General features: G+C 34.8%; 9 protein-coding genes and 4 long non-coding RNA genes across 34 annotated transcripts; 7 read left to right on the top strand and 6 right to left on the bottom strand.

Annotated features, from left to right (window-relative positions):
* The first annotated feature begins 3281 nt into the window (after positions 1–3281).
* Positions 3282–5148, top strand: LOC148782155 (uncharacterized). Its single transcript, XR_016056539.1, has 2 exons — positions 3282–3628; positions 5007–5148. It is a non-coding gene; the product is annotated as an uncharacterized LOC148782155 (long non-coding RNA).
* LOC18431917 (uncharacterized) lies at positions 3305–5013 on the bottom strand. Its single transcript, XM_006842028.4, has 2 exons — positions 4625–5013; positions 3305–3839 (listed from the first exon to the last, which is right to left on the bottom strand). Exons 1-2 carry the CDS (start codon positions 4941–4943, stop codon positions 3709–3711), a joined length of 450 nt encoding a protein of 149 aa, XP_006842091.1. The 5' UTR covers positions 4944–5013; the 3' UTR covers positions 3305–3708.
* A 12357-nt stretch (positions 5149–17505) lies between the features above and the next one.
* On the top strand, positions 17506–18286 carry LOC148782154 (uncharacterized). Its single transcript, XR_016056538.1, has 2 exons — positions 17506–17753; positions 17938–18286. It is a non-coding gene; the product is annotated as an uncharacterized LOC148782154 (long non-coding RNA).
* A 3775-nt stretch (positions 18287–22061) lies between these two features.
* Positions 22062–24776, top strand: LOC18431920 (uncharacterized). The gene is made up of 2 exons (XR_966590.3): positions 22062–22480; positions 24021–24776. It is a non-coding gene; the product is annotated as an uncharacterized LOC18431920 (long non-coding RNA).
* Positions 24777–32484: 7708 nt separating this feature from the next.
* Positions 32485–33714, bottom strand: LOC148782153 (uncharacterized). The gene is made up of 2 exons (XR_016056537.1): positions 33568–33714; positions 32485–33024 (listed from the first exon to the last, which is right to left on the bottom strand). It is a non-coding gene; the product is annotated as an uncharacterized LOC148782153 (long non-coding RNA).
* A 578-nt stretch (positions 33715–34292) lies between these two features.
* Positions 34293–44969, bottom strand: PLPB (PAS/LOV protein B). Of its 21 annotated transcripts, none has more exons than XR_016056531.1 (8): positions 43263–44107; positions 42800–43001; positions 42634–42698; positions 36517–36605; positions 36333–36412; positions 36101–36156; positions 35779–35842; positions 34293–35165 (listed from the first exon to the last, which is right to left on the bottom strand). XR_016056531.1 is itself a non-coding variant. In XM_088868359.1 (8 exons), the coding sequence occupies exons 2-8, from the start codon at positions 44423–44425 to the stop codon at positions 34998–35000; spliced, it is 666 nt and encodes a 221-aa protein (XP_088724485.1). In that variant the 5' UTR covers positions 44426–44462; positions 44674–44969; the 3' UTR covers positions 34293–34997. The 21 variants fall into 21 exon arrangements, 15 of the variants coding, with proteins under 15 accessions (XP_088724485.1, XP_088724492.1, XP_088724486.1 ...); XR_016056533.1 differs by having other exon boundaries at positions 42825–43001; XM_088868359.1 differs by lacking the exons at positions 36517–36605; positions 43263–44107 and adding exons at positions 44395–44462; positions 44674–44969.
* Positions 44970–45643: 674 nt separating this feature from the next.
* On the bottom strand, positions 45644–48223 carry LOC105420482 (putative pentatricopeptide repeat-containing protein At5g40405). The gene has a single exon (XM_011624253.3). The coding sequence runs from the start codon at positions 47517–47519 to the stop codon at positions 45681–45683; it is 1839 nt and encodes a 612-aa protein (XP_011622555.2). The 5' UTR covers positions 47520–48223; the 3' UTR covers positions 45644–45680.
* Positions 48224–48785: 562 nt separating this feature from the next.
* Positions 48786–54092, bottom strand: LOC18431922 (coenzyme Q biosynthesis Coq4 family protein / ubiquinone biosynthesis Coq4 family protein). Its single transcript, XM_011624184.3, has 2 exons — positions 53909–54092; positions 48786–49523 (listed from the first exon to the last, which is right to left on the bottom strand). Exons 1-2 carry the CDS (start codon positions 54089–54091, stop codon positions 49026–49028), a joined length of 681 nt encoding a protein of 226 aa, XP_011622486.1. The 5' UTR covers position 54092; the 3' UTR covers positions 48786–49025.
* Positions 54093–58209: 4117 nt separating this feature from the next.
* Positions 58210–66677, top strand: LOC18431924 (NADH dehydrogenase ubiquinone complex I, assembly factor-like protein (DUF185)). Of its 2 annotated transcripts, none has more exons than XR_016056530.1 (10): positions 58210–58531; positions 58626–58687; positions 59266–59409; positions 61596–61706; positions 61810–62014; positions 64110–64168; positions 64425–64480; positions 64692–64918; positions 65743–65851; positions 65997–66677. XR_016056530.1 is itself a non-coding variant. In XM_006842035.4 (10 exons), the coding sequence occupies exons 1-10, from the start codon at positions 58303–58305 to the stop codon at positions 66260–66262; spliced, it is 1473 nt and encodes a 490-aa protein (XP_006842098.1). In that variant the 5' UTR covers positions 58210–58302; the 3' UTR covers positions 66263–66677. The 2 variants fall into 2 exon arrangements, 1 of the variants encoding a protein (XP_006842098.1); XM_006842035.4 differs by having other exon boundaries at positions 64687–64918.
* A 19056-nt stretch (positions 66678–85733) lies between these two features.
* On the top strand, positions 85734–97119 carry LOC18431925 (protein NRT1/ PTR FAMILY 4.6). Its single transcript, XM_006842036.4, has 5 exons — positions 85734–85769; positions 85864–85969; positions 86360–86577; positions 93583–94017; positions 95659–97119. Exons 1-5 carry the CDS (start codon positions 85767–85769, stop codon positions 96667–96669), a joined length of 1773 nt encoding a protein of 590 aa, XP_006842099.1. The 5' UTR covers positions 85734–85766; the 3' UTR covers positions 96670–97119.
* Positions 97120–104219: 7100 nt separating this feature from the next.
* On the top strand, positions 104220–115645 carry LOC18431926 (proteasome subunit beta type-5). The gene is made up of 8 exons (XM_011624185.3): positions 104220–104310; positions 104981–105102; positions 106465–106594; positions 112934–113040; positions 113243–113377; positions 114361–114464; positions 114777–114877; positions 115231–115645. Exons 2-8 carry the CDS (start codon positions 104989–104991, stop codon positions 115353–115355), a joined length of 816 nt encoding a protein of 271 aa, XP_011622487.1. The 5' UTR covers positions 104220–104310; positions 104981–104988; the 3' UTR covers positions 115356–115645.
* A 2394-nt stretch (positions 115646–118039) lies between these two features.
* On the bottom strand, positions 118040–121003 carry LOC18431927 (transmembrane protein, putative (DUF1118)). Its single transcript, XM_006842038.4, has 2 exons — positions 120682–121003; positions 118040–118745 (listed from the first exon to the last, which is right to left on the bottom strand). The coding sequence occupies exons 1-2, from the start codon at positions 120829–120831 to the stop codon at positions 118302–118304; spliced, it is 594 nt and encodes a 197-aa protein (XP_006842101.1). The 5' UTR covers positions 120832–121003; the 3' UTR covers positions 118040–118301.
* A 17066-nt stretch (positions 121004–138069) lies between these two features.
* Positions 138070–141545, top strand: LOC18431928 (uncharacterized). Its single transcript, XM_006842039.4, has 3 exons — positions 138070–138483; positions 140247–140596; positions 140972–141545. The coding sequence occupies exons 1-3, from the start codon at positions 138360–138362 to the stop codon at positions 141413–141415; spliced, it is 918 nt and encodes a 305-aa protein (XP_006842102.2). The 5' UTR covers positions 138070–138359; the 3' UTR covers positions 141416–141545.
* Positions 141546–144179: the final 2634 nt, after the last annotated feature.

The following is a 144179-nucleotide window of genomic DNA, read 5'->3' as shown; positions in this document are numbered from 1 at the left end:
AGCCTTCTAGCTATAACAAGAGAGAATATGACCAAAACAGTACAAGGGATAAGCATGTGTGGATTAAAACAATATCTAATGGTTCAGAAGAAGAGCTCCAAGCACTAGGCCATGCTACTTTAGCACAACAAAAGGCAACACTGGCACACAGACATAGGGTTCTTCCAACGCGATAAACCTTCCTCCTCACTTATTCAATTAGAAGACTCGGGCAAGCTCCTTTCTTATGAAAGAAATAAAGAAGGAACGATCTTGTTCCATTTCCTGATAGTTTACCAATTTTTTGAGCGTTAAATTCCTAAAGTTATCATTATATATATTCATATGTATCAAAACTTAGAGTTCTTGAGCTACCAAGAAGAGTCTTCTAGCTCCTAATTCACTCATAAGGGGAAGATTTATTCAAGAGCACCATAGGGGGCATCATGGAAACACAAGATCGTCTGTCATCAATGGCTAAGATTGACTCCTCTTTTACATCGACGGTAATTGTGGCATTGATTGGGCTGGTCTTCTTTGGCTACAACGCCTTTGACGCCGCTTTGAGGGCCGGAAACAACCATTGGATCAACCTTTTCTATGTACTAACCTTCTTGAACATGGCTGCACTTGATGGCCTTATGATCATGCACTCCATAGCACCAGAAGCTTTCGAGAAGAGAAGTGACCTAAGAAATGCCACTCTCGCCACCATCATAGGCCTAACACTTGCATTTTTGGTGTATTTATGGATAAGTCTACCCCCAAACATGATATGGTTAGTTTGGGTTGCATGCGGCCTCGCTTTGTGCAGTGCATCGGCTATGGTTTTCTTGAGCAAGAGCCTCACTAAGTATGCTTAGCCCACAGAATACTAAATAGGGAGTTTCAAGACATGATAAGATACAGGAAACCATATCACACATCGACCATTCATTACCGGCAATGGATGGTGGTTATCCATAGATGGTTGAATGTTTGTCATTGAGAACTGTGGCTAGTGTCCAGCATTTGTCCTTATGGTGTACTGTGTCCCATGCATCACTAGTCTATGTTATACTTTCACTCAATAAATGGCACAGGTTTGAATATATAGTAACTTGGAAGAGAGAGAGATTTACACTTTATGTGTGTGTGTGTGTTTGAGTGAAGTGCAATGCTTGGTTTGAGCCATTTTTGTGTGCAATTTTTTAGAGAAGTGCAATGCTTGGTTTGAGCCATTTTTGTGTGCAATTTTTTAGAGAAGTGCAATGCTTGGTTTGAGCCATTTATGGTGGGGGAGAGTTTTAATAAGATTTTCAGAGGGAGAGATTTAGTTTTAATAAGATTTTGAGAGCATTTTAGTTGGAATAAAAGGAAAGGCTTTGGAAGAGGGGATGCTTATGTTTTGAAAAATGTTGTAGACAGTGCAAAACACAACTTTCATCTTGATTTGTAGAAAGGAAAAAGAAACACTCACTACATGTGCAAGGGGGGTTTATATTCAATATACTAATTTCCTCATCGATATTCTTACATATAAAACCTTCAAATGTTCAGAAACAACAGATAAAACCTTGAAAAGAACATGAACATTTCAAACTCCTGAAAGTTATCCTAGAAAAACGAGGCCATAAAATTTGAGAGTATAGAATTGACAGGGGCATTTTGGAAATAAATATTTAATACATGCCCCTAAAAAATTAAAGGTAAAAGCTTATATAAGGTTGCTACGTTATACTATTGAAGTAAGGTGAACCTTAAAAATCCTACATAAGAGAGTGTTCTACTATTGGAGAACCTTTCAATTGATTATCCTGACCTCGAGTGAAAAAAAAAAAAAAAAGAATTTCAAGAACAAATAATAGTGCATTGTTTAACAAGTTATCTGACCTGTCGATTTTAAAAAAAAATTCAAATCTTTATTCATGTGCTCGATCTATACTATTTTTAAAATTTAAAAAAAAATTATAAAAATAGGGATGAAAAGAGATTTTCATGTCATCATAAGGTTTTTGACACCAAAACAACATTTTTATGCAAATTTTAGAGGTGCACCATACTTACACCATATAAGGAGGCAACCTTATACAAATCTCGCCCAAAATTAAAACATGTGCTTACTAACATAGCAGGGATTAATAGGGTGATGCATTAAGAGCACAACAAGACCAAAGAAAACAAATAAAAACAAGATGAGTACCCCTTTTCCCAAAAATTTTCACTGGATGCATGGAATGCCGATAGACCTCCTCCAAGTTAAAAAAACAAAAGGATGTTTTGCCTCTCCTGACATTTTTCATTGTCTAAATTGTAGGCTCTTGTTCCTTGTTTCAATAACCCCATAATCTAAATGAAATTTGATGTGCCTCTTTTAACTTGTGAAATTCTTTCAATAACCCCATAATCTAAATGGAATTTGATGTGCATCTTTTGACTTACTTGTAAAATTCAAAAGATGAGAGAAGGATAATGGGGTTCAAGGGAGGTTGCGAGAGAGAGAGAAAGGGAGGAAAAGATTCACCAGTGAGGAAGAGAGAAAAACAAGGTGCAGCTTTTCTAGAGTTTCAATGAAAGGGGGTTTTAACAAAAAACAAAAAGGATAAATATTAATTTGGACAATGAAGAACTATAGAGACAGTTAAACATACTTTTTTTTTAACATAAAAGGGGTTCAAGGGATTTCCATGGACCTTGAGGTTATTTGTTATTATGATTTTGGAGATGGGGGGTATCATATTTTTCCCTAAAACAATTGTATAAATAAGAATCTTTTATTTATTTATTAATGGTTAGTTCAATGAGGTACAGGTTGCTACTTGGAGTAGGAATACAACTCTCGATATCATATTTTGGCGGCCTACCACCCTGATCATCTAGCCTTGAGTTTAAAACAACTTTATGATTTGGGACAAAGTCTAAGGATTTAAACCCACCACTCCCACACTAGAATTGATATGTCTGCCATTGAGCCAAAACTTAAAGAATATTATTAAAAGAAATTTATTTGAGTATATAAAAGCATATCAAATTTAAGGAAAAAATACGTCCGTACCATTTTCCTAAACAATTATTACAGTTTGGTCCCAAAATATGCAGAAACTACAATGAGGTTCCACTATATTTTTTTATTTTACCTTTAGTCTGATGTTTGCAATACCGGACTGATCTTTTTAAAAAAAATCTGGTGGATGGGGCTTAAAAGCCCCAATGTTTTCCCAACATCGTCGATACTTATTTGTAAACCAGCTCTGAACTGAATATGCCCCTGATTCCTTTCCAGCCCCAAACACTATGTACTGGATGAGTCAAAATGAGCAGCAGACCCACAAGACCTTGACAGATGTTGTACTTCAATAACCACCACAAGAATAAGTCCGAGTCTATGCATTGTCTATGATTGTAAAATACAAAAACTTAAGCATTGACACTGTGGCTCTTACTGTTCAATCTTTTCATGTAATACTTGGCAATGGGGACAAAAAAAACATGAAATGGGTATATCTTTTCGAGCTTTGTCCCCACTTCTTTTTTTTTGTGTTAAATGGTAACTATTCAGCATTGATTTGGGAAAAGCTGATGTCCAAGTATGTCTTCATCAATGATTTGGTTTCAGTTTGGTGGTTGGGATTCTTTGCCTACAATGCCCAAACAGCAGCTTGTAGGGCAGGCAACAAGTCATGGATCAATTTCTTCTTCATTTTCACCTTCTAGAACATGGGCTTGCTTGATTTCCTCCTCAGTTTGCACTCAGCCAAGCCTGATGCCTTTAAGAGGTGGAAATCCTTCAGAACTGCTACCCTCGGGTCCATAATCGTGCTCACCGCTGCAGTTTTGGTATATTTGTGGATCAGTGTTTCTCCTGCCCTGGTTTGGATTGCCTGTGGAATAACATTGAGATGAGAAGAACGAACGTTTCACTTGCACAATGTTGAAATTTTATGGACGCTTTGATTCCATGTAAGAATTTTTTGGATAATTTTTTGGATAAGGCTATACCATTGTTGGTATCTTTTGGAAAGATGCCATGTGGTATTCCAAAAATATTTGGTTACTTTAAAGAAAGAGTACACACTCTTTCTTTCTTGGAAAGATAAACAGAAAGGCGCTTGGTATTTTACATATATCTCATGTTATATATTCATCCCCTCGTTACACACAAGTTACATCCACTGGTTGCATGTATCTCATTATATGATGCCCATATATAAACGCCTACATCAGTTATGCAACAACCCACGACTCATAAACCTGATTAAATAACTACTTACAAAGCCTATGTGATTAGATTACTCCATCTACCCATTACCCATAAATAGAGAGATAACTACCCATATGCTAAAAAAGAGATAAAGAAAGAGACGAACCCACAACTCTTATTATTTTGCATCATTTTCAACACACAAACTGACTCTCTTTCTACAAGTGAAAGGGCATTTGACTCACAGATAAAATCACTCATGTCCAATTTACATGGACACCATTTCTGTTAAAGATGGAAAGATTTTTCCTCTTTACTTGGTGATAGGACTATGAAACTATGAAGCATTTATTGAATACCATAATGAACGAAAGGAAGATAGATACACGAGAAAACAAGCTTAACGCACACAGATACTCTCACACCAACCAACACAAACACACACACACACACACAAAATTCTACCTTGCAAGTTCATATCATCCATTGACAAGGAGTCTCTCTCTAATGAAGCACCATCCACTTGTTTGGGCTTTTCATCCAAAGCACTCTCCTGGTGGCTCTTACACATGAAAGCCATGCCCACACTACTCAACAAAGTCATCCCACAGGCAACCCACACCACCCCAACCAGAGCAGGAGGAACACTGATCCAGAGATACACCAAAAAAATAGCGGTGAGTGCGATTATCGACGCGAGGGTGGCAGTTCTGAGGGAATGCCGCCTCGCAAAGGCATCAGGCTTCCCTGAGTGAAAAATCAGGAGGAAATCAAGCAAGGCCATTGTTCAAGAAGTTGAAAATGAAGAAAAAATTGATCCATGACTTGTTGCCTGCCCTCGAAGCAGCTGTTTGGGAATTGTAGGTAAAGAATCCCAACCCCCAAACTCAGATAATTTCGATGGATGAGAAAGAAGAGCGATGGTTGAAGGACTTTGGGGCCTCAAGCGCATCATCTCTTCTGCTTTCCATTGAAGAATCCACGGGTACAAGAACCTGCATGGAACAATTTTCCTTTATACAGGAATTAGAGAGAGAAAGTGCAGACTCCTTGAATATTTTTCCTTCATAGGGATTCAAGAGAGAGAAAGTGCCGACCTTGCCTTCCAAAAATTGGACAATTCCAATTCAGTCTCGGGATATTTTTTTTTTGGGTGCCGTTTGTATAGAGCCATGGCTATGAACAATCGACTTAAAGCCCACCTTCAAATAGTATCAAGAAATGTGGTTTCGATACTGGAAATCTTTGTAATAGCTTTAAGATATATTTCCATCTTTAAAGACAAAATTTAAAGTTTCAAACATAATACAGATTTATGAAAACTTAAAAATCTTAAAAATTAACGGTCCAAAAATGTGTTACAAGATGCGTTATTTCCAAAACTCAAAATCTATTTTTTCTCATGTCCATACATTTTAATGTCGAGATGATCAATTTGAGGATATTTAGACATGAAAACAACCTCTTCTAGTAAAATTTTTGTAGTAGGGTCTAATTTGATTGTTTAGAGCCTCGCTCTACATAAACTTTTTCCATTTTTTTTATACTCACCTCAGTTATTTTCACCTGGTCACACTGTAGCGTTTAGAAAATGTCGGTGGTCTTACTCTGGTAAGTTTCGAGTCGGATTGGGCAATGGACCAGTCAGCACGCCAAGCCCAGTATTTTAAGAAAAGGAAAGCTCAGAATAGTAGAAAAGGAAATTTTGGATATGAATGAAAGAGTCAAGAACTCAAAATGAAAAAGAACTTCCAAAATGTTGTTTTAATTCAAACAAAATCTAGATTTAAATCAGATTAGAGGACCAAGTTCAAATTGAAAAAAATAGTGTGATTTTTCATCTTTTGATTTCATTTGACGGGGTATAGATCCCAAAAAATGGTTTGGATCGCATAGGATACTATTCTAAAATCAAAATCATGTTTTCTTGATTAAAATTTATTAAGGATGTTGTAAATCAATGTGATAGGAACATTTTCAAACAAAATTTTATTGAACAATGAGACAGAAATCAAATATTTTATTTTAGTTAAAAAAAATATTCTAGCACTTTAGACTCTTGTTTTTTCTTTTTTCGTTATTTATCGGAAAAAATAGATGTATAAAACTCAAAAACTAAAATTCTGACACTAGGGTGTTATAAAGCTCAAAACTATATATATATATTTTGAAAAAATTAGGGAGTAACACTGAGATTGGCGAACTGGGAAAAAAAGAAAACAAAGTAAAGCCTCAACTTGAATCTTCATTTGGAAAGTACTTTAGGAATCGCAAAACTCCATGATGGATCTAAAATCAATTTTCTACTGATTATAAAATTTGAGGCTAATATATATATATATATATATATATATATATATATATATATATATATATATATCTTGTTTTTAAAGAGAAATGGACAATCTACATAATGAATTACAATATACACTATTTTTAAAGCTTGGATAATTTTTTTCTTCAACCATGACGTAAAGGCTAAGATGATCGATTTGAAGGTTTTTTGATGTCGAAATTGTAATTTTTAATGACTTTTGATATAAGCTTTTCCATTGTTCCTCCTATATTCTAATTGAAGATCACATATGGTTTAGAGCAGTAAAAGTGAACTAGATTGTAGAATCACCAATTTGGAATAAGAATCAGTCCAAATCGACCTAGTTCCTTATCAAAACCAAGAATCGGTCAGCTTCTGATAATCTTTTATAATTTCGTCAAAGAATGAAGAGAGTTTTACTTGTTTTTTATTTTTTTGTAGTGTCGGATTTGCTGATCCAAATTGATGATTTTGTTCTAGACCGGTTCTGCTGATCGGGCTTTTTAAACACTAGTTTAGCCTTTAGATCGTGAACGCGGTTAAGTAGACGCCTGTTATATATTATTTATGGAAGCGGATGTAGAATGAGTCAGGTTCATCTAATTTTACCATGGGACCGTCAACGCGGTAGTCAAAACACATCCCTAATAGACGTTTTTTATAAAAAAAAAATGCATCGAAAAAGAGGAGGGAAATGTTCCGTTTGTAGGGAAAGGTCCCAACATCATACAATGTCACATTAAATAATATTTTTTTTTACAAAATATTTTTGGATGAAATTATGGGAATCCCAACATAAAATTAGGTTTAGAAAAAATAAAAAATAAATATTTTTTATAAATATAAATTACCAAAATACCTTTAAAAATTTCAAAGGTATTTTGATAATATTTTATCACGGGAAATGTTTTCTTTTATTTTTATAATATACACCCCTGATAGATCTATGCATACCCAAAAATTTTCTTCAAAATTACTTGAAGAATTTTTTTTTTTTAAAAAAGAAAAAAACTATGGGCCATTTGATCAAGAAATGCCTGTTAGAAGCTAGCTTGTGACGTTATGACTCAAGTTATCTCAACCATCTACTCAGATTCGTCGGCACTAGGGATCACGTATACTATATATGTGAGTGGGGTCACATGAAAATGCATCCTTTATAGATTATCTTGTTCATTTTCAAAAAAATTAGTAATTAAGGGAGACAATAGGTTTTCTTTTCACTCCAGACTTTGCTTGCATCCTTTATAGATTATCTTGTTCATTTTTCAAAAAAATTAGTAATTAAGGGAGACAATAGGTTTTCTTTTCACTCCAGACTTTGCAACAATGAAACTGCATTTTTCAACGTAGTTTAGAGATGTGTCTTGCACTTGCTCTGATTATTTACAGTCCACGACTCGAGCACACTTCACGCTCCTTGTATAGGTTCCCAGCCGTTACATAATCTCTAACAAAAATAAGAATCTCTCATCCTCTTTGCACCCCCGAGAAGGCGTTTTCGCTCTCCTAAAACCCAAATTCTCATTGGCCCGAACCCCCCTCTCTCTCTTGAAACCTAAAAGATCTCCCAACGCCTTTAATCATCTTATTTTCTCGCTTGCTTCCTATTAGATTGATAAATTATTTTTGTTATTGTAAAGCTCTGTCTATTTAAATCTGATAGCTGAGACAGTAATGACATATACAGTATCGCTATATCACTAAGTCGCATGTAGAAAGCTCGACCTTTTCTAAATCTTCGTAAACACATTTACGAGTGAGCGTACGGTCGAGTCGAGTTAGCCAGTCGACTCCTTTCACATGTAAGAGTGAGCGTATAGTCGAGTCGACTTAGCGAGTCGCCTCGAAAAAACGCGTGCCCGTGCCGGTTCCAATCGAAAACTGGGAACCGTCCGGTTCTAGAGTGGAACCGCCGGTTCCTATCCGCTTCAACCCGTTCTAAAGTGGAACTGTCGGTTCCCATCCGGTTCAGCGCGGTTCTAAAGTGGAACCTCCGCGGGTTCCCATCCGGTTCAGCCCGATTCTAGAGTGGAACCGCCGGTTTCCATCCGATTCAGCCCCAGTTTTAGAATGGAACCGCCGGTTCCCATCTAGTTCAGCCCCGTTCACACACGTAACACATGACACGCACTTGCGAGCATGCCCCACACACACGTGTGTCCAAGCGCACGTGCGAGCTTGCCCCACACACACTCACACGCGCACACGTGCGTCCAAACGCACATGCGAGGTTGCCCTAATATTTTTATACACATTTTATAATTCATATTGCATAGGTATTTATATACCAAATTTGAATACCCATCTTTCGATGTGGGATAATTCCCAAACATCATTAAATGAAAACGAAATATAAATATACTCTATTAATCAGCAATTTATAATCACATGTAGTTAGATGGCTTGATGGTTATGATTTTGAATTTTTTACTTGAGGTCCCAAGGTCGAATCCCTTTAGGCACCCCCTTGGGCATGTGTTGCATTTGAATCCCTTGGGCATTATTGCATTTTTGTTGTGTATATAGTGGTTGGTATAAATATTTTTGTGGTTTTCAAATTTCCTTGGCCATGTGTTGCATTTTTGTTGTATATATAGTAGTTGGTATAAATATAAATATTTTTGTTGTGTATATAGTGGTTGGTATAAATATAAATATTTTTGTAAATAATATAAAAGACATAAAAAAATAAAAAATAAAAAAATTAATTTTTTATATAATCGTTAATTTTTGTTGTATATAGTGGTATAATTATTTTTGTAAATAATATGAAAGGTATAAAAAAATAAAAATAAAAATTTTATTTTATTTGAAATCTCCATCTTTCTACTAACAATCTCTTTTACTAAATTTATTATAGAAACCTAAAAAAATAAATTTTTGAAAAATTGAAGTGTTATTTTCAAAATTTGTACGTATTTTATTAACTATTACATTGATAACCAAATCTTTTATTTTATTTATGAATTTTTACATTATAAATCATTTAATTTACTATTTTTCTTACAGTTGTCAATAATACATTTTAAATTAGATAATATTATAAAATATTTTAAATTTGTTAGTATTTATCTAATAAAATAATTACAAAATGTAAACTAATAATTATAATTTCAGTATATAATATAATAATTAGCGAGGTTGTAATAATTTTGGATTATAGTTAGTTATGCTATAATAGTTTAGGTTTTTTTAGCAAGTTAGGGTTTTTCGCCAAAACGAGATTTTAATGGTCATTCTTTCATTGATTAGTCTACTCTTTATAATAGTCCATGTATAATTATATATTTTATCCATGATAATTTTACGATTTTTCTTTTATGTGATGCAAATTTAATAGTTAAAATAAATTTATACAGGGAAAGAACATCTCAATATTCACAAATTGATAAAAAAAAAATGAAAGTTAATAATGTAGTACCCTCATTTTTTATTGGATTCCTAAAAAAAAATATTTATAATGAATTTTAATAATTTTTTCGGATTTTTTTGAAGCTTTAATCCGACCGATTCAGCCGATTCCCAATCCGAATCACCGATTCACCGATCCAGATCGATTTTTTAGATGCTCGATCCGGGTCACCTATTCGGGTCACTTCTACATTGCCAAAACAATAGCCAAGCTTCGAGTAAAAACCGAGTTAGGATTTTGCAATGTGCTTCTAAAAAGGAATCGTTTTCAAACTGGCACCAGCTTTACAAACAGCAAGAGATACCACCAATATACCATTTGAGTTGTCGTGGATCTGAAATAAGATTGATTGCCCTAATCGAGAAATCACCGCCGCTTCGGTGTCTGAGAGCAGCTTGACAAATCGGAGATGGTTTGAGGTGGTTATCCGATGAAGAAGCCATGATTTCCAGCAACATATCCAAAATTCGGCCGATCAGCCCCATCCAAAAGAAATAAAAAAACCTTGAAAATTTGTCCCAACAAAAAAAAATGTAGGTTTTCTAAGTTTATCTTCATGTTGTTTGTTCTTATTTGCATTATCGAGTTTGTTGTTTTTGTTACTCGATCATGTCTGGTCTGGTCAGTGAGCTGCTGAATCTGTCTCGGATCCACTCGAGTTTTGTTGACCCTTCCAAGCTGCTGAATCTGTCTCTAAAGTTTTTAAGGCTGAACTCCGATTTGCGGCCGCTAATTTCTATGTTTATTAATCAAACAATCTGAGTATGCATCTAAAGATCCATTGCTCATTTCTACAACTTGGTGTTCGACTCCAGTTGCTCTCTCTCTTAGCAACTTGAGTTTGAGGGGGAGTGTGAAAGGAAAATATATATTGTATATCCGGTTAATATGGAAGATGTATATATAATCAATATATATGGGAACCGTAAGTACCATATCTTGTATTTTATGGTAAGTTTGGGTATAGTATGGGTGTCTATAATTAATTTCTATTATTGCAATCTGTAATGTAAATTGTTTATAAAAGACAAGTATGTATATTTATATCAAGAGTAATGACACTATGAGACCCTCCCACACCCATGTGAGTAGAACCCTAAAGGATCACCATTAAATTTTTACACAGATCTCTAGAAAATTATCATATGGGTGTGAGACTTGGGTGAATGGGTTTATTGATAATTTTTCTAGAGATCTGTATCAAAATTTACTGATGATCCTTTGGGGTCCTACTCACATGGGTGTGGGAAGGTCTCATAGTATCATTACTCTTATATCAATTTATGGATACTGAGTCTCTTCAAATAAACTTAAGACTATTCACACTATGCTTAGAACTTGAAATTTCTTTTCTTTTCTTTTTATGTTATTCATATCTATACATCTTAATATCAAGATGATCAATTAGATATTTTTCTAACATCAAAATAAACTCTTTCAAAAGATTTTAGAGATGCACCTTAGTTGTATATTTTAAAATGTAGATCTTATATAAACCTTTTGCCTTTAATGATATTTCCCCTTATTTATATTAGATTACTTTCATGAGAAAGAATTAGGGGAAGATTCAACAATAGAAACAACGAAATGGAAGTGAAAGCGTGTTTTGACTTTTACAAACGTGTAAGAATCTAGAGCCCATAGTTTCCATATCATATTCTTGTGTCCCTATCCTTCTTACAAGTTGCTTGCTGGTTTTTACTTAGAAAGTGTGAACAAAAGCAAATAGGGAATCTAGGGACCGCAGGGATGAGCTTTAGTTGTTAATCAACCAATCCGATGGTAGGTATGTGATGTCTCTTTCCTCGAAAGTAAACAAACAATAAATAAATAAAACCTTCCTCCTCACTTATTTAATTAGAAGACTTGGGCAAATTCCTTTAAAAGTTGTGAAAGAAATAAAGAAGGAAGGAACTGCTCCATTTCCTAATATTTTACCAATTTTTTGAGTGTTAACCTTTCTAAAGTTATCATTATATATACTCATATGTATCAAAACTTATTCTTGAGCTACCAAGAAGAGTCTTCTAGCTCCTAATTCGCTCATAAGGGGAAGATTTATTCAAGAGCACCATAGGGGGCATCATGGAAACACAAGATCGTCTGTCATCAACGGCTAAGATTGACTCCTCTTTTACATCGACGGTAATTGTGGCATTGATTGGGCTGGTCTTCTTTGGCTTCAACGCCTTTGACGCCGCTTTGAGGGCCGGAAACAACCATTGGATCAACCTTTTCTATGTACTAACCTTCTTGAACATGGCGGCACTTGATGGCCTTATGATCATGTACTCCATAGCACCACAAGCTTTCGAGAAGAGAAGTGACCTAAGAAATGCGACTCTCGTCACCATCATAGGCCTAACACTTGCATTTTTGGTGTATTTATGGATAAGTCTACCCCCAAACATGCTATGGTTAGTTTGGGTTGCATGCGGCCTCGCTTTGTGCAGTGCATCGGCTATGGTTTTCTTATGCAAGAGCCTCACTAAGTGTGCTTAGCCCACAGAATACTAAGTAGGGAGTTTCCAGACATGATAAGATATAGGAAACCATATCACACATCTACCATTCGTTACCGGCAATGGATGCTGGTTATCCATAGCTGGTTGAATGTTTGTCATTGAGAACTGTGGCTAGTGTCCAGCATTTGTCCTTATGGTGTACTGTGTCCCATGCATCACTAGTCTATGTTATACTTTCACTCAATAAATGGCACAGGTTTGAATATATAGTAACTTGGAAGAGAGAGAGATTTACACTTTATGTGTGTGTGTGTTTGAGTGAAGTGCAATGCTTGGTTTGAGCCATTTTTGTGTGCAATTTTTTAGAGAAGTGCAATGCTTGGTTTGAGCCATTTATGGTGGGGGAGAGTTTTAATATGATTTTCAGAGAGAGAGATTTAGTTTTAATAAGATTTTGAGAGTCTTTTAGTTGGAATAAAAAGAAAGGTTTTGGAAGAGGGGATGCTTATGTTTTGAAAAATGATGTAGACAGTGCAAAACACAACTTTCATCTTGATTTGTAGAAAGGAAAAAGAAACACTTACTGCATGTGCAAGGGGGGTTTATATTCAATATACTAATTTCCTCATCGATATTCTTACATATAAAACCTTCAAATGTTCAGAAATAACAGATTAAACCTTGAAACGTTCAAAATCACTGAACTTGAACATTTCAAACTCCTGAAAGTTATCCTATACAAAGGAGGGCATAAAATTCGAGAGTATAAAATTGACAGGGGTATTTTGGAAATAAATATTTAATACATGCCTCTCAAAACTTAAAGGTAAAAGCTTGCTACTTTATACTATTGAAGTAAGATGAACCTCAAAAATCCTTTTAGTATGGGAGAATCTTTCGACTGATCATTCTGACCTCGAGATATACAAACATGAAAAGAAAAAGAATTTCAAATCCAAATAATAGTGCATCGTCTAACAAGTTATTGGATTGTCTATTTTAAATAAAAAATTAAGCCTTTATTCATATTCTCGATCTATACTATTTTTAAAATTTAAAAAGTTAAAAAATTTAAAAATAAATATGAAAAAAGATTTTCATGTCATCATAAGGTTTTTTACACCAAAACAAACATCTCTAAGAAAATTTTAAAGGTGCACCGTTCTTCTACAATATAAGAGACAACCTTATACAAATCTCACCCAAAATTAAAACATGTGCTTACTAACATAGCAGGGATTAATAGGGTGATGCATTAAGAGCACAACAAGACCCCCCAAAAAAAAAAAAAAAAAATTGTATACCCCTTTTTCCAAAGTTATAATCCCAAAGTTTCCGCTAGACGCATGGAATGCCCATAAACGTTTTCCAAGTAAAAAACCAAAAGGCCCCTCCTTGCATTTTTCATCGTCTAAATTGTAGACTCTTGATCCTTTTTTCAATAACCCCATAATCTAAATGGAATTTGATGTGCCTCTTTTAACCTACTTGTGAGATTCAAAAGATGAGAGAACGCAACACACGATGTTATGTTCTGATGATCCATCACCTAGCTTTGAGCTGATTCGAAAAAAAAAGGGATAAATCAACTTTGTGATTTGGGACAAATTTTAAGGACTAAACCCTGCATTCCCACACTAGAATTGTTAGGTATGTCAAAAAGCCAAAGCTTAAAGAATATTATTAAGGGAAATTATTACAAATATACTTTAATTTTCCGTTTATTTTAAGGACTAAATCCTGCATTCCCACATTAGAATTGTTAGGTATGCCAAAAAGACGAAGCTTAAAGAATATTATTAAGGAAAATTATCACAAACATACTTTAATTTTTTGTTTATTTAAAAAAAACTTCTCAACTTTCATAAACCTCGTCTATACCCATTTTTTTCAATTTTGTCTCTTTATATTTATCTCTTTCATCTCCCATTTGTTTTATGTTTATCTTTTTTTTCTCTCAATAATTTTTTTTATCTCTTCTTTCTCTCTCCAACGCTCTTTCTCTCTCCAAGGAGATCTTAAAAACAGCTTGTGCATACTTTATCCTTCCCTATAAAAACTCCCTTCAACCCCATCCCCTATGAAAATTAGGTGGAGTCAAATTTGTTTCGTGTTGGAATCGCGTTGTTGAGTTGATGAAGTAAGTAGAGAGAGAAAAAAGTTAGAGAGAGAAAAGATTTAGAAAGAAAAAGAAGAGATAAAAAAAATCAAAGAGAAAGAAGAGATACATATTAAAAGAATTAGAGAGAGAAAGAAGAGATAAACATAAAAAAATTTAGAGAGATGAAAGAGATAAATATAAAGAAAAAAGGTTTACAATATTTCAAGTACCGTATAACATGATTTAGTTTTTAAGGTACTTAAAATGTCCTATAACATAGGTAGTTTTCAAAGTACCGTAATTGTGTTTAATCGTAATACAACTATAACATAGGTAGTTTTTAAAGTACGGTAATTGTGTTTCATCGAAATACAACTACGGTGAAGGTTTTGGTCAAAAAATGCCTAAAATTGAAGAAAAATAGTGTGGGAGAGATTTATGAAAGTTGAGGGTTTTTTCTAAATAGACGAAAGTTAAGATATATTTGTAATAATTTCTCTATTATTAAAAATAATTTATTTTACTATATAAAAGCATATAAAAATTAAAATCCGCAAAGCAAACCATTCCAAAGAAATTGCATAAGGGATACTGCAATGGTTGGTTTGGATCTATCTCGCTTGGGGTGGAATTGGGTTGAGTAAACCTACCAACCTGATTGGTCAATAAGGATCTGGGTTTTGGACCCAAACATTGGAAATGATAAAGTCTGGGTCCAAGTAAGGGTCGTACGTCCTTGGCCCTGGCCCAACCTTGTCCCCATAGGGCTAGCCTAAGCTCGGCCCTGGCCCTGCTAGGGGTGGACAAAGCTTGGTCTGGCCAACAAAAATAAAGTAAAAAAAAAAGAGCTCCATGCCAGGACGGCACTAGCCCTAGCCCAGCCCTCTGGCCCATTACGAGCCTTAGGTCCACATAACATGGACCTGACGGGTTGGTTCCATCTAACTTTATCAAGTCGGATCATGTCCAAGTCAAGGTCTACCAGCCCCAACCCTGCAGGTCCGGTTCAACCGTAATAACCCAGCCACTTGTATGAGTCCGGTCTGAATCCAAGTAGAAACCAATCAGGTCAAACCGGGATTAGGGTCAATAGGGACCCAACCCGACCCATTAAGACCCCTATACCCTGCTGAGTCACCATTTTCCGGGTATCTGATCCTCACAAAGGCTTGAGATGGAAGCCCGGATACTTCCAATAACATGATTCGTATCCTACGTCACTCCCTGACCTCACTAGTTACGTTATATTCCCCAACTAAAAACATTGAATCATGAGACGGAAGCTTATTTTGTACGCGGTGGTACACGAAAATATATATATATATATAAACAATTAAGCCAAAAGATATTCTACTTCCGCGTGAGTGCAATGTGTATTGGTAAAACCTCATCTAGAGTTAAGTTTAGGATCTTAAATTTTTAGGGTTATAACCTCTTCAACTCACATATTAATTTTAATTTAAAATAATTTGATTAATTTACGTATGGACACAAAATAGACAAATAAAATGTGAAATGGGTCAATTTTGGCAAAAAATTACAAGAATGGTAATTTATTGTAGATTTTTTAAATTCTTTCCATAATGGCCCTCAGTCTAGAGATAGCACCCCAAACCGGTTTTATTTTATTTAAGTGTTTAGCTTTTTTTTATTGTTTGGGTTATGTCCTACGTTTTAGGACAGTTGGCAAGTTCTAAAGTCCCCATTCTCAGACCACCCAAATTGTGGTGTTACACTATATTATAGGCGGTTTGAGGATGAAAATTTTGGACTGCTTCAATCCAGTAAGCGATTTGAGGTTTTCATCCTCGGACCATCCACACTTTGGTGTTCAACCACATTATAGGTGGATCGAACATGTTTTGATTGTCTGGGCCGTGTCTTATGTTTTAGGACAATTGACGACCAGTCCAAGGTCCTCATTCTCATATCACCCAGATTTGTGGTGTTACACCACAATATAGGTCGTCCGATGATAAAAATCTCGAACTGCTCCAATCCAGTTAGCGGTCTGAGGTGTTCCCATCCTCTGGAAAAATTAAAGAACTCTACAATACACGTACTTTCTAGTAATTTTTAGCTAAAATTGACTCATTTTGTATTTTATTTATTATTCTGTATACATACCTAAATTGCTGAAAACATTTCCTAATCATATCCTCTTTACACTTGAAAAAGAAAATGTGTTGAGATTGAATAGAGATAAAAACAACTATATAAATGGTGAGAAAGGCGGTAAAAGGTAGCATTAGTATCGATTTGTCTTCTTCTTAGCGGCATTGCTTCAAAAATGCGCCTCAGGGACGACATCATCATGGAAATGTATCAAATAATTAGGCCGGGTTTAAAAGATAAATAACATACGATAAGCCATAATTAAGGGTAGCATTCAACTTGAGTTAGAGAAATAGATACTCCTGCGTATTAAAGATTTCAAATCTATAAACATTGTGTATTTTCAAAAAGGAAAATACATAAGATTTAAAAATGTTCTTGTGTGTAATGATGTTTTGAAATTTCTTATTTTTGATTGAGTGAACAATTTGGTTTTTTCTTTCCCGAAAAGTTTATGTAGAGCCGAAGCTCTAAACAATCAAATTAGAGCCCACCTCAAAAATTTTACTAGAAGAGGTTGTTTTGATGCTCAAATGTCCTCAAATTGATCATCTCGACGTCAAGATGCATGGACATGGAAAAAAAAGGATTTCAAGTTTTGGGAAATAGTGTATCTTGTAATGCATTTTTGGACCGTCAATTTTCAAGATTTTCAAGTTTTTATAGATATTCCCAATCTAGACTATTTTTGTAGCTTTAAATTTTATAATTATAACTAAAAATTAAATTTCAAGGCTATTAAAAAAATTTCCGGTATTGAAACCACATTTCTCGACACCATTTGAAAGTGCACCTTATTTTAATTGTTTAGAATCTCAGCCTTATACAAACTGCACCCTTTTTTTTTTTCTTTTTCCGAGTCTTTGCACTAAGTCAATGACGTTTCAAAAATCATTTTGACCATTATTAAAGATTGTTACTTTGAAAACAAGCAACCCCTGTCAACACGACAAGGTTACCAAGCTCCTTGAAATTACACTAAATATATAGTCTATCTTGCCCGATATAAAACAATATATGAAACTGAAGGAAAAGAGGGAGCAAAATGGAAACTCAACATAAGAGGTTAGGAGTCTCAAGGGCTGTTAATTCTTTTCAATTTGATTTACCCTTGGTGATTATCTCAGCTGTGGGCTTAACCTTGTTTGGTTACAATGCAAGCTTAGCAGCTTCAAGGGCAGGTAACAGGCCATGGATCAATATTTTCTTTATCATTACATTTTTGGACATGGCCTTGCTTGATTGCCTCTTGATGTTGCATTCCTCAATGCCTGAGGCCTTTGAGAAATGGGCTTCCCTTAAAAGAACCATTCTTGCATGTGTTGTGACCTTGACATTGGCATTTTTGTTATATTTGTGGATCAGTTTGCCTCCAAGCATGGGGTGGTTAGTGTGGGTTGCATTAGGGATAACTCTTTCTAGTGGATCAGCTATGGTTTTCCTCAGCAAGAGCCTCTCTCAAGAGTCTCACTAAGGGCGAGTCGAGTCGACTCGATGATCATATATATTTTTTAAGGAATTTTTATAAGTATGGGAAGAGAGACGCAAAGCGCATGGAGACGTTGATGAACTGGCCAAGCAGGAGGTACGATAGAGAGGGGTATATATTGTAGAGAGAGGTTTGTATGAACTCATTTGTGCATGCATGTGTGTATGCGTGTGTGTGAACTGTGAACTGGGAGAAAATATATCTTTTTCGGTATTTGTGAGCAAATTGTATTTCTGTATATATCTAGGGTAAAAGAACCAGTCTTATAGGGTTACACAAAGTTGCATGCATGTATACACTTGTATTCTCAATAAAAAATTATCTTATCTATAAAGTAAATAATATATATATATATACAGTTTCATACTTACTCTCAAACTGGTGAAGGTCGGAAGCAAACCATTGAGAGTTTGAAACCGATACTTGAAAAACAAAAAGCATTACAGGATTTCGTAAAGAAGTCATCAAGTTGTCTGGAAGATTAGATATATGACAGAGAGAGTTTTTCATTTAAATATGTTTGTCGAACAAAATGAAAATCTACGTCAACATTGGTGCACTCATGAAATTACTTGAGAGTATTTTTTTTTTTTTTTTCAAGATGAAATTTTGGGAACACCGATAATCGTTAGATGATTACTTTTAAAACAGAAATTATTCTTTGCATGTGCATTAGCGAGTGGGATTTGGAAATTTTTGATATTGTCGTTAGTCTATAGGTTAAAGAGGTCAGATCTCCAAAATTTATAGTCCTGCACGTAGATCGGCTTTTACTCGAAAAAGAAAATAAACAGTATACGCCCACAGAACATGAAATCTTTCAGCATTAATCCAAAAGAACCAAGAACGGGAAAGGAATTCCTTTTCAATTGGTGGCCACGATATGTCGTTTGCAATCACTCCACCTATATGTAATTCGGTAATTTGCCTTGTCAAAAGTTCACCGCGAACTGTCTTAGAATCAGGGGTTTAAAAAAAAATGATCGATACCCTGAATCGGGCACTTTGAAAACCGATCCGAATCGGTAAATCGGTGGTTTGGATCAAGAATCGGCCAACTCCTTTTGATTCGACTTTAAAAAAATCAAAAAAAAATTAAAAAATCATGATAAATGTTATTTTTTAGGAATCCAATAAAAAATGAAGGTATTATATTAATAACTTTCATTTTTTTGCATCAATATGTGAATATTGAGATGTTCTTTCCCTGTATGAATTATTGTTAACTATTAAATTTACATCACAAAAAAGTAAAAACTCAGAATTATCATGGATGGAGCGTATATAAGTCAATTATCTCCTCATTCATCCCCTTGTTAACCTTGATAATGGTCGCCATTTGTTTTCTTACATTGCTAGGGACATTCGGGCACACATAAACATATCTCTTAACCCCTGTCAAATGTTGTTTGAACCTATATACGCCACTATTTATCACTTTTTCTTTTTTTGCAGTAATTAAACAATTTTATCTTTTTTGTTGGGATCATGTCTGATCCTATGTTGCCATGCAGGGTCTTCTCTTGATTGTGTCATGGTTTAACTGTTTTAATAAGTAAATAGTAAAAAATGAACCTGACAATTTAACATGAAAACTGATCATCATGTATATTGACAGTGTGTAAAGGGGTAGTTCATGAAGTTACCATCGTTCATACAAAATACTTCTTATTGAAAAATACATTTGACAAACATGAATTAGTTTCTACTGGCAAAAATAATTTATTTATGAAATATTATAGATTAAAAGAGTATGTATCAGCCAAACCTAGAATAAAAGAAAAAAAATATATTTACAATGATATTGAATTTAAAAGAACATAAGCATTAAAGATAAAATTTCACTAAAAGTGTACGTTCAGTGGAGATAGAATTTCACTAAAACAATAATTTGTGGCATTACAATCATAAAACTGCATTTCAGATCTAGTAACGAAAAAATTGATCAAAACATGATTGAGTAACGGAAGAGTCGATCATCAAATACGATCAAGTAACAAAAAACTTGATCTTCAAATATGATCGAGTAATGGAAAACCAGTATAGAAAAAAATTGAACCGGAACGGTTAACTGAACATAGGACCAGAAGCAATTCAACCATCCTATCTGGCAAGTCCCAAGCAGTCACAAAAATGTTACAAAAATAGAAAAAAAATTAATAAAATATAAAATATATATTTAAAGCATGAGAAAACAAAGCACACTCAAATAGAATTAAAAATTAATGAAAAAAACATATTTTAAAGAATCGATTTGTATCCAGGGGTATTTTTCAAATTTTTAAAAAAGATGGGAAAGTGTAAAAATAAGTATTAATCAAGAAAACAATTTCCAAATTTTGCCAAAATGATGAAAACTAGTTTTAAAAAATGCATTACAAACAAAATCCCCTATGTTTTGGGATTTTATATTTTTTTGAATTTTTTTTTAAAATACCAGCCGGTTCACCAAAACCAGTTGAAATCAGAATTAGCCAATTGCCGGTTTTGATCTAACCGGGTGTAACTAGGCAGTAAGAATTTGAATCGCCCGAGTTTTCCTACACTGTGGATTACTAGATCATCAAAAATAACATGATCAAGTAGCAGAAAACTTTGATACTACAGAAATATCAAGATCAAGTAAGAAAAACATATTCATCAAATAGGATCAGAGTAATGGAAAACTCGATCAGTACTTTAGAGGGCCACTCCCCAACCTTTTATACGCCACCCCTCTCTATTTCTTTATGCACTCCCCCATTTTTATTTTCTTTTTTTTTATTTAAGGAAAAAGTTTATCTAGAGCCTAGGCTCTCTATACCATCAAATCCGAGCCTACCCCAAAAATTTCACTAGAAGAGGGTTTTTGATGACCAAATATCCTCAAATTAATCATCTTTACATGAAGATGCACGGACATTAAAAAAATGGATTTCAAGTTTTGGAAATAGTGCATCTTGTAATATATTTTTTTATTGTCAATTTTCAAGATTTTCAAGTTTTCATAGATGTGCTTGATCTACACTATTTTTTGAAGATTTAAATTTTATAATTTGAGATAAAAATATATTTTAAGACTATCATAAAGATTTCTAATATGGAAACCACATTTCTCAATACTATTTGAAGGTAGGCTCTACTTTGATTGTTTAGAGCCTTGACTCTATACAAACCGCACGCTTTATTTAAGGAAAAAGTCTAAACAATCACATTCAAGCCTACCTCAAGAATTTCACTAAACAAGATTTTTTTGATGCCCAAATATCCTCAAACTGATCATCTCGACATCAAGATGCATGGACATGAGAAAAAAATTGATTTCAAGTTTTGGAAATAGTATATTTTGTAATGCATATTTTGACCATCAATTTTCATGATTTTCAAATTTTCATAGATCTGTCCATCTACACCATGTTTTAAGCTTTAAACATTATAAATAAAGATGAAAATATATTTTATGGCTATCACAAAGATTTTCGTATTAAAACCACATTTTTTGATACTATTTGAAAGTAGGCTCTAATTTGATTGTTAGAGCCTAGGATCTATACAAACTGCACCCATTTAATGATGACAATCTTGACTTTTTGCCACCAAAAAAAAATAAAAATAAAGGTGCGGTTTTTATAAGGTTACAACGTCAAGCCATCCAATGAAGGCAAACTTTCAAATTTTATCATAACATGTAATTTTGTGGTAGAAAATTATTAGAATTATCTTAAAATCTATTTTCATATTTAATTAGAAAGTGTAAAACTCTAAAAATGATTAAAATCAAAGAGATCCATAAAAATATAAAAATCTTGAAAATGGACGTTCTAGGTAATGTATTACAAAATCTACTATTTCTAAACTCAAAACCCTTTTTTTTTGTTTTTATATTAATACATTTCGATATCAAGACATTTTTAAAAGAACTCTGCTCTCATAGATTTTTTTTTTTTTTGAGGTGTATATGTAATTTTATATTTTAAAGTTGCAACCGTATATAAACTAAAGAGAAAAAAATGAAAAGGTCGAGAGACGATTGTCTTAGAAGTAGGAGGATGGGCAAAAGGAAGCAGGTCCCTCGAACATTCTGGTTCATGCGAGCTTCAAATTGGAGAAGCCAAGAAAACAATGGTAGAGGGAGCTTCAGATCCGGACTAGAGAAACGACTGAGAAACTAGGAGAGAGAGCGACTTGAGCTAAAAAATGCACTAACCGAGAGAATTTCAGATCTGGATGACGAGCGTCAGATTCGAAGGAGGATGAAAAAGATCAGGGACACGGAGTGAATTTCAAGGAGGCGATTTCAGATTTGAACAAGAACGAAGTAACGGCTGAGGTGATCTCAGATCCGACAGGTTTTGGGTTTTTCAGTCTCTCTTGTACCTTGGGAACGAGATCACAGACAGCACGATTCGGAGGCAAAGGGTTCAGAACGGATTTTCAGAGGTTGGTGATCTCAGATCTGGGTTTTTTAGATTTTTTTTTTTGAGAGATCTCCGGTGACACACTGTTTTCTGGTAGATCTCCAGCTAAGGGCTTTTCATAGACCTTGGGGTTATTTTTCAGAGGGAGGTGATCTCAGATCTGGGTTTTTCAGATTTTTTTTTGGTGCCTATTTTTGACGGATCTCCGGTGACACATTTTCTTTTTGGTTGATCTCCGGCTAAGGTCTTTTCATAGATCATGAGGTTATTTGGTATTATGATTTTGGAGATGGGGGTTATACATCTTTTTCCCTAATAAAATTGGATCAAATAAGAGTGGATATTTTCCCTTTGAGCCGATTTTTTTTTTTTTTACTCTGGCGTTCCACCACCCTGGCTAGGTAGCCTTGAGCCTATTCATGAAAAAAATTTAAAAAATAAAATTAAAAAATATAAAAATATAAAAAAAAGAGAGAGAAAAGAAAGAAGAAGAATATAGATCAACTTGGTGATTTGGTACCAACTTTAAGGATTTAAACCCCGTACTCCCACACTAGAACTGATACGTGTATCATAAAGCCAATACTAAAGGAATATTATTATAAGCAATTCATTTGAGTATATAAAAGTTTATAAAAATTAAAATCAAATAATTCCAAAGGAAATTAAAATCCAAAATCAAACAATTCCAAGAAAAATTAGAATTCAAAATTAAATCCTTTTTTTTTTGTTCACTACAAAAATGATCAAGGTCAAGATTATCAAGGTTTTCTGACTCCGGAACTGTAATTTTCGGTGAGTTTTGTGATGAGGCTTTACTTATTGGGGGTGTGATTTGAATAGAGCAGAGGCTTTAAACAATTTAAGTAAAGCCCACCTTCAAATAGTGTCTAAAAATGTGGTTCCAATATTGAAAATATTTGTGATAGTCTTAAAATATATAAAACTTAGAAATCTTGAAAATTGACAGTCCAAAAATGCTTTACAAGATGCACTATTTTTTGAAACTTGAAATCCTTTTTTTTCTCATGTTTGTGCATCTTGATGTCAAGATGATCAATTTTAGCATCTAAACAACCTCTTTTAGTGGAATTTTTAAGACGGGCTTTAATTTGATTGTCTAGAACCTTGGTTCGTTTTAACTTTTTCCTTATTTATATAAAACCTTGGCCTTATTTTAGCCTTTTCGTTAAAATATTAGGATTCACTTAGGAAATTAGATGGTCAATATTCAGAATGAAGAAAAAATCTTTATTTTTTTAGTTCTTAGACCTTGGATTTAATAGTTCAATAATTGGGGAGGCCCCATTTAATGTTTTGACATCAAATCATAAATTTTGCATCCTAAAAATACTTCTAAATTAGGCTTCACCCATACAAGCAAAATCGAAAATGCTCTAGCGAGCACACGAAATCTTAAACCTAACCTGAGGCCTACGAAATCCTGTTTCCTTCGTCCAACAATAATTTGACTCTATAGAACAATTAGAAGAATAAATAAATAAATTTTTTACTCTTTTGACGTCTTCTTGACTTGCTGAACAAGTGTTCTAATTACTTAGGCACAAAGGAATAACTCCCTATAAATGCAAAGAGGCACACAAAAAGAGCTCCATATCCTTACGATGGAAAAGACACTATACCAAACACAAGATATTGCAGGAGAAACGAGGGAAGAGTACTATACAAAAGAAAGGACAATACTGTAGAAAAGGACACAATATAATCCTCAAGGAAAAGAGAAGAAGACAATGGACAATGAAGATCAAAGGTTGGCAACCCCAAGAGCAATTAGGATTTCTCGACCTAATTTTTCCTTGGTGATGGTTTCTGTGGTGGGTCTAGCCTTCTTTGGCTACAATGCACAGTTAGAAGCTTCTAGGGCAGCTAACAAGCCTTGGATCAATTTCTTCTTTGTAATGACTTTCTTGGACATGGCCTTACTTTATTGCCTTTTGATATTGCATTCCTCAATACCTGAGGCATTTGAGAAATGGGGTGCCCTTAAAAAGACTACTCTTGCATCTATTGTGTCCTTGACATTGGCATTTTTGTTGCATTTGTGGGTGATTGTCCCTCCAAGCATGGGATGGTTAGTGTGGGTGTGCTGTGGAATAATGCTTTCTAGTGCACTGGCTATGGCCTTCCTAAGCAATAGTCTCACTCATGAGACTCACTAAGCTTTCCCTTGCCTTCAATATTCATGTGTAAATGTGTGCTTGTGTTCATTTATGGGAGACAGATAGACAGTGTGTGTACATATGATTGTACTTGGGTTTGTGTTTGTTTATAAACTTATTTTCTTTGACTATAAGAAATGGTGTGTTTTGTAATGCTTTTGTACTTGTTACCATAAAACCTGAAAGAAAATGAAAAAAATAAGGAAAAAAAAAGAAAAAAAACAAGGAAGTAGAGGACATTGATGTAGGTGATTGTAAGATGTTCTACTTTGCAAACATAATTGAGAATCGAGGCTTGTGACATCTTAGCGCACTCTACCAGTTGTCGAACCCAATTTTTTTTTTTTTAAAAAAAATGCTTCTGGAGGCCTAAAAATGGCCATCAAAAGAGCATATTGCGAAATGGAAGGTACTTTCATCATTTGTCAAAATCGGGACCGTAGTGTATTTTCCGGGTTTCTTTTTATTTTTAATCTATAATTGTGATGCAAGCTTTGAAATGGACGGCCCAAATTACAGTCCACTTAGGGTTAAGATGAAACTGCTTTGATGTAAGATAGAGTAACTTTTGATTTCTATAACTTTTGATTTATATCCTTACTGTTTTGATCTAATTCATGCAGAGGTGGCTATGGACTTTGGCTTACAAGCTCCCCAACTATTTTCCACACATTAGTAGGTTACCGTGTTGCCTCTCTTCTTGTTCATTGTCCTCCATCAGACTGCTCTTTGTAATTGTTTGAGTAGCCATGGATTTTCATTCCCTAACAGTGGATGCATTTAGTTTTAAGCTGTCAGATTATAATTCATGGGTCATTCTTTCAATTAATCTTAAGCTGTCTGATTATAAAGCGAGAACTCGTGGTTATGCATGAAAAAATTGCGATTAAGATTCTTAATAATTTCACTATGAAAAGGTGTTATTGTGCAGGGATTCTAATGGTCGGCCTTTAGAGCGGCCTAACAAAATATCCATCGTGTCGATGCAAGTAAACCCTGCATTTTTTGCGCACAGAACTTCCCTAAAGAAAAGTGGGTTCAACAGTAGAATAGATAGTTTAAATATTTTGGTGAAATTTGTCTCACAATAAAAATAAATTATGTTTGACAAAATAGAATTTAAATATTGATATTTCATAAGTTTAATAAAGACATGGTTGGCATCTCATTTATTGAGATTATGTAGTTTTCTGATATTTATCCTTTCGTGCTCGTTTGACTAACTACCAATATTTTATATTTTTACTAGTTATGCCAAAATCTCTCTTTTAAATTTTCAGAGGTATTTTGGTTATTTTATATTTTATGAATTATTATTTTTTATATTTTAATTAGATTCTTCTATTTTTGATAAACACACGCTCCAAATTTCAAATCATTTCGATTTGTAGAAAAAAAAATGAAATTTGAAACACTATCGGACATATGTGATTGTACGATGAACTTTGGACGGTGATGAGTATATGCGAAATTACTGTTCATTTTCTCCTATAGGCGTTGCGTAGTGTTATCATATATATATATATATATATATATATATATATATGAATGAGGAATGATCCAATGCAACGGTTGCATTATAGTATACTGCAACGACACTTCTAAAAAATCATGTTTATGGTATCTGTATGATTTCAAATTTTGCACACACTCTCTTCATCTCAATAATCAATCCAAAAAAATATCAATTTGAACTCTAGATATGGTCAAAATGAGTCCCTTCCAAAAACGAATCTAGATCATTCATTTTGTGAATTTTAAGATCTTAGTTTTTATAAATTCAAAATCATTTTTTCTTTTTAAACATTGTTCATCTAATGATAATAAAGTCATCCAAAACAAAAAAAATTATTCTAAAGTTTAGATCTAAGCATCTCACCAAAATGAACGACCTATGTTAATTGGATTAAAAAAATGCCTTATAGGTTGCGTTTTCAATTTTTTCTTTTTTTGTGAAAAGAGTATATATTTCAAATTTTGTATCAAACAAATGACCATAAGATGGTTTTTTAAGGTTGTTGCACCATATTAGTATACAACGGTTGCATGAGATGGTCATATGTTGCACAAATCATTTTTCAAAATTTGGATCAAACAAATGGCTATAAGATGTATAGTAATATGTTGCACACATACTCTTTATCTCAATAATCAATCCCAAAAAAACAAAAGTTCACTTTGAACTTTAGTTACGGTTAAAACTTGTCCCCTCCAACAACTAATCTAGACCATTCATTTAGTGAATTTCAATTTCTTAGTAGTTACAAGTTCAAAATCAATTTTTTTTTTTTTTTTAACATTGTTCATCTAATGATAATAAAGCCATCTAAAAAAATGGAAAAGAAAAAATCCTTTTAAGGTCTAGATCTAAGCATCTTATTAAAATGGACGGCATATGTTAATTGGGCTAAAAAACTACTTTCTAAGTTCCAATTTCAAAATTTTCTTTTGTGTGATTGTTCATTAGAATGAAAAGAGTGTATATTCAAAATTTGGATCAAACAAATGGTCCTAACATGGTTTTTGAAGATTGTTGCATTATACTATGATACAACCGTTTGTGGTATTTCAAAATATATGAGCAAAGTGATCTAATGCAACGTTTGTATCATAATATAATATAACCACACATCTATAAAATCATGTTTGTGGCATTTGTATGATTCAAAATTTTGTACATACACTCTCTTCATCTCAATAATCAACCCTAAAAAAAAAAAATTTAATTTGGACACTAGATATGCTCAAAATGAATCCCCTCCAACAACGAATCCAGACTGTTCATTTTGTGAATTTAAAGATCTTAGCCTTTACAAACTCAAAATCATTTTATTCTTTTTTAACATTATTCATCTAAAGCCATCTAAAAAAATTAGAAAAGAAAAAATCCTTCTAAGGCCTAGATCTAAGCATCTTATCAAAATAGATGCCCTATGTTAATTAGGCTAAGCAATTACCTTTTAGAATGTGTTTTCAAATTTTTTTTTTTTTTTATGATTGTTTATTAAAGTGAAAAGAGTGTATATTTTAAAATTTGAATCAAACAAATGATCATAACATGGTTTTTAAATATTGTTACATTATACTATGATACAATCGTTGCATGAAATCACTGTTAGGGAAATGATATATAGAGAAAGAGAGTAGACTCTTGGGAGGAGAGACAAAAAGACTAGAGGGTACTTAGAAGGAAAAAAAAAAGTTAACAAGAGAGATAGAGAGGCTTGCCTGAGGGTCTATCCAAGTTTAGTAGACCGTTTCGTTTAAAAGCATATGTATTTGGGAGGAGAGACGAAAAGACTAGAGGCCATTCAGAAAAAAAAAAGGTTAAAAGCATATGAATTTAGGGAAATGGATCCCCACACTCACGTAAAACTCTAAAGGATCACCATTAAATTTGATACATATCTCTAAAAAAATCAAATCCTACGTCCAGTGATAACGTTTTTAGATATCTATACCAAATTTAATTTGAGGTCCTACATATAGGTGTGGGAGGGTATTGTAGGATCACATGTTTAAAAGTGAAAAACTTTGAAAAAGGCTTTTAATTTATGTTCAAACTGTTGAGGTATTAAATGCATGGGCAAACTTTCCCTGTGGTTTTCGACTTACCCGGCTGGGGGAATGATGGGAAGGCCGTGGAGAAATTTTTGGGCAGTTTCACTCAAACAAACAGGTGACAGGCTGCTTGATCGAGAAAGGGTGGGAAAATCACAAACTTTTCCACCTTTCACGGTTATCAAACAAGTCCTTAAAAATATGTTTATTTCATCTTTGAATGAGTTGAGAAAGTAGAAAAACATGGTGGAATGTAACGAGATTGAGTTCAATGTAATACAATTTAAATTTTTTAACTCAATCTCACAAAATACATCCATTAATCTGAATTTACAGCAACACACAATACAGCTCCTGAATTGGTCCACTACTTGTTCCACTCCATACTCAACTTAGCTTAGAGATTGGCTTAAACTAAACATAACATTAATCAAATTACACATGAAATCAGTCCACATAATAAAGGATTTCAAATATATAAATTACATAACCATGAAGCACATAAATAGGCCAATCTTGAATTACAAAGACATAACCAAATCGTGCACTTACTCTCGGATGTCATGGGAAGCTGAATGGTGGGTCAATTTTATGCCGATTAAGGTCTTAGATATAACCATATGATAACCCAATATGATAGCAAGAGAACTTGGTTCAATTTTAATCTAAATGATAGAAAGCATGTAGCATGTAGGTAAAACTCAAACACGATCGAGAAAAATACTTCAAAAAGTTATGATGGTTCGCATGCCAGCAACAAGTGAGAGAGAGGAGCATAACTCACAAACAAGGTATATGGATTACGAAAACTCAACATCGTGTGGGAGGAAATTTTGGCATAGTAACACCTTTTAAAATGAAGATTTTAAGATCAAGAGAAGACTAAAACCTTGGCTATTATATCAGTGAATGATGTAGGAAATTCAACTGTGTTATTCTAAATCAAAATGAGCTCTAAATGAACTATGCTTGTACTAGTATATGTGGGAACCAAGAGGCATGAAAGGTGCAAGTATTAGTTCATGAAAGAGGGGACCAAAATGAAGATTATCTTGCTGTAAATGAGCAATGAACAGCAACGAAGAAGGACTTAGATCACTACCAATGGTTCCTTTGGTCCTCATGAGTAGGCATCCATACCATGCGCCGTAGGGCAGACTTACCGAGGTACAGAAAGGGGGCCGTGTTTCTACATGTTTCTCTCTATCTTTCTCTCTCTCTCTCAAAAAATCTCCCTCAAACTCTTAGAGAAGCCACACATTGAGGTCTAGAAGTTAAGTGTCGAGGGCTTTAGTGTTAGAGAGCTTATATAAAGAGGGAGGTAGGATTTTGAGTTGGCCTAGGTGTTAGATCAAATTACGACCACATATCATGGGTATCAATGGCTTGGAGCGAGTATTGGTCTTAGCCTTTCAACCATATTATTAGCTATCATAGATTTGTGATTGAGATTCACTGTCTTTATCTCCCCATGTGTAAAAATATTTCTAAATTTCCTATTTTCTTGATTTCATAAATCAATGAAATTCTCATCACATTTATGCATATGATTTTTAATAAAGATGTAAAATAGAGAGAAGGATATGCCTCTCAAATCTCTACACTTTTCTTCTCACTCCAAGAATGAATGTTGAAATTGAAAGTAAGGAGCTTTCTCTTCACCTTCACACACTTGTATAAGACACACTTAGTGTCATACTCTCACACATTTAATGAAGAGCACATCAGCAACTTAGAAACAACTTTTAGATCTAAGTTCTAATTGGCTTGGGCTCCTTAAGTCAAGGAAAATATCAAGGGTGATTAGGCTAGACACACACATGTGCACCACTGGAACAAATCTAAAAATACCAAACAACTCCTTGACGACAGGCAGACCACTCTTATGTGGCTGATGTCGACCACACATTTAGCCACATGGCTGACGTGGCCATGTGGACTTGGGTCGTGGAGACCATTGTCCATTTGGGTCCCATAGTTTGTGTCCTCAAGTGAATTTGTTTTAACACATAATTAAATTGTGACCAAGAAAATTCCAAAAAAAATTTAAAATCTCAAAAAATCATTTCAGTAATTTGTAGCTATTCACAGTAGTTCTTAGGCACAAAAAAAATTCTCCGAAAAGAAATTAGAATCCTTATGGAAATATTCTTGACTAATGGGACACTCCTGGCAAGATCCGTGATCCTAGGTCGCTTTCTCGAAATAGCCTAACAAAACTCATAATCCAGAGTTTCTAGCAGGGGACTCATGCTCGGCTTATCAAAGCTAACAAGTACATTACAAAGTCCCAAATTTATAGTTGATTATAGATGTGCCCCTAAGGATATACACTCTTGGGATGTTGGGGTACTATCTCTAGCACATATGCATATCTGCTCGGCTTATCAAAGCTAACAAGTACATTACAAAGTCCCAAATTTATAGTTGATTATAGACGTACCCCTAAGGATATATACTCTTGGGATGTTGGGGTACTATCTCTAGCACATATGCATATCTCTCTAGTGGATCAACCTGAGAGAGATAGAAAAAGAGATAGATAGAGAGAGAGGCTTTCTAAATGCGACTCTTTATGCACATATTGTGAGAAGGGACACTGTCAGGCATTCGGCTCATATCCTCTCAAAACCTATTAGAGCCTATCATTCTCACACAAGGCCTAAGAAATTCTCACATAAAAAATATCTCGATCCACATTAAGAATCTCTCATTACAAGAAAAAATATCCATGTCTTGGCTTAAACCTATCATGAGGTGAACTCACCGACCCTGACAAATGGAACCCCAATCCCCTTCCAGTATATAATCCCTTAGCAGCTCTTTTTGGATTTCATGTCTTATTGTTTGGTTAAGAACTAAACCTTATGTTATTTGTATGGAGGATGCAGATTCTGGACGCAGTCCAGAAGATGATAGTCATGTTTCCACTAGAGTGTTAGGCACTTTCAAGTTAGTACGAACCACTTGTTTCGTACATTACTTCTTGTTTGTGAGAATCTGATCTTCATGTTAAGAATTAAAACAATCATAGGCAGCAGATGCTCCACACCACTTCTTAGGCCATAAACCATTGCGAATGGCGCCCACCTCCTGCATACTTTTGTGAGATGTTTTGCTATGTCAGCTACTAGTCTTATGCCTTCTACTATCAATGCTTTTTATTATACTGTGTATTTATTTGTTTATTGGCCCAGTGTACATACATTTCATGTTTAGGAGCTTATAAGTTGTATTTTCAGTGTACTCCTTGTTATTATGATTGATTTTAAGTTGGCTACTGATATAGATTAATACAATAAGAGATTTATATCAAAATCTATCTTTAAACTTTATTTGAATATATTAACAAACACTTCATATGCATATCACTTCAACCACATAAGAAGCATAAACATATATCTATAATAAGAGTTTCTCAAAGATCTATTCAAATCTACAATCTATCATCCTCTATTATAATCATCAAACACACCAAAATGAGTAAATGCAAGTATGGAACGAACTCAACAATAGGTTGCAACAATAGGTTGCAACTAGAGATCAAGTAAATCCACACCTTTAAAGCATCATAAGCATTGCAGAACCTTGATGGAAAATCTATAGCATAAATGAATTAGTAGCAATGTAAAGAGAAAGGAATCGAGAGGTAATGGAGCAAAATGGCTTCACAATATATGATTAGAGTGTCCCTTAGGGCTCAATGCACATCTGAATGCTTAATGAAAAAGAGAGAGAACAAGGATGATGAGAGAGAATGAGATGTGCATCACACCACTCTCCTCAAACACTACCTCCATGTATATAGGTATTTGCTTCAACGGTAAGAAAAGAAGAATGGAAGGCATTTAGAAAAGGGATTGTTTACAAAAAGACCATTTATCTTTTGTACATAGAGGTCTCAATCATTCAAACTTATTGGATGTCAAATTGGATAACTTGAAGTGAGTCACCAAGTCCGAGAATTCTTTTTTTAGAAACTTTTGTGTCTATTCAATGACATTTTTGCAACAGCCTATTTTGAAATTTTTTTTTAGAACTTTTATGTTTATTCAATGACACTCTTGCAATCGCCCATTTGGAAAAATGATTGTGACCTTTATGTACAAAAGATAAATGGTATCTTTATAGACAATCTTTTTAAAAAATGTGGAATGAAAGGGGCCAAGTAAAATAATATTTTGGTTATTAGAAAAGAAAATAAAATAGTTTCATTTATTTCAAAATTGCCGCTAAAGGCATGGAGAAAACCACGCTCAACATTACCCCACTGTTTTCGACATGATTTTAGCTTAACAAAACATGCATCCATTAAAAAAAGAAGGTATACATGATCATTTGAGTTGTACATCTTCAAGCGATCGATCTAACCGCGCATACAATCTACTGATTCAATGACATCAACCATGTACTTTCCCATGCTCATAATAGACGTGACGTATTGCGTGATCATCAACCACTTCATAAACTTCATGTATATGCTTCTAGATCTACATAATCACCCCACCAGGTATCTAGAAACAAAGAGTAGTGGATACGTTCTATTGTTATGTCATACATATACCCATCACATGTAGTGTCATTTCATCGGTGCAGTGAGTCACTACGAAATCTCACAAAGTGATCCATCTCATTAATAGATTCTCAACTGCCCGGATAATCACTAGCACATCACTTACCTCTAACTAGGGATAGTGGCAAAACTTATGCAATTGCATGTTAGCTGGTGACGGTTCATGGTCACATCCGCCGAGGGATTTTCATAACATAATGAACCATTAAAGATCAAATGACATAATCTTTCCAACCTCAGAGACTCAAATATCTGCAACAAAGGATCCACGCTATGAAGGCAGGTAATATCACAAAAGCCATAATCATCACAGTGCCTTAGATGTAAAAAGAGAATCAATTTTAGGATTACTGGCATCGAAACAACATTTTCGGGTTACAACTTTAACAAGCTACCACCCTAACAATTTTTCAAGATGCGTTATTTTTATGACTTGAAATTCTTCATTTCTTCATATCTATACATGTCAAGGTCAAAATGCTCTTCTATTTTATTTTGAACCATACCTCACTTTTATAAAGTTACTACCTTAGATAAACTTTTGGACTATATACTATAAGACAATTTATCTTTATTGCAAGGAAATCATTCTATCCATTAGATGTCAAATTGGAAGGCTCAAGATGTGTTACGAAGTTTCAAAAAAAATTTTAAAAAACTTTTAAGTCTAATAAAAAACACTCTTACAACCACTAGATTTAAAATACGATGAACAAGAGTAATTATAACCTCTTTGTACCAAAATAAATACTCTTAATACTTTTCATGACTTTTCCCATTTAAAACAATACATACCATGCAATAATATTTAAAAGAACAACCTCTGACTAGAGCCCTTTCTCCTCATAACAATCGGTTTCTTTTAGAAGATAAAATCATCGGGCCCAACTAGCACGTCCGCACCTGTGCAGTGCATACGCACAAACACATGCCCCAGCATTTCTACAACACATGATCAAGGGGAGAATATCTATTGGTTTATATAAAGACGAGGCTCTAAACAATAAAAAAAAAAAGCACACCTTTAAATGGTATGAAAATCTTTGTGATAACCTTAAAATATATTTTCATTTCTAATTATAAAATTTAAAGCATCCAAAATAGTATTGATTGAGCAAATCTATCAAAACTTGTAAAAATTGGCGATCCAAAAATACATTACAAAACGCACTACTTTCAAAACTTGAAATCTATCTTTTTTTCTCATGTCCATACATCTTGAGATAAAGATGATCAATTTGAAAATTTGGCCATTAAAACCACCTCTTCATGAAATTTTTGATGTGCGCACCAATTTGATTGTTTAGAGCCTTGCACTTATATAAATTTTTTTATATCTGAATAGATACTTCTGCTTAGAACAAATGTGCCTTCCTATACTACTGTCCTGCTGAAAACAGAAAATGAACTGCACCAAATTATAGAAAAAAGTAAAAACATTTGAAATGTATGTTGTAGTGCATCATGGGTTCAGAAGGATCTCATTAACACTCACAACTGGGACAATTGAAAGGAAAAAAGGAAAGAAAAGCGAGAATAAAATTTACATTGATAGGATGATAACACCCATGGATTTTGTGATCCATAAAACCAAAAAAGAAAGGAAAAGAACAAGGCCAATTATGTAGCCCATAAGATTCTTTCGATAGGGCAGTGATTTCATGCAACAGTTGTATCATAATTTAATGCATCAATCTTCCAAAAATCATGTTAAAGCCATTTGTTTGAATCAAAATTTAAAATATACATTTTTTTCATTCTAATGAACAATCACAAAAAGAAAAAAACTTGAAAACAGAAAGCATTTTTTAACCTAATTAACATAGACCGTCCATTTTGATAAAATGCTTAGATCTAAGCTTTAGAACGATTTTTTCTTTTCCAATTTTTTTAGATGATTTTATTATCATTATATGACAATGTTAAAAAAGAAATAAATTATTTTGAGTTTGTAGAGGTTAAAATCTTCAAATTCACCAAATGAATGGTTGGAAGGGTCTCATTTTGGTCAGATCTAGAGTTCAAATTGAACTTTTTTTTTTTGGGGACTGATTATTGAGATAAAGAGAGTGTGTGAAAAATTTTGGATCATACAAATACCACAAACATGGTTTTCTAGAAATGTGGTTGCATTATACTATAATACAACCACTGCATGAAATCACTGCCCATATATATTTCAGTTTCTGATACAATTGTTTTCCCTTCTTGGTGATGGGGAAAGATCAGGAGGAGAGTTGAGATTTCGAGGGGCCAACATGCCCAGCACCCGATAAGCTACGGACTGCTACCTTAACTGCACCAACAGCTCCAAGTTGTCTCATTTGTGAACTCAATCCTTGGTCTTCATTCATGGAAGCTTCATCCAACTGAACACCCACAAAGAATGATACCTGCACCAGCAAACATAAGCATAAAAAATTTGGCATTAAGGTCAAAGAGGAGCAAAATTACAGATGCACAACTTCCAAACCCTAAGAAAAAATGGAACTGTGTACCATTTTAAGATGAAAATACACAGAATTACAGAGTTCAGAACTTTGAATATACTGTATTTTTCAGTTATACAGAAATTTGAACCATAGACTGCATGATGATTAATAACCAATAGATATATGAGAGATGAAGGGGGAGAGGATTAAAGAAATGAGCTTGTTGGGTCTCCCCCACTTATTTCGCTATTTTCAATTTGAATGAATGGCCTAGAATTAAGCAATAAACACATTTGAACCATAAACTGCATGATGATTAATAATCAATAGAAATATGAGAGATGAAGGGGGAGAGGATTAAAGAAATGGGCTTGTTGGGACTCCCCCACTTATTTTGCTTAATTTTAATTTGCATGAATGGCCTAGATTTAAGCAATAAATCCCCATATGGAGTCTCATTACCACTTCACTAAACTAATATTTGCTTCGATGTAATAATGTTATATGCATATTTTATACAAGCAAACTTTATATCTACAAATAAAAACACACACAGTAACTGTAAGGTACATACCTTTCCAAATGAATTCCTGACTGGTGATATGTGAAGACTGTTCCAAAAAGAGGTGGTATCCTTCCTGATTAATCACAATAATGTTAACTTAGGATATATAACTCATGTAAGATTCCCCATACTGATGTGAAAAAGTTGAACATTATTTATTGCCAAGAAAAAAAAAACAACATTGCGAAATTTGCCACTTCCAATTGGAAAAGAAAAAGAAGAAGAATGAGTTTCACTTCTTATTGCAAAGAAAGAAAAGACCCTTTCCTTCTCATTACAAATCATATAAGCATCTAGCAAAAGTAAGGGCATCACAAGATGTGAAGCTAACCTGTAATTTAATATCCGAACTGTACAAGGTTTTCCTGATTGAATCCCTTCCCTAATCTGTGGCATATTGCAACCAAACACAGCCAAAAGATAAGAAAATATGCGAGAGAGAGAAAATATGCAAGAGAGAGAGAGAGAGAGAGAGAGAGAGAGAGAGGTTGGATATGAAAATATGATCCTGACTTCGGGGCTCTAAAATACAAGAGATGCTACCACTACAAGACCATATGTACCTTTTGCACATCCTCTACATCTGTAAATGGTCCCTGTAGAAATCTGCAGTTGCGACCTAGCACTTCATGCCTAGAATAGCCTGGCACATGAGCAAATTATACAATGACCCTGTAATCCTCATTTGGTTGCATAAAGAATCTAGGACATTGACAACTTATCATTACAAATGCCAAAAGTGAGCACATTGAAAACCCTTTAAATTTCGTAAAATGAGTCTTTTCCAGTTTCTAATCAGCAATCAGAATTAAACATGGATCTAGCCCAGGCTTCCCCTGCAGAGAGACATCGAGGAAAATTCATGTTAAGGATAGGCATAAGAATACCATGGAAGACTAAAAGAATCAAGTTATTACATATGCATTTCATGCAAAGTGGAAATAATGGAAGCAATAACATGATGTGTGACATTTGTTCTATGGAAAACCAGATACAGTGACTCTTTCAAATGGTCATAAGCAGAAGAATGAAGATCAAAAGGAAGCAGCATCCAACTGGCAATATTTATCTGGTCATCAGACAAAAGCTAGAGATTAGAAATAATAAATTCAACATGAATGGTAAGTAATTTTATGCAATGTGCTACTGTGCTTAGCATAATTTAGTCAAGATAATGAAACTTAATACTCATAAAGAGGACCATACTGTGGAACAGTTAGCACTTTTTTGCAGTGCGTTACTGTTCTCAGTTAAATTTAGCCAAGTTAACGAAATACTATCATACTATCACACAAGGAGCATATTATGGCAGTCCTAGTGCATATTCTAGCATTTCCCCTGTTCTCAAAAATAAATCTGGTAGTTTAGCATTTCGCTGAATGTTCTAAGGATTGAGGACATTGTTTTGGCACATTCACAAAAATACTCCTAAGCATTTTAGGCCTTTCCCCCACTTGTATTACCCCCAATGGACCAGGATCCTTTTCTAGGGCCACTTCAAGGCAAACAGGGCATGACTGAACCTACAAATCTGCAAGGAGGATGCCAGCCATCCTGATTGAGCATTTTGCAATAAACTCCACAGATTTCCAGTATTAAAATACAAGACACAAAGTACGGGATCAATTCTGTTAACATGTAGATTTCATAGAAAGAGAAGAAGGAGATAAACCAAAAGCGAACACTCTTCTTTTTGCAACATTATGATTAGTTAGGACCCCAAGTTCGGTATCACATTACTCTGGGGGTTCAGCTCAACCACTTCTAAATTAATCATTTGTTTGAAGGTGACACCAAGATACTTCCAACCAGTGGTTTAAAAAACAGATCGGTGGAACGGATTGGGCACCCCAAAAACCCATCCAGATCGGTGAATCGGCGATCCGGATCGGGAATCGGCCGAATCGGTTCGATTAAGCTTTAAAAAAATCTAAAAAATTTATTAAAATTCATTATAAATGTTATTTTTTAGGAATCCAATAAGAAATCGGGGTACTACATTATTAATTTTCATTTTTTCATCAATATGTGAATATTGAAATGTTTTTTCCCTGTATGAACTTACTTTGACTATTAAATTTACATCACACAAAAAAAAAATCATAGAATTATCATGGATGAAATATATAATCATAGATGGACTACAATAAAGAATGGTTTTAATCGATAAAAAATGGCCACCAAAATCTCGAATCGGTGGAGAACATTATATACTGAAATTGAACTTGTTGGTTTACATTTTATAATTATTTTATTACACAAATAATAACAAATCCAACCTCTTATTTTTTACAATAAATATTTGTTGTATTACCTTTGATCTTTTTTTTTTTGACAAAAACCTTTTATTTCTTATGACAATAACTTTTTATTTATTTTTTTACAAGAAATGCTTGTCGTATTGCTTTTTTTTTTTTTGTTTAACAAGAACCTTTTTTTTTTTTTTAACAAGAACCTTTTTTTTGTTTTTAACAAGAACCTTTTTTTTTTTTTTACAAGGAATACTTGTTGTGTAACCTTTTTTTTTTTTTTTTTTTAGAAGAACCTTATATTTTTTTACAATAAAATTTTATTTTTTGACAAGAAAAAGAAATTTTGTTGTATTACCTTTTTTTTTTTTTTTACACGAACCTTATATTTTTTTTACAATAAGCTTTTATTTTTTGACAAGAATTTTTTTTTTGTTGTATTACCTTTTGTTTTTTTGACAAGAACCGTATATTTTTTTTTTAACAAAAAATATTTTTTTTTTATAAAAAACTTTTATTTTTTTTGTAAAAAAAAATTATTTTGTGAAAAGGAAAAAATTAATTTGTTTGTGAAGGAATGATGGCACCTGGGCAGGAATTGATCCCACGATGTCCAGCGCACAAAGCATCACTCTAACCACCACGTCAAATGTTAAGTTGTGATACAAAGAGGTCACTCAATAATTATATCTTATTTCTTTCTGAGCTATTACCTTGGAGCAATTGTCCCACATCGAACCCACAGAACAAATTTGGTAAGGATAAATAGTCTTCTGCTACCAAAGCTAGTCGCGAACTAAACGCACGTAGCAGTGTGGGTTTGTGATGGAGCACGTGTTTTTTACAATGGGTACCCATTGTAACTCGAAAATTTACAAAAATGCCCCTTGTGACTCATGACATCATGCATGTGTACAGAACCGGGGGAGTCATGACATCAACCGGGCGAGTCATGGCGTCAACCGAGTGAGTCATGGCGTCATCCAGCGATTCACTGTACTGAATCACCGGTTCTCTAGAATCGGGCGATTCCCGATTTTACAAAAGAATCAACACGGGATGACCGATTCCCGGTTTGAATCGGCCGATTCCGTGCCGACTTGGCGATTTTTAAACCACTGCTTCCAACTATTATATGTCCATACCTCAGTCATAAATATTGTTTTCATTCAACCTCTATTAATGTTAGACAAACTGACTTTGCCATTGCCAATTCTCTGATCAAACCATTTCCAGGAATGAGGACATCATCCAACCTGGTTAGCAACCTACTAATCGTAATGATCTTGTCTTTAAAGACCTGAAAAATATTTTCTTTGAAAACCTTGAAGTCCTTTGTAAACACAGGGCACTGGATGCTTTCCTCATCTTTTGTAGAAAATATTACATACTCTGAAACCTATATTATAAACCGCCTCCAGACTAGACCAACACTTCTATAGCTTGTGACCAGCCATTAAATATTTATTTCTAGAGATGTTTACCTTGGCTACAAAACCACAGCTTATAGTAGTTGAGATAGTGAGAAGGTATAGGCAAAAAGACTACTAGGACCCAGAGCCAGGAGGGAACTCAAGCATGAAGAGTTTGAGATATATAAAAACCTGTGCTAGAGATATAACAAGTCTACTTCATGCGGAGTAATGTGACTCTGATTTGGGTTGCCAAAACCCATGGAGAATTCTTAGTGGGATCCATATATCAACATATTACCTGGAGGGTGGAAGCAAACCTCAGAGTTAGAAATATGTGGCTCATTCCAGGCCCCTTGAAACACAGGCCTTTACGAGACTCACCCAAGTCAACTTGGACTCCGGCAAGTAACTTGGCCTCACCCAGAAGGCGAGGCTGAGTTACCCTGAGTTTTGCGTACAACTCGGGGAAAAAAAAGAACGTGTAAAAAATATGGGATTGCTCTACAAACGTTTTACATGTAATTTGGATTTTTTGGCAAAGATTGGTGAGTATTTTTTGGCATAATTCAATTAGCCAACTATAAATCAATTTATATTTTTATTTCTTTTTATATTTTCTTTTTTTGGAATTTTTAAAAATGTCCCTAACTATAAATCGGTTTTTTTATCCATTTTTCTATACTTTTTTAAGAGTTCTCTGATCTGGTGTGGGTCCTGCCTCCTATTGATCCATTGCTTGCACTTCATCACTTGGACTTGGTGCTGCTAGCTTTGGTGCTTTGGTTCATTTCAGTAGAGCAAGAGAAAGTTGTTTACCGCACTATTGCCTAACCAGTTACAATTCTAGGGAGAATGACTATTCTCCCAAGTGTTTCAAATTTGGAATACCCTGATCACCAGAGGACTGGTTTCTGATTCACCTGATCCAAATTGGTAAACGGGAACTGGTGAATGGACTCTATGGATAAAAAATAAATATATAAGAATCAAGGAGATTCCGGCGATTCCTTACTTCCCTATAACAGAGTTCCCCACCAGTTATCGCCTGGTTTGAACCACTGATTTTAAAGACTGATTATCATGGATTCTTAGTATTATGGAACACATGGAAGGAGAGGAACAGCATATGCTTTAGAGATCAAAGGCATAGAATTGAGTGGATAAAGCACAATCTCAGAGCTAAAGTGGTGTTGTGGCCACGATCTACGAAAGGATCAGAAGCTGCTTTTAAAAGTATTGGGACACAGTGAACAAGGCAACTGAGAGAGAACTAAGGTCAGGGCAGTGACTCTCACCACAAGGAGTAATAAAAATGAACTTTGATGGGAGAAGAGAACCCAAGGACTGCAGGCAGAGGAGGACAAGAGAGGCATCATCAGGGAAAATACAATTAACAGGCTCATCATGCTTGTATACTTGTAGTTCCAACTGAGCAAAGGATTGGTCTCTGCTCACTGGCCTCAGAAATCGCGATCCTAGACAGATGCCAATCCTCATTGAGGGAGATTCTAGCAATGGCATAGCTTAGTCCGAAGGAGAAAATGGATTCCCCTGGCACTCACAAAGTATCTTCAATGAAATTTGTGAGTGCTTTGAGACAATTTAGAGCAACTCTTAACATATCATGGGGAGAATCTAATGAGGATGCAGATGCTCTGGCAAGGAAAGGAATCATGAAAACTGGATTTGATGGCTATTCATTTCAACGAGTAGCTCATAGAATCTTAGAGTCTGATGTAAATAGGCTCAATTTCATAGATGAACACATATTTGGACATCAACTTTTCTCAAATCAATGACGTATGGTTACCATTACCACATAAAAAAAAAAAAAGAGAGACGGGGGGACAAAGTTCATAAAAATATGCATTTCATGTTTTCTTATGCCATTGCCACGTATTAAAAGAAAAGATTGAACAGTAAGAGCCACATTGTCAATGATTAAGTTTTTCTTTTTTACAATCATGGTTGACGCTTAGACTTACACTTATTTTTGTGGTAGTTATTGAAGTACAACACCTCAAGTTCTTTTCTACTATTCTACTTTTAAGTGGCTGCTGGTTATTTTGGCTCATCCAGTTCATAATATTTGATGCTAGAAAGGAACCATGGGCATATTCAGACCTGCTTTTATGTATCAAAGAACCAAAATCTTTTTTTTTTTTTTTTGGAAACTGTAACTTTATGTATTGATAAGGGAATAAGAAAAGTACAAGAAGCGAAAGACACTCCAAAAAGATAGACCATCCATGAAGAGCGGGCCCTATACAAAGCCCATCAGGGCCCAAGAAAACAAGGGGACCAGATGATGTTTACATCGATTCACAGAAGAACCACAATCATTTTAGATTAAGTTTTCAGGATGAACTCCTTTTTGTTTAGGGTGAGATTTCAATTCTTATTAGCTATGAGGTTTTTTTTTGTTTAGTTTCGTTTGCTTTTGTTTGCGGTAAGTTTTAGGGAATGGCAGAAACAGACCCCACTCTCAAAATAAATGTTTCAGTTTTCTTGGTCCCATTTTCAAAGCTTAGATTATTTTATTCTTGTGTACAGATACCAAAATACAACTTCCTCAAGAACTTTGGGTTTAATTTTTCTTGCTTAATGTTTTTGGGAATTTTTTGTTCAAATCCATAATTGATGGAGCTAGAAAGGAACCACGGGCATTGATCAAACCCATAGTCAAATATCAAAGCCCCGTCATTTGTTTAAAAATAAGAATTGACGAGAAACTCCTCAAAATTGAGGATTCTTTTTTTATTTTATTTTTTTGAGGACATCCTTACAGCAAGACCCCTACAATGTAAATTATGGAATTAAAAAAAAACAGGGACCCCTATAATGTAAATTTTTATCTCACAATGGTTGTTATTTTCATATATCAATTGATATCACAGTTGTATGCTTCTTCTGTATAGTTCCTTCTCTGTTTATGGTTCTTTAATGAATTAATGTTCAATTTATTTTAAAAAAAAATTAACGTTCAACGCTCACTTGTCACTGAGCTCCGAATTCCATAGAGCTCTGAAGTCCGTAGTAATTTTTGAAGAATGGACATAATCAAATCTTGGAAACAATGTCATCATGAAGTTTCTATAGAGTTCAGCCACATAATAAAAGAAATAAACTGGAAATACTAAAAGACTCAAGCTAATAGAAGTATCCGCAATTCAAGGGTAAAAAGATTTAAAGTAATGAACCTGTCAATGTTAAAAAAGCATCACTTGCATAAACAATGGACATGTCAGGTGAGTGAGGATCAGTTCTGCAGCAATACAAAAATGTGGTACGAGCACACATCAAAATCTCACGGAAAATGAGCTTTAGCCGAAATACAAAGAAAAAAAGGAAATTATAACAACTCACAATACAAAGCTCTGTTTGATTCTACCGAGAGCAATAGTTAACGACGTGGAAAGAGGGCTCACAAAGCCGCATCTTTCACCAGATACAGCTCCCCCCATCAACTTGCTATAGTGTGCCAACTTTGATAAAATGTTATTAATTGTAGAGATTGCTTTCTCCTTCTCATGTTCTCTAGCTTCACCAGGCTCATCAGCCTGCAAGCCTGCCAAAATTAAGTAAGCCCATAAGAAGAGAAAGGAAAACATGATCAATGAATGCTCTCATAGACCTCATTCATGGAAAATAATATAGTAATGATATTAATGACAAAGAAATTACCCCATCAAAGTTTAGAAGAAAAACGAAATTGCACCATCAAAAATATAGAAGAAAAAATAAATCACCCCATCAATACCAATTGGATTAATAAGAAAAGCGACCAAGAATTGGACCAAAATGAAATAGTTGGGATTCCAAAGCAAACCTCGGTTATCAGAATCGACAAAGGTGAGATCCAAATCAATGGATGGGTCCTTATAAACCTCTTTTCGACAAACACCATAGAGAAATCCATTGTTAGAAAGGGACCTGGTTATGCTCCTGAAATGGGAGGACCCACTGTCCTTAGAGATGGGAACTTGAACTCCAATGAAGTGAACTACTCTACCATCTTGTTCTGAGAAAACAGGGCACAAATGGAAAAGAATCCAAATTGGGGTCCCATTTTTCCTATAATTCAATAAGCTAATCTGAAGAGTTTTATCTTCTCCAATTGCTTCTCTGATTTGCAAAACTGACCCCCTATCAGTATCAGGACCTTGGAAAAATCTACCATTTTTACCGATAATTTCATCTCTCGAGTAACCCGACATGTTTAGGAAACCTTTGCTTGCATATACAATTGGATGGCCTGAAAGGCAAGGATCAGTGATCAAGAAATTCTCAGGCAATTCATCAAGAGCTTCATGAATCCAATCGGAATAACGGTTAGTGAGAGATTGATGGATGGAAGAATGGGTACCCAATTCAGATCCCATTTTGCTCTCTCTAACCTGAATTCTCTCTCTAACCACAGTGCTCAATCCCATAACATCAATTCCCGATCAATTGGCATGATACATAAGAGTTCACTGAACAACCTAAATTTCTTATGGGGAGCTCAAGATTCACTAGAAATAGAAGTGAAAAGGGAGAAATAATTGTAGGGTATCACAAAATGATCATATACACAAGAAAGAAGCCAGCTTTGGCATGAATTGATCCATGAAAAACAGAAAAGCTGAAAAAAAAAAGTGGTAATAACAGGGATAAGGAAAAAGAACGATACACAGTTCTTCTAAATAGCCGGAAATCAGTTGTTAAAAATCCATACCAATAATTTCATATTATTAGCAGCATGACCCCCAAAAATATCTTCTCAAAGAGAGAGAAGAAAGCAACCACACACAACCAATCGTCCTTCACTGAGAGAAGTAAATTAAATCCAAATCCAACAAGTCACTTTCTATCTCTCTTCTTTCTCTCTCAACCCCAACACCTCTCTCTCTTCGGTGTGAGATGTTACGAAATCAAAAATTAATAAGACGAGGAAAAACGATATCGCCCCAAACATTTACCGAAGTGGACTGAGGCGAGGGGTCCCTCCATTGAGTAATAAAGTGGAGGATTGAGAGGAAACGTGCACCTGTGGAAGAGGGCATGATCCAGAGAGTGAAAGCTCTTTTTCTGTCGAGTTTTTCTATTTTGTGATTGAGAGATCGAAAGAAAACGATTTTATAGTTTATCTCTCTAGATTTTTTATATTTTTTGTGGAGAGAGAAGAGAGAGAATAGATTCTCTTCTTATATTCTTTGCTGGCTTACAAACAAAACAAGAGTCCCCATTTTTTTACTTACCGATCTAAAGAACTCTGAGCAAAGCCAATTGAAAGAGACTCTGAACTTTTTAGAGAGATAGGGGTTAGGTTTTTAGTAAAAGAGAGAGAAGTGTTCTTAAAGAAGATCCCAGGAGCAGGTAGAGAGAGAAAACCGATAGTCGTGGATTTGAGGAATCAAGTAGAGAGAAAAAATCCTTAGTTGTGAATTTGGTAGAGAGAGAGAGAGAGAGAGAGAATAGGTTTGCTATTTGTGATGCTTATCCATCCACGTATTTGGTGGGTCTCTGAATTTCTCTCTCTATCACTCTCCTTCCAGGTAGAGTATGACAGTTTTCAACCAAAAACAAAGCATCCGTTCCACAGACTGCAGTCTATACGGTGCTACTCCATTTTCAGTAAATACCATAGTGCTGTCTTATGCATATATTTTTTTTAAATTATAGAGGGTGCGGTTTGTATGGAGTAGAGGCCCTATAATGTAAAGTTCTAAACGATCCAATTAAAGGGCACCATCAAATATTGACAGAAATGTTGTTTCACTATGGGTAATCTGATAGTCTTAAAAACATATTTTTATTTTTAATTATATAATTTAAAATTTTAAAAATAGTATAAATCAAACGGACTTATACAAACTTGAAAACCTTGTAAATTGATAGTCCAAAAATGTGTTACAAAACATACTATTTTCAAAACTTGAAATTTATTTTTTTCTCATAGATAATTGATTCCCAAATGATCAATTTGAATATATTTAGGCATCAAAACAACCTCTTTTTATGAAATTCTTGATGTGGGCGCTAATTTGATTGTTTAGAATCTCGATTTTATATAAATTTTTTTCAATTATAAATATTTTTAAAATAAATTTTGATCCAACAATTTTTTTTTTTTTTTTTTTGGGCGGATAAATTTAGTATATGTTTCTCTTCTAAAAGGTCCAAGAATCCTGCTCTCTCTCTCTCTCAATGATCAACTGTACCACCAAATTTAAGTAGGAATCAATGTTAGGTGGAGCAAGGCTAGTCACCAATAATCCATACATGAACATGTCCCATCTCTAAAATGGTGGAAACGGTTCCGATCCCTCACTACAATTTCCCGGCCAAAAACCTTGGACATGAGCTTCGTTACGTCGTGACAGTCAGTGCACACTCGGAGGTTCTTCACTATCCGAATCGGAACCTCTGGTCCCAAGCTGATAAACCCAAAAGCAATGGCAAGCTTCTCACTGTGCCTAGAGAGAGAGTCCTCTTTCTCTTCTTCCTCTATATCAAACAACACTTGGGTTGTGTTTGGCATATATCCTTCTAATCTTAACCTCCCCCAAATCTCCCCCAACTTAGCTTCAATCTCTCTGAAATTAGGGTGTGATCTATCTCCCACAAAGAACTCATGAACCACCCCATCCACTTCAATCACACTACAACCAGGTTCCTTTCTCACTCCTCTCTCTCTCATCAAGCTCCTCAGGCCTGAAACTCCATCCCACTGGTTTGAAGCTGCATACATGTTGGATAGAAGCACATAAGCCCCATCATGATGGGACTCTATCTCTATAATTTTGTTCAATGCATATTCACCCAGCACTAAGTTCTTGTGAAGCCTACAAGCACCAAGAAGAGCACCCCATGCACCAGCATGGGGATCAAATGGCATACCATGTATGACACCCACGGCCTCCGATAAGAGACCAGCACGCCCATAGAGATCGACCATGCACCCGTAGTGCTCGGCTTTCGGTTCTATACGGTAAACCCCCACCATTTGATTGAAGAACTCTCGCCCCTTCTCCACCGATCCATTAACACTACAACCATGCAGAAGAGCCACAAATGTGACCTCATTCGGGGCTACACCAGCCTCTCTCATCCTGCCAAGGAGCTCGATGCATGCATCGCCGTGGCCATGCATGGCCATCCCACCCATCATGCTACTCCATGTGAACACATTCTTCTCTTGCATTCTGCAAAAGACCTCCATGGCTCTATCTATGTTCCCACACTTAGCATACATATCAATCAGTGCAGTTCCCAGTGTAACAGTGAGCTTAAGCCTGTGTTTCTCTATATAGACATGAACCCACTTTCCTTGATCCATTGCACCAAGGTGAGAGCAAGCTGATAAAACTGAGACCATTGTGGCCTCATTAGGCCTCACCCCATCTCTTTGCATATCATCAAAAAGGCTCAAAGCCTCTCTTGAATAACCAGCATGGACATAACCAGTTATCATGGCATTCCACGCTATGGAATCCCTCCGAGGCATTCGGTCAAAGCACTCCCTCGCACGATCGAGGTCGTTGCATTTAGCCCATGCACCGATCATGGCCGTCCAAGCGACAATGTCGGGATCCGGGCTTTTACCAAACAATTGACGGGCAGATTCAACATGGCCAAAATTCGCATACATATGGATGAGAGCACTCTCTACATGGCCATCAAGCTCAAAACCGAGCTTTATAGCTGATCCATGGACTACTTTTCCATACCCAATTGATGAAATTTGAGTGCAAGTTCTCACTAGAAATGTGAAGGTGAAATTATCAGGAGGGACTCCGGTTTTCTTCATGTGGTGGTATAGAGAGAGACCTTCTTCAGGTGTGGAGCTCTTGGAGTAAGCTCTGATCATGGTGTTGAGAGAGAAAATGGTGGGTTCTTTGGTGAGAGAGAGAATCAAGCGCGCATAATCGAGGTTCAGTGAGTCCGAGAGTGCGCAAAAGGCTATGAGTTTTCCGGCATGAAAAGCGTCCTGGATGATGGTGGTTGTGATTGTTTGGGCAAGGATTTGCTTGAAGTGAGCCATGGAAGAGCAGGACTCAAGGAGAAGAATTGGGTGCTTGGAGATTGATCTCAGAGCTGCCATTCTTCTCTGACCAGAAGGCAATGTTGTTTTCCTTTTCCGTGAGCTACATCTCTCTCTCTCTCTCTCTCTCTCTCTCTCTAACTGAGCAGTCTTACATTCTCTCTCTCAACCGAAGTCTACTGTGGCTTCCAAAATCCAAGGGTCTCTCTCTCTTCCCGCCACTTTCAGTTCTAACACTGAAACGAAGCTTTTCGGACCGGGAAAAGCTTATGTCGAGTTTCAAGAGTTTAGAACCCCAAACACATCCAAATTATTGCGAATCCCTTGCATCTCAAATTCATGAATTTTGATCTTTAGAAATAGAGATTGCAGACAACATGAGGAAAGGTTTAGCCCTAGAAATGTTTTTCCTTTCTTTCCCATGTATCCATACATTTTTAAGATTATAGAGGATTTTTCAACATCAAAGACAAATTTTTGTGATGGGTTATTGAGGTGCCCTTTCGCACCTTATTGAAAAAAGAATCCAAAGTTTATGAAAGGTGCCAATCATATACTCTAAATTTAAGGCATATCCTTATTATCCACCATAAAAGGTTAGTTTGACACCGAAATTTCTTTAGTTGATCATCTTGAACTGAATTGCATAGATATGAAGAAAAAAAAAATTTCTAAGTCCTCAAAATAATGCACTTTGTTTCAAATGTTTGTAGACATGTTTGACTGGCACTATTTTTTTATATTTTTTTTACTTTAAATTTTAGAGTTAGAGCTGGAAATAGATTTTCTACTCATTGTAGAGTTACAACCACTAAAACGGCATCTTGCAACTAGTTGGAAATGTGTCTTACTTTGAATATTTAAAGTTGACACCTTATAAAAACCACACCTATAATATAACCATTTAATATAAAAACTACATTTATAATATAAATATTTAATATAGATACGACATTTGAATAATTCAAATGAGCCACTCCATTGAAATGAGCCACTCGAAGTCCCCCGGTTTTTCAAGGGTTTTAGGATGTAAAACACATCCCAAAATTTATACAAATACTTTTCCACCTCAAATTCATGAATTTTCAATCCATGGCTAGAGGCTAATGATTTGCACAATGTTGGAGATAATTTTTTTAAATAGTGACATGGTCAATAACACGTTGTCAGCCACCTGATTTCCCACCTAATGATTTCCCACCAAACAGCAAGGATGAGTGGATGATTATGACTTTCCTGTACTAAAAGATAAACAGCCTTATTGTATATTTTCCCCAAATGGAAAAAATATAAATAAATTAATTATTACGCAATAAACTCACAAAATTAGAACACAAAAAGGCAACAACTATAGGGATACAGCCCCTTAGCAAAGAGGGTACACTCCAAAAAGAAAAAAAAAAAAAAGTCACATCAAGAGAACATCAAGCTATCTGAGTAAGTTACAAAAAATTAAAAAAAGAAACAGAGAAAGCAAGAAAATTCCAAAAAATAAAAAATGAACTAAATATATTATTCAGTAGATGAAGAAAACCCCTCAAAAACTAGCTTTACATAAAGCAAAATCTACCTGGAAGCAGGCTTGGGAGCTGGAACTATACCTAATTTCCCCCTCACCTCTTCCAAATCCTTATCAAAATGCTTCTCATAGTATACACACATGAGATCAGTACACCGCATCCCTGCACCGACCGCCCAAGGAAAGTAATGACGAAGAAAGAGGTCCCTTTGCTTGCTACTCATCGTTGAGGGACCACCGATAGCTGAGAGAAAGCACATAGGAAGAAGCATTTGCTCAAACTCTATAACCTTTAAAGCTGATTCTCCAATAAGATTAGTAGGGAGATCAAATAGGGTGTGCCAAAAATCGTGGACCTCTCGAGCTCGAGTGGCCACATAAGCAAGCTCTTCAGTATCCATGAATCGTACAGGGGGTCGATCATCGGGTGAGAAGTTTCTTGAACCCATGAATTGAGCATAAGCAGCACCGAATGTGTGGGGTGGTAATTCCCAAGCATGGCTAACAGCTGATGAAACCACACGTGGGCGATCTAAAAGTATTGCCTGTTAAGAACCCAAATGAAGAAAATTGAAGTTACAGAAAAAGGAACAAGCATAAAAGAAAAACAATGAACATTAAAGGAGAGGAGAAGCAAATAATATAAAGGACGAAAACACATGAGTGCAATCATTGGAAAAGACTCAGCTAATTTAGAAATGCGGCCAACCAACTCCATGATGTGCAATTGCTCCATACATTTTCAGTATCATTTATTACTATACCTAAAACCACACTACTACTTTTTCCCTTTTAGGTTTTTCATCCTTTTATTGGAAATACTTCACATTTCTAAAGTGTAGAAAAAACACACAGGGTAGTCTGATTAAACTGCAGTTGATGGAAAAGATGGTGACCTTAGATAAACTCTTTTTCATGGGTCAGCCAGTCCTTGGATTAATGGTTTCAGCTGAGGCTTTAGGAGTGGCTATGCAATCTGTTTTGACTGCTGGAGGAATAGACGAAATTTTTTAAGCTCCAATCTCTTTCTCCCCTTCCATAGATCCCCTTTCTAGCCACAAGACTTAGCATATCTTCACCCCTGAAGATTTTCCACCAGCCCAAGCTCCCCTCTTCCCTCTAGAGAGGGAGGCTCTATTTTGCTTGATCGACCCCCAGAGTAAAATCCCCCAGCCCACCCAAGGCAAGTCCTCCATGGCTTAAGGCTTAAAGAACTCCAAATGAAAAGTAGCAGTACAACAAACCAAAACCCCTGCCGCTGACCTGCCAGTGAGAGAAATTACCCATGGACCAAGACCGATATCAGGTTCAAGTCAACAGGACTCCCCAAAGAGTTCTCCCTTTTCCAAAGCTTACTCTACCTATACCCATCTAATCAGACCCAACAGAGGTGTCCCACCAAATCTACCTTTATCATTCAGCCAAGCCCTTCAGGCTGTCCCAGAAATGAACCATCCAGAGCTCTAAAATATAGATTGGCCGTGAGGGATGGCCCTCCATGGTATCAATCTGGATCAGCTGAATCGGGCAATGGCCAAATCAGTGATCCAGCATAAACTTCCAAAAAGAAAACAAAAAAAAATGAAGAAAAACAAAAAGAATTGCACTAGATTATCACCCCATCTATGATATGTTAGTTTGATGATTTAAATCATCAAAAGAAATTTTATGGAGAATAGGGCTGATTCCTAATTGTAGGAGGGAATCAGCCAGTGAGGCACCGAATCAAATCTTCTACCACAAGTAATCACAATCATGGAATCTTCTCATTCAGCCAGAACCCAATCCCACCCTACACTCATCACAATAGCCCAGGCCACAAAACAGCTTCTCTCAAACCCTTTTCTCTCCAAAGAATCAGTCAGTTTCAATCTTTGTGAGAGGAAATAAGCTCTGAAAGAATGGTCCTCCTGTGTGACTCGCTAGTAGGTAATTTAGAATCCCACGGGCACAATACTAAGTTGATCACAAATGGGCGAAATACCTGGGGAAGTCACCTCAGTTAGACTGCATATTGATTGACAATGGAGGCATGCTATTTCCTTCCCAAACCAAAAGCAGGCTCAGAAAGCCCTAAATCCTCAGTTGTGAATTCAAAGGAACGGCTCTCAGACTCACTCCTTGAAAGCCAGCCATCAAGCCTGCATGTCACTATAGCTCCCTCACTGTAGTTGGTATGTATTTTTCAAGTTTATCACTTGCATGTAGAGTCTGGGTTCCAGAAAGACTATTTACAAGTGTAACAATAAGCCTTCTGGTAGTAAGTTCAAGGGATTAATTTACGTATGGACCATATTGGGGGAGGGGGGGGGGGGGTCAATTACAAAATGGGACCACGTTTGTTTCAAATTACGGGCGGCACCCCCCCCCCCCCCCCCCCCCCCCCCGAGGCGAATTGTTTAATAATGCGAATACCGGACGTGTGGGGTTTATACTGTGCAAAGCAAAATAGCTATCCAGTGTTTGAAACACCAGACAATTATCTGCTATCCCCAAAATTTAGGTTTAAGAAGAGAAGAATGGAAAACTTCAAATAAGAGAAAATTATCATTAAATTTAAGTTTAAGAAGAGGATAATGGCTACCAATTGAAGAGGGAAATTGGGTCAAAAATTATATGTGATGCATGGATTCTGGTTTTATGAGCGACGCAGAGCGAGGATAAGGTTTATGAGCGACACAGAGCAAGGGCAAGGATAGTTATGAGTGCTATGAGGCCTTGGGGGTTGCGGGGGTGGAGCCATGAGAGGGCAGAGGCGAATGGGGAGTGGGTCAGGAAGGGGGCCCACGAGATGAGGAAATGATAGAGTCGAGAGCAGAGGTGAGAAATGGAAGAGCAGAGACGGACCAAAATCCTTGAGAGAGAAAGCCTTTTTACTGATTGGGAATTGGATTAGCTGAACTATCTGCAACCTAGAGGATCCAACAACAAATGCCCCTAGGAAAGAGCTTGGACCAAAATCCCTTTTTGTTTTGTCTTCTTTAGAAGAGAGAAAAAACATAGAAGTAAGAAGAGAGTATAGGAAGAGGAAGAGATGCAGGGGAGTTCTTGCGATGAGAGAGAAATGGAAATGCAGGGCATTGCAGTGATGAGAGAGAAAGAGAAATGTGGAAGGAGCATGGACTAATCAATAGATAGAAGATAGAAGAACCTTGAAGAATCTCAGGCTTGGTAGCTGAAGTCCATCGGCAGGCCAAGCGAGAGAAAACCCTAGAGAGAGAGAGAGAGAAGGGCTTGGGCTAGGGATAAAAAGCCTTAGAAAGGACTGTATTTTTTGTTTTTGAAGGAGAGAGATGGGTTACGCGTGAGAGAGAGAGAGAGAGAGTGAGAGAGACAAGGTTGAGAGATATTATTTTAAAAAAATACAGAGCCACAATGTTTGAAGAGAGAGAGAGCTTGCTAGTTTTGGGGAGAGCAGATAGTTGTCCGGTATTTCAAACACCAGACAGCTGTTTTGCATTGCACGGTATAAACTCCACCTGTGCGGTGTCGCATTATTGGACAGGGGGGTAACTTGGGGAGAAAAAAATGCCGCGATGGGGATTGCCGCCCGTAATTTGGGATAAACGTGATCCCATTTTGTAATTGACCCCCCTAATATGGTCCGTACGTAAATTTCTCAATGATTTTCTTTACTGTCAAAGTCTTGAAAAAGAGATATTCACCTTAAAAACAAAAAGAAGTCTTGAGAAAGAGAAGAATGTGGCTCCCATTTCAGGGGATCACTCTCCATGCTTGGCATATCAAACCTTTCAATGAGGAATTAAAGATAATCCCTCCCATTTACATAGACCCCTTCCAGGTCAGGACCATGTGTCTTCTTCTACTCCCCATTTCCCCAATTGCATCAGGACATCCCTCAACTGCTGAGTTCCTATCCACGAGTGTTCAAGAAGGACGAGCCACCAAAGTCAGACACACTCTTGTTTCTCGATAGGTTCAGAAGAAATCGAGAGATCAGACAGATCTGAAGGCCTTAGAGTTGGGCTTCAAATTCCAGTCCATCATAACCCAAAATCAGGCTCCAAGATGCCCACTAGGGCTACATTTTCAAAAAAAAAAAAAGATGCCCACTATGAGGGGACTAGGCAAACCAATCAAGAAAAACACATCCTAGCCTACTCTAGCAAATTCTTCCCAGAAATCCTAGTAGTTAGAGAAGCTAAACCTACCCGGCACCCTTCCCCTAGTCCATCAAGTTTCAGGCAGGCGAGCATGTGCGGGAGGTCTCCCCACCCATGGGACCTCCACAGGTATGATCCTCAGGGATCCTCGCATTTTTGGCCTCTCCTCAGACTATATAGGCTCTTTCTCTGTAACGGGGTCAGAGTCTCCAATCAATTCAGCTGGAAATTCACAGCGGTTTATGGCCTGAATAGACCGTGCCTAAGAATAATTTTGGGGAAAACTAGATTGAGTTGCCTTCATCTCCCCTCTGTATGGGGCATTGGGTAGTACCTTGGGGTCATTGATGTTCAATGGAATTATGGAGAATGATGGAGAGAGAGAGTTTGGGACCCAAAAGAAAAAGACATGGACGGCATAGTGGAACCCCTAAGTTTCATCATAGTGGGCTATCTCATAACAAACCATAGCAGGGGCTTCCGTGTCATTTTGATGCTGTAACGGGTGATGTTTTTTAATATGCGCCGAATAATGCATATGAATTTATCTGTAAAAAGCACTAACAAAATTTCATCATTGGATTTCATTTATATTTTCCTCGTTCTGTTTCCACTTTTCACATGTCCAAAACTATTTCCATGTTACCATACAAATTTTGCTTTTTTATTTTTAGTGGGAGACTTCAAGTATGAGCACTGAGCAGGAACACGTATGTACATTTGCATGTATCAGTATTTTTTTTCTCTTTTTATCAAGTGGGAGGTGGGGGCGGGGTAGGGAGAGAGAGAGAGAGAGAGAGACTAACTCGGCCTTCGGGGCTCTCCTTCATCCGTTTAAGGATTCTTTGGAAAGCTGGTTTTCCCGTAGTCTCTCCCAAGCTAGCAATCAAGTCAGCTCTTCGAGGGTTTAACAGAGCTCCAACAGCTGAACCCACTGCCACAGCTGCCTGCTGCCATCCCTTTAACCTAATACGAGCACCTCCGTTCATTCTTCAGAAATCTTCAGCTCCTTCACCCTCTTGGAACTACGTAGATCCATAAAAAAGAGAGGGAAAAAACAAAATCATAAGAATCGAAGAATATAATCCAAAACATAGTCAAAGAATCAAATCATACCAGTCATTGGTATAGGCATGATCTTAAGATGATTAAGGTTGGCAGGAGGAGAAAGGTTCGAATAATAAGATGAATGTTTGATCACAAGGAAAATGATATCTCACATCCATACAGGACAAAATCTTACAAAAATGACGTGGCAAGTCATGCAGACTAATGCAGGTAACTAAGAATAATGAAAATAAATCATAGTTGTATTTACTTTCTATTTCAATCAGTCTTTAAAAGAAAGGATCGGACCGTGGATTAAGCGCCTGCCCGAGCCAAATGACTAAGATAAGCCGGCTCATCAAACTCACTTGAGTCATGGCCGAGCGACAAAAAGGGACAAAAATATGACCCAAAAAACAGTAAAAATTATAAAAGCAAAACCAAAAAATTCAAAAATCCATAAAAACCTGCAAACAAAAAAATCATAAAACACAGATTTGGAATAAATTGATGTCATTGGCTTGAAAAAAATAGAAAATATGAGAAAATGTGTTATTTCAAAAAAAACAAAAAACAGAAAATAAAAATAAAATAAAATAAATACAAATAATATAAATCAATATATTTGATTTTGTCAAAAATAAATAATTATATCAATTTTATGAATTTAAATTGAAAAAATAAAACAAACGCAAAATTTCGAGGTTGATCCCCCCGATCTTTAATCTCGATGCTTATCAATGCCTCCAATCCTTGTCAAAGTTTCCTCAAGCAACCTAAATCAAAACCCCCAACCCAAATTTTGGATAAATATTAGAACAGAATTTCAAATCTCTCTCATCCTTTTTTTTTTGTATTTTTTCTGAAATCAAGCCTATGATTGATCAAGAACAAGGAAATACACTTAGGATCGAATTTCATCAAAGATTGACCATTGATTGCAAAGAAATCGCAATTTTTCAAAATCGGGCATAAACTTGAACAATTTTTTCGATCTAAAAAATATGTCAAATCTGAATTTTTCTCAAGTCTATTGTTTCTAATAGATAAACTAAAATAATATTAAAGATGCAATTTTTGCTCGAATGTGCAACCATAAACCTCAAAATGGCAAAAACCAAGATCTATCAGCATAACTGAAATATAGATAACATCTAGGCTTCAAAAGATGGGAAACACATAAGCAGGAAGTATATCTGTAAATCTGCTCGGAATGGGGTGCCTACTAAAGCATTTCTCTCAGATCAGAGTCCAGGTTACTACAGGAATACATCGCTTTGTTCAGCACCAAAAGATTACTTGAAGGAGCATGGCCTTGGACTGTTTGTTTAAGTGTAAATGGGTCAAACGATTAATAGAATTCAACTATATTTGTTTCATTTGATTTCTTGGAAAGTGGCGCCATTTTGCTTTTTCTTTTTGAAAAATTGGGGTTCGAACCCACAAACTTGAGTTCGCGGTTAGGAGCTCCATACTAATAAGCTATTAGGAAGAATCACCAAATCCAACATAATATCAATGCAAACTTTAAGCATGTGTTTGCTATACATGAAATGCAAAAAAATGGGATAAGAAATGCGAAAAAAAAAGAGGTCAATATACAACAACACTAACATAATTAATCTAATTTTCTCAAAAGATCTGAATGGTGGTGTCTTCAACAATTTTAGCAAAGTTTGGATGCAGGGAATGAACCACTGCTCCCATAGATCACTAATTCAGGGTTTCCATACCTCCAAAGTAGGGCAAGAGATGACCAGCTAGTTGGAGTGTCATGTTCAAAGTTTCCTTCTAGGTAAAAATAAAAATTGAAGGAATAAAAGAATAACTATAAAACAAACTCATGGGCGGGCACAGGGAAACTAACCATTATAACTGGTTCCAGGAACTCCTGTTGTCAAATGCAATGAGAATTTCTCATCCTAATGGCTCTTGCAGAAGAAATAAAGACCAGGCATTCAAATAGCCAAATCTAGCAGGAATCTCTGAGATGATTGCACTTAAGAGTGGGAAAAAGTCTTCAACAGGAATCAAAATCAAGCCTCCACGACTAAACTTAACACCTATAGAGAAAACCTCCTATCCTTGAATAATCAGTACCAGCAATTTCTACAAAGAAACAGACCTTAAAGAGAGAGATACTGAACATTTCTTTCTACTACTGTACCCCCGTCCTTAGCACTCTCTCTCTCTCTCTAGCAAACACGGTGGGGCTGGGCTCCATTTCTCTGCAACTCTCTCTCTAGTGAACACAGCGCGGCTGGGCTCCATTTCTCTCTCTCTCTCTCTCTCTCTCTCTCTCTCTCAAAGTTACGAAGCAGAGATTCTAGTTTTGTCAATAAACCTAAACCACTGTATGGCATATTCCAGCACCTCCACAATCCAATTTTGGGTTTTCTCCCCTTTAAGCCAAACAACGCTATATATACTCAAAACTTTGACAGAAAAAAAGAAAATAATGAGGATAACTCCCTTACCTTAAATCATTGCCCACATTGAAAGAACTCCCTTAATAAAAACAATGAGAATAGGATCACTACTCCCATGCAAGAGAAAGGATTAGCATTTGCAAGCCTCATGGGTGCAGCTTCATGTGTGCTTTGTCAAACTCAACCAATTGACAGGTGATTATCAAAAACAAAAAAACCAAAAAATGTTCATGAACTTGAAAAACCCATGTTGAATAAGCCAAATAGACTTCAAGAACCGCTCTTAACCAAATTTCTGATTTATCTGAACAAAGATAAAGAACACACTCATAAGCCACTTAAAAAATCATTTTTTAGGACCCATAAACACGAAACAAGGTGCAGGTTAAAAGACATCCGCATTTTTACAATCATATCCCAACATGTTGTCCCTAAAGCTTCCATCTTTGTTAAACCAAATTAACTAAGAAAATTCGCCAAATGATCAAATGTGGTCTTGTGAATTCAAATTTCCCCAAATTCATATCCAAATTTGGCCATATAAATTTAATCATACAAAAATTTCCCTTTTTTGTCTCTGAGCACCCTCCTGGGGGCTGCCTATAAAATAATGTAGTAATTTTGTACTTTTTCTAATATTAATATAAAGTTAACCTTTCTCAAAAAACCAAAAAAAAAATTGAGCCACTGGTACCACCAATAGTCCAGAATTTAATAGCATGTAGGAACTATAAAAAGTTCAAATTGTTTGTTTCTCCGCGATCCAATTCAAAGGCCTACGAGAATGTGCTGCATTTTTCCAAATTTCTTAAGATTTCAAGCCTGATATTGCTAATATAGAAAATGTTTTTACACATAATTGTATCTCATTGCCATAAAATAAAATAAGAAAAAATGGAAATAAAGATCATATTACAACTATTGTTGTAGCAAATGCAGAAAAAATTAAGCGAAATGCAGATGGGCAATCAATATATTTCACTTTAGATAGAACTAATATATATATCATTGCGGAAAAAAAAGAAAAGCAAAAAATGGGGAGAAAAAATTACTGCAACATATCATAAGAGAAAGGAAAATCTCTACAACGAGCGTACCAGCTGGGCAGCAGGCTCGGGTTCGATTCCAGACCCCAGAGAGGAGAGAGAGATTAGGGTACAAGTGAGAGAGCGATTAGGGAAAATTTGTGTGAGAGAGAGAGAAAGGGGAGGGGGGACTGGCTGTTGGTGTGGAAGAGAGAGAATATGGCCTTTGGCTTTTTGAGAAGTGGGAGAGAGAGAGAGAGAGAGAGAGAGATTATGGCATTTGAGAACAGGAAGAAAGGGACTCGAAAGAGGGGAGAGGTTTTTTTTTGAGAGAGAGAGAGAGAGTGAGCGAGAGAATGGCACCAGAAAGGGGTTAGAGAGAGAGAGATTGGGGGGGGGAAGGAGGGGCGGATTTTGTAGAGAGAGAGAGGCTTAGAGAGAGAATGCCCTGAGAGAGAGAGAGAGATTATGTCCTTTTTTACACGAAGGGCCCAAGACCGCGCCTCGCGTCTCACGAACTCAACCTGAATTTTTCAAGGTCAAAAGGGTAATTTCTTTCACGGAATAGAAAGCTACAAAAGGAGACCTTCCAGCAAAATTCGCGGCATTTTTTCAATTAGGCTCAACGCTCTTCCCTTTTCTTCGCTGCTGAAACCCTAGAAATCCCAAACCCTTTCACGCCCACGCCCACGCCCAACGATGCTAAGGTCCTTGTTGTCTTCTGGTCTTCTCGTTAATGGCGTAGCTCGAACTACTTCCTCTCATTCTTTCTCTCTTCTCTTCAATGGTGTGGCTCGAAGTCCTGGTCACTCTCTCTATTTCTCTTCTGAATCCTCTTCGCAATCTCTCTCTAAATCACCTGATGATGTCGAGCAACAAAACTTCACCACCCTCTCCATTGATCGATCGGGCTTACACAACCCTACTGGTACTTTCTCTCACTACAAATCGTTAAAAATTCCATTTTTCAATGAATCCATAGAAAAAGGCTCATAATTTTTTGCTCGTATTTGTTCTTGCAGATCACTCGCATATGCCTTCTTCTGATTCAGAGCTTGTTAAACATTTGAAAAGCTTGATCAAGGTGAGTTTCGTTTAATTTTTCTTTACAAATTATAATGTTGTCCATAGGGGATTAGGAAACAAGCACTTCAACGGAAATTTATTGAAATTGTGAGCCAAAATTTGTGAAATTGTCTGTTTCATGATTTAGCTGATACTTACAGAAATATTCCATTTTGGCCTCAGTATTATGAAATTTGGGCATCCATAATTTTGTTTATCCAGCTCAGGTCTATTTTGGCTGACTTTGCACACAAAAACAAAAACAAAAGAACAGAGAGAAAAAAGTTCCGTGAAGTTTTTGGCCAAAATTTTGAGCCGTGGTATAGAAAATGTATGATGAACTTCTTGTTAGAAACAACCTAAACCAAATAAATAAATAAAGCCACCCTGACTCTGCTACTACTGTTAATCTTGTTATGATTACTATTATTAGTATCATTAATATGAAAATTGCTTTTATGTTGATTTGAATATTCTACTTCTATTAAATTTGCCATTTGATTATTATTACAATTTTAGGTTTCTTAGTGCAGTATTATAGTCATGTGGATATGTTATTATTTGGTGATTTTGAGTGATGATGTGTCAATGGATCAGTTTGGTGGGGGCCCGATATCGGTCGCGAAGTACATGGAGGAGGTATTGACAAATCCTAATGCCGGGTTTTATATCAACCGAGATGTTTTTGGATCGGGTGGCGACTTTGTTACATCTCCTGAAGTAAGCCAGATGTTTGGAGAGGCAAGTAAATTAGAAAATTTTTAAATTTTATGGCTCTTTTTTCTATGAGAGATTATAGAGCTCTTTTGTGAATTTCGTATTTTACTGATAGCCAAATGGTGTTGCAATTTGGCTGCATGTAGAGATATCTTGGAATAGAATTATCGAGACATTTAAAGTGGTTTTTAAACTGATATTGAAGTGCCTTGTCTTTGCTATTATGAGCAGCTTTGATTTGGAGAAGAATAGAATACACTTGCATCTTACGGACTGTAAAAATCAGATTGCTTACATCTATGAATTTCAAACTTCAAACTTATACAATCTATTTCTTTGTTTTTCTTCTTCTTTGAATTTTTATTTTGTTGTAAATGTCTTTGAGAAATTTACGTACGGACCATATTGGAAGGGGGGGGGGGGGGTCAATTACAAAATGGGATCATGTTTGTCTCAAATTACGGGTGGCACCCCCGACTCGTGGCTTTTTTTTTTTCCCAAGTTACCTCCATGTTCGGTAATGCGAACACCTGTCAGGTGAGGTTTATATCGTGCAAAGCAAAATAGATGTCCGGTGTTTTAAATACCGGACAACTATCTACTTTTCCAAAACCAGCAAGCCCTCTCTCTCTCCAAACATCGTGACTCTACATTTTTTATAAAATAATCTCTCAACCCTTCTCTCTCTCATGCTCTCTCCCCCCAAACCATCTCTCTCTCTCTCTCTCTCTCTCTCTCTCTCTCTCTTTCTTCCTCTCTTTTTTATCTTTTTATTTATTTTTATCTCTATCTTCTTCATCTCAAGTGTGCTGTAGATTTCCCAAAGCATATATAACATCGTGTTCCCCTATCTAATTGCTGCTAAGTTCTACCAGCCAAACGATTTGTTCCTATCAAATATGAACTGAAAAACCCAAATTTTCAGGAGAAAACAGAAGGCTTGGGCATATGTCAAATCAGTTGCTATCTCTAGAAGTGGGAAATAAATTTCGACATTTAGAGAACGGAAAATAGATGAATACTCTAATTCTCATTCTCTTATTTTCCTTTCTTGAGAAGAATCCTCACATTCTTTTCTTTTCCCCGTCGCCTAAGAGGAAGATTGAAGCCCCTATTTTGATGAAGAAATCCATATTTTTTATAATGAAAAAAAATGCAGTTACTGTAACAAACATTGCATCCAATCACAATAAATCCAACCAACAAGTGCAAAGCAAACAATGCAGAGCTTATCAATTTTTAGATCAGCATGTCATTGTCATGGATCATAAAAAAAAAAATCCAAAAGATAAGAAACTAAAAATAGAGAAAAATAAGAGAAAATAGCATACAGGAGCACATATTAATCAATAAATTTATATAATATGGATGGATCAATGAGCTCAACCAAGCTCTATGATTGCAATACCCTCACAGCTAATACAACATCTACAACGTATAAAAATAAATAAAGAAGAGAAGAAGAAGAAGAAGAGAGAGAGAGAAGGGTTGAGAAATATTTTTTTAAAAAAAATGCTAAGTCACGATGCTTTGAGAGAGAGAGAGAGAGAGGACTTGCTGGTTTTGAGGATAGCATATAGTTATCCGGTATTTCAAACACTGGACAGCTGTTTTGCTTTCTACGGTATAAATCTCACTGGCCGTGGGGGGCTGCTGCCTGTAATTTACGACAAACGTGATCCCATTTTGTAATTGACACCCCTCCCCCCCAAAATGGTTTGTACATAAATTTCTCAAGGTCTTTATTCCAATCCCTAGAGAAGTTTTTCTGTTCCTCTTTCAAAACTTATGATGGTTCATTTTGCATTTGAGGGATAGCAAGCGTGATACATCTCATTGCTCTAGAAGTTCTATGATATACTAGCATATTTTTAATCTTTCAAGATGATATTTGCTTCCTGTTTTGATACAATTGAATAGACGGTTTGAATGCAACATGGTATACGCATTTTTGGAAATTTGCAATTGTGCTTAATAGGTGTTTTTTTTACTTGGTGGGTTGTGTTAGGTAGACAGCCAACATAAAGCTTTCCCAAAACTTTCTGTGAGGTGTTCTCTTTACTTTCTCTACTTCCACACAGTAATTTAGTTTGAGCCTTTTGTAAACTAAATCTCCTTATTGGGAATGATGTCATTACGATGGACTAGAATCTAGATAATACTCTATGCTGCTTATGCCACATATCACAATCCTATCTTTGAACTTGTAGATGGTCGGCGTGTGGACCATGTGCCTTTGGGAGCAGATGGGTCAGCCCAAAAAATTTAACCTAATTGAACTTGGGCCGGGTCGAGGAACACTTTTGGCAGATCTACTTCGAGTAAACCATAATGACGCCCCATTTTTCTCATTAGTTTATCATCTGTTGTGTTGATTTTACAGCAGAGATGATTTTTTATTTTTCATGTAATGCTTTATTGTAGGGCACCTCAAAGTTTCAAAAGTTCACAAAGTCCTTGCGTTTGCACTTGGTAGAATGTAGCCCAACACTACAAAAGCTTCAGCAGAGTACCTTGAAGTGCATGGATGAAGATGTTGCTGGCTGCAATGATGGCAAAAGGACCGTTAGTGCGCTATCTGGAGCTCCTGTTTCATGGCATGTTGATCTAGAGCAGGTTCCTTTGGGATGTATGAGGATGTAGTCTTCTTTCATCTCAGTTCTCTGTCATGATAGAAGTACTTCTCTTCAAAATCTAATTTGGAGGAGATTAATTTTCATTTTTACATGCCGACTCCAAATAGTTGGGAAAAGGTTCTGATGTGATGAATTTTCATTTTTAATTGGGGTATTTTATTGCATTGTGAAAATTATGTAGGTTAGTGGAACGTTTGGGTTCTTTCAAGTGTATCTCTTACAAGTGTTGGAGTGTTTAGTTTGAACCATGTTATGTTTCAATTTGTTAGTTAGATGCATTTCACATTTCTATTCTATGATTCCTTTATGAATGATATCTGATTCTTGCAGCCGCTAGAACTAATTGACCTTGTAGATTAAGTTGAAGATATGTGAAGTTGTAAATTAATACATTATGTAAGGAGACTCCTATGAGAGGCCATTTGATCATCTTGTTATGCCATATGTATGCTCCAGTAACAATTTGATAGTGAATGTTGTAGCTCTTTTAGGAAATCGCTTGCTATGCCCTTTGCTTAAAAGTGGGTGCATTGTCAATTCAGAACATACGTTCATTAGGAATCTGCTGAGAGATATGGAGGGAGCAGCATTCAATAATATTCAGTAGTATGAGATTAATTGGGACCTGTCAGGACCACCAAAATTAATTGAACAGCCGGATTTTTTTCTGTTTAGTTACATTGGTACATGGAACTATAAATTTCCTTGACATATTGTAGTACTTGACATGTAAATTTGCTAGATATATTGTAGTACTTGACATGCACCTTTTTCTTTTGAAATTGTGCAATGATGCTAAAAAGTTTTTGGTGATGCGCATTTCTTATCCTTATGTCATTTTCTTGTGAAATTATCTCTTATCTATAGTATTCTTTCTCTTATGAAGCTTTGAAACCTTTCTAGGCCTCATTCAGAGCAAAGTGTATAGGTGGTTCCAGGTTTCCAACGAACTTTATATCCCTGCACTTTGTCAGAATGCACATTTTCTTAGTAATTACTGTTACAGCTGATTTAAGAAATGGTGCAACTGCAACAAATGTAGAATACTGGAATTGCAAGAATGCAAAAATGTAAAGCTTTCGATAACCCATGGCAAGGCCAGTCAGGATGAACCATTTCTCACAGATGGCATGCTCATAGAGGATTGAAAACTCGCAGAGGATATACAGGATTTGAGCAACTAGCTAGTGGTTTCTTTATACCACGTCTTTAAAGATGCTAATGAGGCATCCAATTCCCATGGCTAGAGAGCAACTGGCTATAGATGCTCTGTGTTTGGAACATGTTGTATACATTCTCCTTATAATAAATAAAAGTTACTTTTGAAACAAGAGACCAATAAAGGAATTTGGACAGAAGATTTTGGTTGTACATTAGATTGTTTAGAGCAAGGCCTTCAAGAATTTATGAAAACGCAACCATTTTTTCAGAAAGTGAATAAATATAGAGAACTTTGCTTGAGTGCATGATCATTCAATGAATCATGAAAGCACTACTTTCTAGAAAGAAATGTATAGTGCTGAAACATTGATTTTCTGGTTATTGAGGTCAGATTAGCTGGTTTCACGTGTATGATTAATGTACAGATTACAGACACAGAAAAAAGGATTACTAACACGTACATATTCACACATGGGCTCTGTAAGTGCAAAATATATTGGTAAAATAAATTGGTACATTACTGGAGTTTTGGTTTTCTTTCTTCCCTTATCTGGTTTGAGAGAAAATTCAACAAATGTTTCTGCATATCCAATAATAACTGATAGAGAGGATTGTACCACCCAGTAATGTGTAAATGTTTTATATTATGGAGAAGTCTAATTAGAAAAAGGTTCTATTTGATCCTTGTTATTAGAAACAGCTTGTTGCATGTGTTTGACTACCTAGTTTCTCCCAAGTGTCTCATTCTCTTTTAAATTTACTTGAATTCCTTGTAATTTCCATACCACATCTATTCTTCTTATTGATACTTTGTGTACTTGTTGATGTAGGCATATTTTGATTAGTAAAGAGAATATATTGCCAGAGTATTTGGCTGTGCTATTTATTTATAGAGTGCTCACGAAGCTTCTTTTGCTATGGTTCCAGTGCCCTCCATCATAATTGCCCATGAGTTCTATGATGCCCTTCCAGTCCACCAGTTTCAGGTCTGCCAATTCATTCTCAAGTTGTACACATTTTTTTTAATGCAAGCTTTTCTGATGCCCATTTCATTCTCATTCAGAATCATAGCATAATTTGTTTTACATGAATCACTATCAAAAGACAATCGGATAAAATGTGAACCAAGAGAACATCCTATATCATATGTGATTATTGGTTGCGGAATTCCCCATATGAAATGAAAATTTATCTGATTACCAACTTGAGATATCGTTTGAATATTTTGAGTTTTTCATGCAGAAAACTCCTCGTGGATGGTGTGAAAAATTGATTGATGTAGAGGAAGAAGAATCAACGTAAGCATTCTACAATTAAGCTCATCTTTGTTTTTTTCCCTTTCTTCTTGTTTCGATGGATAAATCCTTCCTGGAATTCTCTTTTAGCACTCATTCAACTGGGTCTAAACAACAAAACTATAAATAACCAACCTTTTTCTTTTTTCCTTTTTTTTTTTTGCGATATAAATAACCAGTCTTCCCGTTTATTTATTTTTTAATCACAGTGCAGGATTTCGTTTTGTTCTATCTCCACAGCCAACCACCGCATCCGTGCTCCATTTGGTGAAACGTTGCAAGTGGGCCCCAAAAGAAGAATTAGCCAATCTTGAGCACATTGAAGTATGTCCAAAAGCAATGGAGCTGACTCATGCCATGGCAAAGAGAATCGGCTCTGATGGAGGTGGAGCACTTATAATTGATTATGGTCATAACAGAATTATTTCAGATAGCCTACAGGTACTCTCTCCTCTCTCTCTCTCTCTCTCTCTCTCTCTCTCTCTCTCTCTCTCTCTCTCTCTCTGTATGTATGTGTGGTGTGTGCATGGCACAAATACTGAAATCACTTGTTCTTTTTCTGCATTATGTTTTGGGATATCAGCATAAATATCTCAATCTTATTTTTTGATTGTTAAACAATTCAGCATGAGTTGCTAAACTTCAATTCACCAAGTAGGATATGTATTTGAACGAGTGAAGGTTTTTGAGGGCTAGATTATTTCTGAGTTGCTTTCTTAAAATGCTGTGAGAAATTGCATTGAATAAAATTAGACTTGGGATAAGCCTAAGGGCAGTCTTTCTGAGTACGTTCCTATCATTTTATGAATTTTTTGCTATCATGAATTTTCTCATAGAAAAATATTTGGTGAGTGAGCCAACTCACCTATTTATGTGCATTTGGATTCAAAATTTTAGGATTTGCTATTCTCAACCATGAAGATGATCATAAATCTGGATTTTTTTTTCTGAAAAATAAAAGTGGTGTTTTCCAATTTTTTTTGTCTAGCATCCATTTTGCCTTTTAATGGAGCCACCATTTTATTTATGTCTACTGTAGAGATTGACATTTATTGCACAAGGAGACTCACAAAAATCCGTGTCGGGTGATTCGTGATGACCGAGTCCTTCTCTCGTTGAATTTGGAGCATAGCTTCTATTTATTTTTTATTCTTTTAGCCATTATACTTCTAGGAGTATTTTGGCAGAGAACTGAATGAATCGACTTATTGAACTTAGATCATAGATTATATTACCCATTGAGATGAATTTTCTTGTTTATGCAGGCAATACGGAAACACAAATTTGTGAACATTCTAGATGGTCCCGGAACTGCCGACCTTAGTGCTTATGTTGATTTCCCTTTAGTCAGGCATTCTGCAGAAGAGGCTTCAGGTGAAACCTTCCGCCCTCCAACCCAACAACACCCCCCGCCCTCTCTCTCTCTCTCTCTCACTCTCTCTCTCTCTCTCTCTCTCTCTGTGACACGATCTACAATTTGTTTTCCATGATTAGTACTTGAGACAATTGGGTTTTGCAGAGAATGTATCTGTGTATGGTCCAATTTCTCAATCCAAATTCCTGGGGGCTCTTGGTATAAACTTCAGAGTGGAGGCACTTCTAGAAAATTGCACAGACGAGCAAGCTGAGTCTTTGAGGACAGGCTATTGGAGATTGGTGGGAGATGGCGAAGCCCCATTTTGGGAGGGACCTTTTGAGCTCACCCCCTTTGGTATGGGTTCTCGCTATCAAGCGATGGCCATTGTCAATAAGAAGCAAGGTGTTCCTATCTCATTTGAGACATGAATGAGTGAGAGAAAGAGAGGGAGACAGGGACCTCTAAACAGCCAGGCCTGATCATTCTGTATTGTCCATGCTTACATGAGAGAGAGAGAGAGAGAGAGAGAGAGCATAAAGCAAATAAAACAAAAAGTCATAATTTATTATGTACGCTATAGGCCAGTTATTCTTGTCCATGTTTCAAATGTTTTCTAGGGTAGTACTTCAAAGTTGACTCTGAGGAAGAGAGAGAGAAAGAGAGATTAGTAGGCCCCGAGAGATTATTAAGCCTTTTAATTTAGTTGTATCCATGTAGAGAGAGAGAATTAGACCTGGTAATTTTATTGTATTCATGTTGACAGAGATCATTATGCCTGTTAATTTTCTTGTATCCATGTTTAAGTTTTGCTATAGTAAGCAGTTCAAGTCGATTCTTGGGTAAGAGTGTCTGTGTTTGGAAGATATGCAGATGACTTTTTAGTTGATCAATGTGAATTAATTTTGGTCGGGGTACAGTTGGCAAACGGATGCATCTGTAGCTATAGATGTAAGGTGCACCGTCAAATTTTATCATCCTTTATAATTTTAAGTAAAATATTTTTAGGATTATCTCAAAATCTATTTTTATATCTAATTATAAAATTTTAAATTTAAAAGATGGTTAAAATCAAGTAACTCTATAAACATAAGAAAATCTTGAAAATGGATGATGTAGATAATATGTTGTAAAATGCATTATGTTTAAGACTTAAAATCTTTTTATTTTTCATGGTCATACATCTCGATGTCATACATCAATCAAAGGGTTTTTCAACATTAAAACTACTTATTCCGGCGGATTTTTGAGGTGCATTAGTAGTTCTATATTATAGGGTTGCATCCTTATATAAATTTTTTCCTTTTGGTTACTGCACAGATTTCTTAGTTTGGAGCTTGGGGTTAGCAAAGAAGAAGATAGAGACGATCCAAAATTAGATAAAGATGTAAAAATCATAGATAAAGATGTTCTAGGATTTTGAATAAAGTTAATAACAAGATCATCTATTATGCTTGAGTATATATTTTATATAAGAAAACTTTAAATAAGATTTAATTTTGGCCATCCATTTAATTTAATTATAACCATTTATTATAAAAAAATTTAATCTAATGAAAATAGGGTTATGTTAAGGTACTCATATATATAAATATTTATTTAATATACTCAATATTTTTTGACATTCAATACCTTTATTCTATCATGTATTTTTTACTCAAGGGTATTTTAGGTAATTAAATATTTTTAAATTAAAAAAAAATATATCTCTATATACTCTCTTTTTAAGTTTCATTTCCTAACAGAACTAAGGTGGTATAGATATCCCACATGTATTATATCTTCTAGCCCTTTGGATTGATATCTCATCTTTTTAGCTTAAACAAAAGCTCAAAAGACATTTTTTTGCTATTCCTTTCTAAACCTCTTTCTCTTATTTATGTGTTTCTTCTCAAACCTTTATTTTCCTTTTAATATTGAAAAAAACAACAGTGGGAAAGGAATAAAAAAAAAAAGATATTTTTTAAACTCTTGTTTGGGCTAAAACGATGGGTTGGTCTCGAGGTTAAAAAGATATAATACATGTATCTCTAAGCCGTCAGATATATTTTAAAATTTAAGGTCGGTTGAGAAATGAAACTTAAAAAGATGGTGTATTTGTGTCCAGGTTTTGGACCTAAACACGACCTTTCAAGTCTAAAATTTGAACCCATATGTCCCGGGTCTGGTCGGTTTTATTGCCACTTTGACTATGAGCTTCTTCTATTTTACTTTTTTTTTACTATCATATACCTATATTATTAGCAACATTTATAGTATTGCACAACATTGATGAATACCCACATTCCTTACTGTTTTACATAATAACTAGAATTTTCTAAGAAACAAACTTATTGGCAACAGTTATGAATACCCATATTATTCGGGTCGCGTTCGACTGGACCCAGACCTAAATAGTATTTGGGTCTAGGTTTTGAATCAATCTCGACCTTTTGGGTCCAAAATTTGGACCTATACCCAGACCTGAGGTCGGATCCACTTGTCGGTCCCGGGTCTGGTCGAGTCCATTGCTACCCCTAATATTGAATACTATTTTTTAAAATTTTCTTTCATGACATCTCTCTCTACTATTTGTAAAAAAAATTCTTTCTTGACGGCTCTCTCTCGACCATGTTGTGATGTTCAAACTTCTTTTTTTTTCTTTTTTTTTTGAATGGTAACGTACAACTTATTATTAATTCATATGTAAAATACAAGATGTTCAAACAATGGCACAATATTACAAAAAAGAAGTAACCAACAGAGAGGGAGTATGGACTCCTCTTTTAGCAAGAACATCGGCATCTTCATTCGCCTCTCTATAACAATGTTGGACCGTTGCCATAGAGGTTGACAAAATATCTCAAATTTGATGAAAAATAATCCTTAATCTCCAAAGGATTTTTGCCTTTCTCTTACTCCTGGCAATGACATTTGGCAAGTCTCTTTTGATAATCTTGTCCCCTTCCAAAGTCCATAGCAATTTCAAACCTTCTAATAAACCTCGTGCTTCGACATCATTTGCTGTTGTGATACTACAATGACCCAAGTAAGAAAAAATAATGTAACCTAAATTATTTCTAATGTGTCCACCATAGTCAGCTGGCCTTAGATTGCTAAGTAAACTTCCATCAATTTAAGTTTGAAAGAATTCATTGGTGGTGGTATCCAAACAACATCACTACGAGTGTTGATGGTAACACCCAAAGTTGTCACTGCCGAAAGATTGCTAATGATAAGACTTTTAAGAATGAAGCCACTATCCCTATGTGCAAGGAACCAATCAGATGCAACTGCCAAAATATTCAATTTTAAGGTAGACAGATCTACACTTATACTATTAAAAACTCTTTTATTAGTTTCCTTCTACACATTCCAAAGAAAGCTAACCCCAATAGATCTGCAAATGATAGTTCCTATCTTTGAAATACCGTGTGTGATCCATTGGTCAAGAAGAGCTCTGACATTTTGGTGCAAAGGTAATGACATATTGAGGCACTCGCAAGCCCAATCTCAAAGATAAGCAACAAAAGTGCATGAGATGAAAAGATGTAAAGTTTTATCATTGGCTTTGCACAAGATACATACATTGGTGATAATAAACCCCCTCTTTCTCAAGTTGTTAACAATTGCTAATTTATCTTGACACAAGATCCATAACATAAGAATAACTGCATTTTAAGAGGCACATGCAATTTCTTAATCTTGAATAATCTTTAAGAGACGCATGCAATTTATCTCTATCTCTCGACCATGTTGTTATGTTCAACCTTTTATGCAAGTCAATATGATATAATTAATAATATACTGCCTTACAAGTGAGCGATCCTTAGGAATAATGCTGATATGTTAGAATTTGTTGCCTCATACGTGAGTGGCTTTTGATTTCTTTTAAAATTATTTGATATATTTGTGTCACATATTTACATTATTAGTCAAACTTTTCTATATGTATCATTTGCAAACGTCTTGGAGGAAGGCAGATCTGAACAGGTCTCCATTGTTAATGTGACTTTTTGAGTAAAATTTTGTTTTTTTATTTGAATAAAATTTTGTTTTTATGACGCATATGCTTATGACATTAAAGTGACGCATATGCTTATGACATTAAAGTTCTCTTTGCATGCTTGCCAAAGAAACTAGCAATTCAAGCTCATGCATAAAGTGCATGCTTGCGAGAGAAACTAGCAATTCAAGCTCATGCATAAAGTATGTGCATGTTTATATGCTATGTATGCGTCAAAGTGTATGCATATTCATATATGTGTGACCTACTTTGGTATTGTTGATAGGTATGACATATTAAGTAATAAACTTGAAAATTCGTGAAAATCTTCGAACGTTGAATTCACGGAACATTTAGTTCAAATATTTGATTGTCAGGAAATTCAAAATAAATTAGGTATTTGTAGTTTTAAGTTTTTAAAAATTTATAAATTAATCTAATACATAGGCTCTCAAACTATTGAAATTTTGAAATTAAAGGAAGCTGATCTAAGCATGAAAATTAGTATTAGTTAATTAATATATAAACCAATTTTATTTACTGGATGGACATCTAATTAAAAAGTGATAACGCAACAATGACAACAATATCTTATTTTTTTAAAGGGCAATGATTTCATGCAACCGTTGTATAGTAATATAATACAACAACTTGAAAAAACCATCTTATGGCTATTTGTTTGATCCAAATTTTGAAATATATACTCTTTTCATTCTAATGAACAATCACAATAAAATAAAAAATTGAAAACGCGACCTTAACCCAATTAACATAGGCCGTTCATTTTGGTGAGATGCTTAGATTTAGGCCTTAAAAAGATTTTTTTCATTTTCAATTTTTTTGGATGGCTTTATTATTATTAGATGAACAATGTTAAAAAAGAAAAAAATGATTTTGAGTTTATAATGGCTAAGAACTTGAAACTCGCACAATGAACGGTCTAGATTCGTTTTTTGAAAGGGATTCATTTGGACTATATTTAGGATCCAAATTGAACCCTTTTTTTTTTGGAGGGGATTAATTATTGAGATGAAGATAATGCGTGTGAAAAATTTGGGTTCATACAAATATCACAAATATAATTTTTTAGAAATATTGTTGTATTATATTATGATACAACCGTTACATTGGATCATTGCTCATTTTTAAAATATCCTTAGAAACTATGTCTATATTTCTATCACAGAAAGTGACAATTGTCATTTTTTTATTGCTATTATGTTATAAATTTCATTGCAATTCAATGTACTCTCTATGGCACATCTACACAATCCTATACGTGAGCGTTCATTTCATTCCTACATGCAATGCACATAATCTGATTAGTTCCATTTTTAATTGTTTATTATTGATGCTATCAATAGCTTTAAATATTAATTAGATTGCTAGCAATTCGGAAACCTTAAATAAATAAATAAATAGACTAACATTTATTAAAGCAGTTACATTTCACGGGTGATTTTTTTTTTTTTTTTTTAAAGTTTAACACTACACCAATGATTCCTCTCTATCTCCTCGTCCAAAACAATTTGAAACGTGGAAACGCTCACCATGACAACTCAGCTTACGTTACCAAGAAACAAGAAAGGCGTCATTGGTACGTAGATTTACATGAAGGGGAAAAAAAAATGAAAGATATAGTAGATCTTAAAAGACTCTATGCTCCCGCGGGAGCATAACATGCATTGATGCAATGCATGCCTTAAGGCAAAGTCACATTGGGTACGCTAATGGGTTGTAAATTTGGTTTATTTAGATGTAGTTATTATTCCTGATAAAAAAAATTTATTAAAATTCATTTTAATAATATTTGGTAGGTCCCTTTAGAATTAGGGATGGTATATACTGATCATTTACTTTTGGTATAAGAAGGTCACGATTACTTACAACCATCCAATGTGCAATCTGATAGATTGGAAGTGTCACAAAGTATGAGAAAATTGCTTTTGAACTTTGAGCTTGGTCAATAAAATAAATGCAACCACCCAATTTTACATCCAATAGTCAAGATTAATTGTGACCACCTTGTACCAAAAGTAAATGGTATCATTATATACTTTCCCTTAAAATTACATGAGATAAACTTATAAAAAATTTTACATATAAATTTAATTTCGAGAAGTTATTTTTATTTTGTTCAAGGTTGAAAATCACATGGCTTGGGGCCTTAGCGGTAGTATTGTCAAGCCTAATGAAGAGGTCTCTGAATCCGTTCTCACCAAAAGGTAGGGGCTCATCACTATATATTAAGCGAGAGCTATCGAGCCACATGTCTTTGTTCATTCAATTCTTATCCCTCTCTCTCTGCCATATTTCTACACTCTCTTTCATTTCTTTTAATTTACTCTTTCCAAATCTCTTACGTTTCTCCATTATCTATCTCTATGCATCCTACATGCATGCATATACATACAAATATGTAATTCCTTTAGTGGTGTGATGACACCTCATCTTCTATCCATCTCTCCCACCTTTCTATATTTGTTCTCTCTCTCTCTCCTTCCTACATACATGAAAATTTGCATACATAAAAATATGTAATTCCTTTGGTTATATGATGACACCTTGTCTTCTCTCTCTCCCAACTAAAGCAAAATTAATTTACTTATCTTTTCCTATCTCACATGTTTCTATATTCTAATTCTCATTCTCTCTCTCCCTACATGCGTACAAAGGCATAAATATAGGCAACTCTTTTTTAATATGATGACACATTATCTTCTAGATAACTCCTTTTTTTTTTAAGAGAAATGATTCTATAGGACCCTCTCCCACTCATGTATGTAGGACTCCAAAGGGTCATCATTAAATTTGACACGGATCTATAGAAAAGTCAAGTCTCACACTCATGTGATAACTTTTTTAGAGATCTGTGCCAACTTTAATGTTGATCCTTTGGGGTCTTACACACATGGGTGGGGGAAGATCTTATAGGATCATTACTCTTTTTTTAATGTGGTGACGCCTTCTCTTCCTTTCTCTCCTCAATTTAAATAAATTTTTCTCCATCTCTTCATAATTGACTCTCACTTCCCCTTGCATTTATCTTCCCTTCCCACATTTATCTCTCCCATATATCCGTTCCTATCCCATATATCTCTCTCACGTCTTTAACTGTCCTACTTTTTCCCTCCCCCTCTCACAATTACCCTACCCACATCACTCTCTCTCACACACATATGCACGCCACAACTCTCTCTCTCTTCTCTATCTTCTCTCGCTCTCTCATGCATGCCCTAACTCTCCCTCTCTCAACTTTTAGCCTGTACTTTACACAACAAATGTGACTATGCTAACTCTCTCCAATGCAATCATAGTTTCTCCTCTTTATAGGTATGTTCATTTCTATTTCCTTTTGATATTGTATATTATCTGGATTTTTGTTTTTTCTTCTTCTTCTTCCTTTTTTGGTTTTTCTTTTCCAAGAACCCATAGATGAAGCCCATCTACACGTCATGGAAGAAGCAAGCAAGATGAATATAGCAGCCTTGGCTACTTTGAGAGAGAACCTAGATGAGTCTTCATTTGGCTGTTCATTGGATTTTAGAATTATTTGATATTACTTTTGCTTAGAAGTGTGTGTAGTGTTTAATATAAGAACTAAATAATTTTAATTGTTTATCGGTTGTACTTCTATATGTTCAATGAAGTTATGCAGGCAATCATATTTTTTTTCTCTACATAGGTATGTTGATTTCTATTTATTTTTTTTATATTATATATTGTCTGGATTTTTGCTTTTTCTTCTTCTTTTTTTTTGGTTTTCGTTTTCCAGGAACCCATAGATGAAGCTAAGCTACATGCCATAGAAGAAGAAAAAAACATGTATCTAGCAGCCTTCGCTACCTTGAGAGAGAACCTAGATGAGTTTCATTTGGCTGCTCATTAGATAGTAGAGTTGTTCAGTATTACTTTGTTGTGTATAGTGTTTAATGTAAGAACTAAATAATTTTAGTTGGTTATTGGTTGTACTTCTATGTGTGCAATGAAGCTATGCTCATAGATGATAATATACACCATAATAAAATGTATTAGTTGTTATGCTTGGACCCATGCAACATTTTATGAAGATGAGTGAATATTACATCATCTTTGCATTAACCGAATTTTCATTTTTTATGCGATACTCGTTATTTAATGCAACAATTTATTTTTTTGATATATGAATCATACAAGTATAGTGTATTTTAAGAAAATAACAATTTATTGGAAATAAATATATTTAATAATAAAATTGTAAATATTTACTTATAAATACTAATAGTAACACAAATAAATTAGTTTTATTATAATTTTCAATAATAATTATTAAATTATTATAAATATGTACTAATATAATATTACAATAATCCCACGTTTTTCTAGATATTTTCTCTCTTCACCAATATTCTCATATACCTACTCTCTCTCTCTTAATAAATCAACTTTCCTAAAATTTATCTTATTTTATCTTTCCTAATAAATCTCCTTCCCCTTACTATTTTCTTTCTCTTCTCTCTCCTCACCAATATTCTCATCGTAACTCTACTCTCTCGTTGTCTTAATAAATCAACTTTTTTTTTGAAATTTCTCTACCTCTCTCCCCCACATTTCAAAACCACTCTCCGTCATGACTTCCATTTACACATATTATACTTTATTTTCTTTCATATTTCAATAAAAACTTTATTCTATTTAGTGAGCAGTTGAATGTATGATATAAAATATAGTTTTCTATTTTACGTAAATTTCTTTCATATATTTGAAATCATTAATCTTATTTTTTTCAATTTTAAAGATTTTTTTTATATTTTTTGTAAAAAATATTTAATTTATATTAATGAATGATATAATTGTAAATGCAAAAAATATGAAAAAAATATAATTATAATTAATCATAAGTACAACTTATAGAGGTACTAAAACAATTGAAATTATTTTGTAGAAATAAGTACCTCGAAATCAAGTCACATTAATAAATAAAGAATCTAGAAATTATAGTATCACTATGATTAGTAATTGCAGAAAAGAAAAAGAAATTAACAAAAAAAAAAAGCCCTCTTCCGAATTGCTTTATTCATTTATGTTTTTCTTCTTTTATTTCTTTCATTTTCTATTTGTACCTTTTATATAATTATTAAAATTCAAAATAAATTTTTTTTAAAAAAAAATCTTTTACTATCATAGAAGGAGGAAAAATAAATAATACCAAAACTATGATTAGTTTTGATTGCAATAGATACTTGTTTATTATAATTTTATTATATGTATCATGTGACATATTTTTGTATTTTTATATTCTCTAAATGTTTTTAATAATTTTTACTTGTAAGTGAATAATATATGTACTTTTGTAATTAAAATAAAATTAATTATATTAAAATAATATAAAAATAATATAACCAAAAATGTAAAAAACCAAAAACTAATCAATAACAATACAAATTATATAAGTTAATAATGTAGTAAAACTCATAATGCTAAATGAAAAAAAGAAAAAGATAATTTTTTTTATTTTTTTTATTTTTTGCATCTTTAGTTTCTGTTAATTTATCAAAATAATACTGAATTATAAATAAATAATATATATTAATATAAGTAAAACTAATTTAGTGAATGATATAATTAAAAAGGAAAAAAAAACATAATAAAAAAGTTTTTGGGCTTTGGTTTGACCCACAAATATGCAGAATGCATTAAATTAGAATACGAGAAAATATTCATATTTTCGTATTCACTGTATTGTTTTTCAATTATTTTTATCTAAGACCGACAAAGCAGGTTTATCTTCTCTCTATAATTATGTGAAGATGGGTCTATTAGAAACTCTCTCTCTATAATCGAAAGTCCTTTTAAAAATTTATAATTAATAATTAATTTCCCCACGGTGCATATCACTAGTTATAAATATAAATAATACAATGTATGTATCAAGCAGCTAATAAATTGGTATTTTTATATTAATTGCATGTAAGATAGTCTAATCTAGATAAGATTAACTATCCCTCAAAAGATATTGATAAAATAAATAGAAAGATTAACTTTCGAGAAAAGGTTTTGTACACAAAAAAGTCTCTGTTTTTAATTACTGCTCGTCTATTGGTATGTTTCCCTTCCAAAATCTATGTTAGAAATGGATTTTCGTGGATATGTATCTTTTAGGGATCGTTAATCTCGATTATGGTGAGTATGAATATGGTAAAACATGAGTTTTGAAATTTAAAAACAATAGTTATAAAATCCATTTTTGGGGGAACCTGTGGGCGGCAGACCTGATCATCAAGTTAACGCTCAACATCATAAAAACAAAAGCTACAATACATATAAATTAATTTTTGTATTGATTTTTTTTTTTTTTTAACTTGAATTGTACTCGGGTGAGTTACTCGGACTCGTCCGAATAAATCGACTCAGGCAATGGCCAAGTCAATTTCCCGAACACTGATATCGATTATTTCTCCAGAGAAATAATGTCATATGATTAAAATAGGGATCCATCAAATTTTGGATAGCCAGATCTAATTGTTCATACATTCGAAATCAGTTGTTTTTTCCCTTGAAATTACCCCTTTGGTGATAACGAAAATTCGTCGAGGATCTAAGTGTGCACTATGATCCAGCAGGAGTATGTCATATCCGCAATATATAGAAAAGGCCTCAATTGAAAATGACCTATTTGGTAGCTACCCAAGGGGGAAAAAATGACTTAATTGGTGATTAATTTTATATCCTTTTGGGGAAAAGGGACGTGGTGAATGCAGGAAGAACAGATCTCAAGGTTAGAAATAAATAATTGGTTTTGCCAATTTCTAGGTATAGCTTTTCGTTTCCTTGAGGAGGCATCTTTTTATATATCATTTAGTAAACTCCTTCAATTATTAATTAATGGTGCATGAATTCTAAAAAATTTAGGATTTAAGAGAATTCGTTAGAGAGGGTGTTATCAAGATGGCCAAGAGCTCCAAGATACCTGCAAAACAAGAATAAATAAATAAAGATAATGAAAGGTAAATGGACATAAAAAATCTCAGCCTTTTTTTAACAAGAAAATGAAATGGTTGGATAGGGCTGCAGCTCTATCAAAATAAATAAAGCCTCATCTTATTGCTCACCAAAAATTGTAATTCAAGCATTGAAAAACCTTTACATGGATCATCTCGGTTTGAACATTATGGTTGTGAAAAAAGATTAAGAACTCAAGCTCTAACAATAATGTATATTGTAACAAATTATCTAGACCATCTATTTCGCCTTAAAAATAAATGTTCATAAGTCTGCAAGATCTGTATATTTACTTTCAAAATTTATTGTCAGTGTTGGAAATTGATTTTAGAGCCATCATGAAGATTTCAGTTGCCGAGAGTGCTCTCCGAACAAGGACTTGAGGTGAGGTTTTAGTTTGTTTTCATAAAGCCTAGACTTTATAAAGGCTTCATCCTTTTTAAAAATCCCCGAGAGGGTGAGAGAGAGAGTTTATGCATGCGAGGGAAGTTGGAGAGATGCTACTCTCTCCAAGGTAGTGTTATCAAATTCGCTTATCGCTTCGGCCAAAGAGGTCGAATCCTTCGGATTTTAGGCCTATACCAAAGCAAAGCGAAGTTTGATGCTACGGCTTCAGTCAGATTCGGGCTGCTTGGGGACCTAATTATAGCTTGGTCTAGGCCTCAAAAGGATTGGCCCGAGCCCCGCCCTTATTCAGGCTTAGGTCTGCAAAGGACCCACCTAAGCCCCACCCAGCCCAGCCTGGGTTGAAGAAGCCATGGCCCAAGCCCAAAACAGACAGCCTAGGCAGGCTATGATGGGCGGGCTTAATACGCTTAGGAAAAACATTGAAGAGGAAAAAGAAACGAAGGGCTGTTGTCATAACCTTGGCCCAGGTCTGACCAGCCCTACCCTACCCTAGAGTTGTGTTGCTTCAGCCTTGGCCTGACCCTCGAGCCACATTTTGTGACCCAAGCCCTAATTTTACAGGGCCACGTAAGCCCTCCCATTACCTGCCCTAGATTTATACCGTCCCCGGATAGACTATTGTATTGTTTTCCGGTTATATTTTAGAGAGAGAAAAAGTATTAAGGTGCGGAGATTGTTGAGAGAGATTGTTAGAGAGAGTTAAGGTGTATAGATTGTAAGCTATAGAAAGTAAACAATTTTTTGTCTAGAAAAAACGGCGAGGAAACCCAAAAATGAATAATGAAAAGAGAAGAAACAAAGAATAGAAAAAGAGAGATAAAAAGAGGAAAAGATGCAGACAAAGGGATCCGAGAAGTGAAAGAATAATGAGAAATAAAAGATAGAGAGAGAGAGTGAAAGAATAGTGAGAAAGTAAAAAGAGAAATGAAACTCGAGAATCCCACCAATGAGAACCAATTTAGAAACCAAGACACAAAACCGAATAAAGGAACCTAAATGAAGCCAGTGAATGTATGACAAAGAAGAATATGCATAATTTAAGAGAGAGAGAGATGAGGATGATAAGCATGGATAGGATATAGGAATTTTAAAAGGTAGCTGACCATTATGTTCTATGAGAGAGATGAAATTTAGAGAGAGAGATTTCCAAATGGCCAAAGAATGGGGGAGAGAGAATTCCAACTGACCCATGAATAGGAGAGAGAGAGAGAGTTCCAAATGACCATTGAATGAGAGAGAGAGAGAGTTCCAAATGACCAAACGCCTTCATTCATGGCTACATATATGAAGCCCTGTAATATTAAAGAGTATAATTGTAATCTAAAGGACATTAGGAAAGTATACTGCTTTAAAAAAAGGTGCGGTTTGTACAACCTAGGCTCTATCTTTCAATAGTATCGAGAGATGTGGTTTCAATATTGAAATTCTTTCGTGATCGTCTTAAAATATATTTTCATCTTTATTTATAAAGTTAAAGCTTAAAAAATAGTGTCCATTAACAAATCCAGATATGTATTATAAAATACACTATTTTCAAAGTTTTAAATCCTTTTTTTTCTCATGTCCATGCATCTTGATGTCGAGAGGATCAATTTGAGGATATTTGAGAATCAAAACAATCTCTTCAAGTGAAATTTTTGAGGTAGGGTCTAATCTGATTGTTTAGAACCTCAGCTCTATATAAACTTTTCCCTTTAAAAAAAGGACTGCAATTTGTATAGAGCCGAGGCTCTAAACAATCAAAGTAAAGCACACCTTCATATAGTGTCGAGAAATGTGGTTTCAATACTGGAAATCTTTGTGATACCTTTGAAACATATTTTTCATCACTAATTATAAAATTTTAAGATTAAAAAATAATGTAGATCGAGAAGATCTACGAAAAATTGAAAATCTTGAGAATTGACAGTCCAACAATACCTTTCAAGATGCATCATTCTAAAACTTGAAATCCATTTTTTTATCTTGAGGTCGAGATGATCGATTTGAGGATATTTGAGCATTAAAACAACTTCTTCTAGTGAAATTTTTGACGTGCGCCCTAATTTGATTGTTTAGGGCCTGACACTTATATAAACTTTTTTTGAGGTAAAAAAAAAGAAGAAGAACAATAACAAGACTTCCAATAGGCCGCTTTGCCTGCTTTCTGGGCCAAGCATGGGCAATCCTATTGGGCCTACACTAGTGCCCGATATTAGCTACAAAAAATATCGACAAGCAGCCATGTTAGAAACCAGCCCGTTAGCCGCCCCTTAAGATGCCAAGCGGGTAATCATGTTAAGCTTCTGGGTCGGGCATGGCTACATACCAGTGTTCGCAAAATCAAACCGGAACGGTTAACCGGATATGGGGCTGGAGGCGGTTTGAACCAAAACCAGACTAACTGGGGCGGTTAACCGGACTAATCGGTCAAGCAGATAGTTTTTTAAAAAAAATGGGTCCAAAACTCTAAAAAAAAAATAGATATACTTAGATTAAGTGTATAATATCTTTTTACATATATTTATCTTACAAAAAAAAAATTGAAACAACTTTTTATAAATTAATATTTGAATACTATGGTATGTACATGGAGATATTTTAGGATACTTTTTTAATATATTTTTGTCATGTAACGTATTCCTCCAAGAATTAACATATTCATCCCAAATCTTACATTAAAAACTTTGTAGTTTTTTTTTTTTGTACAAAAATCGCTCCCATTAGGAATGAAAGTTTATGCACTTTTTTTGCAAATAACAAAAGCAGCTTGGTGCTATTAAATTAAATAAAAATCCCAACTAATTAAGACAATAAATGGAAAGGACCTCTTCCATATAGATGGATAAAGCATAATTCATACAATACTTTTTCAATGAAGTTAAATAAGGCATCACAAAAAGTACATCTCATGATATGCAACGAAACGAAAAATCGATGCATTGCATATGATATGTTATACTATTCTTATATGTTCTTATATGTATCTACAATATCCATATTAGTGTGTTGTGCATTAATTTTATCAAAAAATAAGAACAATAGAACAAATAATTGGATCAATAAATAATTTTATTAAGCAAAATAGAAAAACACTTCCCATATTTATCATAAAATATAATTTTATTAAAACCCCATAATTTTATCCAAAAATAATTTTACTAAACAAAATGGAAAAACCATTTCCCATATTCATCATTGAACATAATTTTATTAAAAAACCATGATTTTATCAAAAAAATAATTTTGTTAAGAAAATTAGAAAAACAGTACCCATATTTATCAAAAAACATAATTTTTTACTAAAAAACATAATTTTATTCGAAAGATCATTTTATTAAGCAATATAGAAAAAAACTTCCCAAATTGATAAAAAAAAACATAATTTTACTAAACAAAATGATTTTTTTTAGAAAATTTAATTTCTTAAAATATGAGGGATGATTTGAAATTAAGATCACCTCTCTCTCTCTCTCTCTCTCTCTCTCTCTCTCTCTCTCTCTCTCTCTCTCTCTCTCTCTCTCTCTCTCTCTCTCTCTCTCTCTCTCTCTCTCTCTCTCTCTCTCTCTCTCTCTCTCTCTCTCTCTCTCTCTCTCTCTCTCTCTCTCTCTCTCTCTCTCTCTCTCTCTCTCTCTCTCTCTCTCTGGAATCGGGCCAAATCAAGATCGGCCAGTGACCGATCCCAAGTTAGTCAGTCGATTTTTTAAAAATCTGCTGATCTTTTAAAAGCTTTCCATAACATTAAAAAAACCTTGATAGAAAATGGAAAAAAAAAAAAAAAGGTGGAGAAAGAGAAGAACCAAGCACGAACAAGATGATGGTGTATTGTTTAATTGAATGGCAACCTAAATTTTTGCATGTACTTAAAAAAACAAAATGTCCCATTTTCATCATTACAAATATATCTATATCGTGCACTTAAAAAAAACATAATTAAAAAAATCAGGCGACATTATCATGCGCTTATCAAAAAGAAGAATCAATTTCATCAAAAAATAATTTTATCAAAAATAATAATTTTATTAAGCAAAATAAAAAACACTTTCCATGTTCATCAAAAAAAGTAATTTTATTAAAAATAATCATAATTCTATTAAAATAATTTTATTAAGCAAAATAGAAAAACGCTTCCCATATTCATCAAAAAACAAAATTTTATTAAAAATCATAATTCTATTAAAAATAATTTTTCTAAGCAAAATAGAAAAACACTTCCCATATGCATCAAAAAATATAATTTTATTAAACAAAATATCTTTTTTTAAAAAAATCAACTTTTCAAAAATCCCAAAAAATCAAGCAACATTTCGAAGAAGAAACGACTCTCAATGTTTGGATAATCGAACAAATAAACATTCATGCATTGTAAAGGCTTCGATCATCTTTCAAATGCACCAAATATCATAAAAAATATCAGGTATTTTTAATTTAATTTAAAAAAAGGTGAAAATTTCAGATCTATGAAATTTTCATGATATGATGCAACGAAAAAATTCATATAAAAATATTTACTCAATCATAAATAACCATACCAATTTTATTTGAGATATGAAGCCTCAATTATCAAAATTCACAACTCAATTTAGTAAAAAATACCCAATAAATAGATAGAAAATATGCGCTTTTGGGTAAAACATAGGTTCTCTAAGCAACAGCTTTTGGAGCAAAAATAAACCCTTTATTTTTCGTTTTCCGAGGAAATTAGGACTTGAATCTAGTAAATAATTCGAATATAAATCAAACCCCTCAAATTTCTTCAAGAATCATTACGTATTGAGGATATTATTGAAAGAATGCCGGAAATTTTAAAAAACTTAAAAAATCCACCATTTCAATCCACGAGACTCATCTTTTTTCAATGTTTAAATCCAAATTACTTGTTTTATATTCATTATATAGTGATTTATACCATTAAAACACATAAAAAAAACCAAAAAGATGGCCTCAAACCGAATAAAAAAAGGTGAAAATTTGGATTCATGGTTTTCGTGCTACATATAACAGTCCCTATTTCAAAATAACGCCATTATTTATACATAACCGTTATTTACTTAAAAACGCCGTTATATAGTCGAACCGGTCCAGTTAGCTAAAAACCGACCAACAAAAATACGCTTCTGAGTTTCTTTTTGGCCGTGCAGTCTCTATGTTATGTGAACATGAGGCAGCATTAACGGTTCGACCCTAACCGGTCGGTTTTGGACTTGAAATTTCTCTGAGACATGAGTTAGACTACTGGTACTACAAAATCGGGCCTTACCGGACTAGGAACCCTAGTGATTTCGAACTAATCGGCCGGTTCCGGTTCAAACCGGCTAGTTTTGATACCAATGCTCCATACAACTCAATGTAACCTTGGGCCATGCCCAACCATGCTGGGGCATCGCCCGGGGCTATATTAATAATTTGGGCGCAGCCTAGCTATAAGTTTGAGGCCGAAGTAGGACCTTCATTGGACTACCTCATTGACAACCCTAAAGAATACAAATAGGCCTTTAACTTATTTTTTACTACTTTTCTTATCTCTTTTGTTTTTACCAGTTGCCTCAAAACTCGGATCGGGGCAAAAGGTTACCCACATATCTATGTCTAATTACTAGATCAGCTATTCAAATTGGATTTAGTATGGTCCAAAACTCCAAATCAATTATCTAAACAAAATTTAAAAATAAATAACCTAAAATAAAAATTAAAATGGTTTTTTTTGGGAGGGGGGGCGGTGGAGGGAATTTAAGGGCATTAAAAAAAACATTAAACATTAAATATTCTTAGAAAGAAAAAGAAAAATATATATATAAAAAGAGAGACTTTAGAGGAGAACCATGTCTGGACCCATACTACCTCGAAACGGTTCATTCGCGAGCATTTGAATCAGTGAGACAGATTGAAAATCATCACGTTTAAAAACATTAAATGAAGTATTTTAGCAACTGGGAATTATTTTACTAATTTAGACGATTTGATTTTTAGAGGAAAGTATGCAAGTCAAAAGATTTCTCTCGATAAGGTTCCAAACATATCTTTGATTAATAAAGTCTCTCTTTAATGGTGGGTTTGTTTTTCTGAAAGTATTATTTCAAAAAGTATTTTTTTAGATTTTTAAAAAGTTTCGCGTTTGTTTTACACTTTCCATCTAAAGTTCAAAAATTAATCTTTCAACAAAGATTCCCATTCATTTGTTAAAAAGTGAAAGGATAAGTTCTTAGGAGGGGGTAGGAATTGAATCTTGCATAACTTTTTGTTGATCACTATTCACTATGCGTAATAAAAATACATAATATTAGTATTATTAATATATATATATATAAGATATAAAAAATATAAATGTATAATAATATTATATATTATATATAATATATAATAAATACATACTATATAATATAAATTACATTAATAACATAAAAATATAAAATATAGTATTTATATTATTATATTGTAAATAATATATAAACATAACTTATTTATATTACACTAAATATTATATATAATACTTATATTATTATATTATATTATAAATATAAAATATATATAATATTTATATTATTATGTTATGTATAATGTATAAATATCTTATCTATATTATAATAAATATTATATTATATATTATATATAATACAAATATACATTAATAAAATATATAAAATACATTATATTGTGTATTATATTATGTTTTATATATATATATATATATATATATATTATCAAACACAATACTTAGAACTTATTTAAATATTTCATAACAAAACATTGAACTTTCGAAAAGATTTAAAACATTTAACTTTCCAAAAGATATCTTTTAGAAAAACAAATGTACTCTAAAAAAGATCTTAACTAAAAGGATGAAGTTTCTATAAATCCTAAGCTTTATGAAAACAAAATAAAGCCTCACCTCAAATCCTCGTCTGGAACACACTTTTGGCAATATAAATCTCCACGATGGCTCTCAAATCAATTTCCAACACCGACAATAAATTTTGGAAGGAAAAAAATATATAGGTGTTACATATCTCTGAACAGTTATTTTAGGGCGAAATGGATGGTTTAGATAATTTATTATAATATACATCATTTTTAGAGCTTGAAATCTTAATTTTTTTCACAACCATAATATTCAAGTCGGGATGATCAATGTAAAGGTTTTTCAATGCTTGAATTGCAATTGTTGATGAATTATAAGGTAAGGAAAAGGTTTCTATGCGGCGAAGCCCATATGTAGAAAAGTAGGAGATGGATCTTAGGACTTAATTTTTAAGGACATTTAATATCTAACGTGGATATCATAGATATGAAAAAATAAATAAATTTTGAAAACTAAAAATAACAATTCTAGTAAAAAAAATTTTTCTATTGTTTTTAAATAAAGCACCTGCTTGCATCCTATCTTAAAGGTGGATGTTTTACACTTTTCTGGACCGCATGTGTAGAAATGCAGTCGAGCCCGCATGAAACAATTTTCCTTACGTATTTGATAGGACTGCAGCACTCATCAAACCATTTTCCTAACTTGATTCCCCTGCCTTCCAAAATACCAAGCCTACATTCAATGTTTTTCTCACTCTTCACAGAAGTCACTATACTCTCTCTCATCCAATGTTTTTCTCACTCTTCCCAAAAGTCACCATTCTCTCTCTCTCTCTCTCTAGAATTACAGGCTGAAAAAGTCAGAAGAAAGCCCCTCTTTCAAAATTGTATGAGCATTAGACCTTTTCATTTGTTATTAATTCATGGATGGGTATAATACTATTTAATTCTAGCATGCAATAAATAAGATTGGGGGATCTGGTGCTATTCCATTATTTTAATCCTTGTCAATGACTCTCGAGATTTGCAGATATCTTGGAATCTCAGCAACCCAAAAACTTTGACATTTTGTAATACTCAGCAAAAGCCATTAGAGAGAGAAACGACGAGCTTTCTCTCTCTAGGAGTTCTACTGCATCACTCCACCTCTGAGACACTAATTCATAGCTTTCTCTCTCTAGGATTCTCTCTCTAGGAGTTCTACTGCATCACTCCACCTCTGAGAATGTTTACTGAATTACTGTCCACCTCTCAAGGTGCTTTCTTTATCATATTCCTCCTTCTATTCAAGTGGGTGTTTCTCCCACCTCTCTCTCTCTCTAGAGATTGCTCTGGTGAGGAGAGAGAAAATTATGTAGGCCTAGGGAGAGAGCATCTCGGGAATGTTCCTTTCTCTCTCTACATCTCTCTAGGGTTTGTTAATCTATTGGTCAGGAGACAGTGATTCCCGGCCACCATGTGGGCTGGGTCGGCGTAAATGTCTTCCTTCTCTCTCTAGTTTTGTCTCCATCACACTCTCTCTTCTCTCTTTTTCTCTCCTCTCTCTCTCTCTAGACGAGGAAGAGAATCCATTTCCAGTTACCTCCATCAATGACCCAAACAGTGTTTCTATCACTAGGAATTGTCTCTATCAAGGGGTCTCTTTCTCTACCAAACGGTCACCTTCCTTCTCTCTCTTCTTCTCTCTAGACTCTTCTCTTGAGCTGGACCCCCTGTTATTTAGTTGCCACCCATCCATCACAGTCCCTGCTCGAGTTGTGATTTTGCAGACACTTTTGATTATGGTGGGCACCCTCTGTGATTAATTAAGTATATGGGGTGTGCTTTAATCGTTGTTTTGCGCCTAACTTTGTGGTTTTCTGGTTTTTCTCTCTCTAGGAAGAAGGTCAGGGATCAGATTCATGGCCAGGATATGTGGACTGGAGAAACAAACCAGCAAAGAGATCAGTTCATGGCGGTATATCCGCTGCTGCATTCGTTTTAGGTACCCCTTCTCTCTCTCTATGAAACTCTTGATTGCACTGCACCATCAAGTTATGCAGTGATTTCTGGCTTATAAGAACTTAAAATGGAGTTATAGAACTATTTGAACTCACCATGAGAACTTTGAAGCATGCATATGGAGAACCATAAATGGTTAGAGAGAGAAAGTCAAGTTAGAGCGAGAAACTAATAGCTAGATTATTTCAGAGAGAGAGAATCTGCAAATATGGCCGCAGAGGCTATAGATGCAGTATGTTACGAAGGAAGTATAGACTTGTGGCCTAAATCACTTTAGAGAGAGAAAACTACTAATAGAAACAGTTCAGAGAGAGAAAACTAGTGAGCAATCGAAGGATTTTTAGTGATTTGCAGTTTGTAAATGGTGGTGCAGTTGTGGAAGTTTTAGAGAACCTGGCTTTTTTGGCGAATGCGAGCAATTTGGTGTTATATTTGGTGAGATTTATGCATTTCTCGCCCTCGAAAGCGGCGAATGCAGTGACGAATTTCATGGGAACTGCTTTTCTTCTCGCTCTGCTCGGTGGCTTCTTATCCGATGCATTCTTCACCACCTATCTTATATACCTTATCAGTGCACTCATTGAGTTCCTGGTAATCTCTCTCTCTAAGACTCTTTCTCTCTCTAAACCTCTATCTCTCTCTCTCTAAACCTCTACCTCTACCTCTCTCTCTAAACCTCTATCTCTCTCTCTAAAACTCTCTCTGCGACGTGCTGGAGACCTCTTGCTCCGTCTTGCTCAAACTTGCTGTAAACCTCCCTCTCTCTCTCTCTCTATGTGAATTCATGATAACGTCTCTCTCACTATTCTGTGACTTATTGGTAAGTCCTTTGTCTCTCTTTCTCTCTCTAAGTTCTTTGTGAACTCTGTCTGAGGTCTTGGTAACCTCTCTCTCTCTCTCTCTCTGATACTTGATATCTGTTTCACTTCTTGGCAACCCCTCCCCCTCTCCCTCTCCCTCTCCCTCTCCCTCTCCCTTTCCCTCTCTCTCTCTCTCGCGCACACACAAACATGCGAAGTTTTTACAGGACTTGGTACAGTATAGACTCTCTCTTTCTCTCTAAACATGTCGAAAGTGAGGAACTCCCAAAGTAAAGCCACCCAACAAAGTGAATGACATTCCTCTCTCTCTCTCTCTCTCTCTCTCTCTCTAGGAAATGGAGTAAGAGGTCCATAAACCTCTCTATTGGACTAAACTTCGAAAATGTCCATTGCAGACTCTCTCTCCTCTCCCTCTCCAAGTTTCCCATTGCAAATTCTTTTTCTCTCTCCAAGCTCCCCATTACAAACACTTCCACACTCACAGTTTTCCATCGCAAACTCCCTCTCTCTCTCTCTCTCTCTCTCTCTCTCTCTCTCTCTCTCTCTCCAAGTTGTCCATTGCCAACGTTCACCATCTACCTGAGTCTCAGCTGAACTTTTTTTTTTTTTTTTTGAAAAAATAAGTCTCACCTGAACCGGTAACTTGCTAAAAAAGGGTTCGTTTACTGTTATTTTGAGAAAGATGTGGACCGTCGATTTTAAATTGCACCTTTCGTATACAATTAAGTATGGTACGTCAAGTCAACTATGGTAGATCTCTTTATATTTTTATTATTTTTTGTTTTTCTGCAAATTTTTGTTTTTTTTGGCATTTTTATATTATTATTTTTTGTCTTTTACATAGAGCCTTTTGTAGGGTCAGGTATAGACTAGGAAATTGATTATTATTTAAGGCGAATATTATTTAATGGTCACAACCCCTTGCAAGGTCAGGTATAGACTAGGAAATTGATTATTATTTAAGGCGAATTATTTAATGGTCACAACCCCTTGCAAAATTGTCGAGGATATTAAAACTTAAATGATTTGGTGGGTTTTTTTTTTTTTAATTTGGTTTTTAAAATTTTTGTTTAAGGTATTCTTTTAACGGATATTCTTGATATTTTTGTTGCCGAAAGTGCTTTCCATAAAGATAAATGGTCTTGTAGTATATAATTTTTTCTAATTTGATTTTGTAATTTTTGTTTGTTTTTTTTTAAATTTCTTTTTTTGGGTAAAATTTTTTAAGAAAATTCATGAAATACTCAAGTCACCTTTTTCAAGGTAATCTATCTTTTGGGGCAATACTATTATTTCACTGTCCGAAACATCAATTTGCCTGCACAAGCATTACTTCTTTCCACCTGAGATCCGGGTTTTATTAGCTTTTAATAGTGGGAAAAGTTTATATATATATAGAGCTGAGGCTCTAAACAATCAAATTAGAGCCAACCTCAAAAATTTATTTAGAAGAGGTTGTTTGGATGGCTAAATATCCTCAAATTGATCATCTCAGCATCAAGATGCATGAACATGGGGAAAAAAATAGATTTCAAAACTTGAAAATAGTGTATTTTGTAATGCATTTTTGGACCGTCAATTTTCAGGATTTAAAAGTTTTCATAGATATGTCAATCTACACTATTTTTTAAGTTTTAAATTTTATAAATAGAGATGAAAATATATTTTAAGGCTATCACAAAAAGTTTCAATATTAAAACCACATATCTTGATACTATTTGAAAGTACGCTCTAATTCTAATGGGGAAAAGTTTATATAGAGCTCTACACTATCAAATTAGAGCCTGCCGTAAAACTATCACTAGAATAAGTTGTTTTGATTACCAAATATCATCATTTGATCATCTCGATATCAAGATGCATCGACATGAAAAAAAAAATGGATTTCAAGTTTTGGAAATAGTACATCTTGTAACGTATTTTTGGACCATCAATTATCAAGATCTTCAATATTTCATAGATCTGCTTGATCTATATTATTTTTTAAGCTTTAAATTTTATAATTAAAGATGAAAATATAATTTAAAGCTATCACAAAACTTTCCAGTATTGAAACCGTATTTTTTAACACCATTTGAAGGTGGGCTCTAATTTGATTGTTTAGAGCCTTGGATTTATACAAACCGCACCTTTAATAATATCTTCTCCCCTCGAACAAAAAAATAATACTGTTTGATAGATCTGATTATTAAAAGGGAAAAGTTTATATAGAGGCGAGGCTCTAAACAATCAAATTAGATCTTACCTCAAAAATTTTACTAGAAGAGGTTATTTGGATGCCCAAGTATCTTCAAATTGATCATCTCGATACCAAGATGCATGGACATGAGAAAAAAATAGATTTCAAGTTTTGAAAATAGTAGATTTTATAATGCATTTTTGGACCGTCAATTTTTAAGATTTTCCAGTTTTTATAGATCTGTTGATCTACACTTATTTTTAAGCTTTAATTTTTATAAATAAAGATGAAAATATATTTTAAAGCTATCACAAAGATTTCTAATATTGAAACTGTATTTCTCAACACCATTTGAAAGTAAGCGCAAATAGTAAGCTCTAATTTGATTGTTTAAAGCCTGGGTTTGTATTAGATTGTTTAGAGCCTGGGATTTATGCAAACCGCACCCTTATTAAAATACTCATATTTGTTCATTAATATTTTTTTTCTTTTAAAACAGTTTAGGCGTTTCAAAATTTCTCAATCATTTGAGTATGTTGTCATTTGGAGAAAAGACGCGTGTGACTTTTGTCATTTTCACCTTTTTTTTTTGTTGGCACTTTTTTTCCACTGGGAAGCAACGAAAGACCGCTTTGATGGTTTTGTCACTTTCCATCCTTTCGTCTTGTTGCCAAGGAAAACTGCGGAACGGCCCTCCGGTTTTCAAGGAATCTGTCCAATCATATGAAACTACCTCATCTCATAATCAAAGCCCACATGCCACCCAGTCCCAACTATCTGATCTAAATGGACGAGTCCGAGAACCATCTGATCTAAATGGACGAGTCCGAGAGCTTCTCAAATGAGTTTTTGTTCATTTGATTAGGGTTGACAATGGGCCAAGTGGCCCAACACCGCTCAGCCTAGTTTGCAGTGGACACGGTCGCTCAACATAGCCTGGCCTAGCCATAAAAAAAAATAGGGTATGATTTATAAATTGTGGGTTAAGGGTTGAACTAGGCCAGTTGTCCCAATTCAGGCGAGTCATCCCTCTTTTTATTTTTATTTGTTTTTGGCCCAGCCCAGCTTGGCCCAACCCTTGGGCCTGCCCTATGGGGACAAGAGTAAGGCTATGCCCAGGATCGGCTTGTTGCCACCATTACATTTGATCTAGATTTGGTTTCAATTTCATTTATAATTTTTGCTACAAATCATATGAACATGAAATTTAGTATGTGCCATCATTTAACAAAACGTACCTAAAATAATATATTTCTCAAAAAATAAAATGACCAAACTACCCATAAAAATTTTGGGGCATTAAGTCATTCTATTTTTTTGTAGATGCGACCTTATGAGAGTATGGGATGCCTAAATTCGGTGTCAATATGATTTAGAGAAAAATAAAGTAATGCTTACACGTGATATTGTGATTGGAGTCATCTCAACCGTTCATTTAGATCAAACGAATGGGAGAGAAGTTAGCATATATGAATTCTCTATTGGATGACATATCAAAAGCTTCCCCATAATAGAACAAAGGGAAAAAATTTACCTCTATATTACAAAAAATATTTATATAGGACAAAGGGAAAAAATTTACCTTTATATTACGAAAATATTTATATTATGAAAATAAAGCGCACTCTCTCTATATTTCTAGCAAGATCTCTCTATCTATGCAAACGCATTTGTAGCAAAGATATCTCTGTATACACACATTTTAGCAAGATATTTCTCTGTCTAATCTTTTTTGTCCATACCAAAAAGAAGAGCCTCTCACTCTTTTTCACTCTTTACATTTGTGGCAAGATATCTCTCTCTAAAATTTTACCCCCTCAATGATCATTAAAATCTTTGGAAATTTACAAGTAAATTATGTTTTATTTTTTATATTTAAAATAGGTCTCACATATTTTATATTTTGTGATCAAGTCCTATTTTTTAAGAAAAATACTAAATAATCATGTATCTATAAAAATACTAAATAATTTTAAAATAAATAAAATTATCAAACTACCTATATACTTTTTAGGGATTGTTTGGTAATGTATTTATTTTAAAATAATTTTTAATATTTTTCTAGGTGTATGATGGTGAACATATCAAATTTGAACTTAATCCAATATATAGGAAAAAGATAAAATTAGACAATTTATATTCCAAAAAATAAACTCTACTATAAAATATAAAATACCTTAGAATACTTTTAATTATCAGAAATAAAATAAGATTTAATTGTAAATTTCCCAAAAAAATTTACCCCATCAAATTAAAAAACAGAGCCCAAAAACTCTCTCTCTCAAATTCCAAAAAGAAGAGCCCGTGTCTCTCTCAAGCAAGTTCTCTCTGCATTCATAACCAGATGGTGGGAGGGACAAGGGACAGGGAAGAGAGAGAAAATCCTGTTTATTATTGCTTCCATGTTAGTTCTCATGGGCGAGAAACATTTAGTTATGCTTGTGTGGTTATGAGCTTTGTGTTTTCACTCTTTTTGATGGGTAACCTTATTGTCATCAATTAACAACAAAAGGGTTTTGTGAGGCTACTCTTTATATCATGTATTCCTTTTTAATTATGATACTTTATATTTTTATTCTTCAATAAAATTAATTTTTGTTCTATTTGTAGTTCATGTAATTAAGCAAGGCTAAGGTACAAGTTTATAATAAAAGCCTGAATATTTATCAAGTTTTATGATAAGGGCCTGTTTGGATATATTGGTTATCACTAATAATTCATTGTTTTGATAAAATTAATTTTGATAACAATTTATTTGTTGTTTGGCAATGTCCATCATAAGGTTATTTACAATAAACTTGTATGCAATTTTACATATAAATTTATCTTCAAAAAGCTTTTTTTTACTTTATTCAAAGTAATTTGATGAAAATCACATGTTTTGATAGAAATGACTTAAAAAGAGTTGGAAATTACATAAAAAGTGAACTAATTAAATAAGATTATGTATAATATAAGATATGTATCAAATAGCTAACAAAATAATATTATCTTGAGTATACTAATTTTTGATAAGTCAGTCTATTCCAGATAAAATTAATTGACACCATTCACATGTTATACATAGAGCTATAATTGTTTTCCAACAATTAATAAATTATCATTGTCTTTCTAGCACATATATTTTTAAGCATCAATAAAATAGGGAAATGACCTTGTGAGACCCTCTCACACCCATATGTGTAGGACCCAAAAGGATCACTATTAAATTTGGCATATATCTCTAGAAAAGTCAAGTCCCACACCCATGTCATAATTTTTCTAGAGATTTGTATCAAATTTAATAGTAATCATTTGGGGTTCTACAAACATGGGTATGGGAGGGTCACATAGGATCATTACTCATAAAACATCATCAATTTTTTTTTAAAAAAAAGTCATTTTGTTACTCTTCATTATTGAAAATTTGTATTATTTACAATAAAGCATCCATTTTCAAATAATGTTTTATTGAAAAATTCAAGCATTGACTATCCAATACATTCTTAGTACACTAAGGGCTGGCTTGGATGATAATTGATATAACCTGGGACTTAATATCTTATCTAAAATTAGTATATTAAGAGTAATATTATTTTGTTAGTTGTTTGGTACATATTTTGTATGATGTGTAAAATTATTTAACTATTTAGCTTTTTTCATAATTTTCAATAACTTTTAGCTATTTTTAACGAAAAACATGTGATTTTCTATAAATTACTGTGAATGAAGTAAAAACAGCCTTTTAACAAGATAAACTTATATGTAAAACTGCATGTAAGTTTATATCAGATAACTTTATGATAGACACTACCGAACAATATATAATACGTTATCAAGATTAATTTTATTGAAACATTAGTGATAAACAAGTATATCCCGACAGGTCATAAAAGAAGGGCAAGCTTTCTATGGTTCCCTTACTACATAAAACTTATATACTTCTCTATATCCGATCGTCAATTCTGAATGGACGGTTAAGATGACTCTAATTATAATATCACGTCTTTACACTATTTTATTTTAAAATTTTTTTTGACAAATTATTTTTATACAAAATTTTGGCCGTCCCCTCCTCTTTTAAACTTGCACGGGTAAAAAATGTAAAAAAAATAATGTTCTTGATAAAATAAAATAATCAAAATACTTTTGAAAGTTTTAAGGGGGTATGTTGATCATTATATTTTGTCGAAATGATTTTTTTAATATTTTGTTTAGATGCACTTCATTGAGAAGATGACATGTGCCAAATTTTATTTTTATATAATTTATAAAAAAAATAAAAATAACATACTTTGAGATGTCGATGTAGATCAATAAGTTAATGGCTTGATAACGGCTTGATATAAATGGGAGATGGATGGGAGGAGTATACGTCTTCTCAGCAGCAGGGAAGTATTGAAACATTTCCCGTAAAAGAATATTTCTCCATAAATTACGCTAGTAAAAAACCATAAGAATAACCAAAAAGATAATTAAAAGAAGATTTTAATAAAGGAGTAAAAAGACAGTGTACTTGTCTGCGTGCCAGAGAGGGAGAAAGAGAGGCCCAAGCTGAAAACCATCGTCATTTAACACTCATCTCTAATGTGTGTTCACTGAAAATGTTTCTAACAGGGACTCGTCCTACTGACCATCCAAGCTCACCTCCCCCACCTCCGGCCCACCTCCTGCGACCCATCCCTCGAGCCCTGTCTCGAGCCCACCGGCTCAAAGGAGGCGATCCTCTTCCTCGGCCTCTACCTCGTGGCCCTGGGGGTCGGTGGGATCAAGGGCTCGCTGCCGAGCCATGGTGCCGAGCAGTTCGATCCAAGCACGCCACGGGGTCGGAAGCAACGGTCGTCTTTCTTCAACTACTATGTGTTTTCTCTCTCTTGTGGTGGGTTGATCGCTGTGACATTTGTTGTTTGGTTGGAGGACAATGAGGGTTGGGAGTGGGGGTTTGGGGTGTCCTCAGCGAGCATGTTGCTGTCGATTGTGGTGTTCTTGGTCGGGTCGACGTTATATCGCAACAAGGTACCCGATGGAAGTCCACTCACCACGATGGCCAAGGTGAGAGAATATCTCTCTCTCTCTCCACAGTTGGCAAAGTTATATAATCACTCTCTCTCTCTTAGCCAAAGTGATATAATCTCTCTCTCCCTCCACATTGGCCAAAGTGATAAATTTAGGGGTGGCAATGGGACCTGGTCCAAGACTCAGGCCCGGACCTGGACATGAAAATATAATGTGGGACCAGGACTCGAACCCAGATCCAAAACCGATCGAATCCGACCCAACAATCAAAATATCTATATATGTAAATATATTTCATAAATTGGGACATAAAAATATAATGTGGACACAAGCCCAACCGGTAGGGTCCAATTTTTAAACCGGCATCCGGACTTGGGTCGGGTCGTGGTCCATTGCCACCCCTAGATATAATCTCTATCTCCCCCCAACCCCACATTACCCAAAGTGAGATAATCTCTCCCTCTCTCTCTCTCTCTCTCTAAACATTGGCCAAAGTGAGATTCTCTCTCTCCACCCCCTTTCTCTCTCTTTTATCCTCTTAAGTTATGGTCAAAATGAAACATCTCTCTCATGCTGAATGTCGTGGACAACAAGTAACCCCCTCTCTCTCTCTCTCTCAAAATTTTATCAAGATTCTTACCAAAGTCCCACTTTTTACAAAGAATTTCATCAAAGTGTGAACTTTGAACTTTGAGAGTGACACAAACCAATCATGATTTTCTATTTACTGAAAGTTTGTCGCCCATCATTGGTGTACCTTCTACGGTACTGCAGTATCACAGTCCAAGTCCCAATGTTGAATGGTTGAGATTTACCCTAGTTGAGACGGCAAGGCCATGCACATGGGTATAATTAATCTCCACCACCCATCTTGGGGCACGGATGGCATGGTGTGACATTTACTGTTCGACGTTTCTATGGTATATGCTTTCATTCGTATTTAACTCTCTTTCATGTACACCTGTTTTATCTATGCTCGCGATTATATGTGCTTGCGAGAGCATATTGTTCACTCTCTAGCTTAAAATATTATCCAATATTATTTTTAAGTTCCTAATATAGTAATGGGTAATGGTTAGGGGTTGCGCTTCTCCCCTTCCTTTTCTTCATTTGCTTATTGGTTAACACAAAATGGACTATTCCTTTACTCTGTTTGCTCATTAATTTTGTACTTTTTGCTAATTAATTATGAGAGTAATTATTGTTATTTTAAAAAAAAAAAAAAAACTTTCTTTTATATTATTACATTTATACCGAATTTTTTGTTTCTTTTAAATAATAAAATTATCCGCACTTTGGATTTTGAAGATCCAAAGCTTGACTCTTGTCTTGGGGGCATTTGAGGGCTAGCTAGAGTTTACAAAAAAAGTAGAAAACTTCGGAAGCTCATGTTCTGAAGAAAGGGCATTTTGGAAAAAAAAATAAAAATAAAATGAAAAATGCAAAAAAGGGGTATGCACGTAATATTAACATTTCCTGGGGATTTTTCTAAAAACCGTAAATTAAAGAGAGGTTCCAGTAAATTGCTTTAATTTTGATGGGCCGAGACTATGGCCCAACTTTTAATAACTGTAAATTCAGTAAATTTCTCTAATTTTATTTTGATGGGTCGAGTCTGAGAGCCCATCTCAGTCTTGGGCCTCCACTGAATTTGTTGTGCCTAAATTGGTCCCGCAGGTCATTCTTGCTTCCATTTGCAAGGGCAACGGCTCCAAGACTGCTAGCAACGCTATAGTGAGCGTGGCTACTAGCCCTCGAGAATCAGAGAAAGCCATTAATGAAGAAATGAAGACCAAAATGAGTTCCTCTATAGAAACCTCAACTTCTCTCACAGGTGAACTGAAATTCTTGAATCGAGCTGCGGCCGCAAGCCCTTCGGGCCACAATCAGAGCCTAGTTTGTACAGTGCAAGAGGTAGAGGAGGTCAAACTAGTCATAAAGATCTTGCCTATATTCGCATGCACGATCATCTTGAATTGTTGTTTGGCCCAGCTCTCGACCTTCTCTGTGCAGCAGGCGGCCACCATGGACACCAAGATCGGCAAGCTAAAGGTACCCCCTGCATCTCTGCCGGTGTTCCCAGTAGTCTTCATCATGATCCTCGTGCCACTGTACGACCGTTTCTTTGTTCCCCTAGCATCTCGAATTACAGGCATCGAGACAGGGGTCTCTCACCTCCAGCGGATCGGTGCAGGACTTGTCTTATCGATCGTAGCCATGGCCACCGCTGCATTGGTTGAGACTAAAAGGAAACACTCTTGGGCTCGAGTTGGACATCCAGAACCAGGAAACCCACCATTACCTGACACGTTCCTCTGGATAGCCTTCCAGTATCTGTTTCTAGGTTCTGCAGACGTCTTCACCCTCGCAGGATTACTGGAATTTTTCTTCACAGAGGCCCCAATGTCCATGAGGTCGCTGGCTACATCTCTGAGCTGGGCCTCATTAGCCTTGGGCTACTACTTGAGCTCAGTGTTGGTGACCATTGTGAACAAGGCAACAAGTAAGCATGGCCATGCACCATGGCTCTCGGGCCGAACCCTAAACGATTTCCACCTGGAGAGGTTTTATTGGCTCATGTGCGTCCTTAGTGCCCTCAATTTCGTCCATTATCTATTTTGGGCTGCCCGATACAGATACAGGTCCCAAAAGACACATAACTCATCGGACGTGCCTACACAAGAGTAGTACTAAGATAGGTGACCTCTTGTCTAAGACAATGGTAATACTACTACTAAAAAGGGCCACCCATAGGTAAGTCCTTGTATCTTAAAGTCTTACCCACTAGAAGAGGGATAAATAAAAGAGACACAAATGAATGGTACACGAGCATGGAAGAAGAGTAATGACGCCTCACACGTGCATAGGAATAGTAATGACGCCTCACGCATGCGAAAGAGCTCTCTAGAGTTGTAATTAAGAGGTGGCACGTGCTGCAAGCTTGAAGAATACGGGCATCTTATAAATTTTTCCTCTTTTTTTTTTGTTATTTGTGTTAATTTGGATGGCCCCAGTTAAACTGGCTCATTTTGTGATGCATGTTGGTACTGTGTTACTGTGTATTATTATGGTGATGTATGTGTATCATGAATCATTTATAGAATTATGAATATATCCGACAAAGTATTTTACTTTTTCTTTTCGTTGGTTAAAGCTGAAAATCATGAGGCCAAAAGCAATATTCCACTTTCGATAATTTTTATTTTTATAAAAGCACTAAAGTTCGAAAATATGATGATGAGGAAAGTAAAATCAAAGTTATTTGAAGTTATTTTAGAAACGACACCTTTTGAACCCGAAGATGCAATTCTAGTGTCGAAAATCTTACAATGATTTGAAATTTTATTTTCACTCTCAATTATGAAAATAAGGCTCTAAAAATAAAGCAGATGGAGTAAATCTATAATACATAAAAATCTTCAGTATAAATGTTCCAAATAATACGTTACAAGATGCACTATTTTAAGACTTAAATCTTTTCTTGTTTATAATCATACATCTCGAAATTTAGTTCATCAAAGGGTTTTGCAAGGCTATGAACAACCTTTGTAGTGGGTTTTTTTTGACATGCGACTAATTTCTCAATTAGATTGATACCTTTTACAAACTTTATATTTTTTTAGATACCAGACCATTTTAAAAATATTTGTTTGAAACCGTTTTGCTAACCATGATGATATCTACCGGTGTTTTAAATCCCGAATCGATCAGATGAACCAGCCATTTGGGAATCTCCAATTTGGATCGGCGATACAAATGATACTTTTGGGTAAGAATCGGTACATAAAAAAAAAAAAAAAAAACACTGACGTCTACTATTGGTTGCCTATGAGGACGAATGGGATACTAAGTGTTTGGGCCCTGCACTTTCAAGTGGGTCCGCCCACCTGCTTACATCTCCACCCTCATTACCGATCGACGGTTGAGATACGCTCAAGGAATGTAGTACCTAGGCAAGGCCCTTGACCTTCACATGGGCCACACGTGAATGTGGGCTCAATTGAATAGCGACTTGGTGACCAGACGTTGTCGTGTTAACTAGGCAAAGGACAAAATAGTCATTTAGTGAGCCTCGCTCGGTTGGGCAAGGGTCAAAATAGTCATTTAGTGAGCCTTGGCGCAAGTGGGTCCTATGAAGCAGCACACAACTTTTTATGCGGAGTAGATTTGCTTTAAGGCCATCATCGAATGGGCTCTCATGGCATCAGCCTCAATGCCATGGTTCCCCTTCAAATCTGAGCATGTCATTTTAATTTATGGTTAAGATGTCTATTTATTCATGGAAAAGTACAAGAAAAGATCATTTGATTATTATATAAAGAGGTGATAATCATTCTTGCCCATCATATTTCAAATTTGGTGATCATGAATGTGTCACTGAAAGCACTCTAAAATAAAAATAAAATAAATAAATAAATAAATTTTCGAACTTTTTTACCTACCTTAGGCTCCAATTTGATATGTGATGACCAGTAGCAATTGTGACCGCCTTATAAGTTACACAAATGGTCTCATATTGCACAACCCCTTTATTGTATCGATGATGAAGATTATAAAAAGTTGCATAAGTGATTTTAAAATTGAAACAAAATATTTTTACATGTTAACTGTGGGAAAGGAGGGCGAGACGTTATGTTGAGGCATTAGCCTCCTAACCACAACTATCCCAACCCCATTCCCAAGCTAGAAATGGGTGATCGCAAACCCATTGAGCTCGTCTAGATTAGTGATTCAGATTTGCTGAACCAATTAAAAATTAGGTAAAATTATAAAACAGCAAGGGGATTCAAGGGGAAGGGACCCAGATCGCCTATCCATCGAAATCCAATCCAAATCAGCAATCCCGAAAGGGACACAAATTAACATTGATCCTGTTTTCTATAAAATATTTTTTAAAAAATTTATTTTTGGCCCAAAATTGGTGAGAAGCCAGGGAAAATGGCATGGAATAGAGATGTGGGTTCCCAGGATTTTTTCAGGGCTTCTAGATCTGGGCGACATAGGTGATGCCACCAAGCCCAGTCTGGGCGGCACAGGTGGTGCCGCCTAGGCTTTTGGGTGGCATAGGCAGCGCCGCCAGGTCCAGGTTGGGCGGCACTAGTGGTGTCGCCCTAAGCAAATTAATTCCTGGGGTTCCAGAACCCCCGGACACTGATAACAGTAGTTTTTGGGACTTTTTTGGAATTAGAAAGCAATGAAAACAATGAATAAAAGAGACATATTTCGTGTTTGAATCAAGCTCGAACTGCCCCACGGTGGGCGCCAAACTGTTCACGATATAGATCCAGACGATCTATGAATATGAATCGACCATATCCGAACCACAAACTGATTTTTTGAAAGAGTGATACAAAGTGGGATAATCAGATTCTGATCTAAGGCCAGATCTACTTGGAAATGAGTAGATATGCAATTAATCAGTGGCAGTGCCAGCATTGATCTAAAATATGAAATACAATATAAAATATAAAAAAACATAATTAATTATAATAAAAATAAATAAATACAGAAAAAATATATAGAAATCGTAAATAAAAAATATCAAACCAGGCCAGTTGGCTGGGGACTCCTGAGGCTTCAAGGCCTCGCCCGTATTAGGACCGGCTGGATTTATGCCATGCGTCCTCTATGTCTCTCTTCATATTTTTTACCAAGCCTTGGCTTGGTTGGATGGATTTATTAATCTAAAGGCTGCAGGTGGCCTACAGATAAGATTTTTCCTAGATTTAGGTTTTCTTCAGGTAGCACAATCTCCAAGTTTTCTTTGGGCATACAAGCTAATAAGGTCTCTCTAACCTTAAGATGGGTCATGAAATGTTCTTATATAGGCTCAAATCATACCAAAATTGATATATACCAATTTAAGTAGAAAAAAAGGGTCTAGATTCGGTGAATCTACCAAAAAAAAGGTCTAGGATGAGTTAGTATGCGAAAACTGCCATTTTGGGGTAGTCGGGGTTGGGCAGTACCAGTGGTGCCCCCTAGATCAAATCTGCTCGAAATTGGCAGATTCTAGTTCTGAGGTGATTTGCAGGCTCTTGTGATGCTTCTTGCCAAACTTTCGGTCAAAACAAAGTATTTTGCTATTTTTAAAGATTTTTTTAATAAAACAGGGTATTCTGCATGATTCTAGATCACAGGATAGGCAATATGGAGTATAGTGGTCTATGGTCTGAGGTTTAGTAAGATAGTGTGGTCCTAAGATTGTTTAAGGTTTAGAAAATCATTAAATTTTTTTAGTTTTGAAAATAGGGTGTCTACAGTTGCCCCTCTTTAGCGCTCCCTGTCCTTCGAGAGACATGTGAGTGTAAAAGAAGTAGATACTGTTGAGATTTTAATTTATTTGATGTCATATGATCAGAGGGCACACCAACTTTCCCTCCAAGACATTGCACTCTCCGCTCACCCACCTATGGCATTTTCATCTTAGGGTTTTCAGCATGAGATGTTTCGGTGAGCTACACAAGCTTGAAACTTGAGTTGGATTTTCTGACCATGCTACTTGACTTCAGAGGTTTTCACTTTTAAATTCTTGAACCTGTCATTTTCTTTGATTTTCTTAGGGTTTTCTAAGGTCTTCTATGTGGTTTTACCTGTTTAGAAAAGTGTTTACCTGGTTAATTTTGAAGAGAGACATGAGACGACAACGCAATAATCATCATATACGGGTGTCCAAACTCCTTTGTTTTAAAAGGCATGTTAGAAATTTTGAAAATAGGGATAGGTTTGAAATATAACCAAGAGCTTTGGATAGGTCACGATTTTAACAAAAAATTTAAAGTTTTTTAAAACACCGGATATTCCGTGAAAGGTTTTGAAATGAAAAAGATATTTTGAAAAACAAATTTTGTTTAGCAGTTTTAGCTCATGCAATCATGAAGGTTTTTATTTTTTATTATTTTTTTATTTTTTATTTTTTAAGGGTGTTGAAAAAGAGTTAAAAAAATAGAAGTTTTAAAAAGAATAATTCTTAAAAAAAAAAATGTGGGTCTTACAACTTAACCACTTGTGACCCATTTGGTAGATCTTAATATGAACTTGTCGGGTCCTTGCTGGGATCTTCAGGATGAGGAATCATCGATTATTCATTTATCTTCCAACCTCAGCTCTCGCATTTCAATTCAAAGGGGAGTTCTCTGGAGCTTTCCAGTAGAACCGAGTTTTGAAGAATACATTATATTGCCTCAGAGTGTTCAGAATCTCTTTTGACTTTCATCTTCGTTCCTCCACCACTTACGTTTCAAAGTCCAGATGATCGAGGTCATTAACCATGTTCTATCAGGCTAATGCTCAATGATTTTCTTTTGACACCATTTTGTCTCAAGAAAAGGGAGGAGAATATGTTTTTAGAAAGAAAAAGACTTTAGAGAAAAGATAGAGAGATATGACTTTATTCTTCTTCCTTTTTTTTTCTTTTTTTTTTTGTTGTTTCGGGGTCTTTTTTTTGAGTGTTCAGCCCGATAATATTTTTTCTAAGACTTAGGGTTCTTTTTGGATTTTTAACACAGTTGATTTATTTTTTATTTATTTTTCATCACTCCGGGGTCTTTTTCTGGTTCAACCCGGTTGCCTTCTTTTCAACCCTTGAGTTTCCTTTCGGATTTTCAACCCAACGAATTTATTTTTTATTTAACTTTGAAAAAGAAGACGTTGACGAAGGAAGAGGAGGAGGATGAAGAAGAAGAGTCAATGATGCATTATTTTTTTCTTTTTTTGTTGGCAATTTGCCCTAAGATCATGCAGGAATTCGACAATCTTTTCCCTTCTCGAAGTGGCAAGGAGGTTATAATATTAGTTATATTCTAATTTCTCTTGTTCTAGGTTGGCATCCAATATCTCTTTGACAATGGTCATCGAATTCCCCTCGAACCTATCATTTGAATTGCCCTACATGAACTTTGATTTTCAGACTAAGAAGCACTCTCAGTTTCATAATCCATCAATCTTTTGTTTTGATGGATAATCTCATTAGGTTTTCCCTGTTAATGTGATAATTTATGTTACTCATTAAGCGTTAATGCCTTTTGAAGTATGATGCGTGAATGCCTTATTTAGTTATTTGCAAGGGGTGAGTGATCAGCCCACTCCTTTTCAATTGTCCTTTTCATTCTATGATTTGTATTGCTTTTCGGGGGTTAACTTCGTAGTACACTCCTTCTTAGTGCTTGAGGTCAGGTGAGACTCTCACACAAGAAGAATGACCGAGTTAACATTAGATGGCCTTGTGACATATTGGGAGTTAACAAATAGGAGTTCAACTTCATCAACTGCCCCTACTATATTCTCTTCATGGGAGGAGACTGCCCCTACTATGTTCTCTTCATGGGAGGAGACTGCCCCTACTGAGTAGTTTGATGGGGTTGCCCCTATAGAGTCTTTCGAATCAACAATGACTTGTTCTTCGTTAAATGAAAGCTCTTGATTTGGGGGTGCCCTGGATATCAGAGTAGTGCTCCTGCCCCTATTAAGTTCTAGCGATCCCTCTTTTTAAGGAGGTGACCCAATTTAGTCCTCAGCTTTTAATTCCTCGTCCCATATGGGTGGATCATCTAGAAGTCTTGTGAAGGCGGCCCAATTGAGTCTCTTAGAATTTCTAAAATGTTTACTTCTTTGATATTTGAGGCAATAGGTTTCCTTGAAGAATTTGTTCATTTGCTTCCTCTTGAGTTATTGTCCTGAGATTAAGGTTTCCTTATCATTATGAGTTTGAGAATCCCTAGCTTCAGAGTTTTAGTTGAGCTTATGCTTGAGTTTATCTTGCTCTTGCGAGTTTGTTTCATTGTCACACATGTGTGAATCATTTATTGTGTTAATTTGAAAGTACGAATTGAAGGGATCATTTGCCCCAGTTTGATTCTCGATGCTGGGGGCCTCTTGTGCCACTTTCAGGACTGTATCTTGGAGTGGAATTTCGCATGTGATGACCATTTATTAGGTTATGGGTTTGGAGCTAAGATTATCCTCACTACTTTGATCTTGATGACTTTTAGTTGTTAACTCCTGGTGAGCTTATGCTTGTTTTGTTCTTCATCTACCAAACTTTCCAGTTGATTTTTTCTTGTGCTCCTAGACCATTGTGAATGTTCTTCGGGTATAGGCGCAATTCGTGATTCTTTTGAGTTAATCAGGTTGACATCATAATTGTTTGTCAAGGCATTTAGAGTTTATTGTTCTTTTTTACCCTCCGGTTCCTCTGTTTTTTTTTTTTGGTACGTTGGTGGGGGAAGCCCCCCTACCCGATTTTTCATTAATAGAAAAGCGATAACATGTTATTATACAATCCTATAATATGGCAGTTTGCATCAAATCATGTAATAAAAGTAGAGACAGAAAGTCAGGCAGACGACTACACCAAATAGTGGCTCCTGTATAAATCGATACTCTCTTAGCGAGGGCATCAACTACCTCGTGAAAAACATGAGCAATAGACCACCCTGTTAGCCGATAATCTTGCACGACAATGGTCAACTATCGTCTTTAATATCCAAGGGCCACGACGTTGATTTTTAATGGCATCTACTAGTAGAGACGAGTCACTCTATCTGTATTAGAAACCAACCCTTTTGAATAGCTGAAAGAATGCCTTCTTCTAGATCCTGGAATTCTCTAAAATTATTGGACACAAAACCAAAATGGTTTTTATTGTTGTTTTTGATTGTTTAGAGCCTTGCAAATACATGAGTGTGGTGTTTATAAGGTTGCAGCATTAAACAATCCAATTAAGGCGCACCTCTAAATTTTATCATAACATGTGATTTTGGTATAAAAAATTCTTAAAATTATCTCAAAATTTATTTTCACATCGAATTATAAAAATTAAAATTTTAAAAATGATTAAAATCAAGTATATCTATAAAAAAAATCTTGAAAATAGATAATATGTTGCAAGATGCACTATCTCTAAGACTCAAAATCTTTTTCTTTTATCATATTTATAGTTTTTCAAGATTAAAACAAACCTTTCAGAGCGATTTTCGAGGTGCATCTATAATTATACATTTTAAGGTTGCAACATTATATAATTTTTTCCCAAATACAATCAAAACAACATTAAGCATTATAATTGGCACGTGCTAGCACAAACACCTCACCGTCTCTTCCTCCCTCTCTCTCGTCCCTTTCTCTCTCTCTAAATTTGCTTATCTTTTTCTACACGTTTACCTCTTCGACGCTATCTGAGAGGGCAATCCTCAAAACTAATATTTACTAAATAGTTTTTAGAGGGGGATCTCGTTTTTGTGTCTTCTTTCTACATTTTTTTTCTGGAATCGAGGGTTTCAAGCTTTTTGGTCTAGGTTCTTCAATACCACTGAAAGGCATCAGAATCAGGTGCGAAGCATTCAATCTAGTCGGTTTTTATTGTTGTTTTTATTGTATTTGCCATGATTAGGGTTTTTTTGTTGATCATCTTCCTTTGTTTGATTATATAGCATGAAAGGTAGTCAGAGATGAGATTTCTTCGACGGTTATTTATTTTTTATTAGAATGTTTTGTGAGGGCTGGCTGTATTCTTTTTGATCTCGAACTGATCCATTGAATTATCAAGCCTTGGTGTTTTATGAATTCATGTCGGAACTAGGGTTTTAATTGGGGAGATGGTTCCTAAAGTTTGTTTCTTTATAATAGAATACACAGTTACATCTTTCCTATACTTTTTCCGTTCTAAAATTGTGGTTAGTTTGCCATTTAATATTCATTCATTGTGTCTGTTGTTTTTACACTCAGAGATCGATATTTATGTCTTCTTTCACCCCAAACTACGTCTAGGGCATGGAGGCAGTGGGGTTTTAATAAAAAAATAGGGTTTAGAGGTTTGTTATTAGCATAGTGATGCAGGAAAAGAACGATAATAATAATCTTTATACATAGTGATGCAGGTGTTTAGTTGCCAAACGTCATTATTATCGTTCTTTCTTGCAAAATTTCCCTACATCATTATTAGAGCTTCTTTCTATCTCAGTAATTTCATTGGATATTTTGATTCGTTTCTCTTCTGCAGGATTAAACATGAGACTTGACACGAGTGGTCTTAATTCTTTGGCTCCAGCACATGTGGTAAATGATGAACTTTGTGAAGGATTTATGTCACTGCCGTCATTCCAGCTTCCTAACAGTGCGGATGTGAGATATCTCTGGCCTCTCTTCATTTTTGAAGTTCATCTGTTTCTACATTTTAATTTCTATTGTTTTTTTTTTTTATGAAAGTTCAAATTGTTGTCTCTTATAATTCATTGTATTATTGGATTTCTTAATGTTTCAAATCTTTCGATTTTAGAGCAGCTTCAGCTTGGAGCATTGTTAGAAAAACCGGTGATCTAACTGGTAACCGCCTGGTTAGATTGGAACCGGCCCCTTGCCGGTTCCGGTTTCGGGCAGTTTTGGTGATCGGTCGGTATTTATTTTTTTTTCAAAAAAATGTATAGAAAATCCCAAAAATAAGGAATTTTAGTACATTTTTTAATATTCATTACATTCTGGTAAATATTAAAAATTGTTTTTGATCATTAATACTGACATTTATATTTTTTGATCTTTTTTGAAAATTTTTGAAAATACTCCTAGGCATAAATCGATTATTTAAAATCCACTTTTTTCATTAATTTTCAACTTCATTTGAATGTGTTTTGTTTTAATCATTCTTTATATGTTTTTTGTATTTTAGTACTTTTTTTTTTTTTTTTTTTTTTTTTTCATATTTTTTATATTTTTCAGCAATTTTTTGGCCGCCTAGGACTTGCCCGGTTAGAACGATTGAATCGGCCGGTTTACCGGTTAGGCCAGTTAAACCGCTTCCGTCTCCATGTCTGGTTGGCCGTTCCGGTTCGATTTTGCGAACACTGGCTTGAAGTGCTAGTTTTATATTTAAATTTTTGAAGTGCGACCGGTATCCTCCTCTGTAAGAGAAAATTTTAAGCTAAAGCACGGAGCTTCTTCATTTTGGCTGAAAGTTGGGAGACATTCGAACAATTTTTTTTTTAAATGACGCCATTTATCTTTTTATATGCAATGTCATTATTTATAAAGATTTAGATTTTTGCCAGACATATCCATATGGAAGCTATTGAACTGACAGCATCAACATGCCATTTATGAAAAGATTTTCTGAAATCACTTAGGCTTTTGGCCTGTTGGTAGTTGGTAAGACATCTTATCCTTGAATAGGGGAGGCCATGGGTTCAACCCTTGAACTTTGCCTCTAGAACAAGCCAATCTGACTTACCCTTCCGACTGAGTTTCCCTTATTGCTTGAAACCCTTATCCATGATTGAAGATATTATGGTTTTGGCTATTTAACTTTGCCCAACAGCTAAGAATTGCTCACTCAAATTCATATGCATGATAATTATAACCAAAAACATATCTAGGGTGTCTTTTGGATCATGGACTATTTTGTATATAATCTTGTCTGACTTGGCTTGTTCATACTTCGATTAATTTTTTGAGACAAGAGAAGTGGATTTTTACTTCTTGTTCTCTCGGCAGTTTGATACTTTCCAGAAGAAAGCAGTGCAGATGGTCAAACCTGCAAAGGGGACGACAACTCTTGCATTTATATTTAAAGAAGGAGTGATGGTTGCAGCTGATTCTCGAGCTAGCATGGGAGGATACATTTGTAAGATTGAGAATCTTAACTACCCTCTATTGTTTTATTACTTTGCTAGAGAGTTCACTATCTTCTATAGCTCTTCATGGACTTATGTACTCTGCATTATGATCATCATTTGAGTAGTTTGGTAATGCAAGTCTCTTTCTATATATGATTTTTCCTAAGAATATTTTTATAATAGTCATTTGGAAAAAAGACATTTATGTAATATTTTATCTATACATATTGGTTTATTAGTACAGAAATTTTGGAAATTCTATTGAAAATGAAGAAAGTAAATGCAAATTCTTTGTTTACATTGGAAAAATGACGAGTAGTTCATTCATGAAACATAATTTGGTATATTATTATTGATTGTTTATTGTAAAGGAAATTCCATTGGAAATGAAATTTTTCAATGAGGGTAAGAAGTAAGACGATAATGGGAGTACGAAGATAGGTCCAATTGATCCGAATTCATAAGAATCCAAAGAGGGAGGAGATGGAAGAAAAGATACATACAATTCAAGTCCCAATCTTGATAAAAAAGCACTTTTTTACTTTGATAAAGTATAAAAAAAAAGAAGCTAAATGAGAAGTTAGGCATATTCAAAATTCTTAAGTGGATTCAACAAAAAGCCCTGCGAGAGGTTAATCATAATTTTTTGGTGGAATATGCTGGGCAAACATACACTGCACACCAACAAAAAAAAAAAAAAAGGAAAGAAAAGAAAGAAGACAAAAGAAAACAACAAAGTTGTGATTTTGCGCATCTGACATATATCTGGAAGGCCTTGTTATTTGCATGACTTCTCTTCTTGCTGATTCATTTATGCTTGCTTAGCCATTTTGTTATATTTGAGCACTTGCATGACTGAAAGACTTCTATTGTTTCAAAGATTCTGAATTGCTTATTGTCAAAAAAAAAAAAAAAGGTTGAATTTCTGTTAATTAAAAAGTACTGTGTTTGTACTGGGAGGAGGAAGAAGTGGCGACCCATCTTCTCTCTCGTTGTGAATTTGCTACGTGAAATTTTGGGATTTGTTCCTTAGCCTTGAAGTACTAGTTGGGTGACGCCAGCATTGGGTGGAACATCTGTTGAGTGGTTGCTGTACTGCATGGAGACCATGCTTTACTGCAATTATTTGGAGTGTTTAGGAGGAACAGTTGAATGTTTTTTTAATTGTAGAAGTAGAAGGCGGTATGAGGACATTGAGAGGACTTAAGAACTAGTTATATCATGGAATTCGCAATGCGAGACTTTACAAGGGATTGGAGTTCAATGACATATATAGGGCTGGTCATCAATGAAGATGAGAATCATTTAGGAACCACCTCCTAAAGGAATGCTTAAAATTAACATAGAGGGAAGTTCAGGGGGAACACGGGTTAGTTGTTTTGGGTTGTATTATTAGAGATAGCTTGGGTGAGATGAGGATGACAAATGACTGACATGGGATCAAGGGGCATTTATGATTCCATGGTATTAGAGAGTTTGGCTGTTCTTACTGGCATAAGGGAAAAAACAGTCTCTCAGGTCCAGTTAATGTGGAAGATGGGACTCTCTAAATTTGATAAGATCGGCCAGAGGCAAAAAGAAATTTTATGGAGGGTGGTTGATTACTTTGAAGATGATGATGCGTTTGGCAGTTTCATGAGATGTCTTTCCTATGCACTTTCAAGCAGGTAAATAATGAAGGAAATCAATTGGACCAGGCAAAGAGCACAACGGTACCACATTGTTAAGAGTGTTGAGCAACGGCTAGCCCTTTGGACTAGACACTTTCTCAATCTTTGGTGGTCTATCTTTTTTCACTATTATCGATGTGTGCATCTTAACATGTTTCTACTTTTAGTACAACTTGATTTATACATTTTCACATCAATGAATGTAGTTTATCACATCAACATCAGCATAAAAAAGGAAGAACTATGGAAGAAGGTTGACTGAATATTTGGTTTTGCCTCATAGACAGAATTAGTATTAGCATACTAGTGGATACCTCCTGTGTCATGTTGCTCTACAGAAGCGTAGGATTGATACATGATGGGGGGGTGGGGGATGCTGGGAGGTCTTTGAGGCTATCATAAACTTGGAGGCCTGTGGTCTAGGTAAGAAGGTCTTTCAAATCGGGGTATTGGCCAATTATTTGAAGATTTGGAGCAGGGGATAGATTTTTTTAGTAATGGTATGGAGATGAGAATTATTCAGAGCAAAGTTACATGAATCTCAGTCGGGATTCCGATTTAGAACTCCTATTCAGTGATTCCGACTAGGAATCTTCATGGAACCCGATTCCAACACTCATAGAATCTCGTTTCCAAATGTCTACTGATTCTCGATTCCGCAATTGGTGAATCTCAATTCTACACTTGTTGCAACTAGTTTCCACATTATTGGAAATTTACCATCCCCTCCCTTCTTGTTTTTTTTCGTTTCGCTTTTTCCTGAGAAGTGGTGTTTAGAAGTTTACAAGTCATCAAACAGAGCTAGACACCCAATCTCAAGCTCTTTATAAAAAAAAAAAAAGACACCCAATCTCAAGCTACGTGTAGTCATCATTTTTGGCATGAAACAACTAATAGAAACTAAAGTGGTGGTCCACGTTCTCTACTTAAATTCTTTAAGTATGCATTGTATTGATCCAATGGAGAGATTGCAACTCCAAGATGTTAGAAATCATGTAACACAAATAAATGTAAACGTGCATGTATGGCATGTCGGTCAATAAATGGCATTGAGACATGTATTGTTACCTCTGAATTCCAAATATGTCAGAATCTCGATTCTATATTGGTCGATTCCAAGTAGGTCAGAAACTTGATTCCAATGAGCTAGGAATCTCGATTCCATCTATGTAGGGATCTCGATTTTAGTTTGGTCGAATCTCGATTCGTAAAAATAGGAATCTCGTCCCCCACGTTTCCTCTTGTTCAGATGTCGTTTCCAAAAACAAAAGTCTTCCTGCCGGCGGCAATTCTGCACTTCTGATTCCTAAATCGATTCAGTTTCCGAATCGCAGGGTTAACTGTGATTTAGAGTAGCAGTGGATAGGGATGTACACACATTGTATAATTCCTCAAAAGAAGATGGATGGGATGAGCTTATGAAGCTTACTTGGGATCTGAGGCCGTAGAAGATAATCAAGTTCGCATGTCTACTAGAGCTATTATAAGGGATCTTTTTCATGAGGAGAGGAGTGGATAGGTGGGTTTTAATATGGTCACAGTGTTCCTTTTTGACGAAATTTATTGTTGAGTTTTGTGAAATTGTGTCCAGTAACTTTATGGAGTCACTGGTGTGATTGGTGTGGAATATTCATTCCCTCTGCATGTGAATATTGAGGTGGCTGGTCTGAAGGAAAGGTCTCAGAATTAATCACCATTAAAATATGGGCTTTTAGGTCTCACTTATTTGTGTAATGTTTAAACCGGCAAAGGAGATTGTAGATCACCATCTCATCCATTAAGTGTTTCCCTAAGGAAGATGGGCTTCTTGGCCTCTTTGGTATGATATAGATGGTTCTTGAGAATTCAATGGATCTTACTAGCTTACATTACATTGGGTTGCAATTTAGAAAAGTGATATACTTCTCTGGTTGTGCTGCTTGTTTGCTATCGTTTCAGGGGCATGCAGTGAGCATAAAAACGATTATATTTGGGGGAGCTGGGGCTGAAGTCTATGGTTGATAATATCTTCGTTTTTTTTTTTGGGTATTGTTCTGTATTTGAATTTCATTAATAAATAATAAGAATTTACAGATTTACAAATATACTACGATGTAGTGGTTTTTATCATTGTTCAAAAAATCGGGTATGCCCGCCCAGGAACAATGATAGGCTAGGACCCCAAGGAGTTCTAGGGCCGGGGTTTAGGTCCCCTAGGGAGTTCATAGGGCAGTTTTAAGGCCCCAAACCCCTGAATATAAAAAATAAATAATCACAGAGACACAAACATCATTAAATGGCAAACAAATCTCAAAGTACGTATCACATAAACTGATAAAGTAACCATTCAAAGTCAAAGCCCAAACCTGTAAATATTCACAAAACATCCCAACAACGAATTTGTAAAAATATCAAAGAAGAAAACCAAAAAAGAAAAGAATATCAAATCATAACACATTATACAAAAAAAAAAAAAACTTACTCCAAATATTGTATTTTTTTTATTGCACTAGGCTTTTCAATATGAATTCAATATAGGCGGGAGAATATTCATAAATTATTCAAGTTTTCAACTACAAACATGTACAAATATCACAAAAAAAAAAAAAAGTATATCAAATCATAACACATTATACAAAAAATACCATGTCCTAATTCAAATATTGTAATGCACTAATCTTTTCAAAATGAAACTGATACCAGTCCAAACCAGTGATCTTTGGTCCCCACGAGTCCTCTTATGTGACCACCCTAAGCTCCAAAAGGTATTAGATAGTATATCTTTTGATTTTGCAAGAAATCGAAAATGTTGAATCTTTTGTCAATCTTGAGAAAAATCTCTAATAAATCTAAGTTTTTGGGGAGTTTCTCTCTCTAAGATACACAAAAGGGGTTTTGGGGAACTAGAATTCTCCCCAAAACCCTTTCCCCACCTCTATAAGTTGGGGGGGGGGGAATTCCCAAAATTCCCTTGGCCGAGGACCTGTTTTCCGCTCTTGGCCTGCCTGCGTCGAGGCACGCCTAGGCAGGCTCCTAGATGCACGATACGTGGGATGCCCGCCTAAGGCCTGCGTAGCCGTTTTGGCCTTCCTGCTGCCTAGGCAGCCAAATTTTTGAACATTTATGACCATGATGCATATCATTTCTGGGGTGTAGTTGAGGAATAAAGCAAGGGGACTCAGGGTTGAGTATCTAGTGAGGGTACAGAAGACCATTTGCAGCAAGGCTTTCTATAATAGACTAAGGATGCAGGTGCCCTCTTTGTCGTGGAAGCTGACTTTAGATTGGAGCTTCCATAGAATTCCTAAATTTTGTTGGTTGGGGTGTGTGATTAGAGATGAGAGTGGGAGCAGTCAAGAAGGTGCATGGAGGTCCTACTGGGTGATGGATTCCATGGAAGCAAAGGCCCCCTAGTTTTCCTTAACAGCCTTGTATTTTCTCATTGCACAGTTGATATTGTTGATGCAGAGGATGCTGGTGCAAATATGGGGAGAGATCCTGGAAATCATTGGTCAACTGGTTTTCCCGTTTGATGTCTCCTTCTAGAATCTACTTTTAGTGGAATCTTTTTCTGATTCTTTTAAGAAGTGAAGCTTTTAAGTGCGTGATCGTCTAGTTGTGGCTTGGTATTGGTTCCAAAACCAGTCCATCTTGAGGATTAAGAAGACAGTATTGCATATTGCTGGGGGTCTTGTAGTCATCTTTGTGTGATTACCATTGATCTGGATTATAAGATCCTCTAATTTTCAATTTTTACTTTTTTGTTTTTTTTGTTCTGCTCTTGGACACTGAAAGAGTATTAGTTTTAGCAAAACTAAAAAAGTTAAAAAAAGGAGATATCTGAGAATTATAATCGGAAATTACTACAAGGAATCCATTTATTAGGTTTTGCATTTGTTTTCGTGGGGAATTTGTTACTTCTCTACCATGCATTATTCCACTTATTGCCGGGAACATTTCTTAACCTCAAAGAATGCAGTGCTTGTTCCTTTCCAGTACTTATTTTTGGGAAGTATGTTAAGGGTTTTAGAGAATCCCCTATCTTGATGTCCATAGTGCGTCCTGTCACTCCTAATAGCCATATTTGTACAACTTAAAGTAGCAAAAGAGTGGTATCTACCTACCTGTGTGATTTTATGTGAGAATCAAGTGATGAATGAAATGGAGATATGCTTGATGTATCATCAACCCAAATTAACCTTAATTCTTGCTCTGGCTCGACTTTCGTTGCACTTGATCACAGTGCAAACCAGGGTTTTACAAATCAGAAGTGGACCCTGAATTGCCAGCGGACTGATCCAAATAGGGCAATTCCCGAGTTGCATCATTTTATAGATACAGTGGAAAATAAATAAGATCCAAAAAACCTGGGGTTTTGTGCAATTTCAGGGTTCCTCAAAATGGAATCCCCCGCACACCAATTCCAGTAGGCTCTGGCGATTTGGATTCGGCTTACTAATTTTTTAAACGCTGGTGTAAACTATAAATTGTCTGCATTACCTATATTTCATTATGGACTAAAGTGCTTTATCTGTAACTTTCGTGATTCTTCTTTGTCAACACTGCTTCTCAAGATACAACTTCAAAAAAAAAACACTGCTTCTCAAGATTTACTATAGAACAGAGCACTTAAGATTTACTATAATAATTCTTATTAATGTGGTGTTTATAGGAAACCTAATGATCTGTTCAATGCAGCATCACAATCTGTGAAGAAAATCATAGAAATCAATCCTTACTTAATTGGGACTTTGGCTGGAGGGGCTGCTGATTGTCAGTTTTGGCATAGGAACTTGGGTATTAAGGTAAGTTTGTCAGGATTGAGTTCCATTTATTTGGAAACTTGAAGAGGAAGCTTTGTTCATTCTAATTCTGATTACTTATCTAAAGCATGTGCCCCTGAAAATTAATTAGTTAGGGAAATTTTCAGATGATATCTTCTTCTTTTGAAATCAATAAAAAGCTTATTTAGTAATTTAGAGGAATTCGTTTTTTACATTTTTTCAGTGCCGTCTTCATGAGTTGGCAAACAAGCGACGGATCTCAGTTACAGGAGCTTCAAAACTACTGGCTAATATTCTCTACTCATACCGGGGAATGGGCCTATCTGTTGGCACCATGATTGCTGGATGGGATGAAACGGTACTCTATACTTATGGTCCCAATACACTTGGTTTTATGTGTTATTTCATTATTATTTTTTAATTTATTGTATGAATTTTCCCTTTTATAGTTTAGTTTATTGAGTGAGCTTTCTAGTAGTCCCCACATATCATAATTTTTTTATGTCTAGAGATAGCAGTCCGATGGACTGGCTGTGGGTCTGTAGACCCATAAAATAGGTATTGTATAGTGGCTACATGATGTGGATGCTTGAAGGGTGAGCAAGCATCCCTCAATGGTTTGGATTGAATATAGTATCATCCAATGGCCCAAAAATACTTTTATATTTTAATTTTAATTTTTTAAAATAATATTTATAGATGTATTTTTTATGGCACATAAGATAAAAATAATAATAAAATATTTTGAACAAAAAAGTTGACCAAAATACCTCTAAAACAATTTAAGGGTATTTGGTCAGATTTTTTTTTCTTTTAAACATTTTTTGTTATCTTTATTTGGTTACATCTATATCCTAAATTCCTGATAAATATCATTTTTGAATAAAAATAAAAAATAGAATATAGAACTCTTTTGTGGCAGTTGGATGTGGCCGTGTTTAATCTGAGCCGTTTGAAAGGGTGCACAAGCACACCCTTCTACCCTCCACATGATGTGGATGGGAGACTTTGCCTATAAAGTACATACATGTAGACACATAAAAAGGTTTCTGTATTTTATTTATTATTTTGTTTTGAGTGGCTTCTTAAGATTGAGTGCTCATATGCGTGTGGAGGCAGTTATGGGGCCTCTTAACTCTGTGGTTGAGGTGGTGAAACTGTAATGTAACATCCAAGGGTTGCAATCCCCCACGGTTTATCCACCCAAAAAAGGGGAAAAAAAAAAGAACCAAGAAATTATGAATGAGATCAACTATGATTTCCAAAGCCTAAAAAACGGTTGGGTGATGAAGTTCTTATGGAAATAAAAGCAATTAATTCTGACATCGCAGTATTTTCCAGGGGCCTGGTTTGTATTATGTTGACAGTGAAGGAGGACGGCTCAAAGGAACGCGTTTTTCTGTTGGGTCAGGTTCACCATATGCATATGGTGTATTGGATAGCGGGTAAGCTTTGTGGTATATTTGGGTCCGTATTATATGATCCATGTGGTCAGGATTAAAATATGACCATTAGGCTATCAAGGTCCCATTACATGATTTGGACAGTGATGGAGGGCGTGGGTACCGCCAAACATGTTATTGATTCATATGTATGTCCTATTGTCTCTCCAGCACCATCCAAGTCATTGATTGGATAGTGATAATCCACCTCATCGTATTTATCGTATGACTGCTCAGATCAGACTATATTTTTCCTTGTTTTTTTGTATAAAATGTGAATTGAGAGGCTTGGTTCCCGTCATGATGTTTAATAAGGTATCGATATGATATGTCATGTGAAGAAGCTGCTGAATTGGCACGCCGATCTATATATCATGCCACATTTCGTGATGGGGCCAGTGGTGGTGTTGCTAGCGGTCAGTATCTCTCTCTCTCTCTCTCTCTCTCTCTCTCTCTCTTTCTCTCACACACAGACACACACTACCTAGGGCTGCAAATGGATCAGGTCGGAATTGGGTCAGTTAGACCCTACCCCAGTAGTGTCCGGACCTGGACCTATTTAAGGTCTAGCTCCATTGGATCTAGACAGTACCTAACATGCCAGGCCACAGCCTGGACTTGATGGGGTCTATATTGGACCCGGATCCAACCCGTCAGGTCCAGATCATGTGCCAATACCCAAACCTGGTCCTGCTGGGTTGATCTTATCCTTTTTCCACCTGTGGATCTACTTGGAGGTTTTAAAACATTAAAATTCTGGTTTTCACAGTTTATTATGTGGGACCCAATGGTTGGAAGAAGCTTTCAGGCGATGATGTTGGGGAGCTACATTACAAGTACTATCCAGTGCCAAAGGGCAATGTGGAACAAGAGATGGTTGAAGCCTCTAGCTGAGATTCCATATAAAAATTATGGACTTGTTATTTATGTCCTCCGCTCTTTTGAAGGAGGGTCAGTTGGGCCTATTTGTTTTCAAATCTGGTACTTTGTATGTCCATGAAGTGTGAAACTGTGAAAACCCGCCCCATTTCTACATCATTTGGACCTTAGTATACAATAGTCACAATATTTTTTTCCTTTCTTTTTCGTTTTCTTTTTTTTGCTTGAATGTGTCACTGCTTTCATATCCAAATATGCTCATGGAAACATTTTGCCTTTATCAAAAGGATATTTTTTCTTTGAAATGTGTGGATTTGTTTTATGTTTTTTTTTTGCACTGTTCACTCTTTTTGAGAATCAGTTTTTTCTTATTTCCAAATCCACACATTTTTAACTTTCTTTTTCTTTTTCTTTTTTGTGCTTGAATGTGTTACTGTTTTCATATCCAAATATGCTCGTGGAAACATTTTACCTTCAGCAAAAGGATCTTTGTTCTTTGGAATGTGTGGATTTGTTTTTTGACCTGTTCACTCTTTTTGAGGACCAGGAAATTTTATTATTTCCAAATCCACACATTTTTTTCCTTTCTTTTTTGTGGATGAATATGTTACTGCTTTCGTATCCAAATATGCTCATGGAAACATTTTTCCTTTAGCAAAAGGACGTATTTTCTTTGGAATGTGTGTGGATTTGTTTTTTTCTTTTGAACCGTTCACTCTTTTCGAGGAATAGGAATTTTTTGTTTTCCAAATCCACACATTTTTTTCCTTTCTTTTTTGTGCTTGAATGGGTTACTGTTTTCATATCCAAATTATGCTCATGGAAACATTTTGCCTCCAGCAAAAGGATCTTTTTTCTTTGGAATTTGAGGATTTGATTTTTTTTTTATTTTTTTTTGAGCGCTTCACTCTTTTTGGGGACCAGGAATTTTTTGTTATCTCCAAATCCACATATTTTGCCCTTTCTTTTTCTTTTTCTTTTTTGTGCATGCATGTGTTACTGCTTTCATATCCAAATTTGCTCATGGAAATATTTGGCCTTTAGCAAAAGCATCTTTTTTCTTTGGAATATGTGGGGATTTATTTTTTGGATCTGTTCAATCCTTTTTGAGGACCAGGAGGTTTTTGTTATTTCTAAGTCCACGCAATTTGTTCCTTTCTTTTTCCTTTTTGTGCTTGAATGTGTCACTACATTCATACCCAAATATGACCGTGGAAATATTTTGCCTTTAGCAAAAGGATCTTTTTTCTTTGGAATGTGTGGAATTTTTTTTAACTCGTCACACTTTTTTAGGGCCAGGAATTTTTAATAATTTCCAAATCGCAAAGCACCCCTTAGGAATCTCACTCTCTCCCTCTCTCTTAGTCTCTCTCTTTCTATATATATATATATATATATATATATATAGAAAAATATTGAGATTAGACTACTAGCTTACATGAACATACGAGTCCAACGGTTCAGATTGAATCTGGGTTGATTTGACAGTCATGATTTTATTTTGTATTTTAATTTTAATTTTCTTTTTTACGAATCTAAATAACTTGAAATTTTAAGTTTTTATTTTTTTCATCAAGGTGTTTCTAATAAAAAATATTTAAAAAATAATTCGTAAAAAATAAATTAATTAAAATACTTTTGAAATTTTCAGGGGTATTTTTTATCAATTTATTTCTTGTCAATTATTTTTTTTATATTTATATTAGATTATCTTAATTTTTAAGAATACAAATCTAAAATTTCAAATTATTTAGATGTAAAAAAAAAATATATTAAAATTCAAATATGAAATGAAGTCGTGACAGTTAGATCGGTCCAAATTGATTTGGACCGTTTGGTTCATATGTTCATATGAACTAGTGGGTTAATTTCATATTTTATATATATAGAGTAATTTTTTTTAAATTGAGGTGGGTTAATTTCATATTTTATATATATAGAGTAATTTTTTTTAAATTGAGGTTTGGAGAAAGAGTGCTAAGAGAGAGTGATGCTTTTGGGGGGCCATGCTATGACCACTAAGTACTCTACATTTTGCCCACATCCAACAATATGTGGAAATATTACTATTTTGGTGCAAGATAACGAATTTGTGAATTATAGGTTCTTTTGAGAAACCATGGGGAAAGGAGAAATATCACTAGAAGCTTTTGATCTTGTACCCAACATTACCAAAGCTAGGATGAGAGTAGTAGTAAAATAGGAGCATGAACAAGGGTGGGTCTCCAAAGTCCGAGTAGAGCCCGAGTCGGGCTTGTACTCGCTAGCCATACAATTCTAGTTTGCCGAGTCAAACTTGGGCATTTATCTTATTTACCTAGTTTCACTCTGGCAGTTTTCGAGTTGGATCGGTTAAAAAAGCTAATAAGTTAGAGAAGCGGGATGATTCCTACGTTCCTTAAACAAGAATTGCTTGGCTACCGATCCAGAGGTGACTTGAGCCATTGTTAGTGTCTTGGTGATTTTTAACAGAAAAGCAAAATCATTTACTTTTTGCACAAGAAAGTCATAATTATCCATCTTTTGGATTTTAAATTGGGCTGTTGTAAGGCTGTTATTGTAAAGACTCAAAGTTATAAAAAAAAAAAAAATTTCAAACTTCGTGATTAACCCAAATTATTTAATTTGACATCTAATTATTAAAGATGATTGTGGCCTCCTTATATTAAAGATAAATGGTCTCATTGTACACGTTCCCATTTTTAAATCATTGGAATGAATATATTTCTTCACATAAAATTTAACTGAACAAAAGTAAAGAGTTATGGTCTCAGAAGATGCATGCTTGTTTCTTCATAAAAAGCCTAAAGAAGAAGAAACAATGACATCCAACCTATAGCTCAATTCGAAGGGACTTCTTGTTGTGACCATGAGACTGTCTAAAAGAAGCATTCGATTGCATTATCTAACTCATAAACTTTGTGATCGACATACAGCCTCCAATTCTATCAGGAAGAACTATCAATCCGATTCCTGCAAGCCCCCGAGAACCACCGATCCCAAAAAAGCCCCGGCTGCAGCCACACCTAGTGCCCCTGCTAGTACTGCCTGAGCAGCAACTAGTGCTATAGAGTCATCAGGAATCACTACCACTGCCGCCACTGCAGCCACCGATAGCGGCAATGCAGATGCTGCAAGTGCTGAAGGAGAAAATCCTGCAGCCTGTTCCACCAGGCTAAGTAACCCCAGTTCCTCTGCTTTGGATAGAAACCCTAACTTTTCAATTGAGGAGAGTGTAAACCCCAATTCCTCGGCCTTTGATAGGAATCCTAATTTCTCCACATTGCTCAGAACCTTCTTCTTCTCGAGCTTCTTCACCACATCAACTTGCAGTTCTTCACTGCCCTCCGCAAATAGGCCCGCCCCATACCACTGCTTCTGCCAGTTCTCATCGTATTTGTTCACCTGAAAGGTTCAGGTTTGAAATCTCTTCAAATCTAGAATCGATGCCTGAATTTTTGGAAGTTCTACTTCTCAATCAGGATTTCTTTATATCATTATCATCAAACCTTTTTCCAACCAATTGGGGTCGGCTTCAATCATGATTTATCAAGTTTAAAATTTTGACAACATGAAAGTCCTACTGCATGAGATGTCAATAATTTTATAAAATTACTTCGCAAAAAAATAAAAATAACTTTTGAAATGTCCCAAACCCAATTTAGGTAGAAGAGATGGCATGCGGTAAACGCATATTTTCATAAAGTATGCATTATGATACACAATACACAAGAAGGCCATCCGCCATCCACTTTTCAAGAAGGTTTGTGGAGTCAACCATGATGAACATTCAATTATGTATGGAAAATATTTTGATAGGGCTGCAGCCCTGTCAAAAATAAGTTAAGCCTTACCTCATAACTCATAAAAATTTCCAACTCATATGTTGGAAGGCTTTTATATTAACCATCTCAGCTTGAACTTATGGTCGTAAAAAAAAAAAAAAGGATTTTAAGGTTTAAAAATAGTATATATTATAACAAATTATCTAGACCATTCATTTAGCTCTAAAACTAAGTGTTCATAGATCCGCAAGATCTGTAAAAAAAATTTAAGTTTCAAATTTCATTACAGGTATTGGAAATTGATTTTAGAGCCATCATTGAGATTTTTTGTGGCCAAAAGTGCTCTCGAGATGTGGATTTTAGGTGAGATTTTATTTTGTTTTCATAAAGCCTAGGCCGTTAAAAACTTCATCCTTTGCCAAGGAAGTAATATACAGAGTAGCAGTTCTACAAATGTACTGTGTAGCATACACAATGTGTATTAAAGATTGTGTGTTTGGTGCAGGATACACAATATTGTACTCAATTGAGACAATTTTGTTGTGCATGGTTTGCCATTATTATATGCAACAGTTCTTAATATACGGAAGTAACATTCAAAAACCATGTTAGGGCCATTAGTTTGATTTAATTTTTAAATGGGTGCACTTGGCATAAGGATGCATCCGGTAGAGATAAAGTCCACCTTCAAATTTTATCATGGTATATAATTTTAATGTAAAACGTCCTTACGATTCTCTCAAAATCTATTTTTATATCTAATTATAAAATATTAAATTTTAAAAATGGTTAAAATCAAATAGATATATAACCATATGAAAATCTTGAAAATGGACGGTGTACATAATATGTTGTAAAATGAGTTATTTTTTGAGTCTTAATTTTTTTTTATTTTTCCTGGTCATATATCTCAATGTCGAGATGATCAATCAAAGGGTTTTTCAACATTAAAACTACCTCTTTCGATGGATTTTTGAGGTGCATCCGTAGTTCTACATTATAAGGTTGCATCCTCATATAAACTTTTTCCTTTTTAAATATATTCCATTCATACCAATAAACAATCACAACAAAAAAAAAAAAACTTTGAAACACACCCTTAAAAATGTGTTTCATTATATACATGCATACTATTGTAAAACAAACATATCTATATTTTCCCATCACAAAAACCTCAGACACAGATTCTACCCAATTTTCAAAATTCCCCATGAATATAAAACGGTTTTTTTTTTTTTCCAAATTTTCGTCATTAATTTTTCTCTCAACTGGAAATACCATAATTTTATCTTTGAGAAATTAGGAGAAAATTGCACTAGCAATACCCAAAGTGGGGAGCAAAAGACTAAAACACAAAAATGATTTCTTTTTCCTCCATTTGTGGATTTCTTAAATTTAAAAAGACATAAATGGAGAAAACAAAATCAAAACTCGAAATTCAGCCCAAATTTCTACGAAATTCAGTGGAGATTCTGCCCCAAAATTTGACAAAAAATTCATAATTTCTTTTTTAAGCAAACCCATTAAAAAAGAGAGAAAGGTCTGGGATTTCTTACCTTCTTATTAGGGGCCATAGCTAAAACTCTTAGGGTTTTTCTGTAGCGAACTGGTGTGGAAGAAATGCATGATTTCCTTTGAAGAAATTCACAAGGATTTGAAGAAAGAAGGGCATGGAACTGTGATGGAGATGAAGCTGTCCTCGCCATGGATATTACGTGTGAGATTCTAGGGCTTTTCGGGTATTTTGGAGCTGGATTATACGGAGAACAAGGACTGGTTATCTCTCTGCAAGCTTTTGGGATCGATCAATGAATGAATGGTCTGGTTTTTTTCTCGAGATAATTGACGAAAACGCCATTTATCTTCAATCTAAGAAACAAGTCTGAAAAGACACGCATACCCTTTCATAAATCAAAACATTTCAAAGTTTTTTATAAGGTTGCAGTTCTTACTATTGAAATAAGGTGTACCTCAAAACATCTAAAAGAGTGTTATGACTTTGGAGAACCCTCCAATTGATCATCTCAACTTTAAGATGTGTTTGCGTCAAGAAAAACGAATTTTAAGTCTTAAAAATAATGCATTATATAGCAAGTTATCTAAATTATTTATTTTCAAGATTTTAAAGTGTTATAGATCTGCTTGATTTGTAAGATTTTTTAAATTTTAAATTACATAATTGATAATAAAAATAGGTTTTCAAGCTATCATAAGATACAATAATTACTTCCCCAAGCAAATTTTAGAAATGCGTGTTCTTCTATAGTATAAGGAGGTCACCTTTATGCAAACCTAACCCTATTTCATATATCTTTTTCTCTTATTTGGTACCATTGAACCAGTATTTTAAAACTCGAATAAGTGGGGTGGATCTTCTATCCCGCAGATCTATGTCAAATCGTTAGATCGTCGATCCAGATAGGTCCAGATCAATTCAATTTGACAATTCAAAAAATATACAAACTATAAAATAAAAAATAATCATAGAGGTTTATGAGGTGGGGATTTGGGGACCTAATAAACTATTAGAAAAAATATATTTTTTTTAAACGAAGGAAATAGAAAAAGGGGAGGGTGTTTGGTTGGGGGGAGGACCAATACCTTTCTAGAACCGCTTCAGTCTCGGCCGATTCCCACTCTAAATCGATGATTCCCAATGTAGATTACGACTTTTTAAAACATGCCACTAAACCCATGCATGGTAGCAGATGGATTGTGGACATAAAATTCTAGTAATCAATAATCTCGATCACCAATATGAAAAAGATTTGAATTTTCGAACTTTAAATTTATTTTAGGGTGCGGTTTCTATAGAGCCGAGACTCTAAACAATCAATTTAGAGCCCACCTTCAAATAGTGTTGAGAATTGTGGTTTCAATATTACAAATCTTGGACTAGCGTTAAAATATACTTTCATCTTTATTTTATAAAATTTAAAGCTTCAAAAATAGTATAGATCAAGCAGATCTATGAAAACTTGAATAACTTAAAAATTGATGGTCCAAAAATGCGTTACAAGATGCATTATTTCCGAAACTTGAAATCCATTTTTTTCTCGAATTCATGCATCTTGATGTCGAGATGATCAATTTGAAGATATTTGGACATCAAAACAACCTCTTCTAGTGAAATTTCGTTGTATGCTCTAATTTGATTGATTAGAGCTTAAGCTCTATATAAACTTTTTCCTTTATTTGAAGATTATTAAGAGCCATACGTTTCAATTCTATGCACATCATTAGATCTCTCCTTTTTTTGAGCTACAAAAATTATGGAATTATGGATCTAGATTGGAAATGCATCTAAAGTGACTTAGGACGTATTTCAGATCCGAAACATATTACTGAGATTGATTTTGGGAGTTGGATGATTAGGAGAATGAGGTCTGGTTTTTTTTTGGGATTGATAAATGGTTTTCCTCTTGAGAAAAATGACAAAAATGCTCTTTAACTTCGATATAAGGGACAAAACGTGCATGCCCCTACATCATAAAAGACACGCTTGCCCTTCTACATATTGAAATATTTTAAAATGCCATTTTCTCTTGGAAAAGTCATTTGTGAGTAAGCTCACCCATGTCTATCTTAAAATGGACGTTATAAAAAAACCCAGAAATATCTCTCAAAGAATCACATTTAAAATATTGATTTTTTTTCACATTTATGATCATATCATCCTAGATCATGAATCCTTAAAATTTTGGATTAAATATCCCTTTTTAAGATGGATTTTAGAGGGTACCCGCATGTGTAGAATATGAGTCGGCTGACTCATAGAAACCCCATCCTTTTCTCCTCGGGTCTATTAAACCCATGCATGTTGGTATTGAAAGCATGTCAATGTAGCATTGGAAATTTATCAGAATAGAGCTAAAATTGAATTATTTAACATTTTACCTAAGGTGTGTAACTTAATAAATTTCAAAATATTTTTTGATTTGTCATGGGCTATCTTAAATTATATCAAAAAATATGGTTAAGAAGTTTAATAGTTCAAAATTTAGGTGTAGTTTGATAAATTTTCCATGCATCGCACTATTGAACACGTATGGTGTACTTCCAGAAGAATAAATTGTACATTTACTTCCGCATACAAAACAATCTTACTAGGAAGTTTTCTTTCTCCTTTTTTTTTTCTTATATGATTTATTCCCATTGGAGCAACTTGTACACATGCTTGGCAAAACTCTTATCTATATATATAGAAAGACACTATGCAACGTTTATAGGCGAAAATAAACAGTGATTTTGTCTACCTTCATCACCATCCAAAGTTCATCGTGTAGTTCCGATTATCTTGTAGTGTTTTATTTTTTATTTATTTTTTACAAATCGAAATGACTTGAAATTTAGAGCGTGTATTCATCAAAAATAGAAGAATCTTCGAAAATTATAAAAACAATATTTTACATTAAAATAATTGACCAAAATACCCCCAAAAAGTTTCGGGGGTATTTTGGTGAATTTATTTTCACGGATAATTTTTTTTATAATACACTACCGGATAATCGTGACCGCGCGACGAAATTTGGATGGTGTTGAAAGTAGGCGAAATCACTATTCATTTTCGCCTATAAGCGTTAGAAAAACTTTTCCATATATATATATATATATATATATATATATATATATATATATATATATATATATATATATATATATATATATATATATATATATATATATATATATATGTATGTTATGTTTGGTAATAAACCAAATCACCCCATCTATATTTCTTCAAACGATTGAAAGTATTATGGTAAAAAAAAAAAGGGTGTTCTTGAGGACCAAGAAAGATGCCCCTTTTTATTAAAACAATAAACAAGAAAGAAGCCCTAATAATCTCTATAAAAAGAGGTCAAGGAAGATATAATATTTATCCTTTTAAAGGTCATCCCATTGGAGTTATGGGAAGGGATGTCCAAAAAAGAGATAGGTCTCCAAAAAAAAGAAACATGATCTCCTAAAAAGAGGCAGATTTCTCATAGACTTTTGGGTTGCTTAAACTTTTACTTTTAGAGAAAAAGTTTTTTAATTGCTTTCAAGGTTATCTTTCCAGTAGCGTGCATCGTTAAGAAATATGTGGTTGATTGACGACGTCGCTTGATTAGGAAAGCAAATTTAGAAGGGAAGATCGGTGAGGTTTTTTGCTAATGTTTAAAGAGAGGTATATAGCTTGTAACTCAAAGTTGTAATCTTCATTGTGATAATGGATTTTTACTTGTCAAGGTTGTAGATGCAGTGCTACAGGGTGAACCACATAAGTAGTGTATCGTTGTGGTGTGCATTATGTATTTTTTTTATTTCTCACATATCTTTTATTGTGTATTCACCTATTTCACATGTAACCAACTATGTACAAAATCTTGGATAGGACAGTATTTGGACCTCCTAATTCTACCAGTAAAGGAGTTCCTGAGGACCCTACAGTACAAGTGTTTGTTGATTTGAAATTTTGGCAAAGATATTTGAATAACGAAATGAATAATTTGAGAAAAATAGAAAGACATTAGTTATAAAAACCAAAATGCGATATTCCAAAAATTGGACTATCTAGGCTCACTTTTGGGACTAGATATTTTATTCTATTTGAGTGTCTGATCTCAATTTCTTTGTTCCTTTATTTTGGTGGTAAGGGAGAGTAGATAACAAACTTGAAATTTTAGGTTCAAAAAATGTTCATGAACTGCCCAAGGGAGCAAACGAGACCGTTTTTAGAGGGTGATCTCAACCGTCTATTAAATTGTGAAAAGACATGTTGCTCCTACTAGAGCACACTGTCCATTTGCTCCCTCAAGCAAAACTCAAGGAAAACTGCTCTAGACCCAAATTTGGGAACGTGCCCCTTGAACCCATTGGCCAACCTCAAAAATGAAAAAACAAAAAAAATCCGTAAAATGCATGCTCTAAGAGCCTAAATATTTTAAAAAAAAAAAATACAAAAAAGATTTATCCCCAAGATTTAACAAGGACGGTCCAATTTTTGGAGGGCAAGATCTAGACATTCAAAAACTCAGAATCCAGTTCTTTTTTTTCCTGAAAATGATTATCTAGTGATACTTAGATACCAAAATTAAAATCTTCCCAAGTGGCTCTTTTAGCCCATAGAGTTCTTGTACAATATGCTCAAATGAGGAGCATGCTATATTTGCTCTTTTTTATTTAAAAAATTGAGTGTTGGAACTAACAGAGAATATATGTAACTTTTCGGTCTCCAAGAAACCCCTGTACATTGTAAACTGTAGGGACTATATAAGTGGACATTGTACACCTGAGAGCCTATATAATATTTTGCTCATGCTTTTTGCATGAATGGATCTCCAACGTCCATCATTGACAAAGTAAGATGGAGATCGCAAGGAGTACATGAGCACGTCATAATACGACACCTAAAGAAATACTATATAGGAAAGTATTGTATGATCTATGTGATCATAGAGATTTCATGGTCCTAAGTATTATCACTGGCCAATTAACTGATGGATGGTGATGGAGAAAAGGGGGGCCCACAAGAATATGGGGCGACCTAAAGACATACTATATAGGAAAGTCTAGTATGATCTATGTGATTATAGAAACGTTATGGTCCTAAGTATTAACTGATGGATGGTGATGGAGAAGAGGGGGCCCCAGAAGATTATGAGGCGACCCAGTTGTTACTCTCTTTCCATTAACTTCCAATACCTAGGAAAGGGGTTAGATCTTTGTGGTAGCACCCCCATACCTAGTTACCATTTCGTGGTTTCTAAGTCTTGCTAAGACTACCCATTGACACTTTCAAAAAAGCTAACTTACTAATCAATTGAAGAGAAGCTAACTTACTAATCAATTGAAGAGTATAGACTGGATGGCTAGCCCAAATTGCATGAAGGAAACAATCTTGAAGACGTCTTACCGAGTACGGTACACATTGTTTTCTAGCCCAATTTTTTGGTATGACTATTTTTATCTATTTATTTATTTTAAACTAAGTGTGTGTCCAAATTTTAGGGTCCGCCAAATTTTAGGAAAACATAAAATTAAAATATTAACGTATTATGTTGTTTGTCCAAATTTACCACATTCAATCCGGGTTATATAACATACTTTGAGTTTAGTCAAAGATACATTTACAACAACTATCTGATTTGAAATTTGACAAATAAGAGTGATTGTGGCATCTTTATACTAAATGTAAATGATCTCTTTGTATATATAAATAGAGTAATGATCTTATAGGACCCTCTCCCACCCATGTGTGTAGGACCCAAATGATCACCATTAAAGTTGGTACAGATCTCTAGAAAAGTTATCACATGGGTGTGAGACTTGACTTTTCTATAGATCCGTGTCTAATTTAATGGTGATCCTTTGGGGTTTTACACACATGAGTGGGGGAGGGTTCTATAGGATCATTTATCATATATATAGAGTAATAATCCTATGCGAACCTCCCACACCCATGTGTGTAAGACCCCAAAAGATCACCATTAAATTTGGCACAGATCTCTAGAAAGGTTATCACATGGGTGTGGGACTTGACTTTTTAGATATCACATGGGTGTGGGAGGATCTCATAGGATCATTAATCATATATATATATATATGAAAAATGTTGGGATTAGCCCATTAGCTCATATGAACATATGAGCCTAACGGCCCAAATTGAATTTGGGCCGATCTGACTATCATGGATGTCCGATAGTGTTTGAATTTTATTTTTTTTCTACAAATCCAAATTAGGTGTGTGTTTATCAAAAAAAGATGAATATTTGAAAAATATCAAAAAAATATGTTATATAAAGTAAATTGACTAAAATACCTTTGAAAAGTTTTTGGGGTATTTTGGTCATTTTGCTTTCGACGAATAAATTTTTTTATATTTTTATTAGGTGCGTCTTGATAAGAAGAACACATATCTCAAATTTTTAGTGATTTGGATTTGTAAGCATTACCGGACATCTTGGATTATCAGATCGGTCCAGATTCAATCTGGACCGTTGGGCTTATATATTCATATGAACTAATGGGTTTGTCCCAATTTTATATATATATATAAAATACCATTTTATGTACCATTTAACGTGGACATAAAATGGTGACAGTCAAATCATCACATATCAAATCTGATAGTTTTGGATGTGCATAAAGTTGAAGAAATTTTCCATTTGAACTTTGATCTGAACTAGAAAAAGAAAGAGTACACAAAGAGAGTTCAAATCTGTTCGTATCTTGCCCGTTTCTAACACCTTTTATAACACTAGCTTTTGCTTTTAAAAGTTACAAAAAGAAACAATGCTTTGAGGCATGAACCCTTTAACCAAGATAAAGGCATGTAATGGAGGACAAATGGAGACCAACGTGTTGGCTCAAGGGATAAAGTAGAGCAACTTTATGAGTTTTTTCCTTTACTATTTATTTGTGACATTTAAGCATTACAAACTTTGTATGGACATGGAAATTGACATCAAAAGATCTTTCTCCAAAGTACAAATAAATTAATCTTAGAATATGACTAAAGCGACTCCACCCTTTGTGGGCTTCAAGTGAGTTTGGATTTATCTTGCTTTTTTTAAAAAAAAAATTATTTAAGAATTATTTTGTACACTGAAGCAAAATTATTTGAAAGTTATGTTATATAAATATATATATTATATCAGTGTTTGTTACCTATACGAGTGTCAAAATTGATTTTCTCAAAATTAGCTTTTGAGACTATAATACATCTGTGCATCAATAAAAAAAATTTATTTAAGAATTATTTTGTACACTAAATCAAAATTATCCAAGTTATGATGAAAGTTATGTTATACAAAAATATATATTATATCATTGTTTGTTACAGATATGACTGTCAAAATTGATTGTCTCAAAATTAGTTTTTGAGACTATAATACATCTATGCATCATTAGAAAGAGGAAGAAGAAAAAATGTGACTTTTGGTGACATTAAATCCTTTTCTAATGAGATTTCAAGAAAAATAATTCAAAAAAAAAAAAAAATTGTTTAAGATATGTCAAATCTGAGTGTCGCGTCCTTACTATGCCAATGCTCGTAAAATAACCTTGGAGACAAATCCATTATACATAAAATTAAACCATGGGAAATATGCTATCATCACTAAAGAGAACAATAGCATCTATCCATCGACTTGATCTCCATAGACTGTAGTATGATCATCACAGTCATGCTACAGTATATTCCCTAGTGAGCATATTATACACTTTTTAGATAATTTAGTATATTCCCTACTGTCTATTTAATTTGGGACTCTTTTGGCACAATGTTGGGATGCCAAATATGTCTGCATCTATCTTCCCGTCCATGGGTAATAAGTTCAAAATTTTCTGTGATTCATCATCATCAATCGAGCATTATACCATCAGAGTCGGGAAATTTGATTAATCTAGTAGATAATTTCATAGGTTTTAAGGAAGTACCAATAGTCAATCTAAAGGAGGAATCATTTTGGAGCAAATTTTTCTATTTATATGATATGATAGTTAGGGGGTACTGTCTATTTACTTTGCGACTCTTCAGGCACAGTGTTGGGATATCAAATAAGTCTGTATCTATCTTCTCATTTATAGGTAATAAGTTAAAAAAAAAATTTGATTCATCATCATCATCATTTGAGCCTTCTACCATCAGAGTCAGTAAATTTGATTAATCTAATAGATAATTTCATAGGTTTTAAGGAACTACCGATAATCAATCGAAACGAGGAATTATTTTGGAGCAAATTTTTCTATTTATATGATACGACAGTTAGGAGGAATTCATTTGGAGCAATTCTTCATTTAAATAATATAATACTCATAGGATGAGGGAAAACCCTCTTACCTATTCCTTTTGCCTGCAAAAAATACATGAACATTTTGGAACCATGGGACCCTCTCCCAACTATTTATTTCGTAATTAATTCCCACAAACCACAATTATATTCTCCCTCTCCCCTCTCTCTCTCTCTACCACTTTCCTTTGACAAAGAAATGGTGATACGTGTGGAGTTTCAATTGCATGTTGTCGTCTTCATTGTTTCTCTTTTCGTTTATGTTCATCATTTTTTATATATATTGATAAAAGAAAATCATGATAATGATGATGATGATATACCGTATTTTTTAAATTTAATTTAATAAATGGTACTAAATCCATTTTTGTTTTAAACGTGTGAATTTGGAGCTCTAAAAATATTGCAAATGGGCTCAAAATTTGTTAATTGTTCAATTTCATCTAAGTGGTCTAGGTGATAGAGTTGAAAGATTTTATATCAAGAATCGATCTGTAATATGGATTCTTGGAGGGGTGGACTCACTGTAATAGTTGTGTCCTTGGACACATCCAATAGTGTCGTTGTTGTCACAACCGAGGACGGCCAGCCAATCCGACTGGTTGGATTGTTAATTAGTGCTTATATAATTCAAAATAAAATTTAAATATGGTCTAAAATACGTTAAAGTTAATATTTGACTGGTTTTAGACAGTGGGATTTAAGACAAGTTTGATGTTCGGTCTAATTATGATGATGATGGTATATAATCCCCACAAATGGAAAAGTATGGAATAAAAATGTTTACCTCATATATAAAAAGGTCACAATCATCCCTAACATCAAACGTAAAATCAAAGAGCTAAATATGTGCACCTAGTTCAAGAAATTTTCTCAAACTTCAATTTGTCCGATTTTACATCTATCACCTTGAGGTGTTTGCGATCTTGTTATATAAGAAGTACATATCTCTAGTACAATATTTCTTATAAGTTTATAATTACAACAAAGGAAAAAGTTCATTTAAGGTGTCAACTTTATACTATAAAAGTAAGGAACACCGTAAAAATTGTCTAATATCGAAAAATCTTTCGGTTGAACCTTAAGATGTATCGATATGAAAACAAAAAGAATTTCACGTTTTAAAAATGGCGCTTCCTATAACATACTATATGACTATCCATTTTCAATATTTTTATATGTTTAGCGATCTACTCGATCCGCATTATTTTTTAAACAAAATCTATATTTTCAGGCTACCATATGAGTTTTTTTATTTGATTTCCAGTAAGATTTAGAGGTATACATTACTTTTACTTTCATTGTTTAAAGTAGAAACTTTGTATAAACACTACGTAATGAGGACGTAATTGTGAGTTTGAAAGGAGCTAAATAAACAAGATATCATCATGTGATATGTATCATTAAGTCACCCTATCTCTCCCTTCTCTCTATCATTTTCATGGGTTTTTTTTATTTATATAATTTATAAAAAATGGGGGGTGCATGGTCTCAAAGAGTGTGTTGTGTCATGTGGTCGTTGGTTACAATTAATGCATATTTATCATTGATACATAAATTAACCCTAATACTTCCAAGTGACAAATCAAAGGTATGGTTACAAACTTACAATTAATGCATATTTATCATTGACACATAAATTAACCCTAATACTTCCAAATGACAAATCAAAGGTACCAATCACTATGCTACCATTGGTTTTTCATGGGGCTTAACAGCACAAAATGTTCATCTGAAAACCATAAAAATGATTGATTTAAGTAAGCTCTTAATGGTTTTTTATTTGGACAAGGCCTCTTCCTCTCCCCTAATTATTCTAATCAATCTATGGAGAGGAAAAAGTTTATATAAGATTGCAACCTCATACTATAGAAGTAGGGTCTCAAAAACTGTGCAGAAGTAAGTGTTTCGATCTCCACCTTTTTTTTTTTTGTTAAGGCATGTAGATGAGTGTTAATGATTTTTTTTTCCTTGATCTTATTTTTTAGGTTCTAGAAAATCATCCCCAAAAATTTAGTGTCCAAAAAATTCTGAGATTTAATTTTAATGCATGGACCAAATACACAATATGCTCGCGGGAACACTAACTCTTCTCGCGTAAAAATTAAATGTTTTTTTGGTCACGAGATTCACGTGGGCACACATGGCAGGCGAATATGCGACTATACAAATTTTTTAATTTTATTTTAATTTTATTTTTCTTTTATGGCTATTTTAAACCTAGCGAGTTGGATCGATGGTGGATCGCGACGCATCTAGGGCTCACGTGTCAATCAGAATCGAACACGTGGCATATCGTTAGTGGTTGCAGGCGATTGTAAACCACTTGGAGAAAAAGAACAACAAATTGGACGTCGCCACCTACCTTAGGGTTTAGAGTGGCTCGGCTCAGCTCGGCTCGGCCCGGCTTGGCCCTTTGGGTTTTGGAGGGCCGCTTGAGTGTTAGTGTCCAATGTACACCTGTTCTCTCAGTCAGAAGACCTACTTGAGATGATCTTTTCTATCTGATATTCTAGAAACCACCTATCACTAGATGATTATTCTCAATGGAAAAAAATTGAATTTTGATTTTTTTAACACACTTAGATCTCACTTATAAAAGCCAGACGATCTCTATTCAATCTTTAGACATCATTTTTTTCAAAGGCAATAGATGGTGCAATTGAGGTTTTTTTTTTTTTTTTAAAAAAAAAAATTTAATCTATGCTTTGAAGAGGTTAATCTCCAAAATTTAGATTTCTAAAATTAATCGTACAAGGGGTTTTATCCGGGGCAGTAAATGGACAATATACTCTTCTATTAGCATAGTATTTTTGGCCTTTTGAGCTTTACTCATGGCAATGTATTGACAATGAATCTCGGGCTTGGATATATGGGCCTGAGCCATGTTCCCAAGTTCGAATTGGCGATTCCAAGTCAGACTCGATAAAATTTAAGATAAAGCATCTAAAAATTTTGAAAAAGAGAGATACTTCTTAACTAATTTATTTTAGGTTAATATGGATAATACTCCAAAGGAAAAGCTTTCTATGTTCCCCCTACAACGTAGAAGTTTTATCCTCCCCCTTATCCAGCCGTCCATTTTTTAATAGAGGGTTAAGATTGCCCTAATCACAATGTCACATCTTTGCACTGTTTTATTTTTAATTTTTTTTTCTAAATTGTTTTGACACCAAATTTTGAACGTTCATTCTTTTATTAAACTCGCACTAAAGAAAAATATATATAAAAATATTTTTAATAAAATAAAATGATCAAAATACCCCTGAAAGATTCAAGGGGTATTTTGATCATTATTTTTTATCGAAAAATTATTGTTAATATTTTTTGTTGGTGTGCCCCAATGAGAATATGGCACGTACCAAATTTCATATTTATAAAATTTGTATTTGAAAAGCTAAAAATAAAATACTTTGAGACATCGGATCTAAGATCAAACGGTGAGTGGCTCTTTTGATAAAAAATGAACGCCTGGATGGTAGGGGGAGGAAATAACTTCTATGTTGTAGGGAGAACATAGAAAGCTTTCCGTACTCCAAATATAGGTTTTGTCTTTTGATATATGATATGGTTCTTTACAAGTCTACCATATTTGAGTTACATTCATAGAAGAACAGCTCTCAAGGGTGGCAAGGGGCCGAGCCACCCCTCGCTCAAGCCCTACCCTCGTTCCCATGGGGTTGACTTTGGCCAGAACTGCCCCTTACTGCGGCAAAAAGCCTATCGTCCAAGCATTGCCTTTGCCCTATTAGGGCTCGATCTGGTCAAATAAAGTCGACAATAAAAAATATATATATATATATATATATATATATAAAACAAAACATAAAAAAAACAGTGTCGGGTGGGACCGAACCAAAGCCCAAGCCTAGCCCTGCCATTGGGATGTGGTAGCGCCTAGCCCTTGTGCTACATTTTGTAGCCCATGCCCTGATTTTTAGAGCCAGGTTCATCAGGCCGGGCCAACAGGCCCGTTGCCACCCTTACATCTCTCACTCTCTCTCTCTCTCTCTTTTCCATGACTACTTAGATCCCACATTAACTTAAAAGACCACAACCCTCGCTTTCTCCATTGACCTTTTAAAGAACCCCTTCCACCCTTTCCCCTCCCCTCACCTCTCTCTCATTTCAAATTTCTAATGCTTCTTTTTTAAAAGGAAAATAGTTTGATAGGGTTGTAACCGTATCAAAATTAAAACATCCTCACCTCATAATTCATCAAAAATTGTAATTAAAATACTGGAAAAACTTTACAGGGATAATCTTAGCTTGAACATTGTGGCTATAAAAAAAAAAAAAAGGATTTCAATATCTAAAAATAGTGTATATTGTAACAAATTATCTAGACCATTTATTTCACTGTAAAAATAAGTGTTCACAATTCTATAATATCTTACCATTTTTTGAATTTCAAATTTTATTGTTGGTGTTATAGAAATTTTCATTACCAAAAGTACTTTCCAAACGAGAATTTGAGGTGAGGTTTATTTTGTTTTCATAATGCTTAGGCCTTATAGAAACTTCATCCTTCTTAGAAAATACATCTCATTTCCTTTCCAATTCCTATTGTCCCAAAATAATTCTCAGCTAAAACATGGCTCTCTCCCCAATATTTATCTCTCTGGCAAATGGGGGCCTCTTTCTCTCTCAGCATCTCACACCACCCAAAATCCCCTATCTCCACCCAAAATTAAATTTCTAATGTCATATAAAACCAATAAGGATATGTATATAACAAGACCATGTATTTTTTATTCAAGATTACAATCATCATTGACTATTGCATGTGAAATCGTGTGGTGGGGGATGTGTCGCTAGGCATGTAGTGCATATTTTTGAAAGTTACGATGCATTTCAATATGGTGGGGTTTCGCATTTAATAACTATGACTATTTGTGATTTTTTTGTACCAAAGTGATTGGTCTTATAGTATATATTTCCAATTAAGAATCAAACTTTTAATATGATGCATGAAAAGTTGAATATATATTTTCCCATTAAGCATCATGTGTTTTCGCATTAAAAATTCAATATTCGCCTGCTACTTTAGTGTGGTGTGAAAAATAAAGCTCCCTTAGGAGCAAATCTTACATTGACTCCCTCAAGGGTTTGAGAATAGGGTTTGAGAATATTTTAGGATGGCAACGGATGTAACCCCCTCAACCTAGCTATAGATCTGAAATATAAAGATAAAGTTTTCAAAATACACTTAACTCTTAAACGATTTAACAATCGACCCCTTTTCAAGTATTGTAGCTCATGGTGTTGTGTAATTGGTCAGTAAATAAAAGATGGAATTGTATACGATACGATCATTTACTTTTGGTATAATGAGGTCACAATTGCCTATAACCATCCGATATGAAATCTGTTAGCTTGAGTTTGTCACAAAGTTTGACAAAATTTTTTTTGAACTTTGAACTTAGTCAATAAAATAAATGTAACCACCCAATTTTACATCCAATAGTTAAGTTTTATAGTGACCACTTTGTATCAAAGGTAAATAGTTTCATTTTTTTACTTTTCCATAAAATATAGAAATAGATAATATAGGTAATAGTTGATATCTTTTCTATATTTTGATAATCATTTAAAAATTAAACAAAAGTTCCAAAAAATAATGGGCTCTATATATGCCAAGAAAATTAGGTTGTGAGACTTAAATAAAGACTACCCAACTTTTAAATTGATCCAAAATTTTAGTAGTCAGGAACTCAAAATCCATTCACTAGTGACTCTAAAGTGGATCCCAAAAGTTTATACTGACAAAAATCCTTCCCTGTAGGTCATTTGCCCGAGAGTGTAAGTGTATAATGTGCTCGAGCGGGAACCTTCAACAAGGCCACCTTGAAGCCAAGCCAAAACTACTCCGACTCAGCTCTATAGAGGGGCAGTCTCGATATATTTGGGGGGACACACTTGATATTTTCTAGACAAGCACGGTCACATCACAAGTCCTGACGCCTATGTGGGCCCCACGCGACCGAGCCCACCTCTTTCCCTCTTGAACCCGGACCTGGCCACGTGGGCTGGGGCCCACTAGCTCAGTGGGCTCGGACCCACTTCCAGCTCGCTCCATTACAAAACCGAGGGGGTGACTCACCACCCTTGTGGGCCCGACGTGGGCCGTAATGAATGCGACTGATTGGACAGGATTCCTTGTTTTCTTCTTCTTGCCCGCCTCGTTGTCATCCCCAAAGGGATTCCCCCCTCTCTCTCTCTATCTCTTTCTCTCTCTACATTCTTTCTCTCTCTACATCGGGAATAGGACTGTTGTGCCCTCCTGATATTTGAAATGACGGTATGCCCCTGAAAAGCTTGACAAAGAGATAGTGACCTTATCTTAATCGAAATGACCAACGGCCCTCCATTGTCTTCTTTATTTTCATTTTTAAGGGAAATTAACAAAAAAAAATATTTTATTTTCAAATTTTAAAAATATTAATATATATTTTATATTTTATATCAAATCTTTTTTTTTTTTTTTAGCCCTTGATAAAACAGAACGACAAACCAAGATTCATACAGCCCCTTATATAAACATTTTATAAAAAAATAGGTATTTATACCTATGGTTTTGGATAAATTTTATCTATTTAGGACTAGTGAAAATAATGAATTACAAATAAATAAAATAAAATCTTCAGTTCTAATCAAACACTAGAGCATGAATAAGACATTGTCGTTTTCCATTAAAACTCATTCCATAGCTAAATTTGTTGAAGGTTAAAATAGTACATTATAAAAACAAGTTATGTGATAGGGTTTTGGAAGATCAATGCAAAAGCAAAGTAAAAAAATTCTTGTCTAATGAACCCCACATAAATGAATAACTGTAAAGAGTTTTATTGTAATTTTAAGAAGATTTTTTCAGTGATTCTTTTGATAATGATACAATATGGCCATATTTTATTTACTTCTGGCAAATAAGTTTTTTAAAGAAATAGTACTTTCAAAATGATTGTATCTTAAACGGAGTACTACTAAACATTATCTATGATTGAGTCGATCATCAAAGGGTGAGAGGTTTGGTCCAATCAAAACTAGTATAACCACTAGTTAAATAAGTTGCATCGAATTCTAAAAAAAAAAAAAAAAAATCAGATATAATAGTTGAACCGATTTACCTAATTTCATTTTGCTAGTTGAACTGATTAGTCCAACTAGCAAAAAGAAAAATCTTCTCCTTTAACCATAATAAAAAATGAAAAAGTGTCCAATTGGAACATGAAAACACGATTGAATTGGTCCTAATTACTCTTAAGGATGGAGTGGAAGAAGGGAGGAGATTATCGAAGGAAGAAAATGATCCAATTACTTCGAAAGAATTGAACAAAGAGCCATCATAGCCATTGTCATTCCTCTATTAGGATGGGAAGAAATCGTCAGCCGGATCTGCAGTGCCTCTATATACATCCAAATCACCTTACCCCAGTGTCTTACTAAGCCAATAGCCCGAGCCCGAGAAGACTTGATTTGCATAATCCACTACCCGAAAGCACAACACCAATTCCTTGCTCTTAAGACAGCCCTGCTGTGTGTCACGACACGAGTACTGATACACCCACTACACGTCTCACTTCTTAGGTCACGAGTATCGATTCACCTATTGAGTGTTTCGCTCCTGTTGTTGCTCAACTTGCATGATTTTGCACGCTCAATTAGCATCTCCTTACACAAAAATCAATCAAACATTGGTTGTGAGCAATTTTTTATCAAATCCGATTTGTACCTTATATCGAACCAGCCAAGGCACCAATCCACAGTTCGATTAGTCGAAATACCAGTTCTGTATAGTCTTGATAACATGTTGCTGACTATAGTTTGAATTTCATTAGGGTTTTTTCTTATCAAATTCAATTGGTTTTTAGCTGCAAGCTTGGTATAACGTTTATCAAAGTCCTTTCATGGTTTCATGCTCTCTCTCTCTCTTTGCTTCATGGTGGTAGACATTAATTAGTGGTGTCATGTTTTCTTGCCCATTGGTAACTTTGGCCTTGTCATTTTCTTTTGGAAAAAGCTCAACGAATTGGGGGAGAGAGAGGGATCACATAGCTTTTTACAAGAGGGGAAAAAGAAAAAAAAGGAAAGAAAATGGGCAAATCACCATTTGAAACCCTCACATCCCCTCACCTCAAATAGCAATGCAAAGGCAAAACCGGAAAGGAAAGAATCAAACTTCCATTTACATTTACCCTCACAAAAAGAGAGAGAGAAGGGGGGCGGGGAGGAGAGGGGGGAGCCTTTCCTCTTTGCCCCCAAGAATCAAGGATAAAACCTAAATCCCAAGTCCCAGAGACAATAAATATCCCAATGTCGGAACACATTCGTACAAAGAATTTTCGAGGTGCGTCTTATTTCAATAATATAAAATTGACACTTTATATAAACTCGATCCCAATAGAGAGAGAGAACCCGAGTCAGAATTTCCTTGCCTAACTCCTAAGATATTAATCACAAAGATAGACATTGAGAGAGGGGACTTAAAAAAAAAAAAAAAAATGCATTTCCTGTTAAATATCGAGGGGGCTACATAAATATCTAAGGTAATGAGAGAGAGAAGAGCCTTTCTATAAAAAATATCAGGAACACTAATCAGTCATTCAGAAGTCGGTGACCAGACTTGGTATCGGTAGATTCAGATAAGAAACAAATGGAAATCATTGATCAGACTTAGAATCTTCAATTCAGATAAAAAAACAGATAGGAAATTCCCGGAATCACCCAATGTCACTGGTTATCTACTTTTTTTCTAAAATTTCTTTGTAAATTGTAGCCCAGATATACCCAATAATAATCCAAGTGAGATCATGAGAATCAAAACGGGAACAAGAGTCAGAGTAGGAGAATCAGAACAAGAACAGGACCCTATCGAGTTGGGTCGAATTTTGATTTTTAAAACATTGCAGAGAAAGTGTGATGTTTTAAGCACCACACTATGCTAAAGAGAGAGAGAAGGGAGGAGCTTTTTTCTTCAAAAAATATCGAGCACATAGGGTGATCCCAATAACATATATAAAACTATTTCAATATTCCAAAAGAAGATAAGGACCCTTATCGTCATTCATAAAATGTCAAGGGTTTCAACAGTAAATTCCCTTCCAAATGGGACCAACAGGTGAGCCCTTCTCCCTCAATAATACCCCCCTCGACGCCTCGACCCCTCGCACTGCAAACCAGGGCGAAGCAGCTCCCCAATCTCTCTCCCTAACGTTTCCCGTCAAAAGCCAACGGAAATTCACTCGATCCGTCCCTCTCCATTAACCTCTCTCTCCCCTGTATGATGGGTTTGAGTTTCTTGCGTTCTGAAATCTCAGTTAACGCCGTTAAGTTGATTACCACCTTTTTCCGTCACAAGAAAGCGTGAAAGAGAGAAGGAGAACAGACAGACACAAAAGAAGAGAGAGAAAGCATGAATCCTTGAGAGAGAGTGTGAGAGAAAAGGGCGGGAGGAAAAAATGGCCGGTGGTAGGGTTTATGGGGGATCGAATTTGAACGTTGTTCTTCAGGGTGAGGGCCTTCCTTGCTCGTCTGATGCTCTCGATGCTCTGCTTGTTTCCTGCTCTTCTCCCAGCTTTCATGGTAATTTACTCATAATCATGCTTTTCTCTGTGGTTTTCTTTCTTTCTGTTTTTTTTTTTAACTCAAGTTCTTGCTTTCTCTGTATTTTTCTCTGTTTTTTGGTGTTTTTGCGTTGAATTTTGAGTTGGGTCATCTCTCTCTCCTCTGGTTGACTTGAGGCTGACTGAATTGGGGTCTGCCTATTTGATATGAGTGACTTTGTCTTAGAATTTTTTGGTGTGGGTTTTCTTCTAATGTAAATTATACAAGTTTTTAATTACTTACACTGATTACTCATTTCATTGAACTGTTTCTAAGGTGTAAATTCAAATTTGTAAATTGGTACTGTTTCAAAGGTGTAAATTCAAATTTGTAATTTGGTTTGTTATATATGGTGTGCTTAAGATGCTGCAACTTTGGAGATTGGTAGATATCTTTTTGTGGTGCTTATTTATTTTTTTTTTTTTTTTTTTTTATATAAAGTATTTAAGCAGAAAAATTAACTCTTACTGTAGTATTTCTTGAGGAATTTAATCATATTGTATTTCTTGAATGTCTGATCAGTGGCTGATTTGTTATGCGTTTTTTCATTCTCAACCCTGTAAATTATAAGTTGGGGTGCTGGTGATGTTTGTTGTCTTTCTTCCTCTTTGTTTTGAAGCTGTCTCTTGGACTTGAGGTCCAAAAGACTTGATCTGTTGTATGTGGAGCTTTTGCTAGTCTTTGGATTTGGGATTTTTTTTTTCTTTTAGTTTATTGACTGTCGATTAATTATCAATGAACTATGATTCTAGCTACACGATCTTGAATAGCCTTGCCACTGTGAATTGCTTCGTTGGATCTGATTTCGATCTGGATCAAATTTTACTTCTCATACGTATTTTCATTTCTCGTTGTCAATGTATCCATAGGAATTATTTATTCTTCTTTCTTATTTTGCCTAATTTTTCTCCGAGTTCTTACTTCCTGTTCTAAAGTGTATGGGAGTATGTATTTACTGTTTCAGTTACAGGAGATGTCATGGTTTGGGTTTAAACTGAATTGATCTTTGCTTGCCTTTGTAGATCTCTCTCTCTCTCTCTCTCTCTCTCTCTCTCTCTCTCTCTCTCTCTCTCTCTCAGAGTTAAGATTATACTTGGTTCTAGTTTTTTTCTGATAGTTGTTATTATGTCAGAGGGCTTTATGCTAGTGTTTTGAGGTTCAATACACATGATTTTCATTGACTTTTTTCACCCTGCTCTTTGATTGAAACTTTTACCTCTATATGCTCTGTCCCCAAATTTATATTCTTTGATTGCAAGCTTTACCTCTATATTCTGTTTTCTCTGGTTCCCATATTTATAGCTTTAGTCTCTCTGCTTTTTGTCGAATTGTGTGAATAGATCTGTTAATTCCTTGGAGTTGAGTAATATGGTTCCTCTTACCTTTTAATGGACGGATCGGCTTTCTCTGTCCTTGAGATTTCTGAAGAATTAAGCAATTTTTCCCATGTGTTTGCCAATTATCAGTTAAATCATCAAATAAATAACGATTGAAACATCGAAAGCTTGGAAATCGGGCACGTGGGTTATGGTTTCTGCACTGAAAAACGAAACACAACCTATCGGGTTTGAATCCCACCACTAATCTTCCAAAGAAAAGAAAAAAGAAAATAAAACATAGAAAGCTTCAGTGAAAATCCCCCTCTCTCTCTCTCTCTCACTCTGGTTTCAAGTCTTAATCCCGGATTGTAGTGATGATCTTTCAAAGAGTAGAAGGCCTGATTATCAATTACTTGGTTTCAGGCGCTCGATCCATGGTTAATTTTGAAGAAATCAATGCAAATTCAACAGAGGAGGACTTCGATGAATGCTTTCACCAACCCGAGAAGAAGAGGCGATTAAGCCCAGACCAGGTTCAATTTCTCGAGAAAAATTTTGAGGTTGAGAATAAGCTTGAACCCGAGAGAAAGATTCAGCTCGCAAGGGAGTTAGGATTACAACCAAGGCAGGTTGCTATATGGTTCCAAAACAGACGAGCTAGGTGGAAGACCAAGCAACTCGAGAAGGACTATGGTGTCCTTAAATCGAGCTATGATGCTCTCAAGGCTGATTACGAGAACCTCCTCAAAGAGAAGGAGAAGCTCAAAACAGAGGTAACTTTGATTTTGATCTCTCTCTCTCTCACACACACACATGCGCGACTGCATGCGCATGTGTGTACGTCTTTCTCTCCCTCACACCACAACTGCTATATGCACCCAGTGCCCAAATACAAGAGTTTGAAGGGGATAATAGTATATTTACGAGTTTCACAGAAAATCGTATTACTTTTCAAACATGGATAATAATAATGTTTTTATGATTCAGTCTAGCTTTTCTCGAGAAACACTGGTGAAAATTTTCTATTTCAAAGAAAACCCAATTAAGTTTCAATCTAATTCACTGAAACAACACCAATTGTGGGTGAAGAAAACAAGGAAAATTGTTTACCATTGTTCTTATCCATGATCTCTCTATTTCCTCAACAGGTTGTTTTGCTCACTGATAAACTTCTCAGCAAAGAACGAGATTGCCAAGTTCCAGCAACAAACTGGCCGGAAAAACTCGAATTGAAATGCCAAACCACCCCAAAAACCGAAACAGTTAAGGATTCAGACCTGTTGCTCAATTGCAAGCAAGAAGATCTCAGCTCAAACAGCTCAGTGTTTGATGCTGAGAGCCCAACTGAGGCAGGAAATTCGCCCGAATTCTTCGCTGGGAACTCCGCAGAAATTTTTGAGCCTGATAATTACTCAGATTCTTCTTTAGGCGAGGAAGAAAGTGGCAAAGTTTGTAAAGAGAGATTCAAATCGCCTCAGGCTTTCGTTCTACCCAAGCTTGAGGAACCCACCTATCCCGATCAGGCTTCGGGTACTTGTAATTATGGATTCCATGTAGATGACCAAGAGCCTCTCTGGTTCTGGCCTTATTGAGGGAGAGCTCTGTGTTCATGTTCCTGTATTTCCTTTTTCGTTTTTTTTTCGAGCTAATGCGAGAAAATAAGCATCATGCTTTGAGATTTTCAGCAAGTGAGAAACATTAGGCTTTTCCATTTTTCATGCACTACTTGGTCCCTTAGCCTGTGTGTGTCAATGTATGATAGTGTGTGTTATGACTTCTGAGAAAAGGGCGAGAAAAGGAAGAGGGGAGGGTCTAAATTTTTTTTAAATCTATCGAGAGAGAGAGAGAGAGAAGCGGGAAATTTAAATTAAGGAATAAGTCTCTTAAAGATGGATGTGAAGGGGTAGTCCTTCAAGAAAAGAATAAAAACCAATGGCCACAATTTTGTTTTTTTTGCAAAATGTCATTTTTAGCTTTTAAAATGTATTTATTTCTACATATTAGTGATCTCCTTGCTAGAGATTAGTGTATTTCTAAAAAAGTTTTAAGTCTAAAATCTCTCTAAAAGATGGATCATAAAGGGCATATGGATCATGAAGAGGGAACACATCTATAGAGGAGTCCTAGACCCATACAAACCTTGTCCTTAATTTAGTGGCGATGGTTTCCCAAGGAAGGTTCATCTATGTGAGATTGGAATAGGGATAACGAGCACGCACGGTGAATGGGAGTTACCTAAAACATGGAGGTTATATATATATATATATATATATATATATATATATATATATGGAAAAAGTTTACATAAGGATGCTACCTTATAATGTAGAATTGCATATGCCCCTCAAAAATCCATCGGAAAAAAGTAGTTTTAATGTTGAAAAAACCTTTGATTGATCATTTTGACATCGAGATGTATGACTATGAAAAATAAAAAGATTTTAAGTCTTAGAAATAGTGCATTTTACAACATATTATCTACCTCCTCTATTTTCAAGATTTTCATATGTTTATAGATCTACTTTATTTTGACTATTTTTTAAATTTAAAAATTTATAATTAGATATAAAAATAGATTTTGAGATAATCTTAAGAACATTTTACATCAAAATTATATACCATGATAAAATTTGAAGGTGCACCTTATCTCTACACCTACGGATGTATCCGTATGCAAATTGCATGGGCACGTGCACTCACACATACACACACACATATATATATATATATATGGATAATCTAAACTTCTCAACCCTTCAAATTACAAAGGTTCAAGATAGAAAGAGTTGTGAAAGGTGGATTTATTATTTTTGTTGTTTATTTTTTTAAAAAAGTTATTTTTGTGGGGTAAATTTGTAAACATTACTACAAGATAAAGGGTATTTTTGTCATCTCAATAAGGGGTAAAATTAAAATTTTAACTAAATGACAATGATACTCTACAAATAAAGTTTAAGAACACTAACTTCAAAAATGCCATCGTACTTTGTGAAAATTTAAAATTTGCCTTTGTTTAATGGTAAAGTTACGTATTTAAATAATTTTTTTTTAAAAAAAAATTAATGATTGTTTTGATAAATACACCGGTCACAACCCCTTCTAATTGTATTTTGATGGGTTGTTAACTCCAGACAAACCCATATATATATATATATATATATATATATATATATATATATATATATATATATATATATATATATATATATATAGGTATATAGGAAAATGCTACGGTACGCCGATTCGTGTATTGCTACAGTAAATGCCGAACGCCCAGATCGAATATGGGCCGATCTAACGATCACGGATGTTTGGTAGTGTTTTATTTTTCATTTTTTTTCTACAAATCAGAATGATCAGAAATTTGGAGTGTATTCATCAAAAATAGATGAATCTATGAAAAATATCAAAAAAAAATTACAAAAAATAAATTGACCAAAATACCCCAAAAAAGTTTCAAGGGTATTTTGGTCAATTTATTTTTTACAAATTATTTTTCTTTATATTTTTATTAGGTGCGCCTCACTAAGATGTACACACGCTTGAAATTTTAGATTAATCTGATTTTTTTTTAAAAAAATTAAAATTAAAATACTCTCAGACAACCATGACTGTCAAATTGGCCCATATTTGATCTGGTGTTTACTGTAGCGGTATGCACATGGGCGTACATGAACTTTTTCTATATATATATATATATATATATAGGGTTTGTCTAGAGTTAACAACCCCTCAAAATACAATGGTTCAAGTTAGAAGGGGTTGTGATGGGTATATTTATAAAAACAATCATTATTTTTTATTAAAAATTATTTAAATTGGTAACTTTATCATTAAGCAATGGTAAATTTGAAATTTTCACAAAAGTACAATGACAGTTTAGAAGTTAGTGTCCTCTAACATCATTTGTAGAGTGCCCTTGTCTTTTAATTAAAATTTCAATTTTACTCTTTATGAAGATGACAAATATATCATTTGTCTTATAGTAATATTTACAAAATTGCCCCCCAAAAGTAACTTTTTTTAAAAAATAGACTACAACATTAATAAATCCACCCTTCACAACTCTCTCTATCTTAAACCTTTGTAATTTGAAGGGTTGTAAAGTTTAGAATATCTTATATATATATATATATATATATATATATATATATATATATATATATAGAGAGAGAGAGAGAGAGAGAAAGAGAGAGACGGGAAAAAGTTTATATAAGGGTGACGCTCTAAACAATCAAATTAAAGTACACATCAAAAATTCACTAGAAGAGGTTGTTTCAATGCCTAAAAATCTTCCAATTAATCATCTCAACCTCAAGATATATGCGCATAAAAAATAATAGATTTTGAGTACTG

Source organism: Amborella trichopoda, chromosome 5 (genome assembly GCF_054954075.1).
Source record: "Amborella trichopoda isolate Santa Cruz 75 chromosome 5, AtrichopodaSantaCruz75HAP2 v2.0, whole genome shotgun sequence".
NCBI classification, from domain to species: Eukaryota; Viridiplantae; Streptophyta; class Magnoliopsida; order Amborellales; family Amborellaceae; genus Amborella; species Amborella trichopoda.
The sequence above is the reverse complement of the archived record's forward strand: the minus strand, read 5'-3'. Positions and strand labels throughout refer to the sequence as shown.

Bases quoted from the DNA above. Each gene is read 5' to 3' on its own strand.
- LOC18431917 (XM_006842028.4), bottom strand. From the start codon at position 4,943: ATGGCCTTGCTTGATTTCCTCCTGATTTTTCACTCAGGGAAGCCTGAT. The intron at 3,840-4,624 runs GTAGAATTTTGT...GTTATTCCACAG, and splicing joins GGATGATATGAACTTGCAAG to GCAATCCAAACCAGGGCAGG.
- PLPB (XM_006842032.4), bottom strand. From the start codon at position 43,866: ATGGGATTGAGCACTGTGGTTAGAGAGAGAATTCAGGTTAGAGAGAGC. The intron at 36,413-42,633 runs GTTCATTACTTT...CTCATGTGCCAG, and splicing joins TGCTTTTTTAACATTGACAG to GCTATTCTAGGCATGAAGTG. The intron at 35,843-36,100 runs GTTAGCTTCACA...GTGATTAATCAG, and splicing joins GTTCGGATATTAAATTACAG to GAAGGATACCACCTCTTTTT.
- LOC105420482 (XM_011624253.3), bottom strand. From the start codon at position 47,519: ATGGCAGCTCTGAGATCAATCTCCAAGCACCCAATTCTTCTCCTTGAG.
- LOC18431922 (XM_011624184.3), bottom strand. From the start codon at position 54,091: ATGAACGGAGGTGCTCGTATTAGGTTAAAGGGATGGCAGCAGGCAGCT. The intron at 49,524-53,908 runs GTTAGTCTCTCT...GGTTCTTAACAG, and splicing joins AGGAGAGCCCCGAAGGCCGA to GCAATACTTTTAGATCGCCC.
- LOC18431924 (XM_006842035.4), top strand. From the start codon at position 58,303: ATGCTAAGGTCCTTGTTGTCTTCTGGTCTTCTCGTTAATGGCGTAGCT. The intron at 58,532-58,625 runs GTACTTTCTCTC...TTGTTCTTGCAG, and splicing joins GGGCTTACACAACCCTACTG to ATCACTCGCATATGCCTTCT. The intron at 61,707-61,809 runs GTAAACCATAAT...GCTTTATTGTAG, and splicing joins TTTTGGCAGATCTACTTCGA to GGCACCTCAAAGTTTCAAAA.
- LOC18431925 (XM_006842036.4), top strand. The intron at 85,970-86,359 runs GTACCCCTTCTC...ATGGTGGTGCAG, and splicing joins CGCTGCTGCATTCGTTTTAG to TTGTGGAAGTTTTAGAGAAC. The intron at 94,018-95,658 runs GTGAGAGAATAT...TTGGTCCCGCAG, and splicing joins CACTCACCACGATGGCCAAG to GTCATTCTTGCTTCCATTTG.
- LOC18431926 (XM_011624185.3), top strand. From the start codon at position 104,989: ATGAGACTTGACACGAGTGGTCTTAATTCTTTGGCTCCAGCACATGTG. The intron at 105,103-106,464 runs GTGAGATATCTC...TTCTCTCGGCAG, and splicing joins AGCTTCCTAACAGTGCGGAT to TTTGATACTTTCCAGAAGAA. The intron at 114,465-114,776 runs GTAAGCTTTGTG...ATGTTTAATAAG, and splicing joins TATGGTGTATTGGATAGCGG to GTATCGATATGATATGTCAT.
- LOC18431927 (XM_006842038.4), bottom strand. From the start codon at position 120,831: ATGGCGAGGACAGCTTCATCTCCATCACAGTTCCATGCCCTTCTTTCT. The intron at 118,746-120,681 runs GTAAGAAATCCC...TGAACCTTTCAG, and splicing joins CTATGGCCCCTAATAAGAAG to GTGAACAAATACGATGAGAA.
- LOC18431928 (XM_006842039.4), top strand. From the start codon at position 138,360: ATGGCCGGTGGTAGGGTTTATGGGGGATCGAATTTGAACGTTGTTCTT. The intron at 138,484-140,246 runs GTAATTTACTCA...ACTTGGTTTCAG, and splicing joins CTCTTCTCCCAGCTTTCATG to GCGCTCGATCCATGGTTAAT. The intron at 140,597-140,971 runs GTAACTTTGATT...TTTCCTCAACAG, and splicing joins AGGAGAAGCTCAAAACAGAG to GTTGTTTTGCTCACTGATAA.